The sequence below is a fragment of the Heteronotia binoei genome, chromosome 1 (genome assembly GCF_032191835.1).
Source record: "Heteronotia binoei isolate CCM8104 ecotype False Entrance Well chromosome 1, APGP_CSIRO_Hbin_v1, whole genome shotgun sequence".
Taxonomy (NCBI): domain Eukaryota; kingdom Metazoa; phylum Chordata; class Lepidosauria; order Squamata; family Gekkonidae; genus Heteronotia; species Heteronotia binoei.
The window spans coordinates 77405023-77549201 of record NC_083223.1 but is presented as its reverse complement, the minus strand read 5'-3'; the positions used below and the strand labels follow the sequence as shown (position 1 = coordinate 77549201).

The 144179-nt window shown below is 43.0% G+C and overlaps 1 protein-coding gene across 1 annotated transcript; it reads right to left on the bottom strand.

Annotated features, from left to right (window-relative positions):
- Nucleotides 1-30875: 30875 nt before the first annotated feature.
- On the bottom strand, nt 30876-109718 carry TTK (TTK protein kinase). Its single transcript, XM_060236424.1, has 22 exons — nt 109586-109718; nt 93811-93987; nt 84499-84724; nt 83234-83340; nt 76509-76652; nt 75869-75965; nt 75701-75782; nt 75513-75619; nt 74464-74560; nt 72795-72918; nt 71343-71515; nt 69733-69872; nt 69081-69207; nt 67946-68035; nt 66213-66370; nt 65970-66121; nt 53305-53429; nt 51326-51406; nt 37443-37619; nt 34146-34236; nt 32424-32515; nt 30876-31465 (listed from the first exon to the last, which is right to left on the bottom strand). Exons 2-22 carry the CDS (start codon nt 93950-93952, stop codon nt 31382-31384), a joined length of 2616 nt encoding a protein of 871 aa, XP_060092407.1. The 5' UTR covers nt 93953-93987; nt 109586-109718; the 3' UTR covers nt 30876-31381.
- Nucleotides 109719-144179: the final 34461 nt, after the last annotated feature.

Sequence of the window (144179 nt, the reverse complement as noted above, 5' to 3'; positions counted from 1 at the left end):
GGGGCCATTAATTTTCAAAAAGATCTGGCTCAGCATCCACTTAAATGAATGTAAACAATCACAGGCTTGGAGAAGACACAAAATATTTATCTGCCAAAAGAATCCTCAAATACTATAGCAATATGTATACAACATAGCAATACAGTGTTATTCCCCCCTCCCAATCATTAACTAGTTCAACATAGTTTGAGTCCAGTAACACCTTTAAGACAAAGTTTTATTCTGTTTTAGCTCAATTAACATTTCTAAGAAGCTAGAGTTGTAAAGTCATTAACACCACTAACTTCTTTGCAGCCCAGAGGGAAAATCACACATGGACTCTACCACCCCATTCATGCCTTTGAAGATAACGATCTCTCCTCCTTGAAAATTTAAATTGGAAGCCCCCAAGCCCTGTGTTGGTTGCCTGGAGGGGGCTTAGCCCCTGCCAGAAAAATCCGGGAAGGGCTCAAGCCCCGGAGCCCCCGTGTAAGTTATGCCTATGTCAGGAATGTTTTTGCATGTTCAAGAGCACATCAGTACAGCACCAAAGAAAACTAACTTTGATGTAGTTGTATGCAAGACTGCTTTTGTTGCAGTGTATTATCCATTCACAAGAGCAAGTTATTCATATACTGGAAGAGAGAGAAAGGGTTAACAAACTATGTGGCTCAAATTCCAGATTTTTTTATTTTAAAAAATTTGCCAATTAAACTAGAATTCTAGAGAATGGAATGCAGAACAAAACCATGGCTATATGTTCAGCTTAGTCTGAAATGGCTTCTAAGCACTGTCATTCTTGCCAGCTGGCACAGAACTGTAAACTGTCCAATGACACATTAGAACCACACAACACTGAAAAATGGGTTTCCTACAAAACTTGAGCAATTAAAAGGATCTGCTAGGGAACACCTGATAAGAGATGCAAATAACATGACAGAATGTAGAAGTTAATATTTAATCAAGAGTGTAGTCAGACAGGTGTATCTTGTGGTGGTGGCAACAGAACAAAAAACGCAAAAGCAAGGGGGAGTAAAAAGCTTAGTCCTGACAGCAGAGATCAGAACCCAGAGATCTGCTATTAATTTGCTTGTGCAGCGGAGTCCCTATCACCTGCATTTATATGGCAGATAAATCAAGTCACCTAGACAAATTGGATTTACAATGCCTTCAGAAGCAGAGTTACACCCTGTTAAATTCATTGAAATCAATAGGCTTAGAAAGCTATAACTGTTTTGGATTGCACTGTTCTAATTTTCTTGTGAGGAAATCCTCCAAGCCAGTCCTCTGCAAGCTTCCAAAGACACCAAGGCTCCATGGCCTGATTTCCCTCATCCCTGTGATTTCTCATCCAGAGTCCCAGTGGTGTCTTGACTTGAGTAAGATCTGGGAGATCTGGATATGAATCCATACTCTGCCACAGAAGCTCGCTAGGAGACCTTGGGCCAGTTACTCTCTCTTTCAGCAACCGTTGAGTTGTTGCAGGAATAAAATGGAGCTGTTTTGGGTCCCCATTGGGAAGGAAAGTGGGGTATCCTATATAGATATAAAAGTCAAGCTATATTGGTGACAATTCACCTACCCTCCCTTTGGCTGATCCACGTGTCATTCAATCCCTCCAGTCCCTGGACAGACAAGGATTGGGCCACTGGGGAAGCTGACTTTGCTTCCTATTGGCCTGTCCCTCTGGGTCCTCCATTTCCCCTCAGTTGCTGTTGCTAGGCAACCATAGCATTCCAAGCTTAGTTCTGTCAGTAAAAGTTGAGGGGAGGCCCTTTCCAGGCCTATGAGGGAGAATTCATTGGGCCAGCCTTGACTAAGGTTGTCAACTCCAGGTTCAGCAATTCCTGGAGATTTTGTGGAAGAGTCTACAGAAGCCAGAGTTTGGGGAGGGGACAGGCCTCAGCTGAATATAATGCCATAGAGTCCACCCTCCAAAGCAGTTATATCTCAAGGGGGAGATATATTAGTCTGGAGTTCAGTTGTGATACCAGGAGATCTTCAGGCTCCACCTGGATGTTGCCTGTCCTAGGCCTGGCAGCACCCTCAAGGTAACATGATGCCACCTGACTGGCATGACTTAACTAGGCCTAGCTGCTTGCTCCTGTTCAGCAGCAGTCCCCCTATGACAGCCAGCGTGACATACCAGTTAGCGCTTCAGAGCAGTGTCTGCCAACCCCAGGTTCTTGCTGTGGAAGCTGACTGGGTGATTTTGGATCAGTCACAGACTTTCAGCCTAACCTACCTCACAGGTTGTTGTGCAGATCAAAAGGGGGAGAGGAGAATATTGTAAGCTGCTTTGGTCCTTACTGTAGAGAAAGACTGTACTTTTCCTAGGTAAATACTGCAGGGAGAGGGGAGGAGATGGAAAGCTGAAGTCAGAGGGGCAGATAAAGGTAGGCTGATGGGAAAGAGACTGGGTTGCTAACGCCAGGTTGGGAAATTCCTGGCGATTTGAGAGGTGGAGCCTGGAGAGGGTGGGATTTGAGGAGGTACAATGCCATAGAGTTCACCCTCCAACCAGCCATTTTCTCCTGGGAACCATTGTTGCCAATCTCCCGGTGAGGGCTGGAAATCACTCAGATGGCAGAGATGAGTTCCCCCCGCAGAAAATGGTGGACTATGTGTCATTATACCCTGCTGAGATTGCTTTCATCCTGCTTTCATCCACACTGTGGAGAAAGATTGTCCTTTTCCTAAGTCAGGGGTGGGGAACTTTTTTTTCTGCCAAGGGCCATTTGGATATTTATAACATCATTCGCGGACCATACAGATGAGCATGCAAGATGGCGACATGCACGGAGCTCCAGTGCTAGGGCTCCTGCAGGAAAATTTCTACCACTCGCCTCTTCCTGTATTTCCTAGAACTGAATGGTGGATTTGATAATGTGCTGCTGCGGTCGACTGCAAGGAGGAAACCTACACATTTTGTGGACCTCTATCCCCCATAAAACTTACATAGGAAGATGCTATGGCCTCTGCCAAGCTGGCCTAGAGGTGCTGCGGAGGACAGGTGTGGCTATCCAGGCTGCAGTGAAGGAGCAGCGGCAACATCGGTCTGGGTTAAGCTGTGCTGAGAAGGATGAACGGGCCCAGGGAAAAGCAGAGCAACCCAAGTCTCAGACGAGGAATGGAGTTGGCAGCAACTGCTGTTATGGTGGGAAACTCGTTCCGACGAGGAAAACTTGCTGACCCTCCCAGCCAACCCTCGCTCTGACAAGAACTTGCCGACCCTCCCAGACGCAAACCCTGCTGTGAGTTCTACATAGTGGCAGTTTGGCCTACACCTTGGTCCGGCACTACTTAGCCACAAGCACCATCTTAGCGGCAGTATCAGCTGGTCATTCAACCTACTGCTGCTGCCTGCTTAGTCACAAATTCAAGCTTAGTGGTGGTCGGGATTGCCGCGATCTTCAACTAGTGATTTCCCGGACTACCATGGATGACTGTTCCCTGGACGACTGTTCAGCCACAAAAACTATATCTGGCAACCTCTGGACTACCCCTCTAGCTGCTGCTAACAATACTAACACTGCTACTCAGCCACGATTTCCAACAAAACAGCTGCTTGGATTGTGCTCAGCTTGGTACTGTTGTATTCAGTCCTCTTCTTGAAGAATTTTTGAAAGCCAGGAGACACAGGGAGGGTCTCTAACCCCCTCTGTGCCTGCTGATTAGTGGAGGCTTATAGGATAGAAGAGGTTCCTGCACATAGACCGCACTTTAAGCATCTCTGTTTTACCATTTTAGCACTTTAATTCTCAGCACTTTCATCTCAGCATTTACTACAATCTGCACTTTAGTGATTACTCACCTAATTCAACTTGTCTTCCACTGCTAGCTATGGGATTTCAATTTATGTTTTTGTGATTATTAGCTGCTAAATTAATTGAACCTATTGTATTAGTGGTTGATTAATTGGGGAGAGGAATTAAACTGGGTTGGAATTTGGTTATCTGAATAATTAGCTACTGAGAAATTTGATTGAATAATTGACTAATTGAGTTAGGGAGATTATAAATTAGTGGATGGTTGGGGCTTAGAATTTAATTGGCCATCAGGGATAAATTGATTTATTTTTAGCTAATTAATTGGGTTGAAGTTAAGAGGGGTTTCAGAATTAATTATTTAGGAGAAGTTAACTGGCAGAGATGGTAAGCTAATTGGGGTAGGTGTTTTTATCTAGCAAAGGAAGGGAGAGAAGAAATTAGAAACTAGAATAATACAGGATTGTAAGCAGAGCATCCTATATATATCAGCCACCCTGAGCCCACTTCGGTGGGGTAGGGTGGAATATAAATCGAATGAAATAAATAAATCAAATAAATAATATATATATATTGGTCTGAGGCTGCTGCGGAGACCAGTGGGGGGATGGCCCAGTGGGGGGATGGCCCTCATGTTAAGCTGGCACAGTGTTACACCCCAGAATTACAGCAGCTGAAATGAGGGTTCAGATGACTAGAGAGGCAATGGCGGCGTACTCAAGATGAAGAGACTAGAACATCTTATAGAGAGTTTATGAGATCCTATGAGATGGCAGTCAAAGCCACAAAGAAAACTTACTTTGCGGCCAAGATTGCATCTGCAAATTCGCGCCCGGCACAATTGTTTAGGACAATTCGGTCTCTTACAACACTACTGCAAGGCAGGCCAAACGCTAGTGAATTGAAGATAGGCTATGAGGCTTTCGTGGAATTTTTTGCAGATAAAATCTTGTCTCTCCACCGTGACCTCCCTGCCACATTGGAAACAGTATGTGAACTCGAGGCCCATGCCTGTCTTCTGGACCAGCTCTGGATTGCTTCGACATGCTCAGTCTGGAGGAAGTCGACAAAATCCTCTCCACTGTACGCCCAACAACTTGTGATCTGGACCCTTGCCCTTCCTGGCTAATTAAAGCTTAGATGTCCTGTACGGGATATCGTAAATGAATCCCTCTCGGAGGGGCTTTTTCCAATGCCTCTTAAAGAGGTCGGTCTCGAATTTACCCTTTTGGGGTAAAATTATTGAGAGGGCAGTCACGTTACAGTTACAGAGTTTTTTTGATGACTCTTCCATCTTAGACACCCACCAATCCGGCTTCTGCCCAGGTTATGGGACGGAGACAGTGCTGGTTGCCCTGGTGGATGACCTCCAGCAGCATCTGGATTGAGGCGGCTCAGCAGTGCTGATGCTGTTAGACCTATTGTCTGCGTTCGATACAGTCAACCATTGGTTACTGACCTGCCACCTCGCCAACATGGGGATTCAGGGGTTGGCCTTGAAATGGCTTGCCTCTTTCCTTGATGGTCAGGGACAAAGGGTGGCGATTGGGCAAGACTGTTCCAGAGCCACCCACTTAATTGCAGGGTGTCACAGGGGGCGGTTCTCTCCTCAATGTTGTTCAACATCTACATGCGCCCCCTTGCCCAGATTGCTCGGAGGTATGGGTTGGGCTGTCACCAATATGCCGATGACACCCAGCTCTATCTACTGATGGATGGCTGGCCTGACTGTGTCCCAGAAAATCTAGATCTGGCACTGCAGGCTGTGGCGTGGTGGCTCAGATTGAGTAGGTTGAACTTGAATCCAGCAAAGACAGAGGTCCTTTGCCTGAGTTGGGGTGGTCCGGGAAGGGAAATTCCACTACTAGCGGTTGACAGTGAGCCACTGAAAGTGGCACACAAGGTTAAGAGCTTGGGGGTACTACTGGAGCCTGCCTTGACAATAGAGGCCCAGATAGCAGTCACTGCTAAATCCACTTTCTTTCATCTTAGGTGGGTGAGGCAGTTGGTTTCCTTCCTGGATCGCGACAACCTGGCAACAGTGATCCATGCAACAGTCACCTCAAGGCTGGACTACTGTAATGTCCTCTACATGGGGCTGCCCCTGTGCCAAACCCAGAAACTACAGCTAGTGCAGAACACGGCAGGCAGGCTGTTATTGGGGCTCCCTAAGTGGGAGCACATACAGCTGGGGCTGCGGGAACTGCGCTGGCTGCCAATAGTGTACCGGATTCGTTACAAGGTGCTGGTTATTACCTATAAAGCCCTATATGGTCGAGAACCTGTCAACCTTAGGGACCATCTCTCCCCATATATTCCCCAGAGGGTACTTCGATCTGGCTCTCAAAACTTACTGGTAATCCCCAGGCCGAAAGAGGCCAAACTGAAAGTCACCAGGAAAAGGACCTTTTTGATCGCCGCCCCCCACTGGTGAAACCAGCTACGGACCTTGCAGGATCTTGGCCAATTCCGCAGGGCCTGCAATACCATCCTCTTCAAGCTGGCCTTTAACTAATGTGGTGCCTACAGTGCAGATGGAATGCCGTCACACTGGAAAATGGAATAACACTTAGATATTAGCACCAAAAAACATGTAATGCTGATTTTAATTCTGAATGTATAATTTTATTGAATGTATTATTTTATAGTTGGTATATTTTACTATTGTGGGTTTTTATGTTGTGAGCTGCCCTGAGCCTGCTCCGGTGGTGAGGGCGGGATATAAATCAAATAAAATAAATAAATATAAATAAATACAAAATTATCAACTTTTTAAAAGGTGCTTCACCGAGGCCAGCAAAATTAATGCAAACAATGGTTTTTCTATTTGAACACATGTGGGGAAAGCCTAATTTGGCACACACACACACACACACAGCTCACTGCTCTAGGCAAATATCTAGGTCCAGGGCTTTTGGGGTAGAAAAAGCTAAGCAGGAACTCATTAGCATATTTGACCACATCCTCTAATATTAGCATATTATGTCACACACTCATTAGCATATTGGGCCACACCATCTGGGATAATCAAATGCAAATTGAACTGGTGGTACTTTGCTGCCACCCCCCGCCACCCCGTCACCTCTCCCTCTCTTCATGCAGAAACTGCAGCTGCTCCCAGTAGACCTTTAAAATCACCCACATACACATGTGAAATCATACACATGTGAAATTCCTTCCACATCCTTTTCCCAGCATTCCTCCGTCACTCCACTGTATCTCTGTAGTTTCCAAGAGTGGTTTTTCATAGCAGTATTTTCCCCTCTTCCTCTTAATTCACTTCCAAGCCTTTAAAAGTAGAAACATTTCCTCGATTTTCCCCCTCCCCTTCCCTGGCAGACTAATTGGTCTGTTCTTATTGGTCAGTTTCACACTAGGCATGTTTTTTAAAAAAACAGGCAGGACTCTTTTTGTAGCAGGAGCTCCTTTGCATATTAGGCCACACCTGTAAGAAGAGCCCTGTAAGGACTTGGAGGATTGGCTACATCAAGGCGGTGTGGCCTAATATGCAAAGGAGCTCCTGCAACAAAAAGAGCCCTGGAAACCGGAGATTAGGAAAGTAATTGCCTTTGTCTGACTCATTTGCAAGAACATCATGTTCACTTGGTTGGTTAAGATGCTGAGCTATTCCATGCAAGCTTGATTCTTCTTTGGGACAATTTTGCATTTGGAAAAAAAAAGCTTAAATCGACTCTGACCACAAACTTTTCAAATGTGAGAATAATGCTATGGAACCTACTTTGTGGCAGCAGCAGCCTCTTCCCCTTTTATCATCTCATTTCTAAATAACAATGAGGGGAACTCAGGCTCCCAAGCACTGTTGTCTCCCCCTCCCCCCTCTCTCACTAAATTCTTAAAGCAGTGTCTGCCAGTGTGCTTTTTCTCCAGCAAACTCCTTGACTACTGATAAGGGGGGGGGGGCAGTAATGGCGATCCCACAGTAAATTCAGCTGGAAGAATCTCCTATTTCAAAAGGCACACCCAGTGTGAAACTAACAAATCAGGAGAAACCAATCTCAACATTACCCAGGTTTTCTAATTGGTATGTAGAATATATACACTACAATTCTCAATAGAAATCAAAGGGAGAGAGAGAGAAAGATGTAGACTGCAGGCACAGCATTCAAAGTAAACCCCAACTGGCTTACCTTCAGTGAAAATCAGAAGTAAGCTGTGTATGAAGAATGGACCAAAGTTGACAGGCCAAGACTCTAAGAGGGCTCTTAGATGTTGATGTAGAAGTTCCAACAGCATCTTTCAGTATTGCACCACTTTACTGTGTAATATTTATGACAGTAAAATTTGATTTCTTCACCTTGTTGGGGCTTGGTACACAGATTGAATGCTTTGCTTGCATATTCTGGTATGCAGGTCAGCAATTCTGTAAATTGCTGGAAGAAGCCTGGGGCCAAATCCTTAGCTCAGGAAGAATGGCCCCAAGAACAAACTAATTTATGGAGGTAGCTCACAACTTTATTGCCAGTAGCTCACAAAGTAGAATTTTTGCTCTTAAAACTCCACAGCTTAGAGGGAGTATTGGTCCTAAGTTATTGATGGTATATAGGTCTCAGTTGTGCTTCTTAGTTTTAATATTGAAGCCATTAAAAGCCATTAAATGCCAAAAAGACACATCAGACTTCCCTTTAGCAGCAGCAATTATCTTGTCCTATAGAGATTTCATAGACTAGTGCTTTTTAATCTTCAGCATGTTTTAGTACAACAGTGAGTGTCTTGTAGTGGTTGTATTACTTTTTCTAAAAAGTTTGTATATATTAGGATATATAAATAAGGACATGTGATATACTCTTACAAAAAGATAATTCAGAAGTTATTAGTGGTTGCTTGTCTTGTCATTACACAGCAATAGATTCAGAATTATCAATAAATTGTCATAAGAAGTCAAAACTCAACAAGGGAGACAAAAAGAGAACACATTTTTGGAACATTAATGTCTTATCACATTTTTGGAAGAAAAACCTCTAAATTGGGGGAATCTGAACAAATGTAAAACAATATTTTTATCAGGGATCGTTTTGTAAAAAAAATAGGTGGCAGAGCTTGTTAGCATAACTCATTAGAATATGCCACCACCACAACCCCAGCCAAAAGCAATCCGGGCAATCGAGGCCTGCTTGGGCTGGCTAGAAATCCAGCCAGCAGGTCTTGCTCACCTGGGGTTCTCCTGGACCACCCCCCCACACACAGTTAAAAGGCCAGCAAGCCACCCGCTGCACAAAATCACATAAGAAATGGGGAAAGAGTGGCATGGGCTTCTCCAGGGGTTAATGAGGGCTGCTGGGGGTGTGGCAAAGCCCCTGGTGGCTGGCTGGCTGCCTGCTCTCCTAATCTAGGGATTGTTATGCAGCTGCACCTACTATTCAATGGACAAGATAGGTGGGGAGGAAGAGGGGGAACCATCAGAAAGGTTCAGGAGCTGCACTCCTGTGAGCTCCTGCTGAATCTGAGGCCTGATTTTTTATGGTGATGTTATTAAAATATTTTGACAGTAATGTGAGCAGGCAATGGGGTGGCATGAGGGAAGGGACAGAACTGGATATTTGTGATGGTTGTGATGGATATTTGTGATATTTGTGATGGTTGCAGATTTTTTTTCTGTTTATATTGTTAATGAAAAGTTAAAAAAAATGTAAAAAAGAAAAGCACCTAATAAATATTTTAAAATAAATAAATATCCCTGTTTGGGATGTGCCCAGTGTCTTTAGCATACTGACTTGATGCTTTTGATAAAACAATTTTAATGTCATTCTGTTTATTTAAATGACATCGAATGTTGATGGAGCTTAATTTGTGCATAAGGGAGTGTTTCTAAGAATATGGTTAGTGTACTTATTCATCACCAAGTAACTAAATACTTGATTAGATTTAGAGGAAGTTCTGCCAAAGCAGACAACAGAGTTTGAACTTCTACTTCAGCAGTTCCTATTCAAGAATTTAAGCAAAGTATGTTCATAAAAATCTATAGTGTCATTTCCTAAGAAATCAAAATAGTAAGGCTTCCCCCCCGCCCTTCCTCTGGCACAGCTACAGTTGCTTTCATGCATTCAAAAGCTGACAACACAATTGTATTTTATATATTAATTTAATTCACCTTTCACCTATATTAATTTAATTCACCTTTCTTAATTTAAGTAATTTAATTAATTAATTAATTAATTAAATTAATTCACCTATTAATTTAATTCACCTTTCTTTCCAAATGTTCTCTTCTCCTTTTTTATTCTCATAACAATCCTGTGAGGCAAGTGAGGCTGAGAGAGTATGACCGGCCCAAGGTCACCCAGCGAGCTTCCATTATATGAGTGGGATTCAAACTCAGGTATTCCAGATATAAACCCAAGTATTCTTAACCATTACAACACACTGGCTTTTGAAAATGGTGTCTTTGCAGAAGCAGTTCTAGGAGCTGCAGATTTTTCTATAGGAAAACTGGGTTTACATACTCTCATCCTGCTTGCATGTCATAATCACTGGAGCTGAAGTTTTGGTGGGCTTTTCATGTTGGTCCAAATATTACCAACCTGTCTATCATAGGTACATGCGCATGTCTAAAATTTATTAATCACATTGACCTTCTCCACTCCCACTGCTAATTGTTTAATAAGGAATTTGTGCTTACATGTTCTCATGGTGCCTTGTGGCAGTTATAGTTTACAAGTGGGAACCCACAAGGACTTGTGAAGTTGCATCTCATTTCCCCTCCCTCACTATTTCCTCTTTTCACTTCTCTAAAAGTCCCTCGTCTCTCCCCTTTTCCTGTTCCTTCTCTCCTTCCCACTGAACAGCCAACCTACTTTTATTTGCCCCTCTGTCTTCCTCTCCAACAGCCTCTGTCTAGGAAAACTATGGTCCAGATATGTGGTGGCAGCTGCTGAGCCATGTCCACTTGCATGGTAGAAAACGCTCATGGATTTGTAGGAGGGGCACACATCACTTTCCCTTGTATCCCCCTTGCTACATTATTTACCCTTTCCATCCTCCTCTGTGTGTGTGTGTGTGTGCATGTGTACTTATGGCAACTCTGTAGGTTTTCAAGGCAAGAGACATTCAGGGGTGGTTTGCAATTGCCTGCCTCTGTGTAGCAACCCAGGTATTCCTTGGTGGTCTCCCATCCAAATACTGATCAGGGCCAGCACTGCTTAGCTTCAAGATCTGATGAGGTAAAACTGACCTGGCCTATCCAAGTCATGGATCATTCTTTCTAGCAATTCCCTTACCCTTTTCCTGCCTCATTCTCTCTTTCTCATCCATTCAGGAATCTACCTGCCTCACATCTTCAGCTATATTTGTTATTCATTTATTTGTTTAATGCTCCACTTTTCTCCACAATGGGGACCAAATCAGCTTATATTATTCTCCTCTCTTTTTATACTCACAACAGTCCTGCAAGGTAGGTTAGGATGAAAGTGTGTGACTGCCTAAAATCACCTAGTGAGCTTCCATGACAGAATCATGTTATGAACCTCGACCTCCCAGATTCTTCTTTGAAGGCTGGGCACCACCTATCCTCTTGACTCACCTTGGGCAGGCCAGCCACTACCTCTCCCCTCAACTCTCTGTGGGCAGGCCAGGCACCACCTCCTCTGTCTCATCTTGGCAGGCTGGGTACCATGTCCCCCATCCCATCCTGGGCAGTACCTCCCCATCTCACCCTAGGGGTGCCAAGCTGGGTGCCACCACCTGCTTCACTTTGTTGAGCTGGGCATTGTCACTTGTACAGAGGTGACACAGATCTGGGGCAGTCCAGGTGGGGGAGGCCTTCAGTCTGGTGGGAGGCAACCCAGAACTCCTAAGGGCCATCCTCCCTACCTCAGATGTATGTTAGGCTGAGAATGTATAACTGGCTGAAGGTCACCCAATGAGTTCTCACAGCAGAATGGAAAGTCAAAGGTCTAGTATGAACTTTGGAACACTAGTGTAGTGCAGGCTGCAGTTGAACGGTGGCAAGCAGCCAGGCCTAGGTAAGTCATGCAAGTCAGGTGGTAACAAGGCACCCAGTGGTTGCTGCAGGGCCTGGCCCCAATGACTTCTCCCTCTAAGGCCAAAATATACTTGGAAAGAGCCATGCACCTCCTCTTCCCATTCCTTCTACTGACAAAAACACAGCCTATTGTGGTTGTCTTGCAACAGTCAGAGGGAATCTTTCTTAAAGCTACGGATGCTCCTTTTATCATGTGGGGTTTTTTTTAACACCTCAAATGAGCCTGCCCTGTTGGGATGGTCAGGATAGAAATACTAATAAGTAAATCAAAATGTGCTTTTATTTCAGATTTTTCTCCAAACCTAGGTATTTTTTAGATTTGTTAAAGGATCTGTCTTGCCCATTCACAGGTCTAGTCACCAAGATTTACTCATTATTCCAGTAAGGTGGAAATACTACACCATGCTCTTCAATAACTACATGAGGTCACTGGAAGACACCGTTCTTAAATTTAAACTGAGTTCTTACCAATATGCCAAGTACATTCAGCCGTTAACTCATACTTTCAGCAGACAGGGGGCAGTGGAAACTCCAAACACATTCTTGGTGGCAGTTTTGGTACGGAGAGGCTATTGGTGGGGAGAAAGATCTCATATAAGCAGAGGTATCAATTTAGCTGCCAGTGTTGCGAATAAAATAGTTTCTTATGCTACAGCAAGGAAGACAAAAACTATAACTAGATTGAATTGAACATAAGCACTCATTAAATAATTACTCAAAATTCATACTTCGCTGCCCTTTTTTCTTTTCATATCCCCCTTATTTAAAAATAAAAACATACTTATGGGAATTTCAAGGCAAGAAGTGTTCTGCAGTAGTTTGTCATTGCCTGCCTCTGAGTAGTGGCCCTGTTATCCCTTAGTGGTCTCCCATCCAAATACTGACCAGGCCCAACCCTGCTTAGTTTCTGACATCTGACAAGATTGGGCTAGTCTGAGCCATCCAGAACAGGGCAGCAGAATATCTACACAAACAAAATCTTCACTCTGTTCAATGGCGTTTACTCTCAGGTAAGCACTGCAGACTTGGGCTGAGATCCTAACACTTTTTTGTGTGTGGAAGTAAGCCCATTGATTAAAATGGGACTAACTTCAGAGTAAACAAACATAAATTGTACTTTTAGAGTCACATCTGTGAAATAGCCCATGGATTCCCATGAGGGTGAGGAGTAGGGTTGCCAAGTCCAATTAAAGAAAAATCTGGGGACTTTGGGGGCGGAGCCAGGAGACTTTGGGGGTGGAGCCAGGAGACATTGGGGGTGGAGCCAAGAACAAGGATGTGACAAGCATAATTGAACTCCAAGGGAGTTCTGGCCATCACATTTAAAGGGACAGCACACCTTTTAAAATTCCTTTCTTCCATAGGAAATAATGAAGTATAGGGGCACCATCTTTTGGGGCTCATAGAATTGGACCCTCTGGTCCAATCGTTTTGAAACTTGGGGGGTATTTTGGGGAGAGGCACTAGATGTTATACTAAAAATTTGGTGCCTCTACCTCAAAAAATAGCCCCCCCAGAGCCCCCAATACCAACGGATGAATTCCCTATTATTCCCTATGGGAATCGTTCTCCAAAGGGAATAATAGAATGCCCAGTAGACATTTCCCTCCCCCACCCCACGCTTTCTAAAAGGGGGGAGGGCCTCCAAACCAGGGAATCCCCTGCCCCTGCCCCTTCCCTCACACACACACACACACTTACCAGATCTTCTTCCGGAGAACTCTTGTGAAAGCGAAAGCAAAAGAAAGGGCGGGGCTGTTCTCCCAAGCCCTTCCTGCTCGCTGCCCAGCCTTAAAGGGGCAGACATTTTACAAACGGCTCAGGAGCTCTATAATGAAGCCTACAGGTATGTTCTCCCCCCCCTCCACCCCCCACCCCGCTTCCCACTTCTTGAAGACCGGGAGATGAGGCTGCAAACCCAGGGGACTCCCGCCAGAGCGGGGGGGTTGGGAAGCCTAGTGAGGAGAGGATGAATAAATTGGTCTGATAATTGACCAAACTTAGGTAAATTGAAGTCAGAGTTGCATGATCCTTTTTAGTTAACATTTGACAGGGCGGACTCACATAATAAATGGATTGTGAGGTTATTTCATCTCATCACATCACATCTCCAAGTGGCATGTTAACATACAATCTTTGTTGGTAATTTTGTGGCATTCTGAAACAGCCAATGAACAGTTTACTACTCAAGTTGACCTCACCATATAGATCACAAAAAAATACTGAGGTATTGTACAAAGGACAGGGTAGAAAGGTGTAAAAACACTGGAACTATGCCTAGGCCTGTGATAACTTTGACATAGATTTCTCTATGAAAGAGTTTTTTTTTAGTTGTGTGGGAACAAAAGGTAACTACCAAGGAAATGGAAATGGAGAAACTTCTGAAGCACACTAGAATTACATTAGGCTTGAAATTACAATAGCTTCTGACATCTGGAATCTGCTGCTGTAATCCTTTTTTTAAAGTGTTGCTAGAAGTAAAATACAAAGCTCATGAGGAATCAGGGGAGAGGAGGAAATGATTTGGAAATTCTGCCACCCATCTTCTCCTCCAGGATTCTCTTATCTATTTCATTGGTATAAACTAGCTGATTTCTTTCTCTCTCTGTCTTGTTCTCTCTCACACATACACACACACACCTATTTTTCTTCAACTGATGCTCATTAAGGTTGCCAGCTTTCAGGTGGGCCAGTTTTTCTGGAACTACTACTATGATACCCCATCCTCTTTCCTCCCTCAGAGGCATGGTTTCCCCTCTGTTTTTATTTCTCTTTTGTATCTGAGAATGTGTTTTCTTCTTTGCTGAAGAACTGACCAACCCTGTCAAAGTATGATTTTTGGCTGTTGGCTCAGCCCAACACCACTTAAATGGCATTCAACGTGTTTTGAAATTCAAAAATAACAAAATATTTTATTTACAATAGAGGCAAAAGGTCAGGCGAAATCAGGGAGGAAATGTCTGTAAAGGCTTTTTTTGTAGAAAAAGCCCAGCAGGAACTCATTTACATATTAGGCCATATGCCTGATGCCAAGCCAGCCGGAACTGTGTCCCTTTGCGTTCCTGCTCAGAAAAAGCCCTGGGAAGAGGAGTGAGTTTAGCAAAGATGTAGTCTGTCCTCTGAACCATTTATTTCAAGGGAATTCATCTCTGTAGAATGCAGAATGTGATGGACTGCACTTTTAAGAAGAGGAGGAGGAAGAGGAGATTGTGCTAATTTTATGTCTCTCTCCCCTTCATATATAATGTTCTGTCATACATGAAGTGTATACCTATTTTGTGAGGTATGGTTTACGTGTAAAATATTTTTTTCTGTTTCTAGTTTTGTGTGCATGTAGATATCTTTAAGAAGTATTTTTTTTACATTTCACACAGAAGCGCAGCTTCTTCTTCTTGCCACTTCTATCCGTGAGTCTCATTCAGATAGCCATGGGATGATGTCAAGCACCCTCAACTGCCAGGACCTGGGAAGTTGATGCCTGGCCCCACGACGAGGGTGAGCATCCTTGACTGTGCAGATCAGAGGGGTCAATGCCTGAGTCTTGCATGATGTCGAGCACACTTGACTGCCAGGACCAGGGAGGTCGATGTCTGGGTCTTGGATGATGGCAAGCAACATCAACTATCAGAACCAGGGGAGTTGATGCCTGGCCCTGGGATGACGGTGAGCACCCTTGATTGTTGGGACCAGGGAGGTTGATGTCTGGGTCTTGGTGAGCATGCTTGACCGTCTGGGTCTTGGTTGATGGTGAGCAACATTGACCATCAGGACCACGAAAGTTGATGTCTGGGTCTTGGATGATGGTGAACACCCTCAACTGTCTGGGTCTTGGATGGCAAGGAGCATCCACCATCAGGACCACGGGAGTCAATGCCTGCCCCTGGGATGATTGCAAACACCTTTGACCATCAGGGCCAGGGATGTCAATGGCTTGGCCTGTGAGCAATGGTGAGCACCCTGGATTGTCGGGAGCATGGATGTCAATGTCTGGGTCATGGATGATAGCAAGCACCCTTGACTGTTGGGACCAGGGAGGTCAATCTTTGGGTCTTGGATGATGGTAAGCAAACTTGACCATCAGCAAGAGGGGAGTTGATGCCTGGCCCCCAGCACCAGCCCAAGGGGGCGTAGCACTCCAAGCAGGCTCCCTGCTCTCTGCCCACTGCTTGCTCTCCCTCTGCAGTGCTGCAATGCAGTGTTGCACTTGGTCACCGCTCCCCCCCCCCCCCGGTGTGATCAGAGAGTGCCTTGGCTCGGCCTTACTGGCTTTGACATGGCCGGGCTGTGATCAGTTTTTCAAGAGTGCACTGGAGGAGGAAGGGAGGGGGAGTGAAGTCTCCAGTGTGCTCTTCAAAGATGGAACAGAGGTTGTCCATGTCAAAGCCGGTAAGGCTGAGCCAAGGCATGCTCTGATTGTGCTGCGGGGGGGGGGGGGGGTGGAGTGCAAAGGAGGGAGGCAGCGGTGGTGGGGCAGGTGGAGTGCAAGGGAGGGAGGTGGCAGTGGTGGGGGGCAGGCAGAGTGCAAGGAAGGCAGGTGGCAGTGGAGGCAGCAGGGGCCAGGCAGAGCTCAAGGCAGGGAGGCGGAAGCAGCAGGAGGTGGAGGCAGGGAGGCAAACTAGGCACTTGTTGTGGGCACCGGGAGGTGGGAAGCCCAATTCGGTGCCCCCCCTTCCCAGTGCCCTAGGCAAGCACCTAGTTTGCCTAGTGGGCAAGCCGGCCCTGCTGGCCTAAAGATGCTAGTGAGCACTTTCAACCAGGGAGTTCAATGTCTGGGCCCTTGATGTTGGTGTGACAGACAGCATGCATATACATGCTGAGAGGCAGTGCATATGAGTGACAGTTAATGGAACTGAAAGTGAGTGATAACTAATGGAACTTACTCTAATTGGTAAACTGCTTCTAACTGTCAAGAGGGTGGCAATTAGGCAGTTGGAGAAGACAGTTACAGAGTTGAAGGAGTTGGAGAGTGACTAGAAAAGAGAGCAGTGGTCTTTGTGATGCTCTCTAATGTGTGTTAAGGGACACAAAGCAGAATCTGATTCACAGCCCATGTGGGTTGGCTTTGAATAGTAGAAACTCTGGTGGGAGGCTGTTCCCAGGAGTTAAGAACAGTCTCTGTATGTGTAAAGCACAGAATCGCATCTTGAGAAGGAAAACAGTTTCTTGTATTAAGCATAGTGTCCAAGGGGAGAAAGATCAGAAGTCTGGTAGATCAGGCTTTGGCAAAAAGTTTTGAGATGACAGTGAAATGTCCTCAAAGGGTGCTAAAGGTGCAGGTTATTTATCTTCAAGGAAAGATAGTAATGATCTTGTCTGTGGAAGAGGTCTAGTGAAGAGACCTCAGTCTTATAACCAAAGGGACAAAGCAGGGTACACTCAAGATTATGTGATTAGAAAGTGGGAAAGTTACCCAGAAATCTAGAGCAGTTATAAAAAGATAAACCTTTAATATTGAGGATACCTTTAGTTAAAGTTAAACCAACTAAAGGGCAACACTGTATCTTGTGAAGTCAGTAACCTCAGACATAGTTCTGTGTTCAGTTTTAATTGTTTGCCTACATCTTCTAAATCCCCCAAACCTATGTAAAATATCTCATCCCTTCCCTGCCAGTCTGTTTAAACCAAAACTTGTTTGAAATCACTACATATGCCTACTGTGCCATTTTCTGAAAGGTAAATTTTGACACCTGAAGTAACAAGGTGATCGTTCCAGGGAAGTGCTTAGTAGAACCCTCGACAGCCTGGAGCATGGATGTCAATCTATTGCCTATTCAGGCAAAAAAAATTAGGGGGGAGGATCTATTTTTAAACACATTAGACAGCATAGGTTAGGGAATCTAAATGCTAATTTGGCAGGTAGGGTCTCTGGGTATACCTCTGAGAATTGGGGGTGGATTAAAACCTGGATATTTGTTTTCCGTTGAAACTAATGCAAATGATTTGTCATGATGTGCTATAAAATGACAACCTCAATCTCTTTGTAAAATCTGCAGTCTCAACATCTTTCTGTTGCTTCTAGCCTTTAATCTTTGTCAGCCTTATAGATACCCTTGTCATCTGATAGCCATTTTCCTGCTTGTTTTGTCATAAAGGGCGTTGTCTTTTTTTTCAATCCAGTTCTGTTGTATTGTAGTATTATTGTGTATAGTCTGTTTTAGTGCTTTGTTCTCTAATTATACTAGTTTTAGTGTTTTGGTTTCTATTTGTTTGTTGTTTTACTCACTGATTGCATATTTTAGACTACAACTTATGTTGCTTTAACTGTGCAATCCACCTTGAGTGAGAAAGGTGATATAAAATACATGAAATAAAGATGTGAAAATGGAATAATATGAGGTTTGCAATATCAGATCTTTCCTTTCTTGAATTCAAACTAGGATTGATAGAAGTCTTTTTCATTTTGTCTGCTCAGGGAAGACTTCACTTTTCAAACAACTTTCTTTGCCCTTGGGCAAGGCTGAATTTTGCACAGCATCACATGATACCACTTCTGGTCATGTAACCAGAAGTTATATCACATATTCCCAGAGATGATCTAGCAATTCCTTAACACTCTATGGTTTTGTGGGCTTGCTAGAGCAGCCCAACAATCTGTGATGTCATTTCCATTTGCACTACTAGAAGCGATGTTGCAGTGTTGCCACTTTTTTTTTTTACTACTTTCTCTAGCTTCTGCACCAAGCAGTGGATAGGTCTTCCTCTATAGCTATAGTAAGAGATCTGGTCTTTTATCCTGCTACACAAATCCAACAAGGTGTGAACAGTTTTGTGGAGGCAATAGGTCCCCATGCTCAGTATCTGTATGCACAAAAACATGTTGTTCACAAGATTCTCAGTTCTGGCATCTGATACCTTGTATTGCTTACGATGCCCTTCATATTGGATAAAAACTTGAAACACTCCTGTTGAAATGGTAACATAGATTCCGGATTAATCTCCCCAATCTCTTTTCTCAATGAAATGGCAGGTTAGAGCTAGCAAGTTGCTAAACATCAGTGCACATGCACTTCCTTACATTCAGGTTGATGTCACACATGAAGATTTTTTTCACAGGGCTCAAGTAGGCTGTGAGAGCTCATTGGCTGGCCTTCTCCCTGTTTGTTTACATTGTTGCTTCAACAGAGCTCTTTGGTGAAGGAATGGATAACCTTTAAAGCACTGCTATTTTAACGTACTTTACCTAACCTCTTATGCAACTGAAATAGTAGACTTGGCCACCCCTTTTTAAACTAGTCATCTCTTCCATTGCAAGAACCGCCCATCTTTTAGCAATCCATCTGATTAGAGTTGGCGTCTCAAGATTACACCACTCTGTGTCTTCAACCAGTCAGAATGAGGAATTGAGATAAAAGGTTTCAGATTTTATCTTTGATTTCAGCAACTCTCAGGACAGCATAGAGGAGAGCTGTACCAGGTATTGTTTCACTGCTTACTCCCTGGCTAAGGTTTCACATTGCTTGGAGCATTTCTGTGTCATGGTGCAGGAGGTAAAGTACGCCCCTACACTCAGAAACACTCAGCCAGTAGCTGGCTTCTCATTCTAATTTATGAAAGATCATAGAGATTCCTTGCAACATGTTAATGCTTACACTTTGTTCTAGCTCTCTTTCAGATTTCTGCTTGTTTTTACTACACTGTTCTGTCTGGTGACTAGATTGACATGCACTATGTAATCCACCTTGTGTCTTAGTGAGAAAGACAGACTATAAGTAACAAATAAAAATAAAAAGAAGTAAACATGAGGAGGCAAGCTATCAACTATGTATCTTGCTGGTGTATATAAGCACTGATCTGAATGGCCCAGGCTAGCCCAATCTCAACAGACCTCAGAAGCTAAGCAGGGTCAGACCTGCTTAGTACGTGGATGGGAGATCACTGAGGAAGCTCAGGGTCGCTGCACAAAGGTAGGCAATGGCAAACCACCTCTGAATGTCTCTTGCCTTGAAAGCCCTCTGTGCTTGCCATAGGTCAGCTGCAACTTCATGGCACTTCCCACTACAGAATGTATAAATACGATCAGGCTCTTAAATCAGGAAGCTCCTGATTCACTCCTGTTCCATTTATACACTAGAAAGGATATATCTAGAAAGAAGATATGTCTGGCTTTTAACAACTGACACAAATCATAATGATGTCAAATTTATGGAAATGTTCAGTGACCACAAAAGCTAGGGGTACTGTGGGGGGAAAACAACAGTAGTTCAAGATCACTAAAGCACTAGAGATTGCGGTAAACTTTATTGCGTTGGCTCAAAGCCTTAACAAATAACACCAAAATGCCAGAAGCAACATCAAAACCATAATACAGCAATTGCAGTAACAAATTATTAATATCCATTACAGATCTATAACAGTTTTAAAATCATGACAACAGTTTAAGTTAAAATCAACAAGAATTCAAGATTGCAACAAAGCATAGGTTGTTCAGATCCCATACCCACACTAGGAATATATTTGCATCAGAAAACACTGAACTGGCTCAATGTTTACTTGGAACCATCTTTAACATGTTTCCCCAAGTAAGTGTACAAAGGATTTTAGCCCTAGAATTTAGGAGAGTTCAATTCCAACCTGGTGTGGAAAGGATTAGGCCAGTGTAGCATCATGAATATCAGAGTCCTCAGGCTTTTTGTCAGGTGCTGTCGTGCAGGCAGAACCAGTGAGTGGCAGCCTTCATACAAATAAAGTGGCTTTTCACATGGATTTTCCCCACCACTCAGTGGAGACAGATCCAGAATCCCGTAGACAGGACCTGTGGATCAGCTATGAAGGAGTAGGAGCTAGGGGACATCAGAGCACACTTTTCTCTTTTGCTCATCTTTTCTGTCATACCATCACTGATTATCTCCTTCTGTGCATGTGTTATCCCCTCTTAGGTGTCTTCTGTGCACTTTCTTCTGTGTGTATGTGCTTGGTTCCACCACCTTTGGCAGCCATTTTGTAGTAGTGCCAATGCCCCACTTCAAAATTCAAAACTTGGATTAGATTGTTGTTCTACATGCACAACCACCATGGGTTTAGCTTTCTTAGCCTGCCTCCCATATTCATGACAGATCCTCATCTAGGTATGTAGTTAAGGTATGCACAACTTGTGATCCACAAAGCCAAATACAGCCCATGCATAGTCACGTGTAACCTAACTGTATATGCGGACTTCCTGGCACTGTGAAACATGGAACTGTCAGATCAGAAAAAAATGATTGGCGAGCTATGCTTGGTGCATTACAAGTCACGTTAATTAAAGCAATACCTTTAAAGTCTTATGAACACAGAGTAGAATCTCTGCTCACTCCTAATAGAACACTGCAAACACAGCATCAGCATAGTAAAATTAGCTCACATTTAGGGTTACCACCCTCTGGGTGGTGGCTGGAATCTCCCTGTATTACAAGTGATCTCCAGGTGTCAGATATCTGCTCACCTGCAAAAAATGGCTGCATTGGAAGGTGGACTCTATGATATCATATCCCACTGAAGTCCCTCCCCTCCCCAAACCTCACCATCAGGCTCCACCCCCCAAATCTCCAGGCCAAAGCTGGCAATCTTCCGTACACCAGAGGCACCACTCTGGAAATGTCATATGCAAAACAAATCATTTCTTCTCTGTCTGATATTATTCAAAATTTTCATTGCTTGTCTAGGAATCAGGCACTAGGTGCCATAAAATCAATTCAAGAAACAAAACATACATATATACATGGAAAAGGAGAAGGTTGCTACAAAGGGAAATGTGAACAGAAGGGGGCAGACACTACCAATGAATGCTACCAATTCAGGGCCAACACTAGGGCAAGCCTTCAGTGGTGATTACTGACAGGAAAGGAACAAAGACTAGACTAGTCTTGTCAATCTTTCATCTCTTCTTTGCAAAAGAAGTTCTTATCGTGTTTCACAACTCAACCTCTCCTAACTCCTCCTATGTAATGGCTCAAAGCTGGAGGATTCTGCCTGGCCCATTCTACTCCTACCCATTGAGAAGGGAGTGGGGCTCAGTCATCACTGAAGATTCCTGAGGTTGTTAACACACTGCAGTTTGGAGGGATGGGCCCCGAATCTGATTAAGAGCTATGCTTCTAGTTAAAAGCTGTACCATATTTTCTAGTTCACAGGTTTGCATCTTAAACAGGACCTTGCTTTTGTTGTTACTAGGTGGTAGGGTGGGTGGCAGCAGTTTTAAACACATTTGTATTAGCAGGAAGTGTGGGAACATTTCAAGTGGGAAAAGCATAACACATAAATGATGGAAAAAGGTACACTGAGACAGAGGAAGATTCCTGTATCATCGTGAAAACACTTGAATGAGTAAAGTGGAAATCACACAGTCATTTTCAAGTATAGGACTGCTTGAGGTTTTACTGAAAAAGCTGGTTGAACAGACTCATGAATTCCCAATGTGGAGAGTTTCTAGTGAGTGACATATCAAGGATAACCAATGTCTTTGCCCTCAGAAGCTCAGTCTGTTTCACACCTCATCCCCTCCCTGCCTGGGATCTCTTCTTTTTATCACCTTAGGAATGTTGAGGTGTAGAAAGGAATATAGGTTTTCTGCTGTCTGACTGTCTATAAAAGAAAGGAATTTCAGGCATCTCCACTATAGCGCTGTAAGGAAGATTAAGAATTTTAGCATGCAGTGCCATCTGGGCTACAATGTACATTATTATGATTAGCTTCAGCCTTTAGTTATAGCCTGCCTTTCTTACTGGGATACAGGGCAGATTACAAATATAAGAACTATTCAGTCAATCATCAAGCAAATCCCAAAGTTTAAAAAAATTAACCTAAAAGCAAAGATTCCTAGCAAAACAGAATAATGCTGTTGGGGCATATTACAGATATGAAAAAAAAAATCCAGTCAATCAGCAAGCAGAGTACGAAGTATGATAAAACAAATATTCTTAATAAAACAAAATAATACATTGGGGATAGAACTTAAGAATTGTTAACTAAGGCAACGAATTATTGTAGGAAAAGTTTATCCCATATAGAAGTCTTGCTGTTAGCTGATCCATTATACTACTGTCCCTGGGTTAGTTCATTGCTACAGGCAAACTTTCACAATTTGGCTGGTGGGAACCCATACTGCTTCTCAGATTGGTTCTTGCTAGATGTGCAGACTATTTTGAAGGTCAAGAGTAGTGATGCAGTTAGCCATAGCCACAGAGGGGAGCTAACATGCACAAAATATCTCGAAGCACAAAAGCAACTGAGGTCATTAAGTCCAAATTCGGAGAATGTGCATATTCCTATAAGGAGAAGAAAGCTACCGGTTGCAGCTGCTCTTATTACTCTATGTTCAGGGATTTAAAAATTCAAATTTAAGTATTTATTTTTCATCCTGCCCTCCTTGCAAGCAATCTCAGGGTGAGTCACAAAACAGTAAAACCATTAAAACAGTTATAACAATAAACAATTAGAACAATTAAAAACAGGAAGCACAGTAAATTAATAATACAGCAAATCCAGATGGCTGCGAGGTACTAGGCCACAAGCCAGAGGACAATGAAAATCTTATTAATATAAGCCATATACTGTTGGAGAACTTCAGCAAGATAGGCCTAATAATGGGCACCATCTACCTCAAACTGTCATAGGTTCTACAGGGCCCTGATCTCAGATGACAGCATGGTCCATCAGGCCAGAAGGCAGCCCTGGCTGAGGCTAAATGGATGTCTACTAGACAACCAGTAGATGATGGGCTGCCGAGCACAAGGCTCTCTGGGGCACGTATGGGGAGAGGGGATCCCTCAGATATGCCAATCCCAGGCCACACATGCCTTTAAAGGTCAGTACCAACACCTTAAAAAGAATCTGGTACTCAGTCGGTAGCCAGTGCAATTGGTGTAGCACCAGCTGAATGCTTGCCCACGCACAGTCAGCAAGTACAGCACTGTATTTTGCACTTGGGCTAAGTGTACATAAAGTGAGTTACAGTAATCTAGCCTGGAAGTAATTATTGCATGGGTCACTGTAGCCAGGTCCTGAGAGGAGAGATAGGAAACTAGTTGCCTGATATGCTGAAGTTAGAAGGCCGACTTGGCAACTGTGGTGAAATGGGCCTCCATGAAGAACAAGGCATCCAGGTTCACCCGTAGGCTCCTCACCTTCTGAACCAATATCCCATCCAAAATAGGGAGCCTGATTCTCAACCCCATCCCCCCACCGCTCAAGTACAAGACCTCTGTCTTTGCTGGATTTAGTTTCAACTGACTCTTTTGTAACCACTCAGCCACAGCCTCCAAAGTTTTCTGGGGCAGAGTCCAGGCACCTGTCCAACAACAGATGGAGCTAAGTGTCATCAGAATACTGGTGGCAACCCAGCCCAACCCCCTGGACCAACTGGGCAAGGGGGTGCATATAGATGTTAAAATTGCATCGGTGAAAGGATCACCCCTTGTAGCATTCCACATTCCAGTGGGTATCTCAGGTAGACTCCCACCAAGCGCCACCCTCTGTCCCCAACCATGGAGGAAGGAGGGAAACCATTGTAGAGCATTCCCTCATAGCCTAATGTTGGCAATGTGGTGTTGGCAATGTGGATAAACTGATGATTTCTTCCAGGGGATTTGAATACTATTCCCATTCCCACAGGCTTTAACTAGTCAGGATGATCATGGTCAAGGAGAGAAGTGATAAGCTTCACATCTGATGGATCTTGTCAACATCCTCTTGGGAAAGTCAGCTGAAATGGTCCAACACTGGACCTGAAGACAGACAAGGGGCTTCCAGGTCCTTTACTGTATCAACTGTGGTCGGGAGATCTTGACGGAGTGACATGATTTTATCTGCAAAATACCTCACAGCCAGTAGTCAATGCCCTATTTTGTTTGCCTTGCAGCAACTTGTTTAATAACTGAATAGTGCTAAACAATTGGGCTGGGCACGAATCCGTAGATGCAATGGAGGCTGCATAGAACTCTCTTTTAGCGGTCTTCACTGCCATCTCTTAGACTTTGGTATTTGCTACTTTGTCACAAGTACGCTGCTACACTTGCTCTAGCTGTCTCAGCGTTCCTTTCATCCTCTCCAGTTCTGGTGTTCGGGCTGCTCTAGCCCAAGGATAGAGAGGGGGGGGGGATTTTGTCAATGGCTTCAGAAAGCTAGCAATGCCAGTTTTCCACCAGCACATCCAATGAACCACCAGGGGGCACTGGATCTCACAGAGCGTCCTGGATCTCACAGAGTGTTCCATTTGGCTCCGCGGGTGATTGTAAATATGCTCACCACTTAAACAGGGAGGATTTGGTGTTCCTAGCTGGACCATCAGACCAAAGTGGCCTGACCATGGCACTGCATCTGCAGTCACCAACAATGGATAGAGTTGTTCCCAAATTCAAATTCAATGTGTGGCCTGCTTGGTGTATAGAAGTCAATACAAATGGGGAGAGCCGGAGAACCTCCATGGATGACATTAGGTTCCTGGCCTGAGACAACACTGCACCATCTACATGGACACTGAAATTCCCCAAGACTAGCAGCCTGAAGTGTTCCAGTACCCAGTCACATACAGCTTCTAACAGGCCAAGCGGGATGTCTGCTGGTGCAGTGGGTGGGTGGTACACCAGCCAGATTGCCAAACTCTCCTCAGAGGTGGATGCTATCCAACTTAATCTGTGATTTTAATATATCTATAGCATAGAAAGGTATGTAAAGTTTTCCTATTCACTTTATCATCACGCCAGTTAAAGCTTCAGTCTAGTTTTGTTGTGACTCCACAGCAAGATCAGGAAAACAATGAAGGTTGCCATGTTAGTTATTTGAGCCATTTAATTTCTCTCAAATTTCTTTAAATGAATTGTCAACCCTTCTCTGAAGGCAACTGCCACTCTCTTCCTCCCCTAGGAGCTTTCATTTCAAAGATTAATCTATTGTGCTCTTTTTGGGCCAAGCACTCTCCATACATACCTTGGCCAGTTTCAGACTTCTGTACTTATTTTCACAGGCATCCTCTCATCCTACATCAACCAGAACTTCAGATAATTGATAATCAAGTGTGAGTGGGAGACACAGGAACAGAGAGAGGGGAAGAGATTCCCCCTCCCCCCAGTAAGTCTTCACAAGTCCCTCCACTTGTTCACCTAAGGAGATCCTAAACGACTGGGAATCATTATGTGCTTCCTGTTTATTTTCTCTCTGAGTTTGACAACATCAATTTAGTTGCAACAGTCTACTAGAGAGAAGGAACTCACTGAATACAGCCTATCCTCTTAGTGCCTGTTTAACTATGTACTACTAGAGGGTGTGGAAGATCATCCAGAAACCCAAGGAATGAGCAGTAGCTGTTATCTCTGTATAACTTCCATTCTTCCCACTTCTTGATAGCGTCCTCAGACACACACCCTTTTAAACATGTATATTGCAAAATCTGCCTTCAGCCTGACTCATAATTACCACATACAGGTGTGCATGGTTATCTTTGCCCACTTTGAACACCATTAACAGAAGGAATTAAACTATATGTATGACTATCGCCAGCTGGACAGAAGTCACGGGTGTATGCTTGGTTGCAAGGATCCACTGGTTCTCAGGAGATGAGTTTGTACCTTCAAAGCCAAGGTGACTGACCTGGAGAAACTGAGGCAGTCAGTTAGGCACATGGATAATACTCTCGGGGACTTATTAGATGTGCTGCACTCCAAGAATGGCAGCCTCGTTGTTGTCAGAGAGCATGAGTCAAGGGAAAACAGGGCACTGTGCTGAAGAAAGTGGGAATGTTCCCTCAGGAGGAACCCTTTCTACAGTTGGTGGAGGTATCCTTTCACTCCAAGGAACCATTCCTGGGCATGGAGGAAGGGGAGTCTTGGTAGTTGGTGATTCAATCCTTAGTCATGTAGACAGATGGGTTGCAAACCTACATACTGACCATGCTGACTTACGTGCCTGGTGCAAAAGTAGCAGACATGATGTGTGGCCTACATAGACTGGTAAACAGTGCTGAAGAAGAGCCAATGGGGTTATGGTACATGTTGGCACCAACTATCTGGGAAAATACAGTTGTGTTGCCCCAGAGGAAATATTTAGGTTGCTAAGTGGGAGACTGAAGGCCAGGACCTCCAAGATAGCCTTCACAAAAGTGTTCTACGTGCAGGGCCAGTTACACAGGCACAAACTAGTAGTCTCAATGCATGGATTAAATGATAGTGTAGGAGGAAGGGCTTAAGTTCGTTAGGCACTGGAATGCTTTTTGGAACAAGCAGGACCTGTAAGGACTGTAGGCAGCTTCTGCTTGTCTCAAGAAGGAACCAGGCTGCTGATACTTAAAACTGAAAAGATGGCAGTGCAGTTTTTAAACTAAATCCTGGGGGAAAGTCAATGGGAGATAAAATATTTCTGCTCTGGGATGGCTTATCTCTAAGACACAAAAGTGTAGCTATTACTGTTGTAGAGTGAAATGGATTAAGACTAGCCACAATGTTGCTGCGTAACAAGGTCTAGAGGCCACAGGAGGAAGGTTACAGACCTAACATGTCTAGGAAATTATAGATATTTATATGCAAAAGCTAGAAGTGACTGAGATAAAATAGGGGAGCTAGAATGCTTAGTGTCAGAGGAGAATATAGACAATGTGGGAATTTCTGAAACTTTGTGGGATGAGGATAATCAGTGGGATATTGTGATTCTTGGATATAAATTATATCAGAAGGATAGGTAGGGAACAGTCAGAAGTAGAGTAGCTCTGTATGTCAGAGAGGATTTACAATTCAGTAAAATTGAGAATCGAAGAAAAAAATAGATTCCGTTAAGAAATGCCATGGGTGGAAAAGTGGGCCCAATAGGAAGTTTCAAATAATTAACAAACAACTTCAAATATTTTGTTTCTTTAATAGTCCTTGATGACTGACATCTCGTTCTGAATTATTGGATCAAAATCTGGAGACAATGTCTCTGCTGTAGCAAACTTGAGTATGTTGTTCAGGTGTGTATCTGTAAACTGTGAATGTTGTTCAGGTGTGTATCTGTAAGCTGTGAATGTACTTTTGATTTACTGACGTTCATGACAGAAAAAAGCTGCTCACAGAAATATGTTGTCCCGAACATAGAATTTTAGAAGCAACGGACTTTACTTGGGGGCAATTAGGACCCAGAAATTGGTAAAATTTGCTAATGCCAACTTCAGAAAGTTTATCTTTCAGTACAGCGTCATGCTGCAGATCAATTATTTCCGTCTGGAGCTCCTCTGGAACCTCATGAACATTCACACAGAAAGAATTACGGAAAATTCCAATATTTCTATTTAGGTTGCAGAAGCCAGAAAATCTTTCTTGGAATTCATTTCTGAGTTCAGCAATTTTTCTCTACTTTTCTGTGGGTATATGATAACTGGACAGAGATTTCAAGGTGGGAAAGTGCACCAGATTATTTTCTTTATGTTGCTTTCCCCAAAGCTGAAGCTTCATCTCAAAGGTGCAAACACTATCATAAAATTCCATCACCTGTGGTTCTGTCTTTCCTAGGAGTGATTTCTAAAAATTCTTCTGTAATATGCTGTCATGACTCAGAGGGGTCTTACCAAATTGCTGCCACCACTCTGGGTAAGGGTTCCCCCCTTGAGAAGGCCCAGAGTACTCTCCCAAGCCCTTCAGGCCTTCCTTAGCTAGGCCAAATAATGGGCGTGAGGACCAGGCAGAGTAAACAACAAAAAGGTTTATTCCAGTACAATATAAATTAACAAGGTGCATTAACCAGTAAAAGGGTGAAGGGAAAATAAACAAATGCCCTAACACATCTATCTCTACAGTCCCTACTCTAATACTACACTTACCACCACCCTTGGGTAAGTGCCTCTCCCCTGCTTCCAGCTCTCCAGGATACAGCCTGCTTCCAGCTAAGCCTTCCAGGGAAAGAACAATCACTTCCTGGGCTTCGCCTTTATTTTCTCTACCCAGGCCCCACCCCTCTCTGGGGCTGTTTCCCTATAAACCCCTTGCTACCCAATCAGAGGGACAGAGGGGATCCTGGGAGATGTAGGCTTTTCCCAGTAACTCCTAAGCAGGCTTCCCTGGGGCCTGCAGGCCTCGCTAGGCCCAGGATCATGACATATGCATATCTCAATCAACTCCATGGATAAAGATTGCAAGCTGTGCTACATCAGAAATATCTGTGCTTTCATCCATTGCAATTGAAAATGCAATAAAGGAGTTTTCTTCTGTCAGTTGCCCATGTAGATTTTCAGATAATTCACAGATTCTCTCTGCAGCCATGTTTCTTGAGAGACATGTTTGCAAAAGCCTGCTGCTGGTCTGGACAGATTACTTCTGCAGTCACGACCATGTACTTTTTGACAAACTCCCCTTCTGAATAGGTTTTAATCATACAGCTTGCCTTGACTGCAGCTTCACTCACTTGATGTATCTTTTTGAAAAGCAATTGCTGTTTCTTCAATGATTGCGCCAATTCAGAAACTTTTTCCTCTTGTAGTTTTCCACTGTATTTATCATACTTACCAGCATGAAAGTGCAGTAGTTCTTAAAAAGGGTCATACAAATTCACAGCAGTCAGGCTATTTCATTTTAGCTATAATAGTGTCTGTCCTTAGCTTCAATTGAACAGAATTTTATCATTTGGGGAAGGCTGCCCCTTTCAGTGGCTTCCCAAATTGCAATCGGGCAATGCCCAAGCACCAAGGAGGGTTGAAATGCTTGTAAAAAGCATTTGTGGGGTTGTGAAAGCAACTGGATGAAATAATTGTGTCATAATAGGTGATTTTACTTTGGGATGGGCACAAACTGGCTCATGAACTGAAGCTGGTGACAAATTTTGGCTGATACATGGTTTTTAAACTGGAGTTCATGGCAGTCGAGCAGCATGAATGTTCCATAAACTTGCAAGCAGTTCATGGAGGTTCATGCTAATCTGTGAATGGATACATTTCCAGACACTCTGCATTAAAACAAAATGTTTACCAAACCTCAAAGCAATGGGGGGGGGGTGCAATTCTCTAGTCGGGGAAACACTGTTGTCAACTTCAAATTAGTGATGTCATTTTCAAAGGACTTCCTTTTGAGTCCACTTCCCAATTTTTGGCATAAAACCTGCAAAATCCCACCCTTTCTTGCTTGGATTTCTGATTCTGTGCTTGGTATCAGTCCTGTTGGGCTGGCATTGCCACATTGGTACTCAGTTCTGCTGGGTACTCTAAGATTGCAGTAGTATTGCTGGGCCCTCTGTACATTGTACTGGTTCTTCTGGTCTTGCAAAAATGACCCTCCCCTTGCTTAGATTGTGATTGAGCTGGCATTGCCATATTGGCACTCATTCTACTGCACATGCAAAAAGTGATTCCTGTGATGAGTAGGTAGGCCTGAGCCAGTGGTGTGTGGCAGAGTCCAGGGCTGGGAGACTTGGGGGTCTTCCTCAGCAGCCTCAGCTCCTCTTCTTACTGTCCACTTGGAAAGCTTCCCATGATCAACCCAACCTGAAGCAGCCAGTCACAGGTTGGCGCAGCACTCCACCACCCAGCCAGTTGGTCATCCCCTGCCCAGTAGCTCACCTCCTTCCCTGCTTTCGGAACACAGAGGGCCACACCCTTTCCTGGGAGGAGGGGAAGACAGGAGAGTCAGGGGTGGTAAGGTCAGGGTCCTGGCTTCAGTGTTTGAATGGTGGGACCCAGACCCTGTGGGCCCTATCGTGGCTTCAGGCCTGACTATGCCTCTCTGTTGAGAGGGAGGCAACATTTTGAAACTTGTTCACCTGAAAAAGTTCTGCTATGTCCCAAACGAGGGATGTAACAGAAGTTTCCTGGGTGAATATCCTATCTCTCAGCTGGGTAGAAGCATTCTGACAAGGGAGAGAAGATTTCGGGTTCCTGGGCCAAAGCGCATACCCATCATGGGAAGCATGCTGTCCACCTCAGCTCTAATCACTACATTCCAATGGCTCTTGGTTCAGCTGATTCTACTGCCAATTTGCTTACTTTTAAAATTTGATTTTGTTGTACTTTATTATGCTACTTTTAGTTTTTTTGAAGTAAGGCTTGGAGTCTATTAAAGTAAAGTCCATGTGGTCCAGCATTATTTGCAACAGCCATCCTGATACCTCTGAAGTTCATAAGAGCGTAAACATAACTTATCAACTTTAGTATGGTGAAGAGTAAGTCCATCAAACTTTTATGTCTTATAAGACAAGATTTTGAATTTTTTACACTGTAATTTTTTTTATTTACAAGGTTACTTTTTTATCAGTATATTATAAATCAAAACCTGAAAATATCCAGGGTGGCATAAAACAGCAGTGCATCAATTTACTTGCTTTTATTTACATACACGTGTACATCAGTGTCCTCTGCAAGCAGTATTTGGCAGGGAGGGCAAATTAAATTATCAGGATCAACAAATGACAAATTGTAGAGGTTCATAGTTGGGAACGGAACAGTTACAATTATTGTTTTCACTATTTAAAGAGTGGGAGCAAGAAACTCTGTGTGTTTTGTGTTAAAACCCATTATATATTTACTATGCAAATATTGCATCAGTGTTCCATAACAAAGTTGATAGGCAAATAATGGATAAACAATAAGCATTTTTGCGGCACCACTGATCGTACAAGAATAAGAAACAAAAACTATTGTTTTAAACAGAACCAGTCAATGCCTAGCATACAGCATATTTTCATCACTATATTTAAAGCTACAATTTACATATCACTTTGCGCTCCACGATTTACCAGAGTTTGCAAAAGCAGATACATCTAAACCTTCTCCATTGCTGCACTGTTCATATAAAGTCTGAAATTTAAGAAAGTAAAACAAATCATCAGATGCTAGTGCCTCCTTTCAAATCACTTTTCAAAACTCATGTTGCTTTTGGCTCTTCATATTCAACTAAAGCTGAAGTACACTTGCACATATTTTATTATTGCTGCTTTCTCCATTTGTTATCCTTACTTGTCCATGCTATTCACAATCTGCCCCAATCTGAAATTCAGGTAAACTCACTGGGATAGGGGTTTTCTTTGCTTTTGCAAATCAGCAATATACCACAGATAGTAAAATTTCTGATTTTGTTGAAATCATGGAAATTCTTTCAATTGTTCCATAACTTGTTTACACAAAATCAAAAAGCCTATTGTGGTAAAACATTATTATATTATACTATTATTCACTGTAACATCTTATAAGATAGGCCCCATGACTTTATTTATTTGATTTTTGAAGACAAGACATGGCCTGATATACCTATTCTGTGCCTAAAACAGGGATGAACAGGTTGCAAATATTGGGCCCCTGAGTATTTCATTTTTAGGATTGCCATCTGATTTGATTTGTTGCAACATGTTTCTTAGAAGACTGGATAATTCAAGTCTCTTCCATATTTCTGGATATATACAATTGCATGCATTCAGGATTAGATCAACTCCCAGCACTTATACTGAGTAGTACCAGAAAATGCAGGAAGTAACAGATCATGAAACATTCTACTGATAATGTAGGAAATGGAAGATCTAAATCCTCTTCAAGTCTCATTACTTCATCAGCAATCTCTTCCCTGATCCTTTATTTCTAGCATTTTCTCCTCTACTGCTCAGTTCTTCCAAACCCATTCCTCACTAGTAATTTTTTACATCCTAATTATACATCCCTCTGGTGTCCGAAATGGAACTTTGTCATTTATATACTTACTCTAAGTAATAAATGCAAGTTACCAATATAAAGTTACTTATACCAGTGGCACTAACTTACTTACCCTAGCAGCTCTAGTAATGGAGTTAGGAGAGTTCAGGCCAATAAGATGACCAAGAATACGCTTCATTTCCTCTGTTGTTCCTTTTGTGTCCCCTAAAGGTTTAAGAGTAACAGAACAATCGTTTTACACATTTATTTCCTACATATTCTTAAACTGAAATCTTGAGACCTACAATATTGCCACCAGTGGCTTTTTGTGTATTGTTTTTTAGAGGCTGAACATGATTGTTAAGGCTGAACGTTCTATTCCTGAATGCAGGACCTACAAAAAGAAAATATTTGAGACCAGAGTTCCCTGTAGACTGTGCTAGGGTACACTAGAACACAGCTTCCCAGACATTAGTGCAGGGATTTTCACCCAAGTTCATCACATCCGAGAAGTAGGTGGCCCTGCCATCCCACTCAGCAATTAGCCTGGATCAGTTGGTCAATTGTTTTTGGGGAAGGTCTAAGCAGGGATGTGGGCCATATAAAAAGAGGACCTCTCTCTGTCCATCTCTCTCTTCCTTTCTGTCTTTCTTTCTCTCCCCCCCTCCATCAACTTTGATCTATATCAATTCTGTCTTTCTGCCTTCTCCCTCCCCACAATGGCTTTAAACTGGAACCTGGTGAGATCTGCAGGGGATCACTGTTGCCAGAAAGGGAGATCAGGAGGGCCCAGCTGAGTCGCGTGTTTATTTTCCATCCCCACCATGGGCTTTTAAGTCTCTCTTTCTGTCTCTCTCCCTCTCTTTCTTCCTTTCTCTCTTCCTGTCTCTTCCTTTTTCTTTCTGTCTGTCTTTCTTTTTCTCCCCTCCCCTTCACAGGCTTTTAAGACTCTCTCCCTTTTTGTCTTTCTCTCTCTTTCTGTCCCACTTTTCCTTTCTGTCTATCTTTCTCTTTGTCTTTCTTAGCCTATCATGGTCAGTAATGCCAGTGGTCTGCAAAGATGTTTAGGATGGAGAACTTGTTAACTTGTCATCCTCCAACCAATCCTTTTCTTCCCTATATCTGTATTCTCTATCCTTGCATTTGTATTGCTTTGGCAAAAGTGGGTTTGAGAACACACATTTGCTAAGGTAATCCAAGTTCCACCTTTAACACTATGGCTTTTCAGGTGGCTTTCATCGTTACCACCTCTTAATTCACTAGTGTTAGATAAATAAGTGAGAGACTTGTAGCACCTTAAAGGCTAATAATATTTTTTTGTGAACTAGAGCCCGCTTCTTCCTCACTTTCAATTCCTGTCCCCCCCCCAAAAAAAACCAAAAAAAAATGTAGGCCTGCTCACGACTTTAAAACTAGTAGCTCTTTCGACTCATGAGGTAGAATTGCTGCTCACAAGACAACACAGCTTAGAGAGAACATTGTTGGGGACCACAGTGGCAACATGTAGAATCACAAAATAGAATAATAGGATCACAGAGTTGGAAGGGGCCATGCAGGCCATCAACCCCCTCTGCTCAATGCAGGATCAGCCTTGAGCATCCCTGACAAGTGTTCATCCAGCTGCTGCTTAAAGACTGCCAGTGAGGAACATGGAGGTCTCACCCAGGACAAAGAACAAACAGAGGGCTCATCCAGAAGGTACACAGAAGACCTCAGTTCCCACATAGCTTCATACAGGAAGAGGCTATTATTCATATTTTAAAAATTCATAATCAGCCCACACACTTTTATCCACAACATTCTAGTGAGGGTAAACAATCTGCAATATTAATTTCATAGTAACTATTTAAATTACCTGTTTGTGAATTGGCTTGAATATGCACATAAGGATGAATCAACAATTCAGAGACTGATATTCTTTGTTTAGGATTCCTTACTAAACAGCACTGGGTGAAAGTTAGACAAGAATTAGAATGTTTGGCTTCCAAAGACATTGTCATTTTCTTAATATAACTACAAAACTTCTTGTTTTAAGGAGAAGATGTATACCTATGAACTATCTATGCAATCCATTTATCTAGTTTCATTTCCCAAAAATGGTCTAATAATTGTATACCAAAATCCTTCCCCAGAGCAGTCACAAATAAACCAGGCTGATGTTCAACTAGAAGTGTTTTTATTGAAATATAATAAAGGGTAAAAGCATACATACACAGAGCACACTGTAAACACACAAACAAGAGCTAACTAAGAAATAAAAAGTAGCAGCAGGGAATAGTGTTTCTAAGATAGGCTATATTTATCAATCTCAAGTTCAGGTCCACAGAAGAGAGAAGCAACCAGTGCTTGGTGTGTGGTTGACGTGAAGAATATACACACACAATGGATATGAATGCTTGTATTTATAGGGAAAATGTTGTCTGAAAAACTATGATAGGTTCTCCCTAAAACAGCTTTGATGCATTTACTGAAGTTGTCCCAAAGACTTGGACAACACCAAATGGTTCTCCTGGAGGGAGAGCAAAGAATCATGCAGAGCTTGTTGGCTTTCCCAGGACTGTTAATATTGATTGGTGGTCCTCAGAAGTACAGGATGGGGAGATACTTCTTGGTATTATGTATATGCTAACAAGGGTTATTAAAGGGGAAGCAGGTTTGGAGATGAAGGAGGTTTATGTAAAGTAAGGTGCTATTTTTTTCCCATTGTTATGAAGTCCCAATGCATTGTTATAAAGTATGTATTACATTTGGGATGGGAGATTAATGTTTTTGCAAATAGTTTCCCAGGCTGGTTTCACATTAGGGTCACCTTAAGACCAAACAGTATCTTGTATGATATGATATTTAGAATCACTATTTTATGAAGGGCATATGGACTTTTCTCTCTAGATGCCAAGTACTCATCTGCAGGGAAAGTCTGACTGCTAACAGTTCATTTCTACAGAAACGCTCACAGTGCAGATTTAAAGTGCAATCAATTCTCTAACATGTATGACAGGATTAAGCCGTTATTAGATTCATCATAATGCACACACAGTTCCTTAAAATTGGTCCTATTGAACCATATATTGGGCATTAATAATGGTAGATACGCTAAACAGGTAAGCCAAAGTACCTGTCATTATCAGAATATCTGAGAATATTAAATAATGGATATTCCAACCAACCTGCTTCTTCTGCATCACCTCTATAATATCTACTAGGAATGGGCATGAACTAGGGAAAAGGGTGGTTCATTTTGTGGTTTGTTTTATTTCATGTACCAAACCAACCACCAAAACCCACGAATCCCTGAACAAGTCATGGTTCGTGGTTCATTATGGTTGGGGGAGGAAGGGGAGGCATTTAAATGCCACCCCTCCCTTCTCCAGCTTAAGAGCTCCCTACTGTATCCTGGGGGCCCATAAAATACAACGGAGAGATCAGGCTGCAGCTGCAGTGCCAGAGAAGGGATTTAAAGTTTAAACCCCTTCTCTAGGGTCATGTCAAACCTGTGACCAATCTCTCCATCATATCCTATAGGCCCATAGGATATAATGGAGAGATCGCTCCCTGATATTTCTTTCCTTCCTCTCCTTGTGGGCTAAGCTCAAACTCTGGATAGTTTGACTGCCTGGTTTTAACCAGGCAGAACAGCAGAGCCTATAGAACAGCCAATCCTGCAGGGAGAGGTCTCCTCCTAAGGATCGGCTGCTTTGCCTGCTCTGCTGCACTGCCTGTCAACCAGGCAGTCAACAGTCTGTAGAAAAGACCTCTCCCCACAGGATTAGCTGGGACTTTGAGGGAAAGCAGTTTAAACTGCCTTCCTTGGCTTCCTCAGGCACCCTGCAGCTGCTTGCTGCCTGGGGGAAGACAAGTTGGCAGGAACTGTCCCTGGGAGGTTCAGGAAGTTTGGGGACATTTTGTGGGAGGCATTGTTTGGTTCATGCCCATCCCTAGTATCTACAATTGTCAGTGATACCAAGACAATGATAGACACACAGAAATCTCCCTAGGGAGGGAGTTCCAATCTTGGCACCATAACTGAAAAGACCCTTTCTTGGGTTGCCATCAATCATGTCAGGGGAAACTGGTCTCCAGGGATGACTGGAGTGAGTAGGTAACTTCATTTTGGGAAAAGGCAGTCTTTATGTTGATTCTGGGCCATAAAGGGTGTTATAGGTCAATACCAGCACCATAGATTGAGCCCAGGAGCAAATGGGAGCCAGTGTAGCTGGAACAAGACTAGAGTGATAAGGTTCCCACAAACCACTCAACACTCTATGTGTACTAACTTCTAGACAGTCTTCAAGGGCAGGCCCAAATATAGTGCATAGAAGTAATCTAATTTAGATATTACCAAGGCATACACCACAGTGGCCCAATCTTTTGTGTCCAGAAAGAGCTGCAGCTGGCTCATCAGGAAAATCTGCTGAAAGGGCACTCCAGCCACTGCTGCCAACTGTTTATTCAAAGGGAGGCCTGGGTCCAGGAGCATCCTCAAGTTATCAACCTGCTCCTTTAGGGGGACTGTAACCGCATTCAGGACAGGTTCCTTGATCAGACTTTCTCCCCACCAGTAACCTCAATTGTTGGGATTAAGTTTCAGCTTGTTAGCCCTCATCAATTCCAAAATTGCCTCCATTACTACATTACTTTACAGCATGTTTAACATAAAAGTGATGACAAAGCAAATAAAGTTGCTCAGTTTATTGAATCATTATATTAAAAACTAGTATATATTTTTATTAACTAAGACCCAGCTCTAACATGTCAAGGAGAAAGGCTGTACTTGAGGTGGGGGAAGAAAGGAAGTCAGCACTGACCAGGGATCCTCAATAGATAGCTCATAAGCTACTACAATGTAGATTGTGCATCTCCTAGAAGACCCAGCATTTATTTCCTAGGACATTTCTCTGTGACGCGTAGCTAATAAAGTTCAATCCTGTGCTCTTCCTAGGCCATGTGCCTTCGGTAGAACAGAACAAAACATAACATGCTGTGCAGGGCAGGAGGAAATCACTCAGGATATTGTTGATTACCCAGAAGCTGCTCTCATTAAAGAAAAGATTGGAGACCCTGGCATAGATTTCTTTTGTCATAAATGATTAAAGTCAGAAATTAAGTCACATTTATGATTGCATGACAAATATGCTGCACTCATACTTATTACCTTTAAGACATCCAGGAGATCTTTTTCCGCAATATCAGGAAATGCTATTTCATAAGTAGGGTCAATTATCGCATGAAGTTTTGTGATATGATTTGTTATGTGTTGAAATGGAGTTCTCCCATATGTCATACAATATAAAATGCATCCCAATGACCAGACATCATTTTTGGGACTGATCTAAAAACAAAAGGTTCCTCAGACAATTAGTACCATCATGCATTGTTACAGAATATAACCTACCTGATGTAACAAAATATCACATAAGCAATAAAAAGAGCATGTAAAACTTGGTCAATGGCACACCTTTTGTGAAGACATGTACTGCCTAAGAAGACAATCTGCTCACAGCAAAGTCAAAGAAACATATACAACCATAAAAAAAAATTAGAAATAAAAATAATGATCACATCAAATGATTTTTCAAGACATTACAATGACTAGAAGATGTGGACTAGAAATTCATAAAGACAAGACTAGTTCACAAAACTTGTTTAAGAAATTAATGCAATGATGAAATACCAAGTATGAGAGAATGTTTGGTTTCTGGTTCAGGCTATAGTTGAGTTATGATGCTTGCAGGCTGTGTTCTGTCACCAGGGCAGTTATTTGTTTTATCTGTGTGGTTTTTTCTTTATACATTTATTTTATGGGGTTTTGGGGGGGAAAGGTAGTTTGGAAGAGTAACGAATAATTGGAGTGCAAAAGAGTAAAAGATGTGGTGTGAAAGATAACAAACTAGCAGAGTGATAAGGAGAGAATGTTCTCTCATAGCTCAGTATCAACTGTGAACCAACCCACTAGATTATTTGTGTTTAACCCTAATCTCAATAACTCAGCCTTTACAGTGATTTCTCCCAGCATCACAAAGATCTGGTTGGCTTCAACCCAAGTACTCTCTATGAACATGTGCAGAGTATGTACACTTAATGCACAATGTAGTCAGAGACTCCAGTGACATGGATCTCAGGTGTCAAAATGAGGCTCCTCAGGATATTAAAGCAAGTACTTTAGGCGCAAGCATTTAAAAGCAGAGATTGTTTGAGGATTCCAAGAATGACTGTAATAAACCTGGTTTCTTCCTGTTTGCAGTCTTAATGGCCTTTATCTTAGAAACTGGAAAGGGAAACTGTCTCAACTGCCCATGCCCCCTGAGAGATCTTACTGGCACTTTCAAGTTGACTGGACTTATGGACACTTAATGCTGGGGCTCTTTGCATTTAGCATCTTCCTGCACTTGCATGTAGAATGGAGAATTTCCCATTTAGAAGATCCTGTCACAAGTAGACTTTAGTATTCTATTTGCCTACCCTGAGAATGTACCTTTTACTATGCATGGTGTTCTTGAACTGATGGCTGGATGAATTATCCCACCTTGTACCCCTCATTCCATAGAGGTCTACTCTTTAAGGACTGTGTTTGTTAGCTTCTGCCATAGTCCTGAATCATAGTCCACCTTTTGACTGGGATATAAAGCCTCACAGAACTCCATTCCAACTCATATCTGATGAAAGAAACTTTGACTCTCTCAAGCAAATACTCCTAAAATCTTGTCATTCTCTAAGTGCTACTGGACTAAAATCTAGCTGTTAGACTGGACTTGGGGGGGGGGGGTCTCCTATTGAAATACAAATAGCATTAGTTTACTTAGTGAATTGAAGGAAGAGGCTTGCTGCTACAACAGGCTTTATTTCCTCTTCCCCTGGACTCAGTTCTTACTAGTAGTGGAACAAGTACCCAATGGTAGAAGATTTGGATAAGCAGCATTTTTTTTTTAACTTTTCAACAACTTTATTGAAAATATACAAAATACAACTATAGACAATTTGACAGTAAATCAATAGATTAACATAAATATGCTCCCTTTGTAGAGTAAATATCACCAAAGAAAAGAAAAAGGATTATAATGATCTTATTTGAATACGTACAAAATACCCAAGATAACCAAGATAGTACAGTTAATTATAAACATGTTTTGAGGTATAATTTAGTTAGTACTTCCGTTTCTTCGATCTCTTTACAATAAGTGTAAAGCCGAAATAATATCAGGAATCTCGCTTTGTTCTTGAAGATATTCCAAGATAGGAAACCACAATGCCACAAATAAATTTGAATCTGGATCCCCGTAACTTTTAGACAGGTCCGTTAGTTTAGCCATAGTGTATAAATTCCAAAGTTTAGAGTGCCATACATTTAAGGTAGGAGCTGCATCAGACTTCCACTTATGTGCAATACCTAACTTAACTGCAAATAATAATAATGCAATTTGCTTGTTAATAATGGAAGACACAGTATTAAACGTTCTAAGATTTAATAAAAGCATTTCTGGAGTTGCTGCTATTGTCCATCTGGTAATCAGCTTAATTTTTTTGAATCACTAGGGACCAAAACCCCCAAATTTTTGGGCAAAGTAACCAACAATGCGTATAAGACCCTTTTTGATTACACTTTTTCCAACACAAGGGCCTGAATTTAGTTGACATTTTAGATAACTGTTGCGGAGTGTTGTACCAATAAGCCATGATCTTAAATGTTTGAAGTTTAAATGAGGTTATGTTATTTGTAAAATCATATGCGTGCCACACAGTTTCCCAATGCTCTTCCGTTATTTGGGTTGAGCAGTCCTTTTGCCAATGCTTTTGATATGATGGGGGTTTTGTAAATGTTATGTTACCTAAAAGTCTATATAGTTTTGAGATGACCCCTTTTTTGTTTGTTACTTTTCAAAAGTTTGTATTAGTTTCAGTAAAGTTTAGAAAATAAAGATCGGGGGAAAAGGGGGATGAAAGCACAATACATTCTGGTCTTGTTTTATATAAAATACTTTCCAAAACCAAAAAGACAATTCTATATCCAATCTCTTATCCACAAAAGCACAGATGCTTTATAGTACAATTGCCAGTCTGGCAGACCCATACCTGCTCTTAATTTGGAGTCCTGCAAAGTCTTTAATTCTAGGTTTTTTGCTTTGCCACACATATTTAGCAAGCATATTATTTAGTTCTTGAAAAAATCCACTATTTAAAAATATTGGAATAGTTTGAAAGAAAAATAGTAGCCTTGGTAAAATATTCATATTTATTAGGGCTATTCTTCCCTTTATTTGATTCTTTTTTCATGGAGAAATCCTGATTTTTGCTAGAAGGCCTGAATTTGTTCGGTTGTCATATTCTTTGTCAAAAAAATTTTTTTATAATAATTACTCTTTAGTCCTGCCCAATAGCCAAATTGTTTAATCTTATTTATGAGGCAATCTATTGAATCCATTGGTTGTTCTAATATAAAGACTAAGTCGTCAGCAAATGCTCTAAGTTTATATTGTTCATCTTTTATCACAGTTCCCTTTATGCTTGTATCTTCCCTTATTTGATTGTTCAGTACCCCTAAGGATAAAATAAAAAGTAGCGGAGACAGTGGACAGCCTTTTCTTATACCTTTTTGAATGTTGATTATTTCTGTTTATTCACCATTCACTGTCACCCTAGCATTTTGTGGAGTATATTGCTTCTAACGCTCTCAAAAAGTTTTCACCACATTGCATGCCTTTCAGTTGCTGTAACATAAAATGCCAATGAACGTTGTCAAATGCCTTCTCAGCATCTAAACAAATTAAAACCAATTGCTTCTCTGGATGATTTTCATAATATTCTAAAATATTACAAACTGTTCTGACATTATCTTTCAGATATCTTTTAGACAGAAATCCTGCTTGGTCATAATGTATTATAGATTGTAAAACTTTCTTCAAACATTGTGCCAATATTGTAGCAAAAATTTTATAATCCACATTTAAAAGGGAAATTGGATGGTAATTTTTAATATCTTTCAAATCATTATCTTCTTTCAGAATCATAGATATCATAGCTTCTTGCCATGAGTTTGGATTTGGCTTTCCTCCTGTATCTTTTCAATGAGGCATTTAAATGGTAAAAGTAAAGTTTCTTCATAAGCTTTATAAAACTCTGCAGGTAATCCATCTGGTGCTGGTGATTTGCCATTCTTTTGAGCTGTTAATGCCTCTCCAAGCTCCCTTATCGTTATAGGTTCATTCAAATTTTGTTGTTGTTCTTCTTTGAATTTATTAAGATTGTATTGTTTAACATATTCTTCTAGATCTGTTTTATGAACTTGCTTGTCTTCATATAATTTTTTATAAAATTGTTCCATGATTTGTCATATTTCTTGTTTTTGAGATTTCTCTTTATTATTCTCATCTCCCAATGTTGTAATTATTCTTTTAGCCTTCTCTTTTCTCATCCTGTAGGCCAACCACCTTCCAGGCTTATTGGCATGTTTGAAAATTTTTTGTTTAGCATACCTTAATTTAATCTCCACCTCTTCCATAAGAACTAAATTCATTTTATGTTGCATTTCTTTCACCTTTTTTTGAAAATCACATTTTGTTGGTTGTTTTTTAAGATTCTTCTCAGTTTCTCCAGCTTGTGACATTAAATTTTGAAAATTTTCAATTCTTTCTTTCTTTTTTTAAATACTGCAACTAATTGCAAGACCCCTGTAAAAAGCTTTAGCAGTGTCCCAAACTGTTTGCATCTTTACCTTTTGTGTTATATTTTGTTTGAAAAAAGATTCCATTTCCACCTTAAATTCTTTGAGAAAATCTTTATCTTTCAAAATTGCAATATTTAACTTCCATGGTCTTCTTCTCCGTGAACCTTTTAGTTTTATCATTATAGGGCTATGATCTGTATAGGTGTAAATTTCCCTGGCCCCAATTGGCCACTTGGTGAATAAGATGGTTTCCCTTCTTTGATTCCTTTTTTTTTTGGCCGTTTCCTTGGGAATGGTTCCTGCTTTACTATCCATTGTTATTAATGTGAGCACACTCACAACTACCAGTTCAATAGGATCTCTTCAACCTTTGTTTTGAAGTTCTATGTTCTGTTTATAGCAGGTGAATAATCTTCTCCAAACAATACTCTTATTACGAAATAATTCTAAGAAGAAAACAGCCTTCCAACAACTCGCAACAATTTATGCTAGTCAAAACAGCACTCAAAATAATAACAAACAAAACATTCACCACAGTAGACAAAACAAAAGATCACAGTTCACTGTCCAGTGGTTTCCATCAATGTTAGTTCAAAAGCAAACCAGCTCCCCACCTCAATTTTCAGATATCTTCTAAGCACAGCAACTGCCAAATACAACTTTGTAATCCAGGGCTGAATACCCTATTTATAATCCCAAAACTGAGAACCAGAGTTAAATAATAAAGCAATAATCCAAACAAATAAAAAAGGAAATCCAGCAGGACCAAAAAACCGAAAAATAATCCAACCACAGGTAAAAAATAATCCACAAATAAAAAGTAATCCACAGGTAAAAATAATCCAACCACAGATAAACAAAGGGCAAAAATAAAAATAAAAGCAAAGTCAAAAAATTATATCCATAACATCCACAAATTTAGATCAAAATTCACTTCCCATCCAGAGCATTAAAGTTTTAGAGCTATCCATAAAATCCATCTAAATAGAACTAAGTCCACTTTACAAGATTATAAAAATGTTCTTCTCACAGTCAAAAATCCTAAAATGCAGAATCAGCTTTTAAAAGTAAATTAAAAAACCAATTAAAGTTCTTATAAGTACAGTTTGAGCACTTCAGTGCTTCAGTTTCTACTTCAAAAAGTCTTTAAGCCTCTTTCACATCCATATACTGTGAGGAAAAACCCCTTACAGAACATCGTAATCACCAACTTGGTTGCCAGAGCACCTGGAGAAGTGACTCACACACGTCTGACCAGAGAGTGTGGGTAAACCTATCCAGGGGCAAAAGGGACTTATGCAGTACTAGCAGCCATAACACTACGAAGACACTCAAGACCGGTACAAGAGTGCCCAACAGAACGGATGGCTTCCCGTCGTTCTGTATAACGTCCATCCCGGCCATGGGGCGGAGGAGACTGCGCCGCCAGGAACTATCCAGACGAACGGTTTTGAAGCACTGACCATAGAATCCACTGTGAAGGGCTAACACCACACGCAGCCATTTTCCTACCAGGCCTGACTCCATTCCAGCGAAGCGGATGGCTCAAGTACTCGCCAGATGTCACCTGTGCCTGCAAGCAATCTACCCACCCCAGGAGTGGCTAATTGTCCAACCGCCACTGCCTTTGTCTAACGGAACTCAAGACTCATGCTAAGGAGAAGACAGAAGAAGAGAGACCATCTTCAGCCAGAGCCAAGTTCCTTTGTGTAAACTGGGTGTTACCTAGGCAATGATTTGACTCTCTATTGTCACCCTTTTAGAGAAGTTTAATAGTCTTAAGCATCTCCCCACCCAGTAATCTCTCCTATTCTTCTCCCCAACTGTCATTTTGGAGCCTCACCCTGGTCCATTTCAACCTGAAAGTTCACTCAGGTATCCAGGAGCCAAGCAAGTCCATTGGTCAGGAATGGGCACTCAATTAGGTGACACCAATGAACTTCCTATTGGCTATCGTAGTAGTCCAGCCCTTATGGTCACTGCGAAGCCTCCCCTTTTTGTGAGGTCATGCATCAGCTGACCACCTTCCTCCTCCCTCGTACCTCCCATCCCCTAAGGGCTCAAGATAGTCCTTATAACCTGTGGACTAGCTACCCACAGGTGTGCTTCTAGCAGTATCCCAATTCCGCTGTCTAGCTCCATCCCCGATTCTAAGGCCAAGTTTCGGGTCCCCTCTCCCACTTCCTCGCTCGTCGCCATTGGAGCCTTCCTTGAAGACTACGATTGGTAAATATCACCCTGTTCGTCTACCCATGTGTTCCCCTATCTCTCTATTTTTCTTAGGACTGTGTGTATGATTTTATGAGTATTTTATCTTGTATGGAAGCATATTTTTCTGGAATAAATTTTAATTGTTTTACTTAGAGTCCCTAATATTTTTAAGCATTAATTTCTGGACGTGAAATCCTGTATATACAGGTAAAAGATCCTGATTAGGCCAGGTGCCCACCTGACAATTCCCCAACCTCGTTTTGAGGGCATTTTGGCTTACAGATATAGTATGTCACAGAAGTAAGTGCACCCCCTCACATTTTGTAAATATTTAAGTATATCTTTTCATGTGACAACACTGAAGAAATGACACTTGGCTACAATGTAAAGTAGTGAGTCTACAGCTTGTATAACAGTGTAAATGTGCTGTTCCCTCAAAATTACGCAACACACAGCCATTAATGTCTAAACTGCTGGCAACAAAAGTGAGTACACCCCTAAGTGATAATGTCCAAATGGGGCACGAAGTGTCAATATTTTGTGTGGCCACCATGATTTTCCAGCACTGCCTTAACCCTCTTGGGCATAGAGTTCACCAGAGCTTCACAGGTTGCCACTGGAGTCCTCTTCCACTCCTCCATGACGTCACGTAGCTGGTGGATTTTAGAGACCTTGCGCACCTCCACCTTCCGTTTCATGATGCTCCACAGATGCTCAATAGAGTTTAGGTCTGGAGACATGCTTGTCCAATCCATCACCTTTACCCTCAGCTTCTTTAGCAAGGCAGTAGTCGTTTTGGAGGTGTGTTTGGGGTCGTTATCATGTTGGAATACTGCCCTGCAGCCCAGTCTCCAAAGGGAGGGGATCATGCTCTGCTTCAGTATGTCATAGTACATGTTGGCATTCATGGTTCCCTCAATGAACTGTAGCTCCCCAGTGTTGGCAGCACTCATGCAGCCCCAGACCATGACATTGCTACAGAGGTTGAAGGGGTGGGGGGTCAGCCTGTCAGTGCTCAGACCATATACTGCACGCTGCATCAAATTGGTCTGCAGGGCTGTCGTCCCAGAAGGAAATCTCTTTTAAAGATGATGCACATGAAAACCCGCAAACGGTTTGTTGCAGACAAGCAGACTAAGGACATGGATTGCTGGAACCATGTCCTGTGGTTCGATGAGACCAAGATAAACTTATTTGGGTTCAGATGGTGTCAAGCGGGTGTGGCGGCAACCAGATGAGGAGTACAAAGATAAGTGTGTCTTGCCTACAGTCAAGCATGGTGGTGGGAATGTCATGGTCTGGGGCTGCATGAGTGCTGCCGGCACTGGGGAGCTACAGTTCACTGAGGGAACCATGAATGCCAACATGTACTATGGGGCTTGCAAAGCAAGCTGGTAGAAAGAAATCTACCTCCCTATACCAGGGTTAATACAAAGAAGCTCACTAGCAAGCTCTCTATGAAATATTCCTATCCAATCATTCTCAATAAATGCCCCTATCCAACATTTTAAGCCTAACAAGACATTTAGCAAGTGCTTAACTAAAAACGTTGAACTACATCCATATTGTTATATTTGTTATACTAGAACAGCATTTGCATTTTTACCATCCTGTATTCACATAGAAATAAATAAAATATAAAACATTAAGAAAGCAGTTTGTCTAGTTACATCACTAGTAATATTCAAGCAGTGTTAACTTATCAGTCTCATGTAAAGCTCAGTCTAGGAGATGTTGCCACTGGGATCCTGCTGGATTTTTGCTTGGGAGGAGAAGTTTGAAATAACTTTCTCTTGGAATTCTTAGGATCTTCTGATGCAGGCTGCAGTACCAAAGCTTGTCGCAATCTGAGTCCCGATTCAATTGAATTAGCCTGTAGTCTTACTCCATTGTGGACAACAAAAAGTGAAGCAGGGCCATTCCATCTATATCTTATGATTGCTTTTTGAAGCTGCAAGGTTATCGGTTTTAAGTCTCTTCTTCTAGAGATGGCCTCAGGAGGCAGATCTGGAAAGACCTCAATCTTGTTCTCCTTGTAGGTAAAGTGGCCTTTTCCTCTAGCTTCAAACAAAATGGAGGATTTCACTCTGTAATCCAAGAAGGACACAATGATGTCCCTGGGGCTGCTGATTTTCATCTTGTATTGTCTCTGCTAATGTTAGTGTGCAGTCTGCCGTTTTTTTTACATCAGTTAGAGAGATTTTTATTTCCTTCAATGAGGTTTGTACTGGACCCAGCATTGCCTCCATTCTCTGTAAAAATCTCTCTTCCATTGCAACCAAATCTGCTTTTGTTAATGCTGAAGCAGAGTTTTGTGTTTCCATTCCTCCCTCTGCCATTGCTCTCACCGCGGTTCTCACCCTCCTGGGCCTGAGGGGAAGGAGAAGGGTAAAAATAGTTGCTTACCACCTTAGTTTTCCCAGCAGTTTGGTGGGGAAAGATTTGATGCTTCTTCTCTTTCTGAATTTTGTCCATATACTCGCTGCAGTCGCTTTATAGAATGATTTTAATGTCGGGTTAGGGATGAGCTGCTACCTTAGGTGTCCACCTTGGAGCTGCGTGATGCCACGCCCCCAGAAATCAAAGCTTAAAAAAAATCCAACTATCTATCTCCAGTTAGCAGAACAAATACCAGCTGCTGTTCTGTTGCTACAGGTAATTGTTGAAGATGAAGATGTACGGAAATCATGCAACAGACCACATTTCTCAAGCAGCACCTTTAAAAGCACTTTCTTCTTGCCCAAATCTGTACAGCTGCCCTTTTATCACCATGTTAAAGATCCAGCTAAAACTCAGTAATGACACTTCTTCAGTGATGGAGGAAAAAAGTTTTCACATTCCTAAATGTGGGCTTGCTTATGTTTGCCATTGTGCAAGATCCATGGATAGTTCCTGATTTTATACCATGGTGTATTTCAGCTGTGCTATTCATTCAAAATAAGCCATTGCATGCCTACAGACCTTTACAGTAATGTGCTGCAGAGGTCCAGGATTTCACTCATCAATGGAGCACTCTACTTCTGTATCCAACAGTTAGCCTCTTTACCAGCCATACTGCGACATCTTCTTCCATTTCTGACTAATCAAAAAAGGGGGAAAGGAAGATGAGGGACAGAGGAATGCCTTAGGTTCTTTTTGTTGGAAAGGTGACTGCATATGAATGGTTTTGTGTCTGAACCTCAGGGACCTGGGCATGTTCCTGGGGGACAGCTGGGCTCCAAGGTGTGGGTATGTTCCAGTTCAATGGGATCTCTTGGTCTCAGACATAAAGGAGGTGGTTAAGTCACTGGTTCTCTTCCCTTGCCCACAAGTGCCTCCCAGTATCCTAAACAGGTGTCAGGCTGGGGGCAAAGCAGGTGGCTAAGCAATCACTTGACTCTTTCACTGGTGAGCATGCTGACCTCTGACCCTTCCTCCCTTGGAAGCCAGTTCTCTGGCTTGCTCCCAGCCACGCTGGCTGGATCTCCCTAGAGTCAGCCCTTGATGCCCGATCCTTCCATGTGGGTTGGAGATGCTGAGGTTGGGAGAATAAAACCTGATTTGCCTTTGGCTTAACCTTACCAAAACAGAAAATTCAAAGTATTTCCTTCCTCATAGGGTTGCCAGCCTTTTCTGCTTTTACAACTGATATCCAGCTGGCAGAAATCAGCTCCCCTGGAGAAATGGCGGCTTTGAAGGGTGTGCTGTGTGCCACTGTACCATGCTGAGGCCCTGCCCCTCCTCAAACCTCACCGTCTCCCAGGTCCACCCCCAAAGTCTCCAGGTATCTTCCAACACAGACCTGGCAACCCTATCATATGTAATAAAGAGCTTTTGTACAACAGAAAATAGATAATTCTCACTACACACAAAGGTGAATCATACAAAGGTGCAACTTTCAGTCAGAATATTTTGGTTTACAATAGAGGCTATGAACTCTAGCCACAAGCTCATTCAGTGGCCTTGGACAAGCAACTGTTACTCTCAGCCTCAGTTCCACATGCACAGTAATACTGGACTACCTGACAGGATTTTTGTAATGCCAAAATATCATATATAAAGAGCTCTAGACACTCTAAAGTGATGTCTAAACGTTACATTTTGCCTAATACTGTTTAATGTTTGCAAGGAAACTATTGCTGTATGGAATTTTAACAAGCTGTATCATTGATTTCTACTTATTGCAACAGGGCTTTCAGGGTTTTTTTTTTTAAAAAAACTATTATAGTAGTAAAAGGAAAGATGTTTACATTTTCTTTGAAGGGCTTTCCCCAGCTCTTAATGAGTTTGCAAGAAAACTATGGCTATATGGAATTTTAACAAGTTGTATCATTGAAGTACCAGAAGTTCAAGCTGGGTTTCGGAGGGGTAGAGAAGATCAAATTGCCAACATTCGATGGATTATGGAGAAAGCACAGGAGTATCAGAAAAACATCTATTTCTGCTTCATTCACTATGCTAAAGTCTTTGATTGTGTGGATCACAACAAACTGTGGCAAGTCCTTAAAGAGATGGGAGTACCAGACCACCTCACATGTCTCCTGAGAAACCTATATAAGGGTCAAGAAGCAACTGTCAGAAAGGGAACAACTGATTGGTTTAGAATAGGAAAAGGAGTTCGACAAGGATGTATATTGTCACCCTGCTTATTTAATTTATATGCAGAATACATCATGTGGAATGCTGGCCTGGATGAAGCACAAGCCGGAATTAAGATTGCCGGGAAAAACATCAACAACCTCAGATATGCAGATGACACTACTCTAATGGCAGAAAGTGAGGAGGACCTAACGAACCTCTTGTTGAGGGTGAAAGAGGAGAGCACAAAAGTAGGCTTGAAACTCAGCATCAAAAAAACTAAGATCATGGCATCTGGCCGCATCACACCTTGGCAAATAGAAGGGGAAGACATGGAAGTAGTGACAGACTTCACATTTCTGGGATCCAAGATCACTTAGGGTGGCCAGACCGTCCCGGTCACCCGGGAAAGTCCCGTTTCTGGCCGCCAATTCCCGCCTCCCGGGCTGGCTATACCGGGACCATTAGAGATCCCGGTTTAGCCAGCGAGAGGAGCAGGCGGGGAAGGCGGCGTGTGAGGGAGGGAGCGTCCCTGCGCGTGCACACGGCGATTGGCGGCGGTGTGGCGGGCTCTGCGCATGCGCGAAGCCAGGAGCGTGGGCGGCGTAGGGAGATGCCGTAAAATGAGCCCCCTTGAGGCTTATGGCGGCAGGGCTTGGGGGAAGCGAGCTAGACTGCTGTTCTTTTGAGGGGTTATAGAGTGTTTCGAGCCCGTCCCTGTGGCATCGGTCCCATCGTTGTGGGACCCAGGGGGCCGGCGCAGCGGCCCGCTGAAGCAGCCTGTCGGTCACTTCCGGGTTCCTGTCCTGCATCTCGACCTGTGTTATTAGTGACAGGCTGCTTCGGCGGGCCGCTGCGCCGGCCCCCTGGGTCCCACAACGATGGGACCGATGGCACAGGGATGGGCTCGAAACACTCTATAACCCTGCAAAAGAACAGCAGTCTAGCTCGCTTCCCCCGAGCCCTGACACCATAAGCCTCAAGGGGGCTCATTTTGCGGCATCTCCTGGCGGGAGGGTGGCACCCGCACGGGACACATATCAAATGAAAGAGGGGGCGCAGGGCTATCAGAAACAGCCGGCGGAGGGAGTCGGGAGACCACCCCACTGGGGGATCCACACCCCGAAAGTGATGAAGGTGGCGCAGATAGAGCAAACAGGACAAAATAAATAGGCTGCATTATGCAGCACAGTCTCACTGGAATCTCACTGGAATCTGACTGGCTTCTCAGCGTGGAACCCGTTCTCTCTAGTCTTCTCACTTTGAAAAAAGTAAAAAAAGAGTTTTATTTAACTTTATTTCCCCCTTTCCTTCTCTATAAATAATCTTGGTGTTTCTGGCGGTGATATTTGGGGGATTTTGGGGGACGTCACAGGAAGTGCTGTGAAGTCACTTCCTGTTTCCGGCAGTGGCATTTGGGGGAAATGATGTCACAGGAAGTGATGTCACTTCCTGCTTCCGGCAGGTGGCGCGGGGGAAATGTCACAGGAAGTGATGTCACTTTCTGTTTCCGGCGGTGGCATGACGTCACTTCCTGTTTCCAGCGGCGCGCGCACACACACATTCCTTCCCCCCTCAAGGTGTCCCTGGCTGGCCTGCAGATATTATGGCCACCCTAAGATCACTGCAGATGGTGACTGTAGCCATGAATTTAAAATATGTTTCTCCTTGGGAGGACAGCTATAACAAACCTGGGCAGTATAATAAAAAGTAGAGACATCACCCTGCCAACAGAAGTCCGTATAGTCAAAGCGATGGCATTCCCAGTAGTTATGTATGGCTGTGAGAGCTGGACCGAGTGCAGAAGAATAGATGCTTTTGAGATGTGGTGCTGGAGAAGACTCTTGAGAGTCCCTTGGACTGCAAGAAGATCAAATTAGTCAGTTCTAAGAGAAATCAACCCAGACTGTTCACTGGAAGGTCAGATGCTGAAGCTCAAACACTTTGGCCACCAAATGAAAAGAGAGCACTCCCTGGAGAAGATCCTGATGCTAGGAAAGAAAGAAGGCAAAAGAAGAAGGGGACAGCAAAAGATGAGATGGCTGGACAGTGTTACTGATGTAACAAACACGAATTTGAGCAGACTTTCAGAGGATGGTGGAAGACAGGAGGGCCTGACGTGACTCTGTCCATGGAGTCGCAAAGAGTCGGACTCGACTGTGCGAATGAACAACAACAAATCATTGATTTCTAATTACTGCAACAGTTTTTTTTTAAAAAAGCATATTATAGTAGTAAAAGGAAAGATGTCTACATTTTCTTTGAAGGGCTTTCCCCAGCGCTTAAAATTATGCTGTTTTGACTGCATAAACTCAAAATCCCACCCACTGTGTATGTGTGTGGCCGGACTTCTTACTGTTTTTATGACAGCCCACTCCTCTCAACATTTGCAAAGCATATTAGTCTATTTTTTAGTTTAGCTACTTCCCTCTTAGCCAGTCTTAAATGTCTACCTATAAAATCCAATACTGCCCCACCATTCAGGGTACCCTGATTGATTTATTCCCAGTGTAACCAAGAAAGTGAAATAACCTAGTCTGAGATTTGCATAAAAACACACAGACTGATCCAAAGATTTTACCCATTCAATAAGGATTAGAATATTTTACCTTTGATCTTGGTTTTCCATTTTCTGCACAAGATGACATATCTTTGATTGCCTCTGGTGACATAAAGTTAACTGTGCCAACCTAACAACATTAAAAAATTGGGTTAAATACATTTAACAATAATATATTAAAATATTCAACCTCAGGCTTCCTTTTGAAAATCTGTACTAACAAAGGCTCAGAAAAGCAATGTCTCCAGAACTATAATTTTAATATAGGTTGCGTTGAGCAGCAAAGATATTAGCGAGGACTGTAACAGTTCTTGAGAAATATTAGTTCAAAACCAAACATTGTTAAATGACTTTGGAAAGGTCTAGACAGTAATTTTTTATTCACTAAGAATTCACACTGAATAATGTACAGAAAATATCTTAGAGCAGTGACAGACCCACATGTAGATCCTTGACATACCACCCATGGCTTTTCTGAGCACCTTCCCATGTTTCAAGAATGTGGGCAAGGCTCTGGCCTGGTGGGGCTTGTAGTTGCTACCTTGAAACAGCCAGTGAAACAAGTAAGCTGAAAGTGACTATTTTGGCTTATAGTAATTGCAAATACCACTGACTTATGCATATCCTAAGAATGAATCCATACATTCAAAATACTTTCTTATGTGTCCATTTCACTCTCCCTCTCTCTCTCATACACACACACAGATTGAAGCTGCAATGGCAAAATTCTCCTAGTTTGGAAATAAGTGCAGAACAGGCTCTTCCTGTTAAATGCAGTTGGCAGTGGTCTGCAGAGTACACTCTCATCCACATTGCAGCCTGCATGTTCAAGACAAATTCCTCCATATTGTAGTGAGGTATTACATCAGCCAACCACTAAAAGATCAGAAGGCAATTAAAAACCCTGCTTAAATGGTCAGCATTCAATATGGTCAATGTTTGTGTCAATACACTCCTTAAGTGGTGTTAAGGTGGAGGATGGAATTCAGTGCAGGGAAGAGAAGGGCATGATTCCGATCTTTTAACCTCAGCTGACATTCTTTCTGCAATTTTATGAAATTCCACATCACCTCAACATAGAAGCTTTATGGAATATACTGGTTTGGCTCCTGTAAGGCCAGTTACACATTTATCTCTCCATCTCTACACATTCTTCTCTTCTTGTAATACTAATTATCTTTGCAACCTGAGAGAATTGAGTCTGCAGTAATCATGGAACTGCTTTACTTTTTTCTTTCAGCAGAGGCAACTGGAGACTTGAATCCCTACATCTTCATTTAGGAAACCATGAACATCAACTGTGAGTTGTATGACATTCCAAATTCTTTGCATTTCTCCTGCTGATATTCTATCTATTATCTCCCTTTACAAGGCAATCATAATTTCAATAGTTATACACACTTCCTAAATGCAAATAAAAAACACTGTGCAGGGACTATTGTGAATTTTTCTGGAAACCAACCAGACTTGCAGAAACATCTTAAGGGGTGGGGGAGTAAAATCAAATGCGCTTTCAGAGTGCTGAGATCTCACTAAACTACTTTGTAAGATCTTGATTATGATTTTGGGTTGCCTATGCAACCACAGATCACATTGTCCAAGCAGCCCAGAATGACAGCTGACATCTCACATGGTAGAATCAGATTTTGAAGCATTTAAACTATTTTGTGCTTTACTGTACAAATCGCTTTGAAAGTGAGGGGAGCTGTAACGAGGAGACAGAGACAGGAAATATGCGGCAAGTAAATGCTGGGAGGGTTGCAAGGAAGGGTGAGAGAGGTGTTCCATGTGGGGATGGAAGATAAAAGTGGTAGAAGAGGAAAGAAGGAAGAGGAAAAAGCTAGAAGAGAAAAGAAGGAAGCAAATACAAATGTAGAAGGGAGAGTGAAAGTGGAGGGAAGGGAAGGGAAAAATGGTATTTCCCCTTACTCACAAGGCCTTTAGGTCCCTTGCTTGTGTTTTATTAATGGGTAAGGTTAGTGTCTTATGATAACATAAGCCCCTCCCTCCAATAGCAAGTTTACTCACTTGTGAATCTTTAAAAATGCTAGTTACATCTGGTTGCATTTGGTTTGCAATGCCAAAATCTATTAATTTTAGCATTCCATCCACTAGCAGAAAGTTTGCTGGTTTCAGATCACTATGAACAATACCTGTAAAATAAAATTGCTCAAATGAAGTATGCAGTTTTAAAATGAATTCCCTGTAAAGCAGGGGCTTCCAACTCCCGGTCTGCGGCCTGTTAGCAACCGGGCCACCACTCCCTGCCCTCCACCCTCCTGCCGCCCCCACCTGCCCTTCGCAGCACCACGCTCCGTCACACACACACACACCCCCGCATGAGGCTCGGCTCCCCACCACCGCCTGTCCCCTCCCTTCCCTAGTGCCACGCTCCCCCCACCCCAGAGGAGCGAAAAGGCTTGGAGTTGGCCCTACCCGCTTTGACAGGGCCCGGGTTGATTCTAAGCTGTTTGAAGAGCAGGCTGGAGAAGGAGAAGGAGTTTTGCCCCCTCCCACACTTTGTCTCCTTCAGCGTGCTCTTCATACAACTTAGAATCAGCCCGGGCCCTTTCAAACTGGGGAGAGCCGAGCCCATCGCCTGCCCCCCCAGTGCGATCAGAAGGGCACTGCGATGATGCTCTACATGAGTTTAATGCAAGCATACACAAGGGTTGGCAGCAAGCCTGGAGGCAAATATCCTGTCCCTTTAATAGAGGCTTAATGTGTGGAAGTGGATGGCTGAAGCTTTTCATGGCATGGAGGCTAAATAGCATCACATTAAGCATCTTAAAGGGACAGGACATTTATATTTATTTCCTTCACCTGTACTCCATCTTTCTCCCCAGGAGGGAACCCCAAAGTGGCTTATGTTGTTCTCTCTGCCATTTTTTCCTGACAACAATCACTGTGAGCTACTTTAGGCTGCCTGGCCCATGATCACCTAGCAAGTGTCAATGGCAGAGTGGGGATCTGAGCCTGGGACTCCCAGTCCAACCTTCTTAGCCACCATCCATCATAAGCTCTCCAAGCAGTCGGCATCCCCAAGCACACCAATTTGCTCAGGACAAGAAAGGAGCATGCTGTCAACTCTTTCTTCCTGCAATGAAGTTGCTCTTTGCGTCTTTGGGGGAAAAGAGAGAGCTAACTGTGTATTTTCTCCTTACAGGCAAGCTACAATGGAAGGGTGTGTGTGATTTACTCAGCGAAAGATTTCCTCACTCAAGCACTTTAGAGTTGCTCTGAAATGCTGTAATTTTTGTACAAGCCACCATTTTGTGATTGGTTGAAACCAAGGCTCTTGAAAAAAAAAATCACATAATTCCTAGAAACATAAAGCTTTCCCTCCCCTGAGCTAGAAAACATCTGGGAACGAACTTCCAAACAAGAGGTAATACCAAAAGCTATACATAAATGTCCCTTGGCTGTTGTAAATCTCACTGAAAGCAGCAGCAGAACAGAAAAAACAGAGGTTCTTCTTGCATTCCTATACTTGCAGTTTGTTAATTTAATCAAGGGTATGTATGTATGTGTATGTATGTGTAACTTTTAGGTTTCAGGCAATATTTTCCTTTCAGCATTAGTAACAATATTATGAATTAAATAACAAGGTACCTGGCGTTTTATGTGAACAGCTTGCCATTTTGAAATCTGCCTTGAACTAACTCATGGATTAACACAATTATGTTAATTGCATTACAGACAAAGCTAGAGTCCAGTTTTCAGGCAGACTGTGAAGACGGCAGGCACAAGACATGTCTAGGCTGGTGAGCTGAATTGCCTAGAGTCAGCTTAGGAAGTTAAGCCTTTGATGAACATGTGCTCTTTGCTTCCTTTGTCCAGGCAATTTTTTTCAGACTATTATTATATTTTCACAGAAAAGTCATTTAGAGCTAAGTGAAAGCAGGGTAAAACACACACATACACACGAAGGCAGCAATTTACTATCTTGCCCTGTGTAGACCGACATCTGTATTGGCTATTAGCCACAGTACATATATGTGTGTGTGTGTGTGTGTATGTATATGTGTATGTATATGTGTGTGTGTGTGTGTGTATATATATATATGTATATATATATATATATATATATATATATATATATTTGGCCACTGTGTGACACAGAGTGTTGGACTGGATGGGCCATTGGCCTGATCCATCATGGCTTCTTTTATGTTCTTATTGGGGCTTGCCTCTCTCGTTTGATACTGACATCCAAGTCAGTAAAACGGCCTTTCCTTTTCTCCTTCTAACCTGCTCAGCTTTCAACAACAAGAGCACAAAAGCTTGCCACTGTCAACAAAATAAGAGAGAGTGTCACGTTCTCAGGGTGCAGGCAGGCAGGAGTCCAAAGCCAGTCCAAGGTCAAAGTCCAGGAAGTCAAGCAGGAGCTAAGTCACCAATGCAGAATCACAAACCAGAATCAGAAGTCAATGTCCAAAAGCCAGAAGGTCAGGGTGCCAAGGAAATCAAGAAGGTCAGGATCAGGATCAGGAAGGAGTGTGGATGCAAGCCAGAGAATAGATTTGTTGCTTCCACTAGGTTACCAGGTCCTGGGTGGGAGCTATATGGGAGCCTCAATCACCTGCTCCCTGGGTGGCAGTGACTCTGCTGGAACTCAGGGCTGAGAGACCTTAAGCATCGGCGTGCCTCATGTCTTCGCTCTGAAAGTTCTTTCTGGAGCCTGCTTCAAACCCATGAGATGGGAGGGGGAGAGCTTAGAGGAGATTGATCATCAACAGCTGACACTGGTGCCTGGAGAGTGATTGATGGGCCAGCTGCTGTTTGTTCAGCTGAGCAACTGACTGGCAACTCTTCCAGGTCTGTTAACCCTTCCAGCTCCTCCTCGTGACAAAGAGCAGCAAAGATGAAAGAGAAGAAAAGACAGTTTGCTTACCTGTAACTAGATCTTCGAGTAGTCATCTGTGCATTCACACTCATGGGATAGAGCGCCTGCACTGATCCACGAATCGGTACCTAAAAAGCTCGGGATTTTTTCGCGCTCGGCACCAACGGGCATGCACAGGCGTCCCAGTGCGCATGCTCGCTGGCACCAGCGTGAGGATCCCGCCAGTTCCTCCCTGACCGCTGGAAGCCCCTACTGGAAGAAGACCGTCAGCAGTGGGGAAGGAGGGTGGGTAGTGTGAATGCACAGATGACCACTCAAAGATCTACAGTTACAGGTAAGCAACCTGTCCATCTTCTTCATGGTCTCTGTGCTTCACACTCATGGGAGATTAGCAAGCAAGACATACCTGGAGGCGGGAAGATGGTCAACCAGAAGAGACAGCTTGCAGCACCGCAGCTCCCAGACGAGTCCTCTGCTGAGCATGCACTTCCAGCGGGTAGTGCTTCATGAAAGCATGCAGAGAGGACCAGGTGGCAGCCTTGCACACATCCGTCAGGGAAACGTCTTTCAGGAACGCCACCGATGTTGCCATCGCTCTTGTAGAGTAGCCGCGAATGGGCCCAGGCAATGGCTTCTTTGCCAACAAATAACACAGTTTAATAGTCTCAGTGAGCCACTTTGAAAGCCGCTGAGACGAGATTCTAGAACTCAACTTAGGAGCAGCATAAGATACAAAAAGATGCTGGTCCTTACGAAAACTCTTGGAGCGACTCAAATAAAACAATAAGGCACCCTTAACATCTAGAGCATGCCACCTACATTCCTCATCCAAGGAAGGTGTAGGATAAAACGTGGGCAACCAAACTTCTAAGTTAAAGTGAAACTGAGAAACCACCTTGGGGAGAAAAGAAATATCAGGAGCTAACGACACTCCAGACTCCTAAAAAACTAGATATGGGTAGTCACAACACATAGCCGTGAGCTCCCCTGCACGGCGTGCTGATGTGATGGCTACCAAAAAGGCAGTCGTCCAAGATAGAAGCTGTAACGAGCATGTGGCCATTAGCTCAAAAGGACGCCGAGTCAGCCTGTCCAACACTAAAGTCAAATCCCACAACTGTGGGGGTGATCTCGATGGAGGATGAAGCCTAAGCAAACCCTTCAAAAATCTCTTAAAATGAGGGTGTGCAAAAACTGAATGCCCCTCAACTGGCTCATGGAACGTAGATATTGCTGCCAAATAAACTTTAATGGAAGAAAAAACAAGGCCAGCATCCACCAGAGATAACAAAAATTCAAAAATCACCGATAGTCCCACCCTTTGGGGTGAAACTAGAATCCACTGAAAACTGAAGAAACTTCCGCCACTTCCTATCATAGGAAGCGTGGGTAGATAGCTTCCTGCTGTTCAGGAAAACGTGTTGGACTCTGCTGGAGAACTCACAGGGTCGATGAACCACACTGTCAGCTTCTGGTGAGGCACGTTGTGATGGAATACATGACCGTCCTGAGCTGACAGAAGGTCCAGTTCCGCCTGAAACTGGTAGAAGACCCCTCTCGCCAGTTGGAGCAAGATCGGGAACCAGTTCTGCCGAGGCCACCACGGAGTCACCAGGATGCAGCATGGTCTCTCTCTTGCGATCTTGTTGACAATTCTTGTCAGCAGTGGCAGAGGTGGGAACAGATATAGGAACCGACCTTACCAAGGGAACAACAGACCGTCTCCCAACGACTCTGGATCCGTGCCCCCTCTGGAACAAAACAGAGGACACTTCCGATTTCTGGCTGTGGCAAACACATCCACCTGAGGGTACCCCCAGAGCTGAAACACGGGTTGAAGGAAGCGCCACTGTATCTCCCACTCGTGCGGGGAAGCTGCACTCCTGCTCAGCGAGTCTGCTTGCAGATTGAGCGCCCCTGGGAGGTGCGCAGCCTTCACAAAGATGTCATGCTCCAGGCACTCCGACCACAGATCCAGTGCCAGTGCACAGAGCCGTCGAGAGACTGTCCCTCCCTGTCTGTTGATGTAACACAGGGCAGTAGTATTGTCTGTTAGCAGAGCAACAACCTTCCCTGCCACCATGGGGCAGAAGGACCGAAGAGCAAAGTGAACTGCAAGCAGTTCCAGGTAATTTATATGACAGTGAGTCAATTGAGAAGGCCAAGGGCCCCCCACACACAGAGAGTCCTTGTGAGCCCCCCAGCCCCACAAAGACGCATCTGTTGTGATCATCACTGTTGTTGCAGGTAGGTGGAAGGGAGTTCCCTGACAAATGTTGTCCTTTGATTTCCACCACTGCAGTGTTCGGAGTGTCACAGGTGGAATTACAAACCTCTTCCGAGGTGAGTCTCTTAATGGTTGAAACTGTCAAAGAAACCATAGTTGTAGGCCTCTCATCCTCAACTTCGCAAAGAGCAGCACACTTGTAGTCGCCGCCATCAGCCCCAGCATCCGCTGCAGCTGCTGCGCCATGCCCCACTTTCGACTCTGTAAAAGCTTGACAAGACTGATGATGTCCATCGCTCTCTGCTGAGGCAGAAAGGTGCAGTAAAGGTCCGTATCCAGCAAAGCCCCTATGAACTGAACTGTCCGTGATGGAGTAAGATGTGACTTCTCCAAATTGACCTGCAGACCTAAGGTGTGAAGAAGACGAAGAGTGGTGGCAATATTGTCTGACAAACTCTCTTTCGACTCCGCCACAAGGAGCCAATCGTTGATGTATGGAAAGACAACTATCCCTTTAAGCCGGAGGTGAGCAGCCACAACGCTCATCATCTTTGTGAACACCCGAGGTGCGGTGGACAGACCGAACGGAAGGGCTTTGAACTGGAAGTGTTGAGAACCTACTGCAAACCGAAGGAAACGTCTGAATGCAGGATGGATGCTGACGTGGAAGTAGGCATCCTTGAGGTCCAGCGTTGCCATCCAGTCCCCTTGGTTGATGAGGGGCAGAATTGTTTGCAGAGTGGACATTCTGAACTTCTGGTACAGAATAAACTTGTTCAGATTCCGAAGGTCCATGATTGGTCTCAGACCCACATCCCATTTGGGAACCAGGAAATAACGAGAGTAGAAGCCTCCCGTTCTGGCCTCCACCAGGACCAGTTCTATGGCTTGTTTCTGTAGGAGGTTGCTCACCTCCGCCAGCAGAGCTGGGGAAGGGGGTGTGGTGATTACCACAGATTGGTTTGGAATCTGAGCGAAGTCTATTTTGTAGCCTTCCGCGATGATGGAAAGCACCCATCTGTCGGTAGAGATGGACTCCCAGGCCGACAGGAATGAGTGGAGGCGGATAGAAGAAGTGGGGACGGTGTCGCGTGCTACTAGAAAGTCAAAGGGCCTGTTTTTGGGGGCGAGCACCCTTAGACTTGCCAGTGGTCTGTGCTGAGGCGTATCGGTTTCTGTTGTTCCCCCTGTTAGGGGACCTACTCTCAGGTTGGGCAGAGCGAGGTCTCCACTGCTGTTCCGGGAAGAACTTTTGATATGGCTTCTTGGACCAGGGTTTGTGCCACTATTTTGGTTTAGCAGCTTTGGAAGACGCCGGGACACCCAGGTTCCTAGAGGTCTTTATGCTCTTATCCATTTCTTGAAGAGCATTGTCCGTGGTCGAGCTGAAGAGGCCTTCGCCCTCGAAGGGCAGATCTTCCACGAAAGCCCTGGTGTCTTGCTGGAGGGCCGTTGATCTAAGCCAGGAGTGGTGGTGGAGGCAAACAGCCGATGTGATCATCTTCGCTGACACATCTACCATGTGCTTTGCTGCAGCCAGTTGTTGCTTGGCTACAACAAAGCCTTCCTTCTGCAGCTTCTTCACAGCAGACCTCTTCTCCTAGCTCAGGGAAGACAGGAGGGGTTGAGTTGCTCCCATACAGAGTATTGGTATCTAGCCATGCATGCAGCATAGTTAGATACCTTAACCCCCAACGCTCCCGCTGAATAAAACTTTCTTCCCACATTATTCAGCTTCTTTCCTTCCTTGTCCGGTGGGGAGGAGTGTGTCTTATGAGCCTTTGATGAGGAGGACACGACCACCGAGTTTGGCTTCGGGTGGGTAAAAAGGAATTCGGCATTAGCCTCTTGGACGCGGTACATATGGTCCAATCTTCTTGATGACACAGGTGTAGAAGCCAGCTTCGCCCAGGGCTCCTTCACCGCCTGTAAGATGACCTTCGTAACAGGTAGGGCAACCGCCGTAGACGTATCCCGCTGCATGATGTGGAATACGGTATCGTCTATGACAGATTGCAGTTGTGTCACCAGAAGGGAGAGGGAAAGTGCCATCCTCTTCACCAGGTCCCCATACGACTTCAGATCCTCCGATGGTGAAATTGGAAGATCCTCAGCAGTATGTGACACCGGCGAAGGTTTCAAAAACCTGTCTGGATCGTTGGTACCGACCTCAGAGTCTGACGATGAAGACTCTCTCCTCAATGAGTGTTCTGAAAGCACCGGTGTTGACGCTCTGACGGGTGACCGGATCGACACCGACGACCTAGCCTGGACCTCCTCCACCACCACGCTGCATCTTTCAGGCGGGATGGACACTGATGATGACAGACGTCGCCTAGAGTGCTGTGAAAGCCTCGACATGCGAGAAGCCTCGGATTGCTGGTCCCAGTTGGCAAAGTCACGAGGGGGGTACCATTGGTACGGCAGGTATGGGTAGGCGTAGGGAGAAGGCCACTGGCGCTGATCCCACGGTGGAAGTGGTGGGAAGCAACAAGCTATCGTGGATGGTTCCAGCTCTCTCCGACCCCTCATCTGATCCAGCAGTGCCGACGGTTCCATCGGTACCAACACCTCTACCTCCGAGACAGAGTCGCTCTCACTCTGACGCTGCGACCTGGAAGAGTGGGACCGCTGAGTAAGGTCGATCTCTTGCTCCAATGCCGATAGACGCAACTGCTGCGAAGCGCTGCCTCTCGACACCAAAGGGCTACAATGCGGGGACGCCAAGATCTTTTTAGGTGGATCAGCCAGCATCGATGTCGAAGCTTCTTGAGAAGGAGAAGGAGTGCGGGACGATCTCTTCTACTTCTCCTTCGATTTCACCTTCTTCGGTACAAATGATCGGGTCCCCGAATCATCCCGACGCTTCTTAGCTGGGGTGTCCACCGACCCTTCAGATGGTCGTTTGTGGAACACCCGTGCTCGACCAGCATCTCAGCCGATGCGACCGTCAGGGCTGCGGCTTCTCCCATCGGTACCGACGGGCCCGATGCCATCTTCTGAGGACAAAGTGCCGATTCCACCAGCGCGGCCAAAATTCTTGCCGCCCGATTCTTGCACGACTGTTTAGAAAAACTCAGGCAGTGCGAGCAAGAATCAACACAATGTCTCTCGCCCAAACAGAGGAGACAGAGGGAATGGCTGTCAGGAGGGGCAATTTTTTTTCCACAGGAACAGCACCTCTTAAAACCCCCCAACGCCTTTCCATAGACACCAAGGAAAAACCCACACAGGAATAACTCTGAGGGGAAAAATGGGGCTCCGAAGGGCAAAGTCCAACAAATTTTTTTTTAAACAACACTAACTATCTAACAACTAACTAACTAACTACACTATGAAAACAACAAATGGGCTATATGCAACGAGAAGAAATAATCCAAAGATTACTTTACCGACCAGGGACATGAAAGGAGATCCTCTCAGCGCAGCGGTCAGAAAGGAACTGGCAGGATCCTCGCGCTGGCGCCGGCGAGCATGCGTACTGGGACGCCTGCGCATGCCCGCTGGTGCTGAGCGCAAAAAAATCCCGGGCTTTTTAGGTACTGATTCAGGGATCGGCGCAAGCACTCTATCCCATGAGTGTGAAGCACAGAGACCATGAAGAAGATGTGCCCTTGTACATGGGCAATGATCACATTTTTACCTTTCACCAAATGCTGCTTTTCTGGAAGAACCACCAACTTTCAATAACAGCTTTTCAACTGGGGGTAGGGGGATGGGGGTGGATGCCCAGAGAAGCCCTGTTATCTACATGGAAGTCCACCCATGGTCCTCTGGTTCTTGTTGTTCAGTCGCACAGTCCAGCCTGACTCTTTGCGACCCCATGGACCAAGTCACACCAGGCCCTCCTGTCTTCCACCATCCTCTGATTCTAACAAACTCAAAACCAAACACCTCTTTCATTTGTGCCAAAGTTCATCTAATTTTTACATGTACATCAATGCTAAAAATACAACAGCAATAACAAAGTTAGCTTAATTGTGCTAAAGAAAGTAAGGAAGGATTGGGTATGAGTTGGATAGAGAAGGAAAAGGAGAGGACAGAAGCTAGAATTAAGCAATGACTGACTGTTTGAATGCCTGTGTTGCAAACCATACATGTTTGTCCTCACTGGCATCTGCATTTGTCTTTATCTGTTTGTCTCAGGACTGCCTCAGACGGCAGCAGCGTTCTGCTACTGACCACAGACCTAAAAATATTTGTGCCCTAACTAGGTCTACTCACCTACTTACTTTAGTACATCAAATTCATGCTTGAAACTAAGAGCCTTCAGTCCACTCAGTCTGGAGGAAGTCGACAGGACCCTTGCAGCTGTACGCCCTACGACCTGTAGGTTAGATCCGTGCCCGTCTTGGCTTATAAAGGCTAGCCAAACGTGGCTACGTGAACCACTACAGGACATCATCAATAGGTCCCTGATTGAAGGGATCTTTCCCACACCTCTTAAAGAGGCAGTGGTCCGTCCCCTCTTAAAAAAACCATCAGCAGACCCGGCCACATCGGCGAACTATCGGCCGGTGTCAAACCTTCCCTTCCTGGGTAAGGTCATAGAGCGGGCGGTGGCGACTCAGCTGCAGGGATTCCTGGAGGACACTTCCGCACTGGATCCATTCCAGTCCGGCTTTCGGCCAGGTCATGGGACGGAGACAGTTCTGGTCGCCCTCATGGATGATCTTATGCGACATCTGGATCAGGGCGGCTCTGCAGTGCTGCTGTTATTAGATCTGTCAGCCGCTTTTGACACGGTTGACCACCAGCTACTGACTGACCGCCTCACCGATGTGGGGATACAGGGATCTGCCTTGCAGTGGCTGACTTCCTTTCTCCAAGATCGGGGACAAAGGGTGGTGATAGGGGAGGAAGCATCCCAGAGGCACTCCCTTAGTTGCGGGGTGCCGCAGGGAGCGGTCCTATCCCCGATGTTATTTAATATCTATATGCGCCCCCTTGCCCAGATTGTCAGGAGGTATGGACTGGGTTGCCATCAATATGCGGATGACACCCAGCTCTACCTAATGATGGGTGGCCAGTCTGACTGTACCCTGGAAAATCTAGACCTGGCATTACAAGCCGTGGCCTCCTGGCTCAGACTGAGTCGGCTGAAATTGAATCCGACGAAGACGGAGGTTCTCTACCTGGGTCGGGGCGGTCCGGGGAGAGAGATCCAGCTGCCGGCCCTTGACGGGGTGCCACTAATACCGGTCCCCAAGGTCAAGAGCTTAGGCGTGCTCCTTGAGTCCTCCCTTACAATGGAGGCTCAGGTGGCAGCCACTGTTAGATCTGCCTTTTTCCATCTTCGGCAAGCACGGCAGCTGGCCCCTTACCTGGACCGCAGCGACCTAGCGACGGTAATCCATGCTACAGTCACCTCAAGAATAGATCACTGTAATGCTCTCTACATGGGGCTACCCCTGACGCTAACCCAGAGACTACAACTAGTGCAGAACGCTGCAGCACGGCTGTTAATGGGGCTACCACGACGGGAGCACATTCAGCCAGTGCTGAGAGAGCTGCACTGGTTGCCTGTTGTGTTCCGAGTTCGCTTCAAGGTGTTGGTATTAACCTTTAAAGCCCTTTATGGTCAGGGACCTGCCTATCTACGGGACCGCCTTTCCCCATATATCCCCCAGAGAGCACTGCGATCAGGGACAAAAAATCTGCTGTCTGCCCCTGGCCCAAAAGAAGCCAGGCTATGCGCAACAAGATCTAGGGCCTTCTCGGTGGCAGCACCAGAACTCTGGAACACCCTCCCAGAAGCTATAAGGGCCCTGCGGGATCTGTCGGCGTTCCGCAGGGCCTGTAAGACCGAACTGTTTAGACAGGCATTTCTGGTTGACTGAAAATGGGCTGCCACCGGACATCCTACAGAAGCTGGTGGTCATAGTCAGAACCCAATACCGCCAGACTGGATCGAGATAGCGTAATAGTTTTAAACTGATAAATGTATTATGGTTTTATATGTTTTATGGAATTGATTGTTTTTATGATACTGTAAGCCGCCCTGAGTCCGCTTGCGGAGAGGGCGGGATATAAATGCAAAGTAATAAATAAATAAATAAATAATAAATAAATAAATATCCCTCACTGCAGTTTTTAAATTAAAGTGTTAGAAGCTTATTTAAGCACCTGAAGTTACAAGGGGTATTATTTAACTGAGGGGTATTAATGAATGTGAAAGAAGGAAATTATTTAATTGCTTACTTAGAAAAATTATTTTCAAGTGTGTTAGGATCTGATTTTGAAGAGAGTTAAGATTAGCAAAACCTATAGGGTTAACTCAAAAATAGTACAAAACAGACAAGTATGTTGAGATACTGTAGAATATTTTGAATCTTTATCAACAAAAGAATATTGAAAAAATTAAGTCATGATCCTTTAATTAACAATGAAGCAATTATCCAAGATATTTCACCGTTTACTCTCCAGAAAAGGTACAAGTTAAGGTTTTTGACAGACATGCTGAGGCATAATGAAATTATATATAGATGAGGATTTCCATTTAAACTTAAGTTTCAAATTGAAAAAACACTGGCAGAACACGATCTTGAGTGACTTGAAAACTGGAAATCCCTTTAGGTAAAAAAATTAACTTGGTGTATGACATCGCCTTAAACTCATGAACCTTGGTAAATGGTGGGAAACTGAGGGCCCTCAATTCACACATCTGGCGAGCCAAGTTAATGGCAAACAGGAATGCCTGTTTTGGCCAGGGAATCTCTGGGTTACTTCAGAGGAAAAGGGGAGCACTCCAGAGCCTAGAAAGCTAGAAATCTTTAGAATTTTCTCTGTAGCTTGCCTGTGCATTTGTGGTCCCCATGCAGACTGTGGACTATACAGAAATCCACAAAGACAAACATGTATTACTTACACTGCTATTTTAAATATCTTCTGTCGTAATACTGTTTTAGATATTTTATTGGAGTTTTGTAATTATTTTAATGATGTATTCCTGGGTATTTTACTTCAGATTTCATTTCCTTGCAAAGCAACACAAACACTCTTGTTACAGATAACTTGAAATAATAGCAGGCATCCAAAAACAAATAAAATGTATTTTCGGTAAAGCTAACTTTTTGTGCTGAATGGACCAGTTTGCTCAGAATCCAGATACTTGCAACCAGCAGTCATTTTGTAGAAAAATAGGTGGTGGAGCTCATCCAGGGATTGTTATGCAGCTGCAATACTATTCAATGGACAAGGGGGTGGAACTCTCAGAAAGGTTCAGGAGCTGTGCTCTTGTGAGCTCCCACTGAATCTGAGGCCTGCTTGCAATATATTTCAAAGGGAGTGAGGGGTGCACAGCAAGAGGCAAACCAAAGTGAATAATGAATGCAGCATGCAGAATAAGACATGCTCCAAAAGACACTGACAAGTTAGGAACATTCTAACTTCATGCAGGGAGTGGCCTCATGTCTATTTGAAAGAGTATGAATCTCTTGTATAACAGTGGGCCACTGACTAAATCATCTTGCTTGAAGGGACCACACAAAATCATTTTGTGAGCCAAAGTACCATTTCATATCCAAGACCTTGAGTCTCAGCGAGATTAAAAATGAAGGAATATAAATTAATATTCAATGCACTACAGAGATAGAGACATAAATAGATTTTGATAAATACCATGCTGATGGATTGTATGGACAGCTTCCAACATATTTTTCCAGTAGCTCTTCCGCTCCCATGCATTAATTGTTTTTTTCTTTTTAAGCCAGCTATTAAGATCAATATTTCCACACTCCATCACCATGTAGATATTCTTCTCATTTATTTCACTAAAATGAGATTATAAAAGTAAATACATATTTGGGGACATACTTTTAGGAAAAAAGAGATAATCCTGTAAGTAAAAATAAAATGACTCACTAGTCATGAAGTCGAATAATCTTATCACTGTGTTCTTGAAGCTTATTTAAATGAACAATCTCATTTTTATAACTTTCTATAGTCTGTTGATCTGCCTCTTCCAGATTAACATATTTGATGGCACGAAGACGCTTCTTTTCATCAAGTACCTGGAATACCTGAAAAACAATCACAGGTGGTGTTGTAGGTTTCTTGGTGTACTTATGCAATTATAGATTTCAAAGCATGAAAAAAGAACCAAGACAGTTCCTCAAACAAAGCACTGCACCTCCCCAATTTACAGATTTTGTGTAATAATTAAAGCGTTTGCTAGAGAACTAATCTCTTCTGCTATTACGAATACATCAATCTGAGCTATATACTATCCCTGCTCACATGCTAAAAGAGAACACATCCTGCATGTACAACTTGTACATCTGTTTGGATAAATGTGGGTTTTCAATCACATCTGTAGGATGACGTTTTCTGCCTCTTCATTATCCAGATTCTTGCTTGTACTTTCTGTGTTGTAAGCCGCCCTGAGCCCGCTTTGGTGGGGTAGGGCGGGATATAAATCAAATCAAATCAAATAAATAAATAAAATAAATACTGGATCTCTTTCCTTTGAAAACCTTAAAGCAGGGATCCTCAACCTTTGAGCACACAGGCACTTTTAAAATTGAAAAGGGGGTGGTTAGTACCACCCCAAAAGTGCTGCCACAGTAGTCAGAGCCAAACAGAATACCTCCTTCTTCACACCTCTTAGTAAGAAGAAAAGACTGAAGGGGGAATAGAATCACACAATGACTAAGGAAAGCCCAGTTGAAGTCCTCCAGTGGAAAACTGTTTCATATGAATTAAGGCAGTCAAAAAATAAGCCTTGCTTTATACTTTCTTAAAAGCTTGGCAGGTGCCAAGGAAAGTACAGGTGGATGCCACTGCATCCATGGGCACCATATTGGGGAACCCTACCTTAAAGCATACGACTGTTCTTGATCTCCTCATACCGGAGCATGTGATAAGGATGAAGAGTTCCAGCTGGCTGCTCTAATTTAGGACAATGGAAGTGAAATATTTTCCTTGGCTTAAGAAAATTTACCAACATGTCTTGAGAATTCTTGGACTATACCAATGATCTGATACCCTAAAATTGGGATGATCTTCCAGTTGCAAAGCAGTTAAAATTATTTTTCTTTCCAATTTGTTCCCAGTACCTCAATATAAGTCAAAGAGCAGTCCGGATTCTCAGCTTCTCTTAGGAATAATTAAGCCCAGTCCTTCTCCTAGGACTTAGACTATGAAAAAGTGGAGACCCATGATATTCACAGGGGGATCCCTTCCCCCCTATTATTTTCATGCCTCCACACAGCTTCCACCAGGCCTACCAAGGTTCCCTCCCCCCAGACCTCTGACGGTGAGCTCTGAGCAGCTCCCAGCATTTGCTGCCAGGTTTCTGAGGCTAGTTCCCCATTGCCCCTCCAACAACAACCAATACTGGCAAGTGCTGCACAGCACCTGGCCTCCACTAATTGGCTGCTGAGGCTTCTCCCTCTCCCAGTCAATGGCAAATTCAGTCTTTTTGAAGTTTCATGTAAAAAGGTAAAGTAACACAGCATTAGACAACCAGGGAAAATCAGGAGGTCATCTTACGTCATTCTTGCAACAACTAGTTGCCTTATCTGCTTGACTTCTGTGTTACCTCCTACATGAAAAAGTTACTGAATTAGACTGACTTACTGCTTTTAACAACTTACCTTACTTGAACCTCCCCTGCCAATTTGTTTCAATACAGAATACCATTTTCCTTTAATAAAAATGCATTCATCTGAAGGAGAAGCTGAAATCTGAATAATAAAAACACACATTAGTGCATACAAACAAGTTAGACAGTTCACTACTGCACATCATTTGGGTATTTGTGATGGCATACAAACATGTATCATTTGCAATAACTACCAAAAGAAAGAGATAGGCTCTAAATTACAGGAATGGTGACATACGTTGTTTACATTCCAAATAAAACAATCAAATTTAAGAATTTGTCACACTATATACAGCACTGTGTTGAAGCTTTTAAATGTGTGGGGGGGTTTTTTTAACTTGGTCTGTGACTGTAAATAAACTGACTGACTATACAGCACTGTCTCATGTAAAGGTATTTTATTTAACATTCTTCATCTTGGGTGTCATTTTTAAAATTAAAGGTGGGGAAGGGGTGCTAGGTGGCAGCTCTACAGCAAGCGGGGCAACCACCTCACAACCAGTGCTCCCTCTAAGCTGAGTTAGCATGAGCTAGCTCACAGATTTTTAGCCTTCAGCTCACACATTTGTGTCTTACCTCAGGAAGGATGACCCCGGAGCAGAATACTTTATGCAGTAGCTCACAACTTTAATGCCAGTAGCTCACAAAGTAGAATTTTTGCTCACAAGACTCTACAGCTTAGAGGAAACATTGGTCACAACTATGTCAGAGATCTATGAAAGGACTGCACAGCTGAGGAATGGGGCCTCAGTAGGAGCTGCAGGGCTGACAGAAAAAGGCAGCCACCGCTCTCCCAGGAGGAAACCTCAACAATTAACTGGCTCCCCAAATAGATCTCTCTGAATTACTGTAGTTACACGAATCCTCTTCTCAATTTTGGTTAAACAAGCCACACACACTTTCAGGAATATGGGTCCCAGGCTGTGAAAAGCCAGCACCTCAAAGGGAGCCAGGGATTAGTAGTCGGAGCAGCAGCTGCTATAACACAGTCTGAATGTGTTACAGCATGTTAATGTCATCCCTGCACACTAGCCCAGATATGAAGAGGACAGCTGAATTCTGCATCTGCTGAAACTTCTGACCTTTCTTTAAGGGAAATAAGGCCGACATTCCCAAAAGACTCTTACCTGCAATCCACTCTGCATTTGGAATGGAGTTGTCGGAGCACAAGCGTGCAAATAGGAAAAGTGGGTGTAAGGTGTGGTCAGTTTCCTCCCCGAAAGAAAATCATTATTTATAACAGGTGTGCTGAAACTGTCAAAAACATTTTTTTATTAAAACCTTTGCTAATATAATAATAATTACACTACCAAACAAATCTCTTTTAAGTAATCAAAATCTTGATTTCCTCCCTGAACACTAGCAGTTGAAATTGCACTTTGTTGCCTGCTGACAATACTTAACAACATGCTAATTCATTAAAAAGTCTGCCATTGGTTCACCATTTTCAAGTGTCCCCTCAAAAGATTTTTAGACTTCACAATCTTTGTCTAGGGTATGAAGTGATATTTTCTAGTTTTCATCGCCATCTATGATTACTGTTGATGAGATTTATTTTCTTTAAGAATTTTAGTCCAAAATTTCAACCCCAAATACAAGATATTTCTTGGACTTCAACCAGGCACCAAAACTTACTTGACCTCACAGTTAAGCTATGCCAACCATTACATAAGTAGTACATAACTAACTGCTAGCTTAAACTGTACCAGAGTGAACACCAACACAAATCTATTAACTTCTCTAAAATATTAAAACAGAACACAGCACACTGAAAGCTACCAGGACACATGATTGTTCACAGAGCGGCTGCATGGAGTAGTGCCAACAAATGCCTGACTATTTCTCTTTGAAGTAGTCTCTGGCGGTGAAAATCTTCTGGAAATTTGAAGCACTGGCTGTTCAATACATGAGTTTCTCTCCTACAAAATAAAGAAAAGCTTTTGTCAGTTTTCTGGTGACCGCACGCAGTACAAAAGTTACTTCTGACTGTCCTGTTTGCGTTGATGAAAATTTAACACGAAAATCAAAAATGGACAATGTTTATGTGACATCTATACTGCATGAGGTTCTCTTAAAATTTCAGAAGCTATTGAACACTTAATTTAACAGTATTCACTGCATCAGCATTCGGGTGATATATTATACCAGTGGCTAAGCAACACTAGGCAAGCACAAGGTTATGATGAGCTTTACAGAAGCCTAGTTTATGCAAGTTCTGGCCATCATTCCTGAGGATGTGACTTTCCCCATATGAACCAAGGATCCCCTGCTGCATTCACTGCAGCAATGTCATTTTGTTTCCCCATTCCTCAGAACAACTGTTTTAGCCCTTTTGTGGGTTGCTTCAGCTGTCATCACCCTCCCTATGGCATGGTCTTCTGCTAAAAATAAGGAACCTAACTTATGCTGCAAGCTGTCCACAAAAGCATGTAAGGCAGTTTTACTTGGGAAAGCTCTTGTAAAACTGATGGCAAAGGAATCAATGGTTGGATTAGTTTATTTCATTTATTTTTACAAAATTTATATCCCACCTTTCTGACCTCACAAGGGTCACCAAGGCAGCTAACAAAACTATTAAAACCAACCAAACACACACATCATTAATACAATTATATACAAAATATATACAGACATACAAAATAACAGTTGTTGTTGACTAATGTTTTTGATTTGCTGTGGTTTATGCTGATTTAAAGTAAAAGTGCTTATAATGATCTTTAAATATTATGTGAACCATTAGGGGCCCCTTTTAAAGAAAAAGATAGGCCAAAATATTTTAAAACAACACTTTTGTGCAATTCATGGCCGATTTTAACAAGCTGCAGAAGAGACACATGATATATACATGAAACTATTTTGAGGTCAATTTAACAGTGTATTTAATATTACTTCTTGAGTCTTCATTTTGCTTCACACTTAAAGGCTTTTCCCAGCCACATCTGCATTGTTAATCTCAGTGTTACTAGAGAGTATCCTTCTGTCATGCATGGCTTTAGGCAGGGAACAGGAGGAAGAAGTAGAGACTGGCTAATAGAACAAAGCTAACATTGCAATGGACAAAATGCCATGATTCTGTTGCAGAGGTGAACAGCCTAAAGGAAGTGGCAGTGTTACCAGCTAAATACTGCAAATACAACAATGTCTTTCAGAGATTCACAAACTATGTAACATCTTTGTATTATGCAGATTTAAAAGATGGTTCCGCAATCAATAGCTATCAAACGGTTTTTGAAAAACAAAAAGCTGGCTGGACATGTTAGACCATATCAGTGTTCATGTACATCACATATTAAAAAGCTCAGGATAGACTTACACATTTCACTACTAATAGAATAGCATAGCTTGAGAAAGTGTGCTAAACTTCATTTAAACAAATTTTAAACAATTACCTCCGAGTTCCTCTTTTGCGTCACTTGACACCATTTAGTTTCAGAAGGAGGACAACTTATTATGGACTCTTCATTTTCTTTTGGGGTATTTTCAAAAGAAAGAGATGGCTGTCGTTGCCTTTCCAGATAGCCTGACTCTGTGGTCATTAGGTCCTCATGATGTGCTCCAGTTTCTAAAAACAATTTCTGATATCATTATTAAAATAGAGATGGTGGAATATCCCAGCATGATGATGCTGGATTGTGCTCTCAGCTTGTGGAGGGAGAGGCTGGATGGTTTTAAGTTTTGCTTTCCAGAAGCCTCAGTCAATCACTTACAAATAGTGGAGTGTAATGTTGGAAAATAAAAAAAAGTTGGGCAGTTTAATTTCTGGCCAACTCAGAGTTGAGGGTCCCTGGAATCTGGTGGGAGAAGGGTTAGGAGGTCTGCTGTTTAGGCAGGAAATCTATGACAGCCCCTGTGGTATAGTAGTTAAGAGTGTTTGTATCTGGGAGAACTAGGTTCAAATCCCCACTTGTACCATGGAAGTTCACTGGGTGACCTTGAGTCAGTCATACTCTCTCAGCCTAACCAAACGCTCAAAGTTGTCATGAAGATAAAATGGAGGAGAGAGTGATGTAAGTCACTTTGGGTCCCCACTGGGGAGAAAGATAGGGTATAAGTGAATTAAATAAATAGAGATTTTAGGTATTTTGAAGATAGGGTGGGTTGGGGTGCTCTTCCTGTCAAAAATAGTCCACATCAGTTGAACAAGAAACTTTGTAACTGCTTTACAACTGTTATATTTTCTCAGGCCCCAGACTCACCAATAACTTCATTACTGTAATACTGAGAGGGCTATAGAAAAGGAAAACAAAGAAACAACCAACCTATAAGTATCAATGACATAAAACCCATTTCTTGTGTTCATCAGGCCTACAGTGTAGTAACTTCCAGTGTAGTAACTACAAAAGCTTCAATTATATTAATCAAAACTATATAAAAAAACCAAATAGCTTGCAGGGTATGAAGTTCCTAGTTTCTAGGTCTGGAGACAAGGTGTTACAGCATTACAACATGACTTTTGGTGTATAGGTTAATAAAATTGTCTGAACTTGGTAATGGATGTGAAATTTCAAATAGGTGGCAAAAAGGGACAAAGGAGGGACTGGTAACAGCAGCAACCTTCCCTCAAGGGAAGAGGCACATTGGGAAAAGCAAAGTCTTTCAAAGGCCCAAGTTACAAGGCAAAAAAAAAAAAAAATGAGGAATCTACATATGTGAACTTTGAGAAGCAGTCTTATTTTTTCCTCTTTCCCTGTTTTTTCATTTGCAGTACTACTTACCATGACATAGACTACTCCATGCTGTACTTCATAAGAATTGGGGGAAATATACATACAACTGCATAAAAACACCACAAACAGTGAAGATCCATGTCAGTCCCTAACTACAAATAGGTTAAAACAAACCTTTTATGTTAACAGCATCCCTGGAATCATATTTATTCTTTAAGGTTATGCTTGAATTGGTAGCTCTTTCCGAGTTCTCTTCATCCAACAACTGTAATTCTATAGGTTTCCTGCTTGACAAAGGCTAAACAACAAAATACAAAAATGGGGGGTGGGGGGGTGGGGTGAGGCCATGGAAAATCCCAGACATGGAACCCAACCTGAACCCAATCTGTATTATCAAGCAGGTGAATGTAGTTAGTTGTTCACTGTCATGCATGCATATTTAGGCTCAGGACAGAGCTAGATCAACATTATGTGCTTTAAATATAAGAAAACTGTCAACAGATACATAGAATCAGATCTCCCAGCCTACATCATGTTGCCTTTAGATTGCAAGATCCTTAGAAAATACGCCCTATCCTGTCTACTCTACAATGCCCCCAGAATTAAATTTCTGTCTGGAGCACTAACCTCCTTAAAAGCATGTTCAGAAATTGAAAATATCATATTTCGGTTATCTGACAATGATGCTCATGTGTCCTATATAGTCCCGTTTGCCCTTGCAGCTAAGAAGATAAGAGCAAGAGTAATTTCAAATGCTGGAACTTCTTGAGATTGGCCTTTCTGGGGAGCTTTTAAGGTGTTAATTTGAAACTTTTGTTGTTCGGGTTCTGTTTTGTTTTATAACGGCCAATGGCTATATTCAATAAATTTTTGACTGACAGAAAATAAGCCATTCAGGTATCTGTCAGGCTTAGTGACAAGACAGACTCAAGTGCAGCCTTGATTCTGTGTTGAAGCTAATTGCACAATTTTATTTTTATCTCTCCAAGGATCTCAGGAAGATGCACATCTCTTCACCACTCTGGGCCTTTTCTCTTGTAATATTAGCACCTATTTTCACATGTGTCCCTATTGTCATTTAAGATCAAAGCTACTTTAAATTCAAAATAAAACATGATAAAGGATCTTAAATAATAGGTCAGTCTTTGCATTTTTTACATTTGTGAATGCTGTCAAAGCACTGCTTTCAACTAAACTCAAAATATTTCAAATGCAAAAACAAAGAGCAACTGCGAATAAAGTTTTGGGGTTTTTTAAATCATATTTCAGGGAATCTCCTTTAAAAGCTAAACCAGACAGCCTTGCAAGCCAGGCTTTAAGATATATGAACCATTCACCCTACACAAGACAGTTTCTCATTTTATAGTAACAAGTACTAAATGATGTGTGAAACTTTCCTCAATCACTTGGAATTATGCAGTACAGTGTTTCTCAAGTGAAAGAGAGTGTATCAGGGAATACATTGTTTATATGCTTAACTATTAATAGAACCAAGGCTCAGGGGTTTCCGAAAGTATATGGACTATTATGTAACCGGAAGCATTGAAAGAGAGAGACTGACTGAAGTCATGCCAGGAGAGGTGATGAAATAGGAAGGAGCAAAGGAGAAATCCAGTAAGTCAGCAGGGTGCCATGCCACATGGAGTGGGGACACACTTTTAAGTTCATACGTCTGATGCTCCAAGTAGTCAAAAGTTAAGGCACAGGGACAGATTTAATAATTTTAATACGTATTTTGGTTCTTGGTGTTACTAAGCTACTTTTTTGTCTAAATAATCTAATCTTCTACATCCAAACAATCTTAAGTACAACAGTTAATAAAAGAAACAAGCACTGGAATTACCTTCAGGCCTTCTGGATAACATGAAGCACTTTTATTAGGTTTTGATTCATGCAGAGGTGAATTGATCAAATTGGTGTCTTTTGAAACAGGTATTTGCCTAAGTTATCAAAACAATAATAAATTGGTTGAGGACAGCAACGGTCTTCATCTGGGCTGGCACCCTGCTCTGCTCTCTATACTTGTTTTACCCCTTCCCCCCTGCCCACAAAGCAGCCAGCAGTCTGAAAATGGGATCTATTTGTTCGCCATCTATTTTAAAATGTAGTGTTCTCCTATAAATTGTTTTATTTGTTGTATGTTTTTATTCATATTATACATCACCCAGATTGGGTGATTCATTAATAAAAACAACAATAACAATGCCAAAAAGGTTATTTTGTTTTACATCAGAACAGTGTGCAATAGATATACAAAACATACAACAAAAATAACTGCATTCAGATAACATGGAGGAAAAGCTACACAACAACAAATGTGAACCAATAAATATGAAAAAAGGTAAAGGAAGTCAAGCACTGTTCAAGCACTGAGTTGTTACCAACCCATGGGGTGATGTCACATCATTATGTTTTCTTTGCATGCTTTTTGTTATAGGGTGGTTTGCCATTGCCTTCCCAGTCATCTACACTTTACCCCCAGCAAGCTGGGTACCCATTTTACCAACCTCGGAAAGATGGAAGGCTGAATCAACCTTGAGCTGGCTACCAAAACCCAGCTTCCCCCAGGATTGAATTCAGGTCGTGAAAGACACCAAAAGAGGGAAGGAAAAGATGAATCTCCCTGGGGAGGGTGTTCCAAATTTTGTGGGAATGAACTACTACAAAACTCAACAGAACCCTACTCCTTTTAGCTTTCCTTTGGGTATGTGCAGACTACAGAATGCTAGCCAGTACATACAATAGGAGACCAGTGTGCACCTCCCACAGTCTGAACCTCCTATACTACTCCATCCATCATAGGGCACTGGGCTCTAAGTTGCTTCTATTCCAAAAGATGGGTACTTCAAATATTCTGTCATCTGTTCTACCATGACATCAGTATTAACTTACTTCTTTAGGACATATGGGACATCTTTCTTCACTGAATCATTTTTATCATCCTCATCATCTTCATCATCACTTACTAATCTGATAGGAACTCTCCCAAAAGGGCACATCTAAACAATAAATATACAGAAATTTATCAAATCCACAAAAATAAGCAGGGTATACATCAATGCAGACAGATATGTGTCTACCTGATTAGACTGGTTTAGTTGCTTCAAGGATTTGCGTCCACCCAGAATAAATTCAGCCTGTTGAGGAGACTCATTTTTCTGCCTGGAAAAAAAAGTGGGATATTCTATATCTGTCAGCAGTTAGAAATGGAATCTAAGTAATTTTATGGCATAATTACTATAACTTACCCCAAACAAACACTGGGTGCACTGCCAATGATCTCCCCTGAATCAACATTTCCCTTCCTATTCAGGAAATTTCCAGGCATGCTTTGCAAATATGGTGCTGTAATTAAGTAATTTATTAAGAGAAAATCAAAACTTAGCTATGACAATATTTTGCCAAAAGCCATAAATTCTAAAAAATGGAAAGAGCAACACAAGCACATAATCTAACAGTTTAAAATGAAATTGCTCAATCTAGGTTTTAATTTAATTTAATAAGATACATTCCATACCACAATGCCATGAAAGGTTGTCTGAAGTCAATGTGCTTAGAAGCATAGAACTCTAAATATCCCACAATTAGACATTTTTGTACAGAATAAAAGAAAAGCTCAAATCAAAATTAAATTATCCTTTAGTGAAGGAATTAAACTTGTTAGTCTTTCCCTTCAAAATTAGTACAGTCAAGATACTTAAAAGGAACATATTTCAAATTGCAGGGAAGGTTCAGAGACTACACTACAACATAATTTGGCATACAGAGGCAGGTTAGCGTATCACTGTTAAAGTCTGCACCTTCAAGAGTAATTAATTGCAACTGTGTGTGATTCAGTTCAAGAAACTATATTGGTTATGAAGTGAGAGAGTTCTCTTAAAGATTTACCTGCCAAATTCTCTTTCTCTTCTTCTGAAAGCAGTTGGGTTTTTTGTAAGCGCAAGTTCTTCAGAGCAATTTCCAACATTTCTGGAGGAAATGCTGAACATTCTACAGCTTTTTCAAGAAGCTGTTTACACTTCTTAATATTTCCTAATGCAAAATATGTTTACAGAACAAAGCATAATGTAGGTTATTTTAAAAGTCCTTTGCCAAAAAAACCTGCTAAATACTATTTTGTACACACTTACAAAGGTTACATCCCCCCACTTCAGAGCGTCCCCAGATGTAGTCTGAAATGGAGCTTGCTTTGGCACAGAATACAAGACTCTTTATTGGAACAAAAGTTAGTAAATCAGAGGACCTATCAAATTCAGGTTTGCCACTAAAATTTTATTTTTTATTTCCCTGACCAACATTTGTCAATTTCCCTGACCACCATTCAAATATAACCACAAGTTAAAAAATAAATAGGTCGTATTGTATTAATCCAAGGCTTAAGGAAATGTTCCATGCAACAACTACACAAGACTCAACTGCAAAAATATTTGTCAAAGTAAGAGATTTAATATCAGCTTCTTTCAACAGTAACTGCAGCAACATCTGTTTTGCAAATGCATCAAAAATTACACCAAGATACAAACTTCAGTTCAAGTAAACTCTGAATGCTAACAAGTAGGAACTTTCCAAAGCTGGGAAAGTTTCACTTTCATTTTCTGGTTCCAGAAAGTGTAATGAGCAGATCAGCAGCAAGAACAGAAGTGGAGTTTCTGCAATCTAGAGAAGCAGACAACCCTCATTTGCAACCTTTATGCATGGGAGAAGTCAGGAAAGAGGGTGAGAAAGCTGGTAGTCTGTAAATTCCAGCAAAAACAAGCAATCACATTTGCAAAATTTACTTTACATGGTGCAGGGTAGACAGTGCTAGTTGTTTGTGAAATCCAACAGCGGCAAAACTCATTTGCAACTCTGTGCTGGGTTTAGCAGGAGAAAAAACATCCATTCCATATACAAGCATGACCCAAAAACATGCTTATCTTTATATGTAAGTTAAACTAGCAGGTAGGGATGAAAACGGTTAGATGTTTAAAGTTTGTATACTGCTAAACGTTTAAACTAGCCTTGCTTTGCAAATGCTACAGGCAGACCTTGGAAATCATGCAGGGACAAAGCTCAACAAACACATTAGGCTGCTTGCTGGGGGTGGAGCTGAGAAAAAGGCGGAGCTGGGAAAGGACATCATTGCGTTTTACTTGTATTCTGCTACTTCTCTAATCTAGTTGCCACAAGAACAGATCATGCTCTCGCAGCAGCAGGTCAAAAATCCACAGCTAGAATATATTTTAATCACAATTTCCCTGACTTCAGACCAATTTCCCTGACCAATTTCCATTTCCCTGACTTTCCAGAAAGTGGCAACCCTAAAAGTTTACCATTTGCATAATTTATTGCATGTGCATAAATATCTGAAAGCACAACTACAACATGCTTTTTTGCCTATCTTGCTACTCCTTGAAGTCTTGTTTGTATTGTTTTCCTCACAGAAGGCCTCCAATTTCTCATTGTTGTCTTCCATGCCAGATAATTCTACACTCAATTACTGAAGCCACCAGCAGCTGCAACAGTCTTATTCTATGTTGTGCAAAATTACTACATCAACATTCTATTTCATTCTTTCAGTTGCAGTGATAACGCAACTTGGGAAAGCCAATATGACCTTTTCAAAGACTCAAGGAAAAATGACCAAGATAACAGAACTGCCAAGGATATTAGACTGTTTGTCTGCAAAGTCTACATTTGGTGTCAAACTCATTTGTTAAGAGGGCCAGATCTGACAGAAATGGGACTTTGTGAGGCCAAGCCATGCATGTCCTACAATGTAATGCCAGATAAAGATACAGACTTCATAAAGGACACAGGCAAACACAATTAAATATATTATTTTTAATTTAAAATACAAACATGCTTAAAACTCTTGCAATAATTTGTTTTAAATAGAAAGGCAGGGAAATAGTGGGTTTTTACAATACAATTTTAAAAATAAAACATCAAGGAAAAGCACAAGGATCGCACAGCAGAAAAGAAAAAAAATGCTCTCAGCCTGGGAAAACCTGAAATGGCAAGGCATTGCAAGCTCCCCCCTGCCCCCCACATTTACTCAGATTAGAAATGGCTCTCCTGTGAAATATCCCCCTTTGGCTGTGGGTTCCCAAGTTAGAGAAGGCACTAGGCACTAGCTCTCACTGCACTGAAAAGAGACAACGCTGACTCAGGGCATCAACACTTGGTTTGCAAGCACACAATTCCAGGAAGCGTCAGCTGGCCAAAGGAATGCTGGGAAGTCAAATCTCTTCATTGAAACAAAGTTGCAAGGAAAACATGGAGTGGATTTCTTATTCTGGTCTGCTTTGCCAACCGGCCAGAATGGGAAATCCATTCTAAATTTTCTTTGCCACTTTGCTCCTGCTTTAGCCTCTGCAAAGAGAAGCAGAAGGAGCTGTGAATGTCATAGGCAGCGTGGGAGCTTCACAGGGTGCATAATGTACCTGCTGGAAGAACAATAAGCTCAAGGTCCTGTCAGCTTATTTTACAGCTGTTTTGTTGGGCTATACAGGCCACCAGCAAAAAGCACATAATAAAATATCAGTATAGCCGTATGCATGAAAACATTTTAATACTTATTTGCATATATCCCCTGTGGGGAGGGGGGAGAAGAGAGCCCTGCAGGCCTAATTGAAGCCCTTGTGTGGCCGGTTTGACACCCCTGGTCTACAATGTGCCAAATAAAAACATTGTAAGTTAGACATGTTCAGTCATGTTCAGCAAATCCTACACAACAGAGAACTTTCCACCCACAATTGTGGAAAGAGCAAGTGGTAAGAAATTTAAACTCCATGAGAAATTTGTGGTGCAATATTAAGAATGGCTCTTCTTGAATTTTTTTCTCTCCAAGAATTGTAATTTCCATTTCCAGTTTACAACTGATACAGGAATTGTGAGGGGGGGGGAGTAGCAAACTTTTTTTGGTGAATCATAAATGAGTTATAAATAATATAAATCATAGAGTTATAAATATTATAAATGGTTATACAGCAGCTATTCCCAGATCAAATTAAAGGTAATATATGTTATTTATAGGGACTGAATTAAAAATCAGTTAAATTGGTATATGCAAATAAAATTAAAATGTTTTCATACACACTGATGCACTGATATTTTATTAAGTACTTTAAGTTGGAGGCCTATATATCCTAACAAAACAGCTGTAAAATAAGCTGACAGGACCTTGAGCTTATTGTTCTTCCGTCAGGTACATTAAGGAAAAATACTGATGGTAGGTCAGTTATTCAATGTCAAATCAACAAAATTTGGCACATGAGGGTTGATTCAGTAATGCAGGGGTGTCAAACTTATTTGTTACAAGGACCAGGCCACGTGTTTCATAAAATGTAATGCCAGGTAGCGTAGACATAAACTTTATAAAGGACACAGACAAACACAATAAAAAGATATTATTTTTTAACTTAAAATAAAAAAAATACTTAAAACAATAACACTCTTGCTAAATTTTATTTAATAGTCTTTGATAACTGACACCTCCCAAGCCTCCCTCCCCGCTCATAAAAGATGCCTGCCTAAAATGGAAAGGTGGGAGAGTAGTAGGATTTGGCAATGCAATTTTGAAAACAAAACATCAAGAAAAGGCACAAGCACCACAGCAGAAATTATAAATATAAACTAAAAATATAAAATGCTCTGAGCCTAGGAATGTGAAATGGCTGAGCATTACAAGCTTCCCCCTCCCCAAGTCTACTCAGAGGGGCTGTAGTTCTCCAGGGTTTCAGGGTTTTTTACAGGTTGATTTGAGATAATAATTTTGGTTGTCCTCTTCAGCAGTTGTTCTGCATTGGAGCCCCATATTAGGAGGGTGTGTGTGTTAAAACTAATATTTCTCTGCAAAACTACAGTTCCTTGAGTTTGTAGAACTCTATATTTTAATTGTGGTTGGTCCAAAACCTCCCCCACCCTTAAAAGATGCCTGCCTAAAATGGAGAGATCAGTTGATAGTGGAATTTAGCGATGCCATTTTTAAAAAATAAAACATCAAGAAAAAACACAAATTACAGCAGAAACTAAAAATACAAATTAAAACACATTCCCACTGAGTATAACTTAGCCATAAATATTCCATATGAGCATTCTCTATTGAAGCAGACTTTCGTGGCAATGGGCTGTTAATGGATCCTATAAATCCTATCTCCTATGCACACACCAGTGAAAGTTGCAATGACAATATAATATGCTTTCCAATGTTGTTGCAAAACTGATACGGACCCTTGCTATTTGCATGAATTCTACTCCTAGGATCACAAATGGCAAAATCTAAATACTGAGAGGCAGTTGGGAGTCTGCTGCCTCTAGGGGCAGACTGAAAGGCCAAAGAGGCCTTGGAAAGGTCCCACTCCCTGCCGCTCATGGATGGAAGCATGGACTGAGGGAGTTGTACATAGCATTTAGCTTAAGTATAACACTGTCAAGCAAGTTGCTAAGCAGTGGCCATCTCATTTGCCTAGTCTGGGCAAGTCATATGGCAATACTGCAGCCAAATGCTGCAATGCAAATTGCCTGGCGAGGTACAATTCCTTCACACATAGGCACACATAGGGCTGACAAGCCAGTGATCATGCAAAGTCAGGAAAGGGGACCTGCACACTGGTACCCACTCTCCTTCTCACAAAACACAGATGCTGTATTCTAAGGGCTAGATGCATCACATGATCAGGCCACAGACTGTGAATAAGTGAAATTACAAGTTGCAAATCTACAACTGACAAGAGTCTGCTGTATTAACAATATTATACAAAAATAAAAAGTATACTATGATGTTTGATGCAAGTGCTTTTAATTAGGCATAACCAAAATGCCTAAATGTAGGGCTAACGTTGTAGCAGGAGCTCCTTTGCATATTAGGCCACACACACCTGATGTAGCCAATCCTCCAAGAGTTTACAGGGCCTACTGTAAGCTCTTGGAGGATTGGCTACATCAGGGGTGTGTGACCTAATATGCAAAGGAGCTCCTGCTACAAAGTGAGCCCTGCCTAAATGTAACATAACACTGCCACAAAACTTGGAAAATCTCTGAAATACTGTAGAGGTCCATTGTAACATCATAAAATAGCATTCAAATAAAATACTTCCATATGGACATATATGACAGCAACTCTTTGGGCAGTAAGCTTCCCTATGAATATAACACTAAAATTATGGAGGAAGTGCCACAGAAGTAGTATACAAATATGGCACTTTTCTTGTTTTTCCAGTTACCCTTTTTTGGCTTCCTGAGTATTATTATTCCAATGTTAGGGAAATTGTTATTTCATACCAATGCTAAGGAAGTTAATCTATAATAATAATTTTCCTGCAACATGGCCAGATCCAGCACTGCCATTGGATAATATCTGCTGGAACAAATAATTGGTCCATCACAGCTCAATAAGAGTCTCTGGCCTACCACTGGCTGACTCCCCTACCCCCACCTACCCAGGCCCAGGAATGTTGAACAAACTGCCAAAAGCAGTCTTACCTCAGACAGAGACACACCTCTGATGCTTCTTTGTGTCCTCTCCGTCAACTGGCCTCAGAAAGGGCTGCAAAGCTACTGAGGCCTCACGAAAGGCCTCCCAGCACATGCAATCTCCCAAGGCCACAGAAATAGCCAGGCCCCATTGGGAGTGTTTTCTTAGTCTCTTAGAGGCCATGGCTGCTGCCGGGAAGTGCTAGCCAGAGGCTACTGCTAGGCAACCCAGACTCCTTTTCACAGTACAGGGAGAGGCCTCAAGTTAATAGAATGCCATAGAGTCCACCTTCCAATTCAGTTATTTCCTCTAGGATGGGGAGACAGATCTGTTGTCTGGAGTTCAGTTCAGGCCCCACCTGGGGGTTAGCTACTGTATGCCTGGCTGCTTGCTACTGTTCAGTGGTATAGGATTTAGGGCTTCAGCCACTGTGGCATAGGATTTAGGGCTTCAGAGTGGGGTCTGCCAGACCCAGTTTCTTGCTGTGAAAGCTGACTGGGTGATTTCGGAACACTCACAGACTTCCAGCCTAACCCACCTCACAGGGTTGAGAGAGGAGAATAATGTAAGTTGCTTTGGTTCTCTCCCCCCCTGTGGAGAAAGACTGTCCTTTTCCTATGCAGAGGCTGCAGAGAGGGGGAGTACAATGGAAAGCTGACGTCAGGCAGATAAAGGGAAGGAGAAAGGGTTGCCAACTCCAGGTTAAGAAACTACTGGATATTTAAGGGGTGAGGCCTGGAGAAAGTGGGGTTTGAGGAGAGATGGTACTTCAGACAGGTGCAATGCCATTTCCTCTTGGGGACCACTGTTGCCAATCTCCAAGTGAAGGCTGGAGATCACTCAGAATTATAACTGCTCTCCAGAGGGCAGAAATCAGCTTCCCTTGAGGTAGGGGGGGAAGTGAATGCCTTCACTTGGGTGAGTGGGTAGATAGCAAAAGTGGGGGAGGCACTCGCCCAGAGTCTCTTTCTCGAGCCTGTTGTATTTTTCTTCACAACAGGCCTTATTACTGGTACTGCTATAATAAGTGAACACTACATTTTTTTACACAAGACGTATAGTACATAGTGAAAAACCTTTCCAAATTTAAAAGCTACAAACAATTTAAATTTAAATTTTAAAAATAATTTAAATTAAAAAATTAAAAACTACAAACCTTGTGAGAGTTCAAACTGGGCAAAAGCTACATGCACAAAAGCAAACTGCTTACAGTTCAGTTTAGCAAGATGAAATTGGTCACGTGCCTCTTCGGGATCTTGAATACTGCAAAGAAAAATACTGACATAAAGCTTCTGTTGAAAAAAGTAATATTTAATGGTACAGAACAAGCCAAAATGTACAATAGAAGGAAACATTAGACTTTACCAGTAATCAAATTTCTATAAAAAATCCTCTCAAAGAGTTACGAAGAAATCATTTTTCCAAAAACAATGCAGATATGTTTATTCATTAAGAATAATCAGCAAAGGTAATACAACCTAACTTTCCCCTACCATATAATACATTAAAAGTGGCATCCTCAACTTTCTGTCAAACAGATACTAACAGTAGCTACTGATCCTCATTCTGCAGACATACTGTATGGTGGTGTGGCAATCCACTGGTTTCAAAAGGAAAGTTAGCAGGAGCATTAAGACAAAAGTGGCCAAGCAGATCAGAGCATAAAGTAGTTGTGCATACAGTAACCATAATGACTTCACTCAATGTTATTTGAGAAGTTTTCCTTAGGACAGTGATTTTGTAGCAAGCCACCATTAGGCTTGTGAAATTCAGAAATCTATTTATGGAAGTAAATACATACAATATTTGCTTAGTATAATCACCTGGGTAGTTTGCATTTCAGCAAAAAAAGTAGACTGTGAATGATAAACCAATCAATATTCACTTGTCTACCACCTCGGAAACTATTTGACATTCAATTTCAACTTGTTAACAAAAAATATTTAATGTGAAAAACAAATTGTTGTGTTGATATACAGGTATATGTAATTTATGTGGAAGAGAACAGGGTTGTGGAACCTGCCTCTTTCACTAACCAAAAGATAAAGTGACAATTAGAATGGGGTTAGCAGTTAATCTAAAACAATTCAGACAAAACAAATCAGAAAATTTGTATGAAGTAATGATTTGATATGAGTTTGTTTTGTTCCAAAACCACCAACATTAGATTACCTCTAATCATGAACTTAAACCTGGCACGGGAGTACTATGTAATGATGACTCTGTACAAGTGCCACATGCTTAACTAGATGGGGAAAAATCACCATAAAAATTCACCTAAAATTATTTTGTGGCTGCAAAAACACAATTTGTCAACATTGTAAATTCTGGAGAAATTAAATGAATTCATGATCCTTTTTTGTGATGCATACTACTAATTCTTGAGTTATATAAAATTCATGACAGTTCTCTGATACTTACGTTTTCAGTTCTGCAAATCTCACCAAGATGCGAGCATAACTTTCATTCTGGCTATACTGTTCTACAGACAATGCTGCAATTGCTTGACTGTAACGGCCAATTAATCTATTCAATAAGTCAATGTCAGTCTGAGGAATATCCTTTTTCTCCAGTTTAAGTAAAAAACTCAACCAGTCTTCAGGATTATTTGCAGTCATTATAATCTGATTAACAGTTCCGGAATTATCTAAGAAAAACAAGAGAAAGGCACTCTTGAGATTTAGTTATACAGAGCAGACCCCAGAAATATGTTCAACTCTTGTAATAGACTACAATTCAATACCATTTAAACCTCCTGAAATAAATGGCCTTAGAATGGAGTAACTCTATACTGTATAGTCAAGAAAAACACCCAATTTATTTTGGTTTCACAATCCCCACCTACTGATCTCATATTCCTCTAATGGAAAAACAGAGCATTTGACTACCGCCATCTTGGGAAATATTTTGCTTTCAGAATGAGTGAACTGCTTTTTTGAAGCAGTAGAAAACAGCAGAAAGGTAGTATTTGAAGGAGCAGTGACTCACAAAAACTCATGCCCTGCTACACATTTTCGTAGTCTTTACATTGCTATTAGACTCTTGCTTTTTCTACTGCTACAAAGAGACAAACACAGCTACCCATCTTGCTTTTTGAGGAAACATTTATAATATTGCTTTAGCTGACTTTTATTTAAAATGCCTTTTAATAACCTTTTATTTAAAATGCTTTTAAATAAATTTTAATAACTATGGTTTTTAATAATTGCAGTATTTCAAGTCCCCCCATCATCTAGGGCTAGATGGGTAACTAGGTCTTTCTTAATCACGGCACTGAAATTATGGTATTCCTCACCAAAGGACTTCGTCCAGCTCCCTCAATTTGTCTTCACCCAGCAGGTTAAGATCTTTGTTTCATCTGGTGTATCCTTATTGACCCCTCATTTGTTTTTAACACTTAGTTTTATATATGTATTGTTTTATGCATGGATTGTTTTAAAAGTTGATTGTAGTGTCTTTTTGTTTGACACCTGAGAGCCCTAACTGGGCAGAAAGGCAGCATACAACGACTTCAATACAAAGAGAATCTTAAGGGGTTCCATGCTAAGCAAAGTTACACCCCTCTAAGTCTATTCTTTGACAGATGCATCTCTGCTTACATTTGCACTGTTAAGGTGCTGCTTGCTGTTGCATCTCCAAACATCAGAGTTACTTTTGGTAACTCTGAATTAACTAACACATTTCAATTTCGTAAATATGTTAACAACACATTTACAGGTGTTAATGATTACTTGGTTATGACCTTAAACTAGTAAGAAAATAAGTACTGCAAAATATTTCAACCCTTTTCTCCAAATTTCTCTAGATCTTTTTTCATCCAAAAACTCAGAAAAGGATTTTCCCTATGGTTTCAATATCTAGAAATGGCCCATTGTAGTCCCAGGAAATACTTCATTATTTTGGATATACTATGCTGTTCTGCTATACTATGGCTGTTAGATGGCTGGTTTCAAGATGTGTTTTCATTAATTTTGGGTGACTGTTTTTGGTTTTGCAACCAATTTAAGACATTTGAAGTGATAGTCTGCTTCCTCTTTTATCTGCCATACATCACAAGTTATCTATCTCGTTCATTGTTTATGAATCCCAGGTACAAGTAGTGGTTCTTACATATATTAGTTCTTATGATACCAGGATATGTATGAACAAACTCCTGGGTGTTATGGAAGCATCAGATAGCATGCTGTATTATGATGGTACAAACTGTAAAGAAAGCAGGTGTGAACTACCGTATGTTTCACCTGTCAGTTATAAATTTATTCACTTGCCACTACAAACCACTAGAACTTAAACTGACTTCACAAAACTGGGTGACAAGAAGGATTTTGAAAGCATATGCACACAAAAATGCCCAAGATTATGAATATCGGCTTTGTTTGCAAAGCAATAGAATTGCTGGACATCAAGATGAAAGCAAAGTCTGTCTCACAGCTGAAGGTACAGAAAGCTTAGTCCTATGAACACAGAACATTAATGGCTACATAACAGTACTCAGTGAGATACAGGGTAGAAAGGCAAGAAGAAGAGAACAGCACATAGAAACAGGAATGTCAATGATGGGAGGGCTGAGATGGCCTCATGACCTCAGAGAAGAAGGACCCCTCACGGTAAGTACCAATGGTCATTCTCCCTCTGAGGCAAAGGCCATCTCTGTGGGACCTCCCAGAGCAGTGTCCCTTAGATGGGTGGGTCATCATCATTGGCTGTTATTGCAGTGTGCCGCAAAACTCTTCTTCCAACTGCAGCATCAGCTGAAGCCAAATAATTCAGCTTGTATTGACCAAAAAAAAGTGGAAATGGAAAAACATGCAGTTGCTTTACAAGCTTCTTCCACCAATACTCTATCACAGGGGTGGCCAACAGTAGCTCTCCAGATGTTTTTTGCCTACAACTCCCATCAGCCCCAGTCACCAGCCATGCTGGAGAGCTACCGTTGGTCACCCCTGCTCTATCAAGTTGGGCTCCATTGGTGGATGAACTACACAAGGAACGTGCCATAATTCTGGTAGGTGTCTCCAGGCCAGAAGCCTTGTAGGTCACAATATTACAAGCCTTGAGAACTAAGCTAATGGAAGTCTTAGATATTCAACCTCCAGACTGGAGAGTGATATGTTGCTGAAGCAGCTGTCTGTTTTCCTGATGGACTCTGTCCTTGAAATGTAGATATTGAATACTCTGTGGATGTCCAACGTATGCCACACAAATTCCTTGGGATGCTTGGACTGTGAGCAAAATGTGGGAAGATACATCTCTTGTGATCCGTGAAAATTCAAATAAACTTTAGGGGAAAATGTTGGATCAGCCCTGAGCACTACCATATCTGCATGAAGGATGCAAAGCTTTGATTTTACAGATAAGGCACTAATCTCTGAGACTCTGTGAGCTGAGGTTACAACAAATCAAGAGAGTCATCATACATACCCACTACAGGCCAACTTCCCTGAAAGGCTCAAAGGGAGATTTTGCAAAGGCAGACGATACCATAACCTCCAAATAGGACAACGATGTACCGGGAGAAGGAGCCTAGAGCACAGCATTTTGCAGGAAAACACAGGACATGTTTGGTCAGCCTGTGTCCTCTATAAACAGGAAGCACTGTGGTAATGGCCGCAATTTGTGTGCAGATAGTGGAGGACTTTAGACCTAATGTCAGACCATCCTGGAGAAAGACTAACACAGAAAAATAGTGTAGGGTGCAACAATTCAATCCGGTGTTGTTTGCACCATCTCACAAAAGCTGTCCAGATAGTGTTGTGAATGTGATTGGCGCTTGGAGGAAAAGATAGTGTCTGTTACCCCAAAAGAGCAACCTAGATCTGAGAGCGTTTTGCATTCAATCTCCAGTGGGAAAAGGAAGCTAGTCTGGCTGGGGGTGGCAGATCAGGCTCTGATTAAGCATGTCCAGAGGCACTGGAATAGACAGAGGAGGACAGATCTCTGTAATTGCCAAGAGCCAAGGATGACAAGCCCAATAAGGGGCCACCAGTATGACCTCGGTCTCCTGCTCCCAAATCCTGCAAATGATCTTGGGAATTAGTAGAAGCAGAGGGAAGTGAAGATGAGTCCTGGGGCAAGGAGACGTGAAAGCATCCATCTCCTCCACCTTCGTGCAGTAAATACCTCGTGAAAGAAGCAAGGAAGCTGATGATTTGTGCTTGATGCAAACTGGTTTAGGAGAGGACGTCCTAGGCGTTGGCATATGAGGCTGAAGATCTTAGAATGGAAGGACCATTCGCCTTCGCAGGTGGTCTGCCGGCTCCACCAATCCACCCAAGTGCTGTCCATCCCCCTGATGTGCTCCACTCTGATGGCGATGAGGTTCCTCTCTTCCCAGGCCAGAATCCTCAAAGCCACTCTGTGGAGCTGAGATGACCGAAAGTCCTTTGCTAGTTCAGATATGCCTTGGCAGAGATGTTGTCCATCCAGACTAAGTCATGCTGATGGGCAAGATCCAGTCTGAAGTAATTTAGAGCCAGCCGGATGATCCTGAGTTCTAGAAGTTGATGAGAAGACTCTGTTATTTGAGAGTCCACTGATCCTGTACCAGAACCTTGTTCATGATAGCTCCCCAATGTTGAGGTCTCGCAGCTGTGAAGAACTCCATGTAGGACTGGGCGTAGAATACCTTGCCCTGTCAAAGACTTCTGACCTCCATCTGCCAGAAAAGACTGGATCTGATGGATACAGGAACCTGGAGATGAAAAATCTTCTTTCCCATGATGGACAACTGGTAGGGACAAAGGGAATGCTGGTCTGGAGTGAAGCCTGGCCCACTGGACTATGTCTAAGCAGGAGATCAGCAGACACATGAGTTTGTCCAGAAACAATAGGGATGGGAAGTTGTCCTGGATTACCAGGATCACAGCAGCCTGTGTTAATGATGGTTCCCAGTTGAGACAGCTGAAGGGAACTCTTTGACTAGTTAACTATGAAACCATGTTCCTGTAAGCAGAGGAGTGTGGACTAGGTGTCCTAAATGTATTTGGAGAGGCTGCTGGACCTGATGAGAGGGGTGTCCAAGTATGGATGGTTGTAAATCCCCTGGTGCCTGAGGTGGACTACAGGGTTTACCAGGATCTTGATACATGCCCTGGGGGCCTTGGAGAGTCCAAAAGGAAGTGTCCGGCATTAGAAACATTGGCCATCACTGCAAACCTGAAAAATATTGTGAGCGAGATTATTGGGGATGTGTAGGTAGGCATCAGTCAGGACTACTGAAGTAAAAAAATACCTGGGGCTTAAGAGCCTCTGTTATGGACTTCAACGATTCCCTGAGCAAACCCCGAAGCTTGACAAACTTGAGATCCAAGCTGGCCCTCCAATCAACATTCCTTTTGGAAATTGTGAATAAGATGAAATATATTTCCCCAATCCTGCTCTGGAAAAGGAATGGGCTGCATAGCCCAAATGTGACAAAATGTTGTACGGCCTGTTCAGTGATTATTCTCTAGGTGTAGACCTTGGACACTAGAGACTGAATGAGTTGCTCCGATGGGAGTTTGTGGATTTTATGATGTAGCCATGAACAGTGACATCTAGGGTCTTGAGAATATATCTAGACCAGAAGGAAGGTTGAAAACCTGACTGCCATTGGAAGAGACATGTAGTCTTGCTTGCTTGGGATTGGACTAACATTGCCCCCCCCCTACTTTTTTTTGCACAGATCAAAACCTGGAAAAGGAGTGCTAGGCACAAAAGGAGTGATTTCCCCATCCATCGAAATGACAGATGTACTAGGACATGGTCTGTTTCTTGTCATGTGTCTTCACCAGAAATCTACCAAGGTAGTCACCAAGGAGACTATCACTCTGGAATGGATAGTCAGATACCATGGATTTAGGAAGCATACCTGCAGGCCAAGCACTCAACCTCCTAGCCACAGAAGTGGAAGTCATGGCCTCAGAAGTGAACATTAAGCTGTCTAAGGTGGCATCAACAAGAAAGGCGGCAGCCTTCAGTTCCTAGTTAGTGCCTTCAAGGAAGCAATGGTTGTTCTCTGAGTGGGATTGCAGACCCAGACAATTGTTGCTCTGGATGCCGCTGTCACTGACTGCTGGAGTCCATTGAGATGGACAGCACAAACAAGCCATGAAGGCATTTTGGCCCCGCCTAAAAAGTACGCAGCAATCACAGTTGCGGACGCCTCTGACTCCTCGTCAGTCAGAAAAGCGCCTGAGTGTTCTTTCTCCACCATTTTATGAGAGAAAAAATATTATGCAGAAGCACTTCAAAAGTGCAAAAAAGTATTGATCCTCTGTAGGCCTCTGAAGAGAAAGAGGGAGGCAGAGGAGAAAAACGGTAAAATATAGAAAGGAAACACAACATGAAGGACATTCTCCTCTGAGGGAAAATGTAAGCAGATTTTATTTGATAGTCTTCACCAAAATGAGTTAGAACAGGTATGTCCAACAGGTAGATCGCAATCTACCAGTAGATCGTGGAGGGGTCAGAGGTAGATCACCAGCCCCACTTGGTCTCATAGTTTGCTGGACAGGTGTTTGGGGGGGTTTATGATTGTTTGGTGTGGTGGTATTTGATTATTGGTGCCAGTATGATGAATTCTTATTTTTACTTTTAGAACTGCATGTGTAGTTTTGGCATCATCCAGAGATCTTCAGTTCCTGTTGATCTTTAATACTTTGGGACAGTGACAGTTTTGGACCAGATTCAGCCAGTGTTAACTTAGCGCCCCAGCCACCCCAGTATAACGAAGATGAGTGTTCCAAAGAAGAGCAAAACCTACCACTTTCATGATGAACGGGAAATGGACTACTTCTTCATCATGGTGAAAGACAAATGTTGTTGTCTACTTTGTAACGCCGCTGTATCCTTGCCCAAAAAGGGTAATCTGGAGCATCATTATAAGGCTCTGCATAGCAATAAGTTTGATGCTGATTTTCCACCCAAAAGTAAAATTCGTAAACTGAAGCTCAAAGAACTTAAATCTAAATAGGCTGCATAGCAACAGTTGATGGCTAAGCCAAGGTCACGTTTGGTCAATGCAACCATGGCATCCTTCAAGGTCAGCAACCTGATCCCAAATAAATGCAAACCTTTCAATGAAGGAGAATTTGTAAAAGATTGTTTTCTTGAAGCAGCAATCTTTTTGAAGGATTTAAGAATAAGAAAGAGATCAGTCCTGCTGTTCAAGATGTACAATTGTCAAGAAACACCGTCATGCGGGGAATAGAAAAGATGTGTGGAGACACAACTGAACAATTGTTGGAGGATGTTTCAGTTTGTGTTGCTTTCTCACTCCAACTGGATGAATCTACAGACATGAAAGACATAGCCCAGTTACTAGTCTTTATTCGGATGGTTTTTGAAGACTTCAGTGTTAAAGAACTACTTGGAATGATTTCTTTAAAAGGGAGAACTACCAGTCAGGAAATATTCAGTTCTTTCTATTCTTTTGTGACGAAGTGTAATCTTCCATTGCATAAACTTGTTTCCATCCCTACTGATGGAGCAAGAGCAATGACAGGTGAGGTTAACGGTTTCATAGGCCTCTATAGACAGCATGACGACTTTCCAGATTTCCTTTCTTACCACTGCATCATTCACCAGCAAGTTTTGGCAAGCAAGAGACTCAATACAAAGACTGTCATGGACATCACTTTCAAAATTGTAAATTCAGTTCGTGGAAGATCACTTCAAAGACGGCTTTTCAATCTAGCTCTTGATGAAGGGGCAGCAAAAATCATTTTGCACAGAGATGTAAGGTGGCTAAGTAGGCACAAATTTCTGCAAAGATTTCATGATTTGCTGCATGAAATAAGAAGGTTTTTGAAGGAGAGGGGAGATGACAAAGCAGAGTTGGAAGATGAGGAGTGGTTATGTGATCTGGCATTTCTCACCGACTTTACAGGCAAACTAAGTGATATGAACATTGAACTACAAGGTAAAATCAAATGCATTGGCAAGATGATTACAGTTTCATCCTACAAGAGCAAATTTGAGCTAATGATGACTGACCTTGCAAACAACACTTTTGATCATTTTCCTAATACGCAGGACCATCTGGGACAATATCCAAATTTTGTTTTTTAGAACGAGAAGTATGTGACAGAAATCTGCTCTGTTATCCAGGAATTCGAAAAAAGATTCTGTGACTTCCAAAGAACTGAAAAAGTTGTGGAGTACTTGTCATACCCATTCAAAGAAGATATGGACGTTAAGGAAACTGCAGCTGCTGTCAGTAAAATTTACTCATTGAACAAGGCATCTCTTGAAAACGAAATAGTAACCCTTAATAACGACATTTTTCTCAAGACCCATGATGAGCAAGAATCATTTTGGAAGCTAGTGCCTAGAGACAAATTTCCCAACTTGAGAAGATGCAGTGAAGCTGTACACTTCTGTTTTGGTTCAACTTATTTGTGTGAATCTACGTTTTCCCATCCGAAAATGACAAAGCGTACACAGCGTTCCAACATGACAGATGAACAACTACAGGATTCCCTGAGACTGGCCCTCACGCAATATTCACCCAACTTCAAAAAGCTGGTGGATGAAATGCAGACTCAGACGTCCCACAAATTAGCAAGAGCAAAGTTTTAAAGATTGTGCAAGATCAGCCTGGATCAATACTTGACCTACATTTAACACAAATTACTCGATAAAAGCTAAAGAAAGTTATTAAGACAGTTAAAGAAAGTTATACAATAAAAATTTAAGAAAAACTGTTTGCAGTTCTTTCTGGATCTTTGTTTCTGTTTTATTTTTGCTTATTTTGCTTACCAGTAGATGACAGAAGGTGCATTGTAAATGGGGGGAGGGGAGCAGTGGCACCTAACTTTGGTGAGTTAAAATCTAATTCGAAACTAATTTGAAACTTAATTTTCATGGTGGTAGATCACCAGCACTTTTGTCCGGAAAAAATAGATCATGACCTGTTCGAAGTTAAACATGCCTGAGTTAGAATATAAGGAAAAACAGTAAAAGAATTAAAGGAAGTATATAAAGGTAGTTATAAGGGAAAATATATAAGAAAAATCTAGAGTTTAAGAGGTAGATAAAGGCAAGGCCTGATCTAAGCTGCTCTCCCTGTAGAGGCAGGAAAAGAACTGAAGGGTGGGTCATTCTGAAGGTTCCAACAGGAAGTAGAAAAAAGTATTTCCTGTCTCCTTGAAGGATGGATGGGAATCACCGACAGAGATGGTCTCCACCTCAGAGGGAGAATGTTTCACACTCCAAAAAGCTTTTCACTGATTTTGGAACTTTTAAAATGCTTGGATAATCTAAGTAGCTTCTAACAATAACATCAGAAATCAGAACTGCATATTGTACAGGTCATCTTATAGAATTGGTTAATATGCAAAATGTCAAGACATTGGCATAATGTGAGTGAACTATGGGATCCCAAACACTCTACTACCCCACATGTTCCAGTCCCCACCCTTAGGAAATAGTTTGTCTGTTCAAACGTAACATGAAGCTCTACAGTCATATTGGTCCTCCAAACCCAAGTTGTAAACAAAATCAAACAATCGTTCTCCAGTTCTGGTTTGGATGTCTGTGAATTTTCCAGTTCTGGTTAGGACAGCAATCATGGTTTGTGTTTACAACTCAAGTGTTCTACAAAGGTGTTATTAGGTTTGCTTTTTGCATTTAATAAAAGCAAATGTAATCAACTCACTATTTCACCTTGAAATTTTAACGCAAATAAGCAGGAACTGTTAAAGTCAAATCAATAACTTAATTGACAAATATACAGAACAAAATACTACATACCTGTTATATCAGCTGATATCTTGGTAAAATTAAGCTCATCTGTAACAGTGTCCTCATTTTTATATTTGCTTTTCAAGTTTCTAACTCTGCTCATAATAGAAGCTACAAACAGCTCTCTTTCACTTAATTCATCTTCCTCCATCTTGAAAGAAATAAAAGATTTATGATAGTTTTGTCCTGCAAAATAAATAAATTTATATTTAAAATCTCAAGAGGAAAAAATGTAATTTTAAAATCAGTTCTAATTTATGAATGTAACAAAAGAACTTGGGGGAAAAAAGCATTGAGTAGTCTTGTGTTTTTCTTAATGCTATTGTGAGGTACTGTCATTTTCCTAAAAGGATATGATTCCAAGGTGCTATCCCAAATTGTGGCCATATTTAGGCCACAGAGGAGAACACAAGGTTGCATTTACCTGTAACTGTTGTTCATTGAGTGGTCTTTTCTGCAGGCACAAATTGGGACTGTGTGTGTTCTGGTCAGCTACAGAAAAGATTTCCAAAGCTTTCTAGTAGACCCTCCTCCCTCTGGTACTTTCTCACCAAAACAATAACATGACCAGGAGGAAGGGCACCACTCCCTCAGGTCTCTCCATGCCACTAACAGAGACTCCAAGAAACTAAGGTTCCAGAGAGTTCACAGTGGGGCAGGGGGGACGAATGTATGCCTGCGCAGGAGACCACCAGATAAACAACAATTACAAGCAAGTGCAGCCCTGTCTTTATCATCATGGCTTCTGTGTAGTCCCACAATGGGAGATTAGCAAGCTGAGTGAATTTCTCAAAGGATGAGACCATGGATGACCACCCTCCCAACAGTTATTTAATGTCCCATAATGACACTCATCCAGAACTGTATTATAAAGGAGCAGGGAGCTCTCTACATGTGTTCCAACTGAAATACATGCAGGAATATGGCAAACAGCACTCTGTTGGGGAAAGCCATTATATGTAAAGTGGCATTGAACAAGCACATATTCAAGACAGAGTGTGATAGCCTGTACCAAGCCACAAGCAGACCAAAAGCCAAGAAAAGGAATGTAAGGAGTGCACAAACAAGAATGAGGTGAGGAAAAAATACAGAACAGCAAAGGAGATCCTCTCTTTGGGGCAGCTAAAAAGAGAACTGAAGGAGCAGCACCCCTCTTCCTAGATGGGTGATTGTTTTGGCAAGAAAGTGCCAGAAGGAGGAGGGGCACTTGCAGTCTACTAGAAAGCTTTAGAAATATTTTCTATGGCAGTTCTGTGCATATGCAGTTCCAATGTGGGACTGCACAGAAGCCACATCAATGAAGAAGATTTGCCTGGAGAGGTTGTGTATAAGTGCTAGCAGTGCAAAGCACATGTTTATGTTAGACACAACAAATCCAAATAAAATCACTGGGACTTACTTTCAAGTAAATGTGTGCCATCAGCTGTGCTCACAAGCCCACTAGCCGGTGGTGTTCTACAGGGTCCAATCTTATTCCCCATGCTGTTTAATATTTATATAGAGCTACTAGAAGTAGTCATCAAGAAGTATGAGCTGCAGTGTCACCAATATGAGGATAATAGTTCTACCTTCTTTTTCCACCTAATTCCAAGGATGCTACTGATGTTCTGAACAGGTGCTTGAAGTTTCTAATGGGCTGGATGACAGTGAATAAACTAAAATTTAAATCTTGCAAGACAGAGGTTCTCTGGGTTAGTAGAAAGGCAGACCAAGGACTTCAGATCTCTCCTGTCTTGGATGGGTTTATGCTCCACTTGAAAATCCAGGTTCACAACTTGGAAGAGCTGCTTGACACAACCATCGCCTTAGCAATCAGGTGACCACAGTGGCTCAGAGTGCCTTTGCCCAGCTTTGGTTGGTGCATCAGCTGCACCCTTTCCTGAGTTAGTCAGATCTAGATTGGACTACTGCAATGTGCTCTCCTGAGGGCTACTCTTGAAGAGTGTTCAGAAGCTGAAGCTAGTGCAAAATGCTGTGGCTAGGCTGCTGGTGAGAGTCAGCTACCAGGAGTATGTGATCCCAATACTACAACAATTATTTGTTGTTGTTGTTCAGTTGCACAGTCAAGCCCGACTCTTTGCAATCCCATGGACCAAGTTACACCAGGCCCTCCTGCCTTCCATCATCCTTCGAAGTCTGCTCGAATTCATGTTAGTACCAATCCACACCTGAACCCAATTCAAGGTGTTATTTTTGTCCTTTAAAGCTTTGCGCGGCTTGGGACTGGGATACCTAAAGGACCTTTTTCTCCTATGCACGCCTGTCCAGGAATTAAGACAACAGGGAAAGGCCTTCCTGAGTGTCCCACCAATCAAAGCAGCTCATCTGGTAGGTAAACAAGAGTGGTCTTTTTCAGTAGCAGCCCCATAATTATGGAACAACTTCCACAGAAAGGTGCACCTAGTCCCCTCACTTTCAATTTTCAGGAGGCAGTTAAAGACAGTTTTGTTTGATATTTTGACTAATTCAGTTTTTATTTATTGGCAGTCCTAATAAGAAATTTTAAATTGTGGTCTTTTATGTGTGCTTTTATAACTGTTGTTTTATTTACAGCATAAGCCACCTTAAATTCTGTAAGCAGCTAATAGATGTTTTAAATAAATATATATAATTGTCATTTAAAATTAGTAAAAAGTTAATTATCTTCACAAGAATTACCATTTGCCCTTTCCCTAGATTTTTTTTAAAAGTGCAATACTTTGTATGTTCCCAGTCAGCCAGTTAAACAACTTTTCTGAGGACATGACACAATCATACATGCATGTACCAGTTTGCTGGCACAACAGCAAGTTAGCAATCTTCTTATGACATATCAAGATGTGAATAGAAGTTGCAACAGTCCTATCTGTTGAAACAGTAAGGCCACCCTAAAGACTTGCCACATTTCTCTCTGCACATTCCACTCCTTAACCAACTGGAAAGATTTTACAGCTAGGTAGAAAATTAAAAGATATTTTGACAGGAAAACTTGTGACAGTTAAAATTAAAGTCTTCTAAATTAGCCTCCACTAAAACAAAAATAACAATTAACAAAAAAAATCACTATTCTACCTGAACTTTCCCCCAGTTCTATAGATTAAAGGCATTTTGATGCTTCTTTCTGTGGTATGTGGTATTAAACATTCAGGTGCACCATCTGGAATGTTTTATTTTACTTCAGTGATAAAGGTTTAAATGTCATAGTGCTTACTGTAAGCTCTTGCTCTCTATGTAGCATGCCATCACTTGGATGATGTAGGTTGGTTTCATTGGTAGAGTAGGGATGGTACATTTATGGTTTAATGCATGGGAGAATCTGACTCAAGAGTATTTACAAAATCAGTTCAGCCCTATGATTCTTGGATTAAGAAATACCTTGCATTAGATTTCAGGGGTTAAATCATGTATCACATTTTTGAAACTATTAGTAATAGTGAGACAGTCTTTACTGGATTTACTCAGATGCTAGAGGTATCTGTAAAAAAATTATGAATGGCAGGGATGGCCAGTACCCCCCCCCCAATGTATCCCACTCCACCTTGAATTCCGAGCTCTTTTTGTTGTGAGATAAAAGGGGAAATGTGCAAGAAGAAGAATAACTTGGGAAGGAATGCAGAAAAGAAAGGCAACAGCAAGCCATCTGGAGCTGTTAACCTTTCCTGGCCATATTCAGTCTCTTCTCCTCTGTCCTATCACCCCTTTGGGTATCTTGTTTATTTTCTCTTTCATGCCCACAATGATAAGTGAGAATACTGGAAAGAAAAGTGGAGTGAGATTTATACTATTTTGGATTTGCCTCTTCTATCTGGAATGGGAAATTTGTCTCAGAAGTAAGCAAGACCATGGGGGGCGGGGTAGCAGCAGAATGAATGTTTGGTTCCAGTCATAATTGCAAGCTACATTTTTGTAGTGTTGCCTGCGCAAAGAAATGCATGCCTCTGATCATACACATTTATTTATTTACTGTCCATTTATATTCCGCCCATTCCAAATGGACTCAGGGCGGCTAACAATCAAAATAAAACCAACATCTCAGTTTCAGATATAAAATGATAAGATATAATAATTTACAATTTTAAACAATTTTAAACAAAATATTGGTACTTTACAACATATTAAAAGCATAGGTGGCTCAAATCATACTAGGCTTTCCATTTATCTGTTGGTGGTCCTTCTGGTGGAGTTGCCCAGCAGCGCAAGAGTGGCAGCCTTCTCCCCTAGTTGTTATAGGCTTTTTTTAAAAGTTCGGTTTTACAAGCCCTGTAGAATTGGGAGAGATTCCGCAGGACTCTTATGGCCTCGGGGAGAGCATTCCACCGCATTGGTGCTGCCACTGAGAAGGCCCTGGCCCATATAGAGCCCAGTCTGGCCTCCCTACACAGAATGTATTTTAGTCACAAAATAACAACCATAGACAAGCTCTTGCCCACCCTGGAATCTGGAATTAGATATAAAAGTCTGAAATTGCAAAATGCTCAGGAAGGTTAAAATTCCAGAACCTTTCACAAGAGAAAGGCAATCAAGTTCCAAGCCAGGTCTCAGGGCAAATCTAAATGTCTGCCAAGAACAATCAATTATTTGAATGCCAAGACTGCAAACACTCCATATACATGCAGGGTGCTTTTCCCTCACTACACACATCTATCTACTTGATACCAGTGAATAATGTCTAGGATGGAGGAAGTGATTTACAAGTAGGTAGATCTTGGGGATCTCATTTCAATAATTAATGCCCTGATTAAGTGCTATCTCACATCAATACCCCCCTCCCCATCTTTCCCAACACAGTTTTGAAACCTATCCTACAGTTTTATGTCATGCAACATCTACTAAAAGAATGCAGGCACACTAATTAAATCACGAACTCATAAAACGATCACAGGCAAATTGCTTTCTTTTGAACAGCTATACTGTAGATATATACTTTCTTTAAAACTTCTATGCATGCTCACTTGCATTAGCAAACTGATGATGGGAAGTGACAACTGGCGCTACAGGTTGAACCACATTTTTCATTTGGCACATACTTAATTTCCATTTTATTTATTTACTTAATTTACTGCCTTTCTCCCCAGTGGACACCCAAAGTGGTTTACATTGTTCTCCTCTATTTTATCTTCACAACTGCCCTGTGAGGTAGGTTAGGCTGAAAGTGAGTGACTGGCCTAATAATTCCTACCATGGATTTTGCTTTTTCACCACTGCCACAAACTGGGGTGACATTTTTATTCAGCTTTCCACTACATCCCCAAGATCCTTTAATCTCAGTCACTTGAGACCCCATCAGTATGTATTTCAAATTAGGACTTTCCCTCCCCAATCTGCATGTTAAACACCCACTCACCCAATTTAGAGAAATCTGCCTTGGTTTTCACCATGCTGAATAATGTAGTATTATCTGCAAACTTGGTTACCACACTGGTCACCCCCAATTCAAAAACTGTTAAGAACGAATTAAATACCACCAGTCCCAATCCTTGTGGAATCCACTCACACTTCTCTCAATTGAGAGAACAATCCATTTATTTGTACTCCCTGCTTCCTGTCATTGCAAATAAGAAAATTTCATTAATAAATTATACTAAAAATTTCTAAATATTTCCACTCTGAAACATTCCACAATTGAATTAAGAGTAGACTGTTTTTGATAATTGATTTGGTGGTGGATTTGAAGCATGTCAATCTGTGCCTTAATATTGTTTCACAACTAGAAGGACACTGCCACATAATTCTTTATAGTGGATTTTTTAAACTTCATGTATATCCTGTCATTGTCCCTAGTGGGGATCTAAAGCAGTGTCATGTTCTCCTTTTCTCCATTTTATCCTGTCCCCAGTCCCACAAGATGGGTTAGACTGAGAGTGCTTGAGTGGCCTAAGATCACCCAGCAAGCTTCCATGGCAGTCTAAGGAATCAAACCTAGTCTGACACTCTAACTACTACACTACGCTACACCTCACTGGCTCTTTTTACTCTTTAGTCGTGTTAGCAGCCCATCACTTCAAATCAATATGATCGTGACTACACACAGTACACTTCTACACAGAAGACTTCTAGTGGTATGTGAAAGTATTAAAAGTTCTATCTCCCTTTGCTTTTATTTATATTGTATATCAAACATATTTTGAGATTTGTAGTATCTGCATTCCAATAGCATGAAACCCTTACTTCTAGGTTATGCTGTTATAATGTCAATCCATCTGTGAATGAGTCCAGCAGGCCATTCTCTAAGTATTAAGGAGAGCTTGGAAATACAAAATTTGGACCTTCCTGATGTAAGGAAAAGACTACAATATATCAGTTTCCCACACGTGCTTTATGAAGGAAAAGAAACTGCATGAACCAGACATTCAGAATACTCTGGTACAGACTTTCTCTATTCTTACTTATACGTTATTTGATTTATATCCTGCCCTCCCCGCCGAGGCATGCTCAGGGCGGCTCACAGAATAAAACCACAACAAACAATTAAAATCCATACAATATTATAAAATTTCACATTCAATAATTAAAACAGTCAAAAAATAATTTGGTGCTAGCCTCTTTGATGTTGTACAATTTCAATGGAAATTTTCTAAAGGCAAGAAGGTATCCAAATCCTGCTTAGATAGGTGGATTATGGAATGTATTGACCTCACCTACAAGACTATGGGCTCTCCTCCCTAGTGCAGGAAGCTGTCACCTTAGTAGAACTCTTTACCTGCACTACCATTGTCCATCTTGTGGTATGTTTTCTCCTTTCCTTACAAAGCAAGTGAGGCAGTGAATACCTTTACCAAGTGTCTAGAGCAGGAGTGTCGAACTCATTTGTTATGAGGGCTGGATCTGATATAAATGAGACCTTGTCAGGCCAGGCCATGTGTGTACCTATATAAGATTAGGTAGCAGAGATATAAATTTTATAAAGTACACAAACACAAGTATATTTTTTCTTCAAAAAAACCGCTTAAAATGTTAGCACTCATTGGTCTTAAAGATACTTTCTTTGTATTTCTTCTATGGGATCCAGGGAACTGGGCAAAGGAAGCTCTGGCTCTTTCCTTCCTTCCCCAGGAGACTGGGTTGGGGGGAGCCTCAGCCAATAGAAGGAAGAGAGGCTTAGCTCAGTAGCTCTGCTGTGCAATTGAGAGAGCCTGGTAAAGCAAGCTATTCCTCCCCCCTTCCCCCCCAAGGGAGGATCCTCAGCCAATGGAGAAAATAGAAGTTTTGATCTGTAGCTCCTGTGCAGTCAAGCAAGCCTTGCAAAACAAGCAAGGAAGCTAGATATAGGGAGATGGAAGCAGATGACAGCCAGTTGCTCGGGGGCCTGATAGGAGCCCTCTGGGGCCTGATTCGGCCCCCCAAACTGCATGTTTGGCACCCCTAGTCTGGAGTAAATGGCAGCATAGATAAAGATAAAGAACAAAACCTGAAGATCAGTCTGATTGAGGAGGAGATAACAATGGGAAATTCTACTTAGGAGCTGTTGGTTCTCAAGAGAATAAAGGTGCAGAGCTTGGTACAGCCCTTATAAATTTCCAGGCTGGACTACAATAATACACTCAATGTAGGGATATCTTTGAAGACTGTCTGGAATATATTTGTTCAGACCTTTATTGGCATAACAGCAATAATGATTCACAATCAAAAGTAGGTACAAAGGCCTGAAATATAGTAAGAACAATACATAATCAATCAATTAAAATAGCAGCCAATAACACTAATCAAAAGTATACACCCAGCAATTAAAATACAGCAGTATGCCTGGGTTTAATTTTATAGGCTTCTACTAAGAAGTTTGCAACACATGTAGTAATATGTCTGGAATATGACAGCAAAATGGAAAACTCCTAGAAATGTTTAACAGACTGTTCAGGTTTTTAGGAGGATGACAAATGAGTGAACAAGGAAAAAGGAATTTTATTTCATGTTTGTGATGCATTCTTTACACTATCACAGATATGCAATTAAGCATATTTGTTAATTTTCTTAATTTTAACTGTATTGATTTACTTTTATTGTTTTAATGTTTAACTATGCTGTATGTCAGAGGACACAATGGAAAATCTAAAAAGTGAACTGATGTAGTAAAAAAGTTTTTTAATAAGGTTATCTCAAACTTTAGAATGCATTTATATCCTTTGAAGCCATTCATGAACACTTAGGAAAAAGTTTCTGTGACGCATTATCATTTGATCCTTCTTTGAGTTCTGTTTATATTCTAATGAAGAACTGCTCATCAAATGTCAGTTATAATGGTCCAGTTCCTTTTATTTTGAATCAAATAATTTACATATACAGATAGACTAAATTTAATTGAGGGTGGGACTAATGCCAGGAAGCAGAACTGCCAAGGTGAAAACATTTAACTGGGAAAAGGCATTTCAGGTATGGATATAGCTTTGGGAACAAATTAGGCCAAGAACAGCTTAGCTCTTTAATGCAAGCAAAGTAGAGAGTTTGTGAAGCAAAGCCTTAAGGTAGCTGCCTGGTACTGCATTTTACACAAGGAGTGTCTATGAATTACAGGCAGACATATCCTTAAGGACAGGTGCATATCAGTTTTTCTAGTTTATATAAAAGGGAGTGTCTGAGGCAAAGCTAGAGTATTGCTTCATTCACAATACAACTGAACTTAATCACTCTTAAAGAGAGAATATTAAAGGTCTAAAAGAGCTGGACTTTTGTGGTGAGACATCTACATATGCAGAGATTGAAAAAAAAAAACCTGTTAGAGTAACAGTAATGCCTGCCTCACCTAAAACAAGGGATTACCACACTAGGAAATCAGATCAGGTGTAAACCACAGCATTAAAGACAGTGAAAAGTCTATTTGCAATAATGACAAACATAATAAATTTCTGTTATAACTGGCTACGTGGTTTTATTTATTAGTTACCAATAGTAATAAATACTATTTATGCACTGTTTCTTCGGTTTCAGAAACTCTGTGCTAACACACACACCTTTCTTCCATCTTCAGTGCAGTGATTCTTAACATGGAAGATTGTGCAGACGTTAAGGCACTTGAAGTTTTAGGTAGAACCTTCTCACACTTACTTCTGACTTCAGCAGGGTAGTTGTTTTATACTGCTCACTCCACCCTGAAGACAAAATCCCATATTCCCCCACACAAATTCTGGAAAGAAGTACCATGCAACAAATAGGACATTAACATTAATGAGTTGGCTGGCAGCCATCAAGCACAAGAGTGTCACTAGATGTATGGCTGAGATGTGTATTTCAAGTATAATTCATAAATATAGCCATATGAAATTGCTTCATCTATAGTATTGGTCTTCCATCCTAAGTATTTATCTGTGGTCTGGGAGATGTTCAGTGACAATGCTGCATACAGGGCAATTGGTAGGTTAAGAAACTCTGCTATAGAGAGTAAGAAAGTGAATCCAACGTTATTCTTTAATATTCCTTTCTCTCTTGTCTTTGCATTATTCAATTATTTTCCAGGGCCATTAATTATTAACGACAAGAGTGCAAAAAAAAAAATGTTCTGTGGATCTGTGGTTCTTAAACTGTGGATAAGGTTTGCCTCAATAGGCAAGTAAAGTTTCAGAAAGTAAAAAGATGCTGAGGTAGAGGGAGTCTCCCAGCCTCAGCTAAGACACAAGTAAGTGCATGACTCCTACTAGAAAAATCTACAGTGGATTTCCATATCATTTCAATATAATCTGGGGAAAGCTATTCACATTTTATTCTACTGTACATAATTCTGTAGGGATAGTGCTTATTCTTCTTCCAATATTAAAGCCAAATTAGTGGACTATGTAGACATGCAGTTCCAGAAAGTTTTCCATTGAAACTTTTTCCATTTCTCAAGAATGGTACATAATTTCAATGGTACATAATTTTTTTAAAAAAAAAAAAACTGTGGTCAAGGATCCCCACAAAATCACCTGTGAAACACTTTTGGTGGAGCAGGGGAAAGAGATAAATTAGAAGAGGCGAAAAGTTGAAGAAGTTAAGATGCTACTGGCATTTTACTTATAAAGTTCAAATACCTACAAGAATAACTGACATTTGTAAACTAGCTCAGATCCAACTATACTGCCACTTTCTGAAAGGTAAGCTTTGAGGGGCAGATATATTTTTTGTGTGTGTGAGTGTGGAGGTTGCACAATACACAAGGCCGTTATCTCTCATGACGACCATCAATGCAAAAAGACCAAGAAGCGAGGGTGAAACCATGAGTAGAAGAATGATTCTTCTGTGGGTCAACCCAGATACCAGAAGATATGCAGTTGGTTCTACAGCAGGGGTCCCCAACCCCTGGGCCATGGACTGCTACCAGTCCGTGGCCTGTTAGCAACCAGGCCGTGAAGGAGAGGTGCCACACCACCCCTTCTGCCCACCTAGGACCCAGGCAGACAAAAGAGGCAGCGTTGCCTCGCTCTGAGGCAGAGCAACCCAGGCGCCCCTTCTGCCCACCAGGGACCCAGGCAGCTGAAAGAGGCAGTGCAGCCTTGCAGGGGAGGCAGCAAAGCCTTGCCACCCCTTCCACCTGCCCGGGACCCAGGCAAGTAGAAGGGGCAGAGCTGCTGCGACCTTCGTCTACCCCCTCATTTATAGAGCTCCGCAGAACAGCTGATTAGTGGGGGCCTTTAAATGAGAGGGGAGGCAGACTGGCCTCTTCTGCCACTTTGCCACCTAGCGGAGAAGTGGCAGAAGCAACCCCAGTCTCTCATCCCCATTTAAAGACCCCCCCATGGGGGGCAGGGATGGGACACGGGTGGGGGGACAGCCTGGGGTAGCAAAAATGCCAATGCCGCCCCCCCCTCAACTGGTATGTGGAAAAACTGGCTTCCAGGAAACCAGTCCCTGGTGCCAAAAAGATTGGGAACCACTGTTCTACAGCATATTTTAATTATTCATGAGCCGAGGGGGGCGGGGAGCCAACCATACCATAGGGTAGGTGTAGGTTAACTTGTGCACTGTTCTCTCAAACTGAAATAGTTCCCTGAAATTACATTCTGCACATTTCACCCAATAGGACACAGAAGGGAGGTATAATTGTAAAAAAAAAAAAAAACATGAGAGAGTTGAAAATCTCTTCCACCACATTGCTATTTAGCAGTACAAAATGCATTGGAAATCTTATTGTGGATGTTCTGGCCTCTTGTCCAGTTGGACCTTAAAATATCTATATAGTAAGAACAATTAGACTATTCAATAAAATCTGTGACTAACTGCACCCCACCAACCTAAATGCACCAAACATATATAATAATAATAATAATAATAATAATAATAATAATAATAAACTTTCATTTATACCCCGCCCTCCCCGCCTGGGCAGGCTCAGGGCGGCTAACAAGACATGGTAAAACCATGATACAAATAAAACAGAATACAATAATTAATAATTTAAACAGTAAAACCAATAAAACAGTATAACATTATAGTACAATCAAAATATGTGCAAGCAATATATTATACAATGTCTAGATGCTTTCTAAGACTCTAGTGAGCAAAATTTAGTGGATCAAAAGCTGGTCAGGTCTGTTTTGGATAATCAACAAGGCTGCTCAGAGCCAAAGTTAAACTCTGGGATTTAACAGAAAAAAAAAATTGTTGCTGCCGCTGCAGGACATTTCTACAGAGCAAAGGATCCTAATGTGTTGGCCAAGAAAGAGCAAGACTATATGCGGTGAAAGCTACAGAAGACAGAACTAGCATAGTTCTATAATTCACCACTTACACTGAAACTTCAAACGGCTACAAGTTAAAGGAAGGCATAAGTAGTAAAGAGAATCACTTTGTAACACAGATGTAAATAAACATACAGACCACAAAATCCTCCACAATCTAAGGGAAGGATCTTAAAATAATCCTTTAAAATTAATCCCAAAGAAATAAGATTATGCAGAACTCATTACAGATTTGTCCTTGTCAGGCAGGGATTTCCCACACTTCCACATAAGAATGAAGAAACATACAACTATTGCACCAACACCTAGACACAAACCCCAAGTCTCACTCTTGTGGGGGCGACGGGAAGACTCATAATTTGCAATCACAATAGCATAAAGTTGTACAATTTTTCCCAGTGGCAATCAAGGACTTTGCTTAGTATGTTTCTCTGATTAAACTGGATAATTTTTTAAACAAACCACTCCCTCATAGTCTAATGATGCCAGCATCCTGAACAAATACAGACTTGCAAAAGGTTAGTAGCAAACAAGTCCTTTTTGTAGCCCAACTGGCACTTCCTGAGATGCAACGTTCCTTTTTTCTCTCCAAAGCAACAGTAGCTTCTCATTCAGAAAGTTCCCTAAATTTCTTTCAAATCTGCATCACAAACACTTTTTAGTGCAGATTTCAAACACACATTTCAGTAGGAATGGCCTACCCAGTAACACAACTCAGAAATCCACCAGGTTTCTAGCTGCTCCACAAGCAGATACAGCCCTTAAGTAATATGTGAATGAACACAATCCTATATTTAATTTAATTTTTGGATTTATATCCCGCAGGTGGGATTTGGCACACTAGATATCCAGTTAGAGATGTGTAGGTTCAAAAGGGGAAATAAGATAAACACACTTTTCCCCTCCTGTTTTCCCCCTGAAGATATCTTTTCCTGTAGGGAGTAAAAGGAGACCACAGACTCACCAAAGGCTACTTTACAGCCACAGGGCCAGACACTAAGCAAGAAAGGGGGCGCGTGTTCCTGCTCACAACATTTCTGGGGATTGCTGGACAGGGCCCAGGCAGCTTTCCCAGCAGCCAGCCATTCACTAGTCACCTGAGGAATACATCCAGTTGTGGAGGGGAAGTGGACATGGAAAGTGTTGTCTGCTCTCCCTTGATTTAAAGCCCCATAGGCTGGGCTAATTTTGTCAACATTTTTGGCATTTTCAGGCATTTGGGCTGGATCCATCTGGGAAGAGGTTGCACCTATATGCCCACATCCCCAGATCGTGACTTCCTTAAGAGGTCTTGGTGGTCAAGCCCTTGCAGTGGTGTGCCCACCTTGGGAACAGCTGCATGGCTCCACTACTAGGTGGCAAGGGTTCCACACAGAGGCTTGTGCCCCATGTGGGACCCCTGGCTTGCCACTCCAGGTTCTCCCAGCAAGCAGGTTGGGGATGTGTTCCATCAGCTGACAGGCGGATTGCCCAATGCCTGGATCCATGCCAGTGCTTCTATGTGTTATAATTAAGTATTTGAAGGGCTGACATATAGAGGTTAGAATAGAATTGTTTTCTATTGTCCCAGAAGGCCAGGCCAGAACCAATGGACTGAAATTAAATCAAAAGTTTTTGCCTAAACATTAGGAATAACTTTCTGACAGTAAGGGCAGTTCCTCAATGGAACAGGCTTCTTCAAGAGGTGGTGGGCTCACCTTTGGACCAACGTCTAACAGCAATGCAGATTCTGTGACTTTAAGCAGATCATGAGAGAAAGAGCAAGAAGGGATGAGCCAATGAATGGCTGTCGTGGTCCTTTCTTACATGCACAGGGTAATGCCAATTGCCACTTTGGGGTCAGGAATTTTCCTCCAAGCCAAATTGGCCAGGACTCTGGGAACAGAGCAGGGGTCACTGGGGGAAATAGGAAGTAGTAGTGAATTTCCAGCATTGTGCAGGGGGTTGGACTAAACGATTCTTGAGGTATCTCCCACTCTATGTTTTTATGTTATAATGCTTTTGCCTTATAACTGTAAACTAATTTGAACTTCTGATAGAAAACAGAGTATGAATGAGAAAGAAATAAGTGTTGAGCAGTGGGCAAGAGTTACAAGGAAATCTGTGCAACAGGACAATGTAGACCAGCAGTGTCAAACATGCGGCCTGCAGGCCAAACTGGCACACCCAGGGTTTAAATCAGGCTCGCATGGCTTTCTTCTCCCCACTCCTGTCCTCACTCTGTGAAGCTCGGAAGGCTGCGACAAAGTTCCCAGCTCTTTCTGCCTTCTCTTTGCAGAGGCTAAAGCTGAAAGCAAAGCTGTAAGAGAATGTGGAATGGATTTCCCACTCTGACTTCTGGGCAGGTGAGGAGAAAATCCACTCCACGTTTTGCAACTTTGTCTATGTGTTTCAATGGAGAGGAACTTTCCAGTGTTCCTATGTCCAGCTGAAGCTTCCTGGAGTTGTGTTGTTGCAAACCAAGTGTTGATGCCCTGAGCCAGCTTTGTCTCTTCTCAGGGGAGTGAGAACTGATGCCTAGTGAGTTCTCTAACTTAGAAATCCACAGCCAAAGGGGGATATCAGCTCCCTACAGAGATCTGGGCCCTACCTGGCTTATTAGCCTTCTGTAGTGTAACTGCATCACTATGGGTGAATCAGTACTGAAGACAGTCCAGCAGTTCAGCTACCTGGGGTGCATCATCTCCTCAGATGCCAAGATCGACAAGGAGATTGACAACAGGCTGGCAAAGGCAAACCGTGCATTTGGCCGACTGCACAAAAGAGTGTGGAGCAACAAGCATCTGAAAAAAGGCACAAAGATCAATGTTTACAAAGTGGTTGTGATGACAACCCTCATCTACGGCTCCGAATCGTGGGTTTTATACCGTCATCACCTGCGACTCCTCGAGCGCTTTCATCAGCGCTGCCTTCGCACCATCCTCAACATCCACTGGAGTGACTTTGTGACCAATACTGAAGTCCTCAAGAGGGCAGAGGTTACAAGCATCGAAGCACTGCTGTTGAAGACGCAGCTGCGCTGGGCAGGGCATATTTCTAGGATGGAAAACCACCGCCTTCCCAAGATTGCTCTGTATGGCGAACTTTCCATCGGCCATCGAAATAGAGGGGCACCAAAGAAGAGGTACAAGGACTCCTTGAAGAAATCCCTTGGCACCTGTCGCATCAACCATCACCAGTGGTCTGACCTAGCCTCAGATCGCAAAGCATGGAGGCACACCATCCACCAGGCTGTCTCTTCCTTTGAGAACGCACGCATAGCTGGTCTTGAGGACAAAAGGAGATTGAGGAAGAATCGCACTGCTACAGCACCAACCCCAAATCAGACTTTTCCCTGCAGCCACTGTGGCCGGATCTGCCTATCCCGCATTGGTCTTGTCAGCCACCAGTGAGCCTGCAGCAGACGTGGACTACTGCACCCTTCTTAAATCTTCGTTCGCGAAGTCAAGCCCCGAGAGAGAGTGTAACAAATAATTTTTACACCCCTTTGTAGACATTTTACTCTACACATCAGAGCTACCTTTATAGCCAACAGTTGTCATCTTACTTTTCAGGAAGATGACACTCAGATGGGGTTGGTACCGGTCAGATAAAAATACGGAAAGCGATACCACCTTGAAAATTGATCAAACCAGGCTATTATTTACTAGCAGGGTTTCAGCCATCACACAAACATTATAGTGATGCACACGATATTCAAAAGGGCCATTAGCAAAATAAACCCACTTTTTGAAAAATCTAATGTTTTTAAAACCTGCAGTTATTAATACTGAGTTCACAAGCAGAAAACCATACTACTTCCCACGATATAAAACACAGAGCCCAGGGCAAGGCACTCGGTTTCAATTCACAGAACCCTGGTTCCAACGCTTCCTAAACCGCAAATCTCACCCGGATGTCATGAGGTTGATGTGAAAATGAGATTAACTGACACCCCTCCCCCCCCCACCCACGTATGTTGTCCTAAGAGAAGAGGCAGACGCTGGCAAGATTAACAAGCAAATACATGTTTGGGGCACTACTGAAAGGCGCTCGTCCTTATCTTCACTTCAGAACTTGAATTCCACAAGCAAACTCTCAAATCAGGCAGGCCAAAACAAGGAGCTGTGACCGATTTCTCTGTTGTGCTTCAAGGTCTTAGGATTCGACAGAAAACTGACCTTCAAAACGAGGCTGTCTCACAATTGCCGTTCCCCGCCTCTGCACGAGCACCTTGACAACCGCTGAGCTCCCTTTTCGCCTTCCTTTACTTGAATTATGGCGCGGATCTAGGGGCCTCGCGCGCGAAGCCCCCGCCGCGGTCTGTCTAGGACATCGCCTGATTTCTAGTCCTCACTTTTGATTCAGGCACCGAATAGACCCCCAATTGACGACAGATATTAAGACCCCCCTTGGAACGTAATAGGGGACCGAGGTGTGCCGGGGTAGGGGGGAGGTGAGTGTTTTTGCTGGGACTGAGGGTGGAAGTTAGTGCACGATGAGAGCCGGGAGAGCATGCAGTATCCCTGTACTAGTAGTAGACAGACTCTGACAAATAGCTTTGTGTAGTCCTGTGGTATTACTTTAGCATTAATAGGGTGACCATATTTTGAAAAGCAAAAAAGAGGTCATATTTCCCGACCAACTTCAAATAAGTTATAACCAATGTTCCCTCTAAGCTGTAGAGTCTTGCGAGCAAAAATTCTACTTTGTGAGCAGCTGGCATTAAAGTTGTGAGCTACTGCATCAATTATTGTGCTCTGGGGTCATCCTTCCTGAACTAAGACAAAAATGTGTGAGCTGGAGGCTAAAAATCTGTGAGCGTGCTCACGCTAACTCAGCTTAGAGGGAACACTGCTAGTAACGCTAATTAAAAGAATGGTATTAGGAGCACAGTTTTACAGGTTCTTGTGTGATTCATGTGCTTGGCTACATGAAAAAAGAAATTGCTCTCAAGTACTTGCTGTATAGTTAATACATTCAAAAATGTCTGAGGAGGTAATAATGTATTATTCAAGATGTTTTATTTTAAGCAAACGATTGCTATAAATCCTGATCTAGACTTGCTTTGAACCAGAATGTTAACCAACTCATTGTAACAATAAACTCAATATAGCAATTAACTTTAAAAGGGGGATTTTGAACATGTAATATTTGGGTCCAATTAATTTGTTAAAATTATTTCAACTCATATAGGTAGCATAGAGAGCGGGGGGGGGGGGATACTTAAAATACTATTGTTTAAGTTTAGGCAACCAAGGAAAACAACTTTAGCATTCTGGATCAGATCATGACATTTGAAAGCAGAGGTTCACTAGGAAAATCTATCTTACTACCAGTCCTTGAAAAAGGGGGCTGGGTAAAACGAGGGTCTTGATTATTTAAAACACACCTTACTGAATTACTATGATCTTTGCGCTGAAAACTACAAAATGCTGTTATATTGCAGCTCATATAGTCATCCACGGAAAACACAATAAATCATACGCTTCTTGGCACAAACAAAACCCACATAAGAAAACATGAAATCTCATGATTTCAAAATTGAAATCATTGAATTGAAATTGAAAAGTTGCAGTACTGCAGTCCTAAACTCTGCTCACGACCTGAGTTTGATCCCCAGCGGAAGCTGGATTTTCAGGTAGCCGGCTCAAGGTTGACTCGGCCTCCCATCCTTCCGAGGTCGGTAAAATGAGCACCCAGCTTGTTGGGGGTAAATTGTAGATGACTGGGGAAGGCAATGGCAAATCACCCCATAAAAAGTCTGCAGTGAAAACGTGAAAGCAACGTCACCCCAGAGTCGGAAACGACTGGTGCGAGCATTGTAGCCAGCAGAACAGACGCTTACAGCCTCAGTAAGAAAGGCTTGCTCAAGCTGCCAATTCACATACAAATACCGATACGGGGTGAGGAAAAAGCTCACTCACCAGGGCGTTTTGGCTTCCGCCGAGAAGGGGGGAGAGGGGCACGCGCGAAAATGAAACGGAAGCAGGAGGGAGAAAAACAGCTTTGCCGCTGAACTTCCCCGGGGTAGGGGAAAAAGATCACGCCGAGCAAAGGAGAAGCGGCGATGGCAAAACAATCTTCAGCCTCCGGAGATTGGCGTTTGAATTTCGCCGCCAGTGGCTTCTGATTGGTCCGTTTCGTCAACGCCCCTAAGGTGCGGGCCAACTTTAATTGGATTAAGGGATATGATTGACATGTAAATAGACCACCCTTTTCGACAGAGCGGCCGTCAAGGAGATCTTTGGTAGTGTTATGAGGAAAACGCGATTTCGCGTGCTCTTGTTCTCGTGACGAAACGAAGCCTATCCTATCGTAGCGCTCTTTTGTTCCGGTCTTTTTGTTCTGCTTCTAAACGTTGTTTGTTGAAGCAGAGCCCGGGATTCTATGCAAGCCAGCGTTATTTCAGTGATGAAACCAATTGTTTATCTAGTGGCGGAGGGGGAGTGTATTGCAGACCTACTATCAGCCCTGGAAGGAAAGGTGTGAAATCCGAAAGTTTAGTAACCAGAGCTATGATGTCAGCGGGGGGGGGGGGGGAATTATTTCACATTATGCGGAAGAGCAGAGCACAGCATTGTTCTGCACCACCTCACAGCATTCAGACTTCAGCAGAAGCAAGAAGGCTGCACTGCTACATCCTACCTGACAGGTACTTAGCAGCGTGCTCTTCTAGCTTGTTCCCAGAGACACATAATGGCACATTGCATTGAGATCCCCTGCCATTTTACCCCAACATCAAAGATGCACTTGACTTTTTATTTTGAAAAGGCTTTGGCATCTTGAAGACTAACACATTTATCATGGCATTAGCTTTCAGTTATCAGCTTCATCAGGAGTTTCCAGAATTTCGTGAGGAACATAAATTTCCTCAGACTGCTGTGCTTCCTTCAGAACTATGATACAAAAACATGAGTTTGTGCCTATCCAGGAAAGAAAAGGTTTCCTGTGCAAGCACCCGTCGTTTCCGACTGGGGTGACATTGCTTTCACGGCAGACTTTTTATGGGGTGGTTTGCCATTGCCTTCCCCAGTCTTTTACACTTTCCCCCCAGCAAGTTGGGTACTCATTTTACCAAGTTACCCTTGGGTCGGCTACCTGAATCCAGCTTCTGCCAGAATTGAACTCAGGTCGTGAGCAGAGAGTTCAGACCACAGTACTGCAGTACTGCTGCTTTACCACTCTGCGTCACGGGGCCTATCCAGATTGGGGCACAAAAGTGAAAGAGACTTGGTATGTGGGAAAATTCTAGGCTGTGCTGACTGAGAGCAAGAGTGATGTAGTGGTTTATAATCTGGACTGAGATCTGGGAGACTGCAGTGCAATTGTATGTGTGTTTATGCAAAAGTAAGTTGTGTTATTCAGTAGGGCTTATTCCTAGGACTGCATTCCTGAGTTCAGTTCTCCACTCTGTCATGAAGCTTACCAGGTTGATTTTAAGCTGAGCTAGAGTCATTTTCTCTTAGCCTAACATATATCACATGAAGCCTGGAGGAAAAACAATGTCAGTTTAAGGAAGAATAAGTTAAATTGGTAAGAAGAGTGATGCAGTTCTTAACAAACAAAATCAGTCTGAATGTTGTTGGTGACTTGGTGGGAAACCGCCTGGGAATTTTATGTAAACATGAATTCTGTGAGGGGAATGGCGGGAGAAGAGAGCCAAACCAGAAAGCAGTTTTAAAGTCTATAGAAAATAAGGTCGTTTAGAGAGATTTAAGACAGGCAGGTTTCCGTCACTGAATGTGATGAATTCCAGAATTACATTAGTCAGCTGTGGCCAAAATAACAGGAGAGTCTTGTGGCACCTTAAAGATTAACATGTGGCTTATGGTATTTCCATGAACCAGAGCCAAGATTCTTTCTATTGTTGTTATTCACTTGGTACGATTAAGAGGATGCTCTCAAGCAGACTTAAGTGGGAATCACTTCCATTTAAACATTGATACGATTGATTCATGTGGCTCAATATGTAGAACAGAAGAAAGGAATGCAGTTTGACACAATAATGAGAAGAAGAAGATGAAGATATTGGATTTATATCCCGCCCTCCACTCCGAAGAGTCTCAAAGCGGCTCACAATCTCCTTTATCTCCCTCCCCCACAACAGACACCCTGTGAGGTGGATGGGGCTGGAGAGGGCTCTCACAGCAGCTGCCCTTTCAAGGACAACCTCTGCCGGAGCCATGGCTGACCCAAGGCCATTCCAGCAGGTGCAAATGGAGGAGTGGGGAATCAAACCCGGTTCTCTCAGATAAGAGTCCGCGCACTTAACCACTACACCAAACTGGCTCTCCTGGCTCTAATGAGAGATTTCTGAGTTTGAGATGCAAGATTTTTATTTTATTTGGTTCAGTTCAGACCACCGTGTTCTAGTTGTTAAAAAAAGAAAAGAAAATTTTGAACAGCTGAGAAATGGTTACAGATACTAATTGCAAGATTGTTAGCTACTGTGATTGGCTACAGTGGGCAAGTGAGATTTTGGCCATAGCTAGCAACATCACCCCAGAATCGAAAACAGCTAGTGCTTGCACAGGGGACTACTGTTACCTTTTTATGAAGGGCTTGGAAACAAGCTTCAAGAGAGAAAATATTTCACAAGAAAACAACTGTGTGGGTTCAGTAACGGGAGGATGACATCAAAGCAGTAGAGCAGGGGTGTCAAACATGTGGCCTGGGGGAGAATCAGGCACCTGGAGGGCTCCTATCAGGCCCCTGAGCAACTGGCTGTTGTCTGCTTCCTTCTCCCTCTCTCTTGCTTCCTTCTATAGCACAGCTTGCTTTGGCAGGCTTGCTCAGTCACACAGCAGAGCTACTGAGCCAAGCCTCTCTTCATTCTGTTGGCTGAGGATCTTTCCCCTCCTGGTCCCCGGGGGAAGGAAGGAAAGAGCCAGAGCTTCCCTTGCCCAGTTTTCTGGATCACACAGGCGAGATACAAAGAAAGCACCTTTAAGACCAACAAGTGCTAATGTTTTAAGCATGTTTTATTTTAAGTTTTAATACATCTTTAATTGTGTCTGTGTCCTTTATAAAGTTTGTATCTCTGCTACCTGGCATTACATTTTATGACACACATGGCCCGGCCCAACAAGGTCTCTAAATGTCAGATCCGGCCCTCATGCCAAATGAGTTTGACACCCTTGCTTAGAGTCTGTTCTGCTTGTTAGTGAATAACTGCATAGCTACAACTAAAAACCTTAGATTCAAGTTTAAAGGCATTCAAAGACTTTTAAAAAAACCCAGAAGGGAGGGTGGGACCTATCCAGTCTATTGAATATACTGTTGAATGTATGCCTACTAGGGAGAAACTAACAAATGTGTGCTGAGCTGTAATGAATTCATCCCCTTGAGGCTAAGGTTCTGACTGTACAAGCTGAGAGATGCAAAAAGGTATGTATATGAGGCTTTCCGGGACTTGCTAGAAGCATCCCGCTCCCACAGTTGTGGCTTTCTCTGTCACCAGGTAGAGTGAGGTTTGCAGGATGGGATTTCAAGCTGGAGCTGTGGGGGGGGGGGGGGGCGTGTTAATGCTTAGAAGGGACTGTTTCTCATGTGTTGAACAGGTATCTTTTTATACCAAGGTTATCTCTAAAAGGGACAGGGTGTTGTGGTAGTGGGAAACCTTTAGAAATATTTTGCATTTATGGAAATAGAAGGCTACCCCCAAAGTTCAACATAACATTTGAATAGAGCAGGGAAATGGAAGAATTAGTCAAAAAGAAAACTGAAAATGAAGGCATATTCATTTATTTTGTTGCATTTGTATCCCACTCTTCCTGAAAGAAGGCTCAGGACAGGTTCCATCACAAGTCAATAACACTGAAAACCACAGCATTTAAAATGTACAGATTAAAAGACCTCTAAAATTCAGAGCAATAGTCCACGCCTCAGCAAATACAGCTGATAAATACAGATGGTCATTTGGGGTCCTAGAGTTACTGTGGGGGACGCCTGGTAGAAAGAAGACACCCACTGCCTCAACTAAAGGCTTGGCGGAAGAACTCTGTTTTAAGGTCCTATGGAACTGTGGTAGGTCACACAGGGCCCTGATCTGTAATTGAAGTCCATTCCACGAGGCAGGGGCCAGGGCCAAAAAAGCCCTGGCCCTAGTCAAGGTAAGTTGGACGTCCCTAGAGCTAGGGACCACTAAGAGGTGCTGGTTCCCAGATAAAGGAATCCTGTGGGGCTCATTTGGGAAAAGGCAGTCCAGAAGATATGCTGGCCCCTGGCTGTATGGGGCTTTGACGGTACCTTGAATCAGATCTGGTACTCAATAGGCAGCTATTGAAATGAAAGGAAAGAGTCAATCTACTGCTAGAAAAACTGAATTGTCCATGACTATGACAACTAGGGTTTGGAAAATTCCAGGGCAGTGCTTGGGGGCAGTGGAGCTTGAGGAGGGAATGGAACTCAGTGTGGATGCTATGCCAAAGAGCCCACTCTGCCTAATTGCCCTTTCATTATGGAGAATTGTTCTTTTTGGTCTGGACATCCATTGCAATTCCAGAAGAACTCCAGGTTGGTAACTAAGGATTGGCATGATGCAAACCACAAATCATGATTCATGCCAAAAATGGCTGGGAGGCCAGTTAGATGGTATAATAAAATAAGGATGCCTGCTTGCTTCAACCATAGGCCTGGCAGAACAGCTCCATCTTACAGGCCCTCCGGAATGGTAACAAATAGGCAGCTAGTGCAATTCATGCAACACAGGGTGGATATGTGTATGCATAGGTAATGAAGTCAACAACAATGTTGCTGCATTCTGCACCAACTGCAGCTTCCAGAGCAGAGTCAAGGGCAGCCCCACAGAGAGAGTTATAATCAGGGCTTTTTTGTAGAAAAAGCCCAGCAGAGACTGATTTGCATCTTAGGCCATACCCCCTGACATCATCATTGTTTCACACAGGAACTCATTCATTCATTTTATTTATGTAAATTTCTAGTTCACCCTATCCCGTGAGCGGGCTCAATACGGATTATATTTGCATATTAGGAAACCCCCCCTGATGCCAAACGATCTGAAACTGTGTTCCTGTGCATTCCTGCTCAAAAAAAGCCATGATCACAATAATCCAACCTGGAAGTGACCATTGTATGGGTCACTGTAGCCAGGTCATTGGGGAGGGGCAAGATACAAGACCAACTGCCTGATCTATCTCAAATGGAAGAAGGCAGACGTAGCAGTAGCAGTAACAGGATCAGATCCCTTCAGGATGTTTGGAAATTGTCACCTACAAAGACTCTCTACACTCTCCAGGAAGCTGGACAGTGGGCAGACCACTTGACTGAGGCATATGGAGGGCGCCCGACAGAAAATCTGAAGCTCCCTCCTAGCCATGGTCCTGGGGAGCAGCCAGAAGTGAAGGGAGGACTGCTCAAGCAAGAGCCTCCTAGTTCTACAGGTACTGGTGAGGATCTGCCAACAGGAGATCAGAAGATACCCCACTGTTATGTCTGCAGCAAGTTGGGGCATACCCGAAGTAAGTGCCTGAGGTCTATCACTACAGTGACATGTCATATAATGCCAGTGGACCCTGAACCCACTTCTGATCTGGACCCTGAGTGCATCCCTCAGCATCGTCGTAGGGAAGCTACTGCGGATGGGCATAGTGTTACAGCCTGGTAAGACACTGCTTCTCTTTTGACTTCTGTCCATCATTCCCTTGTTGATCCAAAGTATTTCATCCCAGGTGAAGGAAGGAAGGTGCTGCACATCTATGAGGCTGAAGGAGTTACCCTCCCAGTGGCCAAGATATCTATCCAGTATGAGAGATAGAGTGGAAACTGGAAGGTTGCTGTGTATGACAACACACCTGTGACTATGTTCATAGGAGAGGATTTGGCTGAACATGTACTTCAATGGCAGAAGAGAGCAATCGAATCAGAACACTTTTCCAAAGTGGACTGCAAAGAGGAGAGAAAGCTGCAGATTGCAACAGCAGATCATCACAGAGATAAGATTCTAAGCAGGGCCGGCCCTGCTACTAGACAATTTAGGCAATTGCCTAGAGCGCTGGAATTCCAGGAGCACCAAATTGGCTGCCCCCCACGTGACTGCGAACACAGTCTTGCAGGTAATAATAATAATAATAATTTTTTTATTTCTATCCCGCCCTCCCCGCCGAGGCAGGCTCAGGGCGGCTCACAACATAAAATACACGTTACATCCATTATACTTATAAAAACATGGTTAAAACAGTTATAAATTATTAAAATTAACAAAACAATATGGCGTTATAAACATTAGATTTTTAGTGGAATTCAGAAAATAAAGGCATTTCCAGCAGCATACCTAGCTTTATCACTAGTTTTGTCACTAGTTGAAGGCCATTTTGAAAAGGTGGGTCTTACAGGCCCTACAGAATCGATCTAAACATCTTAGGGCCCTCACCTCCTCAGGGAGTTGATTCCACAGTAGTGGAGCGGTGACAGAGAAGGCCCGATCCCGGGTGGCCTTCAGTCTGGCCTCCCTTGGCCCAGGGATATTCAACTGGTTTTTCCCAGATGACCTCAGTGCCCTCTGGGGCTCATATGGGGAGAGACGGTCCCTCAGGTAGGTAGGTCCTCGGCCATATAGGGCTTTAAAGGTAATAACCAGCACTTTGTAGCGAACTCGGTATGTCACTGGCAGCCAGTGCAGCCCACGCAGCCCCGGCTGTATGTGCTCCCACCTTGGGAGCCCCAGCAACAGCCTAGCTGCCGCATTCTGCACCAGCTGTAGCCTCCGAGTTCGGCACAAGGGCAGCCCCATGTAGAGGGCGTTGCAGTAGTCCAGTCTCGAGGTGACCGTAGCATGGATCACCATTGCTAGGTCACGGCGCTCCAGGAAGGGGGCCAACTGTTTCACCCGTCGGAGATGAAAAAACGCGGATTTGGCAGCGGCCGCTATCTGTGCCTCCATTGATAATGAAGGCTCCAGAAGAACCCCCAGGCTCTTCACCTTATTTGCCGCTTTAAGCTGCACACCGTCAAGGACCGGCAAGGGGATTTCCCTTCCCAGGGCACCGCGACCCAAGCAAAGGACCTCTGTCTTCGTTGCATTCAACTTCAGCCCGCTCAGTCTGAGCCAACCTGCCACGGCTTGCAATGCTAACTCCAGGCTTTCTGGGACGGAGCCAGGCCGGCCATCCATTAGTAGATAGAGCTGGGTGTCATCAGCGTATTGATGGCACCCAAGCCCGAACCTCCGAGCAATCTGGGCAAGGGGGCGCATATAGATGTTAAACAACATCGGGGAGAGAACTGCCCCTTGTGGCACCCCACATACTAGTGGGTGCCTCCGGGATCGCTCCCCCCCAATGGCCACCCTTTGTCCCCGTCCTTCGAGGAAGGAGGAAAGCCACTGTAAGGCCAATCCCCCAATCCCCGCATCGGCGAGCCGGCGTGTAGTGTGCTGTGGTGGCGGATTCTTGGATGTGAGGCCGGATCTGGTGACTTTTCCCCCCTGCTTGCCTTTTCCCCTACCACCGAAGAGGGTGCTGCGCTGGCAGGACTGGTCTGACACAGAGCACATGCTGCCAGCGGCCGCAGCCCTCTCACTTAGCCTGAGTGCTCAGCAGCCAGAAACTGAGCCTCGTGCGGTTGCTGGCTGTTGCTGGGATCGCCTTGCCTAGTTGCCTCTCTCTCTAACCACCCAATCCAGTCTGCGGTGGCCAAGGCATTCCAGGTGGGCTGCAGGGCGGTGGCTGGAGGAGCAGTGTGGCACAAGGAGGCAGTGGGGCCATGTGTTTGTGTGAGAGAGAGGAGCATGAGAGGTGCGGCATGGGGCAAGGAAGCAGCAGGGATGTCTGTGTGTGAGAGAGCGCATAAAAGGTGCAGTGTGGGACAAAGAGGAGGCAGGGCCGTGTGTGTGAGCACACATGCATGCAGACCCTGCTGCCAGAAGCTTGCCTCTAATGCTCCTTGGTGATTTCACCTCCCCCGGAGACCCGGCCCCCTTCCCTGTGCTGCTGGGAGGCTACCTCTAATGCAGCACAGTGCTTTCCCCCCCTCGCCATGCTGGAGACCCAGCCGGCTTCCCTCTTTTTCCACTGGCTGGGGCGGGGGGGGGAGTTGCTAGCCTCCAGTCCAGCTGCCCCCGAGTAAGGAAGAGTCACCTACTGACGAAAGCAACTTGACGAAAGTGGGCCAGGTAACACTTTTTAAAGCAGCCTTTTTGGGTTAAGGGTTTGGAAAAACTGGGACAAGTTGTTTTCTCCCCCCAACCCTGTAATCCCCAGTCATCTACAGTTGCAAACTGGCACTTGAGCCAGGGCTGAATCCCAAGTCCCATTTACACCAACAGGATTCCATTATGAGAAATGTGAAATAATACAGATGTGGGTCAGCCTGTTAATCTGCCTACAGGGACTGAAGCTGGTGACTCCTTAAAAAGACATTTCAGCATAAGCTTTCCTGAGTCAGAGCTCACTTCATAAAATGCACTTGGAAATGTGGCAGCCATTGTGACTTCGAGGTGCCAAGGGAGACCTGAGTAAAACAGTGCTGATAACATTTCTGTCAACGGAATCATTTATAGCTATAGCCCCCCCCCCAAAAAAAACCCCATATCTCGAAAAGCATGTGTGTGAATCTCATCTTTTTTCCTTCTATATATTTAACCCTGAATTCCCAAAGGGGCAGCTTTTCTCTAATAAGTTTAATTGTTGGCACCAATATTCCCTCTAAGCTGTGGAGTCTTGTGAGCAGAAATTCTATTGTGTGAGTTACTAGCACTAATATTGTGAGCTACTGCATAAACTAGTTTCCTCTGGGGCCATTTTTCATGAGCTAAGACAAAAATGTGTGAGCCAAAGGCTAAAAAACTGTGAACTTCTTCACACTAAGCTTAGAGGAAACACTAGTTGGCACTTTCCAGATCTTTAGGTCCTTGACTCCTTTCCTTGGCAACTCAGATTCTTCAATTTACATAGCAATTTTCCTCCCACGTTTGAGGTCAAAAAATATGCATTCCAAGGGGAAAGGTCTTGTGTATAGCATCCATGACGTATTTTAAACAGCAACAGTCAAAAGAGATGGATTCAGAAACTCCAAGATTAATGTGTCGGTGATTAGATATTTTAAAAATGACAGAGTGACATTGTTAAATAATCATAATCAGAGGGAAGCTGTGGTTACCTTTGCTCACACATTCCCCCACTTCATTCTGAGTAAATAATGGATGGGCAGTCTACTACATAACCCACCAAGGCAAGGAGAAATTGCGGCAGGTGCATTGTGGAAAACTGCTTGCTGGAGTATGCTCTTGCTTGAGAATGACAGTTCCATTCTAAGCAGCGTTAAACCCTCATTGGCTTTAGAAGGGTATATAATTCTGCTTTGTTAGAGAAGTTATAATCTTCACAGTGGCTTTGAAATGTTAGGTGATCAAGGGAAGAAATCAGGGTGTTTGGACTTACTTAAGAAGTACTTCTGTTGAAGCATAGAAAATGACAGTGCAGTACTGAAAGATGTTGAAATGTAATTTTAAATTCCTGTCTAGTGATGTGTGCATTTTATCTTTGATGGGTATGTAGATCACTGTCTTCGGGGTGAAGTGCTGTAAAGAGAATGCAGTGTAAGGCTCAATGCAGACAAATGGATGTATAAATACACACATTCCTAACCAGCTTGGGAGACTCATTAATTTCTGGAGCATTTGCTTCCACATAAGTGTGTTCAGGATCCCAAGTTACAGGGAATAGCAAATCCACCAGCACCTTGTGATCTATGAGTTAAAACTGCTTTCTTGAAAGATTGTTGTATTACTTGTTCTCACAATTATTTTTTAAAAGTATTATTTTCAAGTTGGGTTTCTTTGGGGGGTTTTTTTTTGTGTGTGTACATGCACTCACTTGGAAATCATGTCAACCTCTGGTGACTGACCTATACAGGGGACCTGGAGGATATTCAGAGGTGGCTGAATAGAGCCTGTCCTCCCAACTTCATTATTTCCAGATCTCCCATCCAGATACTTGCCAGAGTTGGCCCTGCTCAGCTTCCAAGATCTGGCAAGATCAGGCTTGCCTGGGCTATCCAGATCAAGGAGCAATTCATCTGTTTTTGAAAACTTTTGTTTTTTTTGGGGGGGGGGTGCACGCCAGAAGTTAGATTTGCCTAGGGCGCAAGATAGTCTAGGGCCGGCCCTAGTTCTAAGGAACCAGAACAACTGAGAAAACTGTTTGTTGGTGGCCTGAGCTTTGAGACTACTGATGGCCATTTGAGGGAGCACTTTGAAACCTGGGGCACATTTACTGACTATGTGGTGGTGAGGGATCCACAGACAAAACGTTCCCGTGGGTTTGATTTTGTGACCTATTCTTGCCAGGAAGAGGCAAATGCTGCAATTGCAGCTCAGCCACATAAGGTGGATGGCAGGGTGGTGGGACAAGAAAGAGCAGTTCCTAGGGAAGGTTCTGTGATACCTGGTGCCCACTTAAGGGGGGGGAGGGATTTGTCGGGGGAACTAGAAACCTGGAAGAATGTAATTTAAGGGACTATTTTGGGAAATATGGTCTGATCAAAAGCATACAAGTAATAGAAGATAGGCAGAGTGGGAAGAAAAGAGGGTTTGCTTTTGTGGTGTTTGATGATTATGATGCAGTTAACAAAATTGCTTTTCAGAGGTATCACACCATAAATGGACATCACTGTGAAGTGAAACCTGCACTTCCCAAGCAGGAAATGCAAGCTGCTGTTCTTTTTTTTTATGAATCTAATCCAATACAAGGGGGACATAGAGAACATAGGGAAAATAAATAACAGAATTATAAATCTAACATACAAGAATCCAATGTGGCTGTACCTGTTCTTGAGCTACCGTTTTATTTTTGCTGTGTTTGAAAGTGTCAGGATGGCACAAATCACTGGTGGGCAGACTGCATCAATGTGGATCCTGATGGCTGGCCAGTGGCGTCACTGGGGTGGGTTGCACCCTGGGGCCAAGTGCGTGGGTTGCACCCTGGGGCCAAGTCGGTTGCACCCTGGGGCCAAGTGTGCCGGACTCGGAGGGAAGAGCAGCAGTCCTCGTGCGCTGCCCAGAGGTGCTAAATCCCTCGCGTTCGAACAAAGGAAGCCTCCGCCTGGAGAAGCCGAAAGATTTGGGGACGGTAACCGTCCCGAAACTTGAGGAGAGGCGCTGCTCGTCCTGCAAACTACTTCTTCCATCAGTCCGTCCCTCCCAAGGCGCTGGCGGCGGCGCGGGCTTGTGCAAGACCAGTTGCTAGCCGAGAGCGGCGGCTGGGGGAGCTCAGCGCACCTGGCGAGAACCAGCGAGAAAGAAGCCCGCTTCGGGTCCTCGTCGCCTGCCCCCTCCTCCCCCGCCGCCAGCAGCAGCGCCTGCGGTGCGGAGTCTTCAGCACTGGCGCTCATGCGCACTGCCGGCAATGCTCCTGCGCTACCCCTCACCCGCTCCTCCTCTTGCTGCTGCGAGCGCGGCCGATGCCGCCTGTTTTCCTCCTGCGTGAGGGACTCCCTCGCTCTCTGCCTGCCTGCCCCCTTCCCTTCCCTCCTGCGCCCCGCGCGTCTAAAGCCTCCTTTCCCTCGCTGGTTAGCTCGCAACGTCCTCCCTTCCCTGGTTTGCCTGCTCGCCCTCTGATGCCTGCCTGCGGAGAGCTGCGCTTTCCTCTTCCCTCCCGGCCTTCTCTCGCTTCGCCACTGCCTTGAAAGAGCCTCCCCGCGTCTCCCGCCAATAAAGACTGTGATTGCTTGCCGCCTGCTGCCTTCAAAGAGCCCTAGGGGGCCAATGAGAATGCTCTAGGGGGGGCCAATGGCCCCCTTGGCCCTGCCCTAGTGACGCCTCTGGCTGGACCCCATGATTTCATCTGGTGGGGTGTTATCATGATTTGTGTTATACAACGGACGCCTAAGGGGCTCAGAGAGCCCGTGAGGCCTGTGTAGTGGTATGAAAGACAGCCTACAAACCCCAGAATGCCCTGCAAAGAGTTGGCACCATTTTTAGCAGATCAGATTCCATTTAGGCTGTAAGGAGATTGCTCAAGAGATCTGTGAGGAGAAAAATTGTGTTCATTTCTCCCTGGGAAGCCGAGCAGGCAAGATGGGCTGCTGCAGGTATGGGGCCCCCTCTCTGAGGAGAAGAGTGAGCAGGCCGAGGCCTGGTAAGTTAACAGACTACGGACTGTTGAGTCTAGTCCTGTTAGGGTCTTTCTTTTTGTTTTTCCTTCACCCACGTTACTGTATAGTTTAAGCACCTTATCTGTAACTTGCTGTATTAATCCCCTGTTTAAATAAACCTTTTATTCTTGTTACTCTGCCTGGTCCTCATGCCTATTTTTATTGGTCAAGACAACGGAAATCTGAAGGGCTTGGGAGAGTACTCTGGGCCTTCCCAGGGGACCCTAAGTCCAGAGAGGTGGCAGCGTCAGGTGGCACCCCCATCTGAGTCGTGTTAACAGATATCACCATTGTAACGAGCTTACTTATCTAGTTGTTATGATGGGCCCATTTGGTCTCAGAATGCAACTGTGACCTTGGAGGTGGGAAGACTCGGAAGATGCCTCACACCTTGAAGTACCAACCTCTATGGGAACCAATGGACCATTGGGGTGGGAAAAATGTTAGCCTGTACTTTTCACTGTGTATAGTTGTAATCACTTGGCCTATTGGGTCATTCTTGGCAACAGCTTTTTAGCAGAAGATTAACTCTTGTATCTGACTTTAATAAATCCTAATGAGCATGAATTTGTGGAGTCGATAACTGGCAGAACCTTACATCAGACATTTATGAAGATAGACCAAGAGAGTATATGGCTTAAAAATGAAATTTAAAAAATCAGAATGTTAAGCCCCTCATGATAGCTGGATACCAGACCTGTATTATTCATATGCATTTTGTTTAATTCTTAGCAGTGATGATATGAAGCAACCATGGATTTAGATTGGATTAACTACAGTTGAGCAACAATTTGGATGTTTTATTGTACTATTAGTTTACAGTAATAGGAACACATGTAGACTATTATGAAATAAGTGAGTGAAGGGGAGATTAGGGTATCAACCAGGGGTAAATGTCTGGTTCAAAAGGAGAGACATACTGAGAAAAACTATCCAGATGTGACTTCTGCTGCATCAGCCAGTTCTGCAGTCTTCTGCTGCACTAGCCACCTGCTTCATATCTCTTTTCCATCATCTTAAAATGGCAAGCCTGACTTCAGCTCTTATGTATATGTAGATCAGCTTCACAAACAAATCCATGGAAGATGGAACTTACTATCCCACAACATTCCTATTAATTTGCTGCCCACACAAATGTATATTAGCCATTTGTAGTCCAAAAGGAAAAACAAAACTAACTCTTGCAAATCTTCTTTACCTAGTTGCCAAGAGGCAATTCTTGTAAACCACAGGTGACAAAGTAATTTACTATATTTACAAGCCTGATGTGGATAGTAATCAGATTGAAATAAGATTGCTAGATTTACATTGATGAGTTTCTGCATACAAGAAAAAAATTACTCTCCAGCCTTACTATGGAATACTCTGGAATTTTACAGAATGAATAGTCACAAGTGCTCATTGACAACTTGGGCTCTTACCCCCCTCGTGAATAAATTAATAATAAATATATAAGAATAGTAATAATTTTGTATGGCATTGTCATGCATCTGCTGATAATCAGAGAGTAAGTTGGCTGTATAGAGAAAAAGAGGCATTAAGAGCAACCCTAGAAGGTTTACTCAAAATCCTGTCCAGATCTGTTTAATAGGGCTTACGCAGTGCTTTTTTGTGCGGAAAAAGCCCAGCAGGAGCTCATTTGCATATTGGTCCACTCTGCCTGGCCTGGGAGCATGTGACTGCCACATGGTGGGTCAGGCCAGCCAGAGGCCTAGCTAGCCCAGGCAGAGCTCTGCTCCTAAGGCTCCAGCAGAAAAAAAAAAACCTTGGGCTTACTCTTAGGAAAGTTTTAATGGGGTTTACTCCTAGGAAAGTATTAAGACTGCCCTGTAAATCTTGTATAACAAAAAAATTCTCAGTATATGAGAGACAGAGCAACCTGAATTCTTTTCAGTTGCCTATTATAATGCTTCTACTGAATACTAAGTCAAACATCAAAATATTTTACTGGTCCTTCTGGTCTACAGAATACTGTATATTCTCAAGAATATTCTAGAGAGAACTCAAATTTGATTATCAAAGATTTCAGATTTTCATGGCTGGTAACATCATTAGGGTTTGTAGAATCTTTCGAGCTCAAGTGCCGTGTTCTACAGGAGAAAGTTTTCCTTCCAGAGCATTGAGTGATGCACAGCAGCCAAGAAGGTCAGAGCACCTGCTCCGGCTGCAACGCCACCGAGGATGTTCTCCGCAGCTGAGAACGAAACGTCTGGAAGGAAAACTTTCTCCAGTAGTACTTGAGCCCAAAAGATTCTACAAACCCTAATCAAATTTGATTGTCACATGATTGTCTGCAGTGATTGTTTGTCTGCAGTTCTTATTCAAATGGTAAGAACTGGCCTATTCTCTTGAAATATGGGACTTCATACTAACCTTCTCCCCACTCATACAAAACAAATTGCAGTTAAGAATTGCAGTAACCCAGAGTTTGAGGCCTACCACCTGCTTGTATGACCCTTGCTAGTTACTTCCTAGTTACTGACTTACTGTGTACAAGAAACAGTCGATGCTTCCTTAAGAGAGGAGGTGATCACTCCAGCCTAGAAACATTCTATGGTGTATTCATTTATAAAGAGGCTTACTCTTGACCCAAGAAATCACAATAATTATTGAACAGACTCTCAAATATTTCATTCTAGAGCAAAGTAATTGATTGGGTGGTGACTAGATAGCTTCAAGTCTTCCTGGATGAGGCAGGGGACCTTTCCTAAATGAGGGGGGGGGCAGATCGCCCACCTTTGCTGTCTCCCTGCCAGGGGAGGAGGATCCCCCACCTTTGCTGTCTCCCCACCAGGCGGAGAGACAGCAAAGAGAGTTGCCGTGCTCCCTCCACAATTTAAACACCATGACGGGGTGTTTAAATGGGGGGGGGGAGAAGATGACCCACGTTTGCTGTCTCCCCGCCAGGCGGAGAAACAGCAAAGAGAACTCCTGGGCTTCCCCTTCCTTTCCAGGTGTTTAAATGGAGGGGCAGATCGCCCACCTTTTATGGCTCCTTTAAAAAAAAAAAGCCAAGCACGATATCCCACAGTACTGCGCTTGCGCAAGTGCGGAATGCCATCTCAAAAAATGAGGTCCAGTTGAGATTTCTGATCAACCAACAATGGGACCAACGCTGCTTAGAACTGAAGGATGGAGGGATGTCTGATCAGGAAATTCATTGTAAAAAAGCTGCGGGGTATAATAGCGACATTAGGGATGGATTTAATGGTGAGCGTGACCACGGCCTATGTCATCCAAACCCTGTCCCATAATATTGGTTGTGTACAGAAATCAATCAACCCAATTCTCACTTGTAGCAACTTTGCCTGATACATTTATTTATTAAATTAAAATATTTATTATTAAAACATGTATATCCACTTTTCCTCTTGGTTCAAGGCAGCTTACAGTAAATTATATATAAAACCAAAATACCCCAAATACCTCCCTCTGCCATAAATGATGTCTGCTGTTGAAAACCAATCAAAACTCCTGGGGAATAAACAAAGCTTTACAGCACCTGTTCAGGGACCCCATTCCCACAGACTTGGAGCCCTGATGGAAAAGGTCCAGGCTCTGGCTCTTGCCATGCTCCAGTTCAGGAACAACCAGAAGGCGGCAACCAGAAGACTGTAGTCTGCACTTGGGAACATATGAGAGGAGACAGTATGTGGACCCAAGACTGAAAAATTGAACTTGGGAACAAACTGGCAGCTGGTGTATCTGTTTCAAAATGGTCAATATATATTCCCATTGGCTAGTCCCTGACAATAACACGGCTGTTGCATTTACCAGCTGCAGTTTCTGAGTTATTTTCAAGGGCAGCCCAGTGATGAGCACTTTAGAGTAATCCAACTGTGAGGTTACAGAAACATGGATCAGTATGGGCAGATTGGCAGAGTTTAAGAAAGGAAAGAGTTGGCAAACCAGATGACGGTGATAGAAGGAACCCTTAGCCATTGCATTAATCTGCTTTCCAAACAGCAAGGCTGGGTCCATGAGTACCCCCAAGCTCTTAACTTGCTCCCAGAAAGCCAACTTCACTCCATCCAGGACAAGAAGATCTCATTCTATAATATCAGCTTTCCAGACTAGCGTTACCTCTAGCCTGAATTCATCTTCAGCTTGTTATGCATTAGCCACCTAACTACCACCTCAAAGCACTGGTTCAGAACCAGGATGGGCACATCTGGAGGCCTGAATAATAAAATGCAGAGCTGGCATACTGATAACACCCAATCACAAAATTACAAATGGTCTCAGCCAATAGCTTCATATAGATTTTGAAAGCCCAGTTGATTCTGCATCTCTAGTGGAAAATCATTATGCCTGATCAGACAGAAAAAAACCCCAAAGTACTAAAACCTACTCCCTTAACATCCAATCCATATTCCAGGTGGTGGATAAGAATGGTCAACAGCATCTCACTTTGTACAGAATATGTCTCACTTTGCATTTAAAAATTCACAAATTTATGTGGAAATGGACTTGTGAACTTGATCAGGATACAGTGACAAGTCTATGATATAATAAATCCCAAGCATGAAATAAGATATTAATTGCTCCCTTTTTGGGAGTCCCCTGTAATTATATGAGTACTTTTACTATTCAGAATGCTTCACATACATGATCATATTAACCTTCACAGCAAGCCTATAAATTGGACCAGTGTAGTAATTCCCATATTGCAGTGGAGGAGGGCAGGCCTCAGATTCAGTAGGAGCTCACAGGAGCACAGCTCCTGAAACTTTTTGATTGTTCCCCCTCTTCCTCCCCATCTACCTTGTCCATTGAATAGTAGATGCAGCTGCATAACAATCCCTGGATTAGGAAAGTGGACAGCCAGCCATCAGGAGCTTTGCCACACCCTCAGCAGCCCTCATTAACCCTTGGAGAAACCCACACCACCCTTTCTCCACTTCTTATGTGATTTTGGGTGGCAGGTGGCTTGCTGGCCTTTTGACTGTGGGGGCGGCCCCGGAGAGCCCCAAGTGAGTGAGACCTATTTGGGCTAGCCCATGCAGGCCTCACCTGGGGCTCTTCTTTCTCACACTGGGTTGCATTTGGCTGGGGGGCGGAGCATACACTAATGAGTTATGCTAATGAGCTCTGCCACCTATTTTTTTTTTTTACAAAATGACTCCTGGGGGCAGGGCAACCAAGACTAAGACAGAGTTCTTTGCCTGAAGTGAGCGAGATGACGTTTGAACCCATTATCTTCATTAGCATAGTTCATTCTGTTTGCCAACCTGCTTCATCAGCTTCTTTAAGAAGAAGATGACTGCAGATTTATACCCCACCCTTCTCTCTGATTTAGAGACTCAGAGCAGTTTACAATCTCCTATATCTTCTTCCCTCACAACAGACACCCTGAGAGGTGGGTGGGGCTGAGAGAGCTCTCACAGCAGCTGTCCTTTCAAGGACAACTCCTGCAAGAGCTATGGCTAACCCATGGCCATTCTAGCAGGTACAAATGGAGGAGTGTGGAATCAAACCTGGTTCTCCCAGATAAAAGTCTGCACACTTAACCACTACACCAACTGGCTCTCTTTAATCCATGGACTTAACCAGGGGTGGGGAATCTCAGGCCCAAGGGCTGTTGATCCTCAAAATCACTTGGTCTGGCCCTCAGGGATTCCTGGGCTGAGCTGAGCCAGGTAGTGGCTTACCTGGGGCCCAGCTGGCCAACGAGGATTGTGGGGCCCAGCTGCGCTGTGCAGTGGCCTCCCCAAGTCCTGGCTGACTGGCAGGGATCCCGAGGCCCAACCAGGATCGCTGCAGGACCTGGAAAAGTCATTGTCACCATTCAGGTAAGTTTCCCCCTCATTTCTTTATTTCCCTTTCTTTCTATTTCTTCCCCTTATTCTTTTGTTCCTTTTAATTCCCCCTTCCCCCTTTCTTTATTTCCTTTTCTTCCTCCTTTATTTTCCTTTATTACTCTTTCTTCCCCCCATTTCTTTATTTTCCTTTTGTTCCATTTCTTCCCCTCATTTATTTCCCTTTATCCCCCTTTATTCCCATTTCTTCATTTCCCTTTATTCTCATTTCTTCCCCCATTTCTTTATTTCCCTTTATTCCCCCCTTTCCCCCATTTCTTTCTTTCTCTTTCTTTCTCTTCTCATTTCTTTATTTTCCTTTATTACTCTTTCTTTCCCCCCATTTCTTTCTTTATCTTTTCCCCCCTCCACGCCTTTCTCCCTCCCCTCTCTGTGGAACCTGAATGGTGTGCATTGTGAAGGACTGCTGCTGGGGCATGTGGGTGCCTTTAAAGGTCTGCTGGGAGTAGCTGCAGTTTCCAAATGGAGGGAGGGAGGGGTGGCAGAGGTGGGGGATGGGAGCTAGCTACTGCCAGTTCAGTTTGCACATCTCATATGGTGTGGCCTAATATGCTAATGAGTGTGTTACCTAATATTAAGGGATGTGGTCTAATATGCCTGGACCTAGGCATTTGCCTAGGGTGGCAGGCCGGTGTGTGTGTGTGTGTGTGCTGAATTAGGCTCTCCCCATGTGACTTCAAATAGAAAAACAATTATTTGCATTAATTTTGCCAGCCTGAATCATTCTCCCTCAGCGAAGCACTGTTTTTTAAGTTGATAATTTTGTATGGCCTGCGAATGATGCTATAAATATCCAAATGACCCTTGGCAGAAAAAAGGTTCCCCACCCTGGACTAAACCATCATGCAGAACTTTTATTTAATTATTTGTAGACAACCAATTGCAGGTTTGTGGGGAGAGATGATGCTGAGTGCCTGCCCCAGCACTTTGTCTCCAGCCCTCCCTATTTGTGAGGTAAGCTGTGATCAGCAAGCAGTGAGCATTCTGTCCAGATGCTTGGTTGTTGACTCAGCTTTCCTTTCATGAACTCCATAGGAAGTTTCATCATGCATGAGGGTGGCAAGACATGCTGCCTACTCTACTTCTCACTCTGTGAATCATGTTGCCTGCAGGTGTAGTGAACTGATGGCATGTGAATATAAAGGGTGCTTGATTCCCCCCCCCGCCAAAAAAAACCCCTAACTGCTGTACTGGCTGGACTTCTCATGGTTGTGTACCACTCAGTCACTAAGGACTGGTGTGTTGGATTGCCAGACAGCTTGCTGTTCCTTTCCCCTACCCTGCCACAAAAAAAAAAAAAAAATTGAGGGGAGGGGGTTATTCAGCTGTCTCCTTTCCCATCAACTTTCCCAGGTCCAGCAACTGAGGGTGGATGGAGCCCCCCCTTCTTTACCCTCCCTCAAACACCTCCAGGAGTGCGGTCACACTCACCATTAAATCCATCTGCAACGCACCTCTATTATAATCCGCACAACCAATTTCCTGATCAGACAACAGCCAGGCTCCCGTTCTATCCCATGTGGGTCCCATTGCTGGTCGATCAGAGTGCTCTACCAGACCTCGTTTCATGAGACGTCAATCTGCATTAGCGCAGGCGCAGTGATGCCCGCTGTCTGCACTATCGAGCAGATCCAGCATCTCCTCCCTTCTCCACGAGAGACCTTGTGCACCCACCATGACCTCGTTCTTGAGGGCGGGATGCGCGTCGCTTTTAAATGGGTCAGATCACTAACAGTTTTGCTAGTCTGTTGGCACTACTTTTCCAGCACGAGCACTACGCGTGCAGAAAAAAACCCAGGAATTCAAATCAGTTCACATCTAGTTCACATCTAGTTTCAAAAGTGAGTTTTGTTTCCAGACTTAGGGGCAGGTAAACGATTTATCGAGCCAACATTCGCTCGCTCATTCACTGGCACAGTGATATCACTTGCAGGGGACTTTGGACGGGAAGCAGTGGTGCGCTTCCAACGAGTTGCCAACGATGGAGCGTTCAAACACAGAAATTCTGCTCAGGAACCGTCAGAACAATTTTGTTCCGGATTTAAAGCAGTATCAAATTAGTCCGCGCCCCAGTCGTCTCAACGCGGGACTCGAACGAGCTAACCATCATTCACAGATGCTGATGTTTGGACAACCGCTTAAAATCTGACATGCTTCCGGACTCCACTCATGCCCGTAGCGGGATTTTCTGAACATCTGACCTCACCCCAGCATTGCCATCTTAGCAGGAGGAGGGATGATAGAGGGAAGTAGAGGATGCTCCCACCCACCTTCAGTGTTGTGCCTTAGTGGTGATTTGAGGAATAATTGGCAGCTGTGGAAGCTTCAACCCACCTTCCAAAGCTGCTATCTTAGCGGTGGTTTTGGTGGCAGTGGTGGGGCAGCAGAAGTTCCCATCCACCATAGCACTATTTTGGTGGGGAGTACAGACTCCCCCTCCTTTTTACCAAGCCACCCACACATATCCAGCAAAGCCTCCTTAGCAGCAGGTAGAAGAGGCAGTTCCCAGGAAATAGTTGTCTGTGCAAGCGTAAAAACTGCTCTGCCTTTTTTTTAAAGCTTCAGATTTCTCTGCAAACCAGAGTGGGGGCACCAAATTTGGAGGAAAATCTCCTTGCTGTCAACATGGCTCTGATCTAAGGATTTAAGTATCTCCAAATTGGGCCATGTTGAGAATTTCCTATATTGATGTAAATTATTTCATATACAGGGATGTCTGGAGCATGTTAACTACAGAAAGATCTGCAGTAATGGCTTTCCCAAGCTTGTACCAAAGGACATATGACAGAACATATGATGGTTAAACTGCCCCACAATGTATCAAACCTGATGATATGTTTGAGATTTTAAACTGACTGAAGTCTTAAAGGAAACCAGATACTCTTGGATGGATCCAGTGAACTCTGAGCAGTAAGGAAATGACCTTAGCACTGATTGGTCATTAACATGATATTCTCCTAAATGTTTCAACTGTGTGTTTATTCCATGCAGATTGGTAACTAATCACAAGGACTAAGTATGTATGCATTTTCATTATACAGAAAATGCAGAAAAGAATTAACAACCTCAGCCCTATCCCTGGTCATCCTTCAAGGTACACTTTCAAAATGTGGGGAATTGTGCCTGTCCCAATTTGAATTGGATTCCAGAAAATTGTATTTCCAACAGAGGAGCTTCCAGCACATATCTGATAGACTTGTGAATTCCCAGTGAGAACTTCTGATATGGTAGTCCCAGACTACCCATTTTTCACATTCAAAGTCCAAATTTCACCTCTTCATCCCTTCTTCTTCCAAGCTTTCTAGATTTCCATTTCCTACCTTTTGAATTTATTCTGTTTAACTTTAAATAGTCCCGGAATGAAAGATAGTAATATGTACCTTTTCTGCAAATTATCCAGATCCACACCGGTCTTGTGTAGGTTTAGATGTTTAGTAATGTCCAAGAAGGTTAGGATTCTGTCGAGCTTATGTCAAATAAATGACTCTGGAAACTTCTGCAGATGATGAAAATGCAACTCTTCTCTAGAGACCCCTCAAAGCCTCAAAGGAGCCCCCCCCCAGGACTCCCTTTTAGCCAAGGTAAATCACCTTAAAGTCTTCTGTGCATATCTTAGAATAATCTCTGACTGAAAAAAGTAGGCAGTAGGCATTAATTTGCCTTCCACTACCCCGAACAGAAGTTCCAGCCTGCTCCCTTTATGAGAAGCAGCTCAGCTCGGCATTTTCTTACCCCAGAAGTCCAGCCATCAAGGACATTCTTGTTTTCAACGAGATCCTGTACCATTTTGTTGAAACATTGCCCATGGTCCTTGCATGCAATGCTTCTCCCTATGGTGTTGGGACTGTCCTGGGCCATCAGTTGCCAGATAGCCAGGAGGTACCAGTGGTCTATTATTCATGCACCTTGTCACCAGCGGAGTGTAACTACTCTCAAATCGACAAGGAAGTGCTTGCCATTGTAGCAGGGGTGAAGAAATTTCACGATGATTTGTATGAGCTGCCCTTCACCATTGCTACTGACCACAAGCCGCTACTTGGACTGCTCACCCTTGACAGGCAAATCCCGCAGATCCTTTTGCCCCAGGTCGTACACTGGAATATCTTCCTCGGCGCCTACAGATACAACCTAGTCTACCACCCTGGGAAGTCAATAGGCCATGCAGCCACTTTCCGCTCAGCTGCATTGACTCAGACCGGGCCCTGACACAACAGATCTTGCTGATTAAGGCCCTGTCTGACCAACCCCTGCACGCTTTGGATGTTGCCAAACACATGGCTCAGGACCACGTCTTCTCCTGAGTTCTGGACTGGATGGGGAGGGGATGGCCAAACAGCCGGGTGGGCCCTTTCTTTACAACTTTTGCTTCCCGAAATGATGAACTGTCAGCTCACAAGGGGTGCCTACTCTGGGGAAGCTGCATAGTTGTTCCCCCAGCACTGCGAAAGCAAGTCTTAGAGGGCCTACTCGAGACACACCCGGGGATCATGTGCATTAAGGCCATCACCAGGAGCTACATGTGGTGTCCCAGACTGGATGAGGAGATCGAGACACGGGTGAAGAGGCGCCAGCCCTGCCAGGTAATGCAACCGGACCCCCCGTACACAGATGGGAGTCCACACACATCCCCTGGGCGAGGCTACACTTAGACTTTGCCAGCCCCTTCCACGGCCAGATATTTTTCATATTGGTGGACTTCTACACCAAATGGTTGGAGGTGATACCCATTGCCTCCACTTCTGCCATCCAGGCCCTTAGATGGGTTTTTGGCACCCACGGCCTGCCCAACATGGTCATACCAGACAATAGAACTGCTTTCACATCCAGGAAGTTTCAGGAATTCTTGGGACACTAATTCACCGCATTCAGTCCACTCCTTTCCACCCCACCACTAATGGGCAGGCTGAGAGAATGGTGCACATGACCAAGGAGTCCCTAAGCAGAATCATCTACAGGGACTGGGACCACAGGATTGCCACTTTCTTGTTCGGCCACTGAATAACTCCAAGCACAGCCACCGGCCATAGCCTAGCACAGGGATGGCCAACAGTAGCTCTCCAGATGTTTTTTTCCTACAACTCCCGTCAGCCCCAGCCAACATGGCCAATGGCTGGGGCTGATGGGAGTTGTAGGCAAAAAACATCTGGAGAGCTACCGTTGGCCATCCCTGTCCTAGTGGAACTCCTCATGGGGCAGTGCCTCATGACCTGTTTGGACCAGCTGCACCCCAACTAGGCTCCAGAACAGCACCCTAACCCAGTGAACCAAGAAGCACCCATTGGAGCCTAGGGATGGTTGGGTTTCACGTGGGGAGGGAGCTTATCAGGTATAAGACCATAGAATTCACTTGCCAAAGCAGTCATTTCCTCCAAGATTGCTGATCTTTGCAGTCTGAAGATCTGTTGTAATTCTGAGCACCAGACCCTACCTGAAGGTTGGCAACCCTACTAAAACAGTCATTTTACTACTTATGCCCCTAACCTACGATTCTCCAGAATTTCTGACATCGTCTTCTTTTGATTAAGGGCAACACCTATGTATGAACTGTGCTGCTACTCAAAAACTGAAGAACAAGGATGCTCTTTTGCTTTATATAATCCTTTCAAGTCTTAAAATCAGGTTACATCATTGTCAGGTTTATTCAAAGTTTTAAAATATATCTCTACACAGTATAATCTCTATAGTTTAGCAACAGAGAAATTTTAAAAGCTACCTTTTCTATCTAATGCATTTAGTACCTGGTATTAGATGACAAACCTTCTTGCAGCATAAGAATCCAAGCTGTAGCCTAAAGCCTATATTGCAGTCCATCATGACATTGCATAACATCAAAGCATACTAGCAACCCATAAGCATAAAGTTGGCATACCTTCCCTTTGGTCAGTATCCTTATTATAGCCTTTTGTTCTCCAGCATCATGTGGTCCTTTGAATCCAATCAGGAATCCCTTTGAATTGAACTTTTCAAAGGACTTCAAGGTCTGCTCCTCATTCCCCCCTCCCAGCTGATTATTTGGATGAGCACAGCTTCTTGTGATTAACCTGTTACTTCATTCTTGACTCCAGCCTTGAAAGAGACAAGGATGGCATCTGAAGGAAGGCCCAAACTATGGACACCTGTGAGTCAGAGAAGGCCTACTAATAATCACATTAGCCCTTGAGGAAAATTAAGGTGTTTTGCCTTACAGTCACTGCACTTATTTTTCCTTTTGATTAAGCTCCTATCAACATAAATTTTCTGCTCTCATCTTTAGGGATGAGAACAAATGTCTCCTTTACCCCCAAAGACATGATCAGCTGATCCTGATCAGCTGTTCTGCAGCTTGAGCTGATCTCTGCAACTTCAGCTGCATATCCCGTTCCAGTGGCCATATTGCTTTACTTTCTTGCCCTGCTAGATCCAGCATATATTTCACAAACACCTATACAAAAAAGGATCTGCGGGAAGGATTTGTTTGGAGGAACACACTGGTCAACAGGAGATGAAAGGATGCAGAGGCTGAAAAACATGGATAGCATCAATCTACCAACTCTTCCAAGGCTCATAGGAAGGCTCATACTGGTTACACCATAGTGGTTTACACTGTTAGAGACACTGCCATGGGATTGTGTTTTGTATCTTAAGTATTATACAGTGATGATATAGAGGTATTGTGCCATCACAAAGCACGGATTGCTTTCTGCTGTGGATGGTGAATACGTAGGCAATGATGGCATGACAAAAGCTAATTGGTGGGTGGCAGCAGATTTTCAATGGATGCTGTTGCTGTTCTGTTGGTATTGCTACATTATCCCATTACATTATATTGCATTCATTTACGGCTTATTTAAACATCTTCAGGCTGGTAGCACAAACTCCCTGTCCAACAAGTCCAACCCACAAAGCCTTTGACAGATCACGGAAGAAAATGAAACCAACAGTCTCCAACACCCCAAATAGCCTATAGTTGCTGCCTCAGGTGTGCTAGCTACTCACTGGATGCTAACTTCTAAAGAGTGAGCAAGAACTCAATGGTACTCAATTATTTGGGGCCACTACATTATGGATGAGATCACTGTGGGTATCTCCCAAGCAGACCCATATCAGGAATACCTTAAATTTATAACAGAATGGGCACCCATAATAGAGAAACTAGACCAAACTACACAGGGTACAAACTCCTTTAGAAATCATAAATATTTTAAAAGTATGCAATTTTATTCAAAGTGATGAGTTACTTGTACTAACTATGCTATAGATTTTGATCATAGTTTTTAAAGTTTCTATTTTTAAAGTTGTTAATATTATTTTTATAATGCTATAGTTGTCTATATATTTTAAACTGTGTATTTGAAATATCAATTTAAAAACAAAAAAGAGTGAGCAAGAACATCTACACTAGCTGCATATGTTGGCTCAAGTGACGCACTATGCATTGGAAGGCCAATTGCCTGAAACATGTATAGTCAGAGTCAATAATGATCATTTTTGGTTATCACTGTACAATTTGATTCTTCATTGAGGCTATCACCAGGGCCAATATCTATTTTTATAATTTTTATAATAAATACAAAACATATGTCTATTTAATTGTATGTCTCAATATTTAATGTTTTTAATCTGACTAACAGAATTATTGGGACTATACATTCAGATCTTTTTAACTTTTAGTTCTTAATTCAATTCAGATAGATTCAGTTGGGTGCCCATGTTGATTTGAAGCAAGAGAACAAAATTTGAGTCCAGTGGCACTTTTAGGACCAATAAAGTTTAATTCTGACTTTCATGTGCATACATACATACCAGAATTTTGGGTATAAGCATTCATGTGTATACATGAAAGCTAATACCCAGAATTAAACTTTGTTGCATTAATCTAGTTTTCATGTGCATACATACTAGAATTCTGAGTATAAGTTTTCATATGCATACACAGATGTTTATACCCAGAATTAAACTTTGTTGGTCTTAAAGGTGTCACTGGACTCCAACTTTGTTCTATTAATTCAGTTTGGTTTGAGTTAAGTCCAATACTCCCTCTAAGATGTGGAGTCTTGTGAGCAGAAATTATACTTTGCGAGCTACTGGTATTAAAGTTGTGAGCTACTGCATAAATTAGTTTCCTCTGGGGCCATTTTTCATGAGCTAAGACAAAAATGTGTGAGCCAGAGGCTAAAATACTCTGAGCCAGCTCACACTAACTCAGCTTAGAGATAACACTGGTTAAGTCCCCCTTTCCTTTTTTCATTTTCAAGCCCTACCAAAGAGATTATAGAGTTTATTGAGCAGTTAAATTACATCCTTTTTTCCACTGCATTAAACTCAAGTCTTTGCAACTTGCTCGAGATACTAATGATCCTTCCAATGGAAGATTTTATGACAGCTAATTCTAGCATTTATCAGGTCCCAAGCCTAGTGATGGAAGGAGAGGAGACATGAGGATGCCACAATTGAAAGCTAACAGGGCACATCAAAATTCACTTTTAAGGGATGGCTGTGGGTGAACCCACTCTTATTTATTTATTATTTATTTATATTAAGATTTCTACCCCGCCCTTCTCACCTAAGTGTCTCAGGGCGGCTTACAACATAATAATTGAAACAACTTCAGTTTAAAACATTTAAAATACAATTAAACCATAGATTAATAAAAACAAGATAGAATAAAACCGGCGGCCTATAGATACATTTTGTTCCATCCAAGATATTTTACATTGTCAGTTAATGTCATAGGCCTGCCGGAAGAGGACTGTCTTACAGGCCCTGCGGAATTGCCCTAGATCCTGCAGGGCCCGCACCTCTTCCGGCAGCTGGTTCCACCAATAAGGTGCCGTTATTGAGTAGGCCCGATCCCTGGTGGATTTTAGACGGGCCTCCTTTGGCCCGGGGACTACCAACAGGTTTTGTGAACCTGAGCGTAGTACTCTCTGGGGAACGTGTGGGGAGAGACGGTCCCTAAGGTAGGCAGGTCCTAGGCCATATAGGGCTTTAAAGGTAATAACCAACACCTTGTACTGGACTCGGAATATTACTGGCAGCCAGTGCAGACCCTGGAGCCCCGGCCGAATGTGCTCCCGTCTTGGGAGCCCTAATAACAGCCGGGCAGCAGCGTTCTGCACTAACTGCAGTTTCCGGGTCCGGCACAAGGGTAGCCCCATGTAGAGGGCATTACAGTAGTCCAGCCTCGAGGTGACCGTAGCATGAATCACTGTTGCCAGGTCGTCACGTTCCAGGAAGGGGGCCAACTGCCTCGCCCGCCTAAGATGAAAAAAAGCGGACTTGGCAGTGGCTGCTATCTGAGCCTCCATCGTCAATGAAGGCTCCAACAGCACCCCCAGGCTCTTGACCCTGCCCGACGCTGTTAACGGAGCGCCGTCAAAAACTGGCAGGGGGATTTCCCTTCCCGGGCTGCAGCGACCCAAGCAAAGGACCTCTGTCTTCGCCGGGTTCAGCTTCAGCCCGCTCAGCCTAAGCCACCTAGCCACTGCCTGTAACACCCGGTCCAGATTTTCTGGGGCGCAGGCGGGCCGGCCGTCCATAAGCAGATAGAGCTGGGTGTCATCAGCATATTGATGGCAACCCAGCCCATACCCTCGGGCCATCTGGGCAAGGGGGCGCATATAGATGTTAAATAACATCGGGGAAAGCACCGCCCCTTGAGGCACCCCACAATCAAGCGTGTGTCTCCGGGACAGTTCCTCCCCAATCGCCACCCTTTGTCCCCGACCGTCAAGGAAAGAGGAAAGCCATTGCAAGGCCAACCCCTGAATCCCTGCGTCGGCAAGGCGGCACGCCAGAAGCCGATGGTCGACCATATCGAACGCTGCCGATAGGTCCAGCAACATCAGCACCGCCGAGCCGCCTTGATCCAGATGTCGCCGAAGGTCATCTACCAGGGCGACCAGCACCGTCTCCGTCCCGTGGCCCGGGCGGAAACCAGACTGGTAGGGGTCAAGGACAGAAGCATCCTCCAGGAAGCTCTGTAGCTGCAACGCCGCTGCCCTCTCTATAAGTTTGCCCAAAAAGGGCAAATTCGATACCGGCCGATAGTGTGCCAATTCGGTCGGATCTAACGTTGTTTTCTTCAAGAGGGGACGGACCACCGCCTCTTTGAGCGCTGATGGAAAATGTCCCTCCAGTAGGGATCTATTTATGATATCCCGTATAGGATATCTTAGCTCCCTCTGGCAGGTCTTAATAAGCCAGGAGGGGCATGGGTCCAATTTACAAGTTGTTGGGCGTGCAGATAGGAGGATCCTGTCAACTTCTTCCAGGCTGAGCGCGCCGAAGCCGTCCAGGACACAACCCGAAGACAGGCACGGAGCCTCGGGTTCACTAGCTGTATCTAATGTGGCAGGGAAGTCGGAACGGAACGATGCAATTTTATCCGCAAAAAAATCCGCAAAAGCCTCACAGCCAATTTCCAATTCATTAAAATTTGGTCTGCCCTGTGGCAGCGTTGTAAGGGTCCGAATTGTATTGAACAGTTGTGCCGGGCGCGAAATTGCGGACGCAATCTCTGCCGCAAAGTAAGTTTTCTTTGCGGCCTTGACTGCCATCTCATAGGACTTCATAACCTCTCTATAAGATGTTCGAGTCGCTTCGTCTCGGGTACGCCGCCATTGCCTCTCTAGTCGTCTGAGTCCTCGTTTCAACCGCCGCAACCCCTGGTTATACCAGGGTGTCAGCCTTGAACGAGGGCGCAGAGGACGCCTAGGCGCGATCTCATCGATGGCCCCGGTGAGCCTATTATTCCAAGACTCCACCAGGTCATCGAGGGAATCGCCAGGGGGCCAGGGATCCCGCAGAGCCGTCAGGAACCGTTCCGGGTCCATCAGGCTCCGCGGGCGAGCTAAAATAAGCTCGCCGCCCAAACGGGGTTGGGGTGGGACGTCCACACGAGCCTTGAGGGCATAGTGATCCGACCATGGCACTTCTATAGAAGCAAGATCGTTCACTAAAACTCCCGACGCGAAGATCAAGTCTAACATGTGACCGGCCTGGTGAGTGGGTGTCGTAACTACTTGGGAGAGTCCTAGTGTCGCCATGGAAGACACTAGGTCCATCGCCTGATTGGAGGTCACATCATCGGCATGAACATTGAAGTCACCCAGAATCAAAAGCCTCGGGTGCTCCAATGCCCATCCTGCTGCGGCCTCCATCCAGATACAAGTACTAAACCAAGATTGATTGGAGTTGAGGCTGACCCTTTTGTCAGAGACCCTGAAAGAAGCCCCCAGAAAGTAAAACTTGATGATTAAAAGTACACATAATGCATCTCATCAATGAAAACAAAGGAGCATATCCTCAGAATAAAGATGATTCCCTTTGTGTCTCAATTATTAGTTTATTGGGAAATATTGATCTATATTCCAAGAACTGGCTGCCAAACACATAGTCGAGGATGGCCGCTGGCAGCCATTGAGGAACAGCTGAATTTATCAGTCTAGTAGAGCAAGACTGTACTATACTTTTGATCACCACAGTACTACCTACCCTGTCCGCAGATGAGAAACAGCATGGTGTCCTGTACATGTTGATGGAAAATGAACAACTGGGACTTCTAATCTCCCAGTCTGTTATATACCAGAACTTCTGTGACCAAGTGACAAGGGAATCTCATAATGTGTCAGTGAACAGCTACTTAACCTTCAAGAATACCTGGGTAAAGCTCATATGTCAGTTCTCCTGGTTTTGGATTACAATGCAAAATCAACAGTAATGGATGGCCTTCCTAGAATGCCAGATGATTCAAAGGAGCAGGCTTCCAGGGCCCCCCAAGTCTCTTTATTATTATTATTATTATTATTATTATTATTATTATTATTATTATTATTATTATTATTATTATTATTATTATTATTTTGTATGGCATTGATGGAACTCGTTCTGGGGCAGTGATGCTCTGTATTCTTGGTACTTGGGGGGCCCTGACTGACAAATCTGGATTAGCAATGTAGAGCTAGATACCTATGAAAACGCTGGAAATTCTATAGTGGTCCTGCAATATTATCCTATGTTCAGAGTGAATAATGGACAGAAACAGGGCCTTATTGGGGGTGATGCCTTGTTTTGAGAGTTCCTTCCTTGCCTTGGTTCACATGGCACCAAGCTTGTTAAGCTTTAGCTATATCAGCAGAAAGTCTTTATTTTCACAAGCATTCTTTTAAAGCTTAGCCTTCAAGGGCCGCTTGTGTTTCTTCTACAAGAAGAAGCCACAGTGCTAGGATAAGGTTTTTTCCTTTCCCCATTCAGTCTTAGCTCCATTGAACAAAAAACTTTCTGAGATGTGGATTATTTTTGTGTCACATTAGGAGAAGGTTCAATTAACCTTCTGACTCTCCCCATAGCTATAAAGTAACTGGGCTCATGATAAACCACAATTTCATATCTGACCTCAAAAATCTCTCATAATTTCCCAAAACTGATCTGGCTCAAACTCCTTAACTATGATGTAAACTCAAAGTAACATCACTGTGGTTTATATTAAACCCAACAATTGTACCCAGGGCTTTCTTGAGCAGGAACACACAGGGATGCAATTCTGGCCGGCTTGGTGTCAGGATGTGTGGCCTAATATGCAAATGAGTTCCTGCTGGGTTTTTAAAAGCCCTGTGCAAAACAATGGTGATGTCAGGGGTGTGGCCTAATATGCAAACAAGTTCCTGCTGGGCTTTTTCTACCCAAAGAGCCCTGATGATACCAGATGGGCCTGAGTGCTATACTAACAACCAAATGACTTCAAAGTGCCATGTTGGATTGCTACTTTGATGAGGGAGCATTCCTGGGCAGGATGTGTTTCCCTGATCCAAATCAACTCTGCATAAAGCTACTATTAGCTTTGTGTAGGACAGGGAATTTAGATCAGAAAAAGGGCACAGGAGAAAAGCAATAAACACATCCACCCCAGCACTGCATTCCCAGTCAAATTAGGAGGCTGCTGTGATTGCTTTGAAGTTTAAAAAAAGAGATCCTGATCACAGAACTCCCATGTCACATTTCATTTGGACCTAATATCTGCTGGAATCCTTGAGTATCCCATCTGTGTACTTCCCTGCCACAGGTGAAATTCTCCGCAGGCAATTCCCTGTCTCCTGGAAAAATATAGCACTGGCTTGTATCAGGATATCCCTCTCTTCTGTTCATGGATCCAGTGACCTCATTTGTATAGTGGAAGTTATAATAAAGGCTTATAATACACATGGTCTAATCATTAAATTTCAATACTATCTATCTATTAAGAAGGTCTGTGAAATTATGTCCATGATTGACAATCATGGTTGATCCCTCTCTCTGGAGTCACACACAGATGGCAGAAAAGGTTACCCAGGTTCTAAGGTACCCCCACAGGCAACATATTGCACTAATTCCACAACTTTGTTCCCACCACATCATACAAATACTTAAATTGCCACCCTTATCCAACTTATTTCAAAATGCAGCACAAATGTAATACAGCATGTAGTTTGCACAATCAACACCCATCTCCCTGACTGTATTGCCACAAGCAACTCCTGTAGAGGAAGATGCCCTACATTAAGTAAATATTAGTACAGAAGTCAGAACGCAAAATCATATGTGCCAACAAACACACACCTTAAGGTAGCTGACAAACCTGTTAAAATGGATGTTGTAACAATAGAACACACCTGCAATGAGGCAGCCTGTATAAAGCTGTATTTGTTAGGCACAGCAATCCTAATGCATACATCATCATCCCTTCTCATTCTGAAGCTGGACTGAGTACGTATCTGTAAGGCTGTGAAATAGGGCTGCTCCACAGAAGACAGAAGATTCTGCTTGCTTGAAGGATTCCACTAATGTATAGAAAAATAATACTTTTGTTTAAAAGAAATCAAATTCCATTTGTGTAATTTTTAGGCCATTCCTCTCATGATCAAACGTCTACTAAGTAATAGTTATCTGTAAAAAAAAAAAACCCAAACAAACCAGGACCGGATCTAAATGCTTTTTTTTGGGGGGGGGGGGGCAAAATTTAAAAAATGATGCCTTCTTATGGGCCCATGCTATCTTATGGGCCCATAGAATAGAATGGACTCCATACCAATTTGTCCCCCCCCCTCCAGCAGTGCCTGGGGCAAGCGCTCCCTCTGTTCCCCCCTAGATCCAGCCCTGGTAAAAAAAGAGTAATCTACATGCAAGATGGGTTTCTGCATACTTGGGGCTATGCAGAAAAAATGTTAATTAAAAAGAACCTCCTCACACACATACCACCCACTGAGGTATGAGAATGTTCAGTGACCTTTAGGTTCAGGACAAGTTGAACAACAAAAAAAGGGGGGGAATACAAAGGAGATGGCCTATTCAAGCCCCTAAAATCTTATAGCAGTGCCTCATGGTGTCTGTGGGTGCCAGTGAGTTTCCTTGTGGCTTTCCCTTCCGTTGACAAAGCTGCTTTTCCCTAAAGCAGTTATTCTTAGCCAAGCCTCATCATCATAGTTTATTACAGTCTCATGACCAGAATACAGCATAAACATAATATGAAAAAATAAAAACAGACATAGTATACTAAAATAGAGATCAACATTTAAGAACTTTTAAAATGCAATTCCCGCAGTCTAAGAATTAATGCACAAAACTCAGCAACTGAATGCGTAATCTCTGACTTCTTATCTGACAGGAACCAATTAAGTCTTACTTTGTTTATATCAATATAAACAGGTGTCCTATCTACTAATGGAGTAATAATTCTAAAACGAGCCTCCCTATAATATGGGCAGCTGAAAAACATATGCTCTACAGATTCAACCTGATTTAGAGGGCATGAGCATAGCCTTTCAGAATAGGGGATTTTATTGTACCTGCCTTGCATAACTGCAGATGGAAGGGCAAAACATCTAGC

What these genes read in the sequence shown, in the direction of transcription:
- TTK (XM_060236424.1), bottom strand. Translation starts at nt 93,952, where the DNA reads ATGGAGGAAGATGAATTAAGTGAAAGAGAGCTGTTTGTAGCTTCTATT. An exon ending in GTTATCCAGAAGGCCTGAAG is followed by an intron (nt 72,919 to 74,463) that starts GTAATTCCAGTG and finishes TTTGTTGTTTAG; the next exon opens with CCTTTGTCAAGCAGGAAACC. An exon ending in ATGGAAAACCAAGATCAAAG is followed by an intron (nt 37,620 to 51,325) that starts GTAAAATATTCT and finishes TTTTGTTTTTAG; the next exon opens with ATCAGTCCCAAAAATGATGT.